This window comes from Chlorocebus sabaeus, chromosome 25 (assembly GCF_047675955.1).
Source record: "Chlorocebus sabaeus isolate Y175 chromosome 25, mChlSab1.0.hap1, whole genome shotgun sequence".
Classification (NCBI taxonomy): domain Eukaryota; kingdom Metazoa; phylum Chordata; class Mammalia; order Primates; family Cercopithecidae; genus Chlorocebus; species Chlorocebus sabaeus.
Genome location: NC_132928.1, coordinates 2,657,004 through 2,801,182, shown reverse-complemented (window position 1 = coordinate 2,801,182; position 144,179 = coordinate 2,657,004). Strand labels below are relative to the sequence as shown.

The window sequence follows — 144,179 nt, the reverse complement described above, 5'->3', positions numbered from 1 at the left end:
AATCTTATTTTTGCAACTTTGCAAAGAAATATTTGATGGGGGAGTAATGAGGGTAAGGGCAGGATGGGGAAGAAGGTGAAACAGAAGTTACATTGGGCACAAATGCGACATGCATCGGCATATCTTTTTTTGATTTATTTCTAAAAACATTTTCTGGGGCCTGAAGCCTCACAGAACCAGATTTCTTTGCCTGTGACCCCTCCCCTACTTTAAATACGGATCAGTGCCTCACTTCTCCGCCTCATTCTCTTTTCTTCTCTACTCTTCTAATTCCACTGCTTAAACTTCTACCTTTGCTGATGCCTCCCCAAACTGCCCAGCTCTGTTCTCTCCTGAACATCAGCCTTGTGTTTAAGACAGCCCAATGTTACCAAAAGCCAGCAAGTCCAAATTAAACCCAGTATGATTGGCCCCTTTGGTGTTTCGATTCTCAGTGAAGGACCTAACCACAACACCTGTTCATTAAGCTACAAACCCCAGAATCTTCAGTTTATCTTGAGTCTGGCTTTCCTTCTTACTCATTGCTCCTCACTCCACCTGAGTTAGCAAGCTCTTTCCATTCTACTCCAACTTCCAATGTGCCTCAAAGCTACCCCCTCCTCTCCACTGCTGCCCCACTGCTAAGGCCCACCCTGTCCCTGCTTGAACTATGGTGAAAGCTTCCTCATCAATTTCTTTGCTTCTTCATCCATCCACCCATTGGTCCTTCACATACTTATTGAACACCTACAATATGCCAAGTATTGTTTTAGCATCCAGAGACACAGGGGTAAAACAAACCAACAAGACCCCTGCCCTCATGAAATTTACATTCTAGTGGAGTGGCCAGATAACACACAATAAATAAAGAACTTCTTAACTAAGACGGCAGTTTGAAATTTTCTCATAGTTTGATATGGTTTGGCTCTGTGTCTCCACCCAAATCTCGTGTTGAATTACAATTTCCAAGGTCAGAGGTGGGGCCCGGTGGAGGTGATTGGATCATGAGGGAGGTTTCTAATGGTTTAGTACCATCCCTCATGTCCTGTCTCGTGGTAGAGTTCTCATGAGATCTGGTTGTTTGAAAGTGTGTAGTACCTCCGCCTTTGCTCTCTCTCTCTCTCCTGCAGCCGTGGGAAGACAGACTTGCTTCTCCTTCATCTTCTGCCATGATTGTATGTTTCCTGAAGCTTCCCCAACCATCCCTCCTGTACAGCATGTGGAACTGTGAGTCACTTCAACCTCTTTTCTTTATAGATTACCCAGTCTCAGGTAGTTCTTTATAGCAGTGTGAGAATGGACTAATACAGAGTTTTGGTCTGCCAATACCTCAAAAATAGCCCAAAGAAGTAAAAAAAAAAACAAGGCTGGGCACAGTGGCTCACGCCTGTAATCCCAGCACTTTGGGAGGCCGAGGATGGTGAATCACTGGAGGTCAGGAGTTTGTGAACTGGCCAACATGGTGAAATCCTGTCTCTACTGAAAATACAAAAATTAGCTGGGCATGGTGGCATGCGCCCGTAATCCCAGCTACTCGGGCAGCTGAGGCAAGAGAATTGCTTGAACCCGGGAGGCAGAGGTTGCAGTGAGCCAAGATCACACCACTGCACTCCAGCGTGGGCGACAGAGCAAGACTCCATCTGAAAAAAAAAAAAAAAAGAGAGAAGTAAAAATAAACAAGAGAAATTCACCAACAGCAATCAAATAAGGAAAGAAGCAATAAACTTTGAAAATTGTTAGCCATGAAAATAAGCAAGATTCTGGAGTAGAGTGGAGAAACCTGACAGGACTTGGCTCCTCACCTGGACCCCACGCCCCCTGTAGCTGCAGTGGAGAACCAGCAAAGTCCTGACAATTCTCATGAACATCCGCAAAGCCGAGAGAAGCCAAGCACAAAGGTTTATTTATCCATTTCCTTCTCTGACTGTAAATAAAGCAGCAGAAATGCCTATTGAGGAGAAATGCGTAAACTGGAGGAAGTGAACAACTGGGCTGATTCTGACCACAGTGAAGGCTCCAGGGCTACAAACTGAATTTCAGCACTGATGCAAATGGGACTGGTGTGTACTACCTGGCCTGGAGGAGTAGATCCCAACACGTCTCCTAAATCTTGCAGTGGGCAGAGCAGAGCCCAGATATGCTATCCCCTGACACTCTGCCCTCCCAACCTTCCCTGCCCTTCCCACCTGGTTCCCTCAACTCTCCCAATGAAATTGAGAGAAGAAAACAAATAGAAGAGGAAGGGCGTCAAGAAGTCACCCACACGCTATCAGAAAAAATAAAACGAATGACTGGAATTCCCCAAACATGAGCAAATGAAAAGAAAAAACACGGCAAGTGTAAAACCATCCTGCAGGGTGGAAAAGGCAATGGATGATGAAAATGACCAGAAACCCAAATGAGAGGAAACCTGACTCAAGCAATGAAGGTAATTCCTCCCAATTCTGCAGGCTCTACCGCTTAGTTAGAAAGTGAATTAGGTGAAACAGGAACTCAAAGAAGAGATGGTAAAATTGAAATGAGATGAAAAGAGAGATTTCAGATACAGGGAAGCAAATAGAGGGAAGAATTATTATAGAGTTAAAATATAAACTAGAAATAAGAAACAAAATACTGTTGAAATTTGAATTACGATGTAGAGGAAAGGCTAAAGACAATCACAGGGAATATAAATGATAAAGAAATGGATATGAAAGAGAGGAAAACGTGACTGAATATAAGGATAATTGGTGTCCCTTAAGTAGAAAGTCCAACACATGGAACAAAAGATGTATTCAAATGTATAATCAAGTGAACTTCCATGAAATGAAGGACTGAATATACAAACAAATGGAATAGACTGTATTCCAAGAAAAATGTAATACAGCATGTTACATACTAAAGTGTACTTTAGGCTGGGCACGGTGGCTCATACCATAATCCTGGTGCTTTGGGAGGCCAAGGTGGGCAGATCGCTTGAGCCCAGGAATTTGAGACCAGCCTGGGCAACACGGTGAAATCCCATCTCTACAAAAAATCCAAAAACTAGCCAGGTATAGTGGTGCAAACTTGTGGACCCAGCTACTCTGGAGGCTGATGTGGGAGGACTGCTTGAGCCCAGAAGATTGAAGCTGAAGTGAGCAGTGATCATGCCACTTTACTCCAGCCTGGGCAACAGAGTGAGACACTGTCTCAAACAAAAAAACAAAACAAGAAAAAAAGTGCTCTAATTAAATTAGTGAACTTTGGTGATAAAAAAATTATTCAAGGGGCCAGGCACAGTGGCTCAAGCTTGTAATCCCAGCACTTTGGGAGGCCGAGACGGGCGGATCACAAGGTCAGGAGATTGAGACCATCCTGGCTAACACGGTGAAATCCCGTCTCTACTAAAAAAAAAAAAAAATACAAAAAACTAGCTGGGAGTGGTGGCGGGCGCCTGTAGTCCCAGCTACTCGGGAGGCTGAGGCAGGAGAATGGCCTGAACCTGGGAGGCGGAGCTTGCAGTGAGCCGAGATTACACCACTGCACTCCAGCCTGGGCGACAGAGCGAGACTCCATCTCAAAAAAAAAAAAAAAAAAAAAAAAAAAAAAAAAAAATTTCATCACTGGGGAATAATTAAGGAAGACAACAGCACATTGTCTGTAAAAAAATGTGACTGAGAAAATGAGACCTAGACAAGATGCCATTTCAGTATAAAGGCACAATCCCAAACATGAAAACACCACAAGGAATGTAACACCCGTGAGTGCTTCGTGGGAGAAAAAAACCTGCTTGTTTTAAAATCTAACCTGTAAGGAGAATGAATTACATGAAAAACTCAAGAATGGAGAGAACACTGTAGAAAGACGTAGAGAGAACACTGAATCCATTTAAATGTAGAACTATGGCATTAAAGAGAGAAAACAGTGGAATCGTGACTTCAAAATAAAATACACATGTTATAAATTTGAACAATATCCTCATCGTCACGACATTTTCTTTCTTTCTTTTTATTTGAAACAGTCTCCCTCTGTCACCCAGGCTGCAGTGCAGTGGCGCAATCTCAGCTCACTGCAAACCCTCTCTCTTGGGTTCAAGCGATTCTCTGGCCTCAGCCTCCCAAGTAACTGGGATTGCAGGTGCCCGCCATCACACCCGGCTAATTTTTGTATTTTTTTTTTTTTTTAGTAGAGACGGGGTTTCACCATGTTGGCCAGGCTGGTCTCTAACTCCTGACCTCTGGTGATCCACCTGCCTCAGCCTCCCAAAGTGCTGGGATTACAGGCGTGAGCCACCGTGCCCGGCCCACATTTTTTTAATGAAAAATAAGAGATGAGTTTTCATATCTGGCCATGTGGCAGCGACTGATATTAAATGGATACTCACCTGCTTTAAAGAACTGTAAAAATGGGTAAAATAGACAAGACAACTGTTTCCAGGAATTAGACCCCAATGGACACAGGGCTGATCCTTGAGAGCCAGAAAACCCACAGGTGACCCCACATCCACCCCTGGGGGCACTCTCTGGACCACAGTAAGGAGATGAAGAGATGTGGTGTCGCTGAGCTGAGAAGGAAGAGCTCAGAGAAGATGGAGGCTGCTGAAGTCACTGGAATTTGTGGGGGCAGGGAACTGGAGAGGAGAAGCTGCCGGGAAGAGGAGCCCAGGACTGTGCGTGTGTGGGTTTCTGGGGGAGGGCTGGACAGAGGGCAAGACTGGGAAGGCCCAGCAGTGAGCAGCGCTGTGCAACTGACAGCTGCCAGGAGACCCCGGGAGCCTGCTGGGGCTGAGAGATGCTGGCCTTCCCATGAGGTGGAGTGTGCGGGCCTTGCTGATCCCACAGGGTGTCCAGCTCAACCCCAGCAAGGAGGAAACCTAAAGGGAAGATAAGATGGGCATGGGACACTCAGACATGAAATCAGGAACAGTCTAAAGTCGGAACTAGCAACACCTATTATCAACTCCAGGGCAAAACCAAAATCAGGGCAAGGAGACCACAGTTTCATCATTAAATAGGAAACGAGCTTAGAGGAAGCAACTTGTACCCTAATGCCCAGCTGGAAGATGCTTTCAGACGTGCACTCTTAATTCAACCTGTGTCAACATAAAATGAAAGGCATTTTTCTCCCACTACAGTATTCCTCATGAAACAAAGATCAAGATTATTGTGTAGGGCAATTAATGCTGTGTTTAAATATCTCCTTTTGAGAATAATGTTTTAGTATTTGTGAAAGTATCTTTCAACTTTTAATGACTTTTATTTGGTGTTTATTTGGTGCTAATCTTCTCTTTTGGTTTTCTGTTATCAAATGTCTTTATCACGTAGAGATTATTTTTATGTTATTGAAATAATCTATAAGCACCATACATTTTCTCATAACAATAATTATACATTTATTATACTTTTTTTTAAACAGAAAACTTTTGAAACATTTATGATAACCCTGACACAGGAATATGATTCATTGTTTCTTTTTTTTTTTTTTGAGACGGAGTTTTACTCATTTTACTCTCATCACCCTGGTTGGAGTCCAGTGGCGCAATCTCTGTTCACAGCAGCTTCCACCTCCCAGGTTCAAGCGATTCTTCCTGCCTCAGTCTCCCAAGTAGCTGGGATTACAGACGTGCGCCACCACACCCGGCTAATTTTTTTGTATTTTTACTAGAGACAGAGTTTCACCATGTTGGCTAGGCTGGTCTCGAATCCCTAACCTCAGGTGATCTGCCCGCCTTGGCCTCCTGAAGTGCTGGGATTACAGGCGTGAGGCACCAAGCCCAGCCTCATTATTTCTTATTATGGTCACTCTGTTATCATTTAAAAACATGTAAATCGTTGGGGTTTTGTTTTGTTTTGTTTTGTTTTGAGACAGGATCTTGCACTGTTGCCCAGGCTAAAGAAATTATAGTGATTAAATCATAGCTCACTGCAGCCTGGATCTCCTGGACTCAAGTGATCCTCCCACCTCAGCCTCCTGAGTAGCTGGGACTACGGGTGCACATCACTACACTTGGCAAATTTTTTGACTTTTAGTAGAGACAAGGTCTCACAATGTTGCCCAGGCTGGTCTTGAACTCCTCCCACCTCAGCCTCCCAAACTGCTGGGATTACAGGCATGAGCCACTGCACCCAGCATAATAGTATTATAAAAATACAGAAAAATTTATAAGTTTTGAGACATCCCAAGAAATCCTGGGAATTATTATTTGTTCCTGAATCCCAAAGATTAATATAGTACTTTTTTGACTGGTGAGCCTCTTCTTCAAACTCTAGCTCACGTCCTATCTTCTTTAAAACTTTCTGTGTTTAAAACAAAAACCAAAACAAACAAACAAAAAACAAACTAATAAAACAACTTTCTGTAGTATTAGCCAAGGCTGCTGGTTGCAAATGCCAGAAATCTAATACAGTGGGCAAAAGGGTACTTTATTGATTCATGTAACTGGGAGTGGTTGTAGCTTCAGGCACAATAGGACCCAGGCTCAGAGTGTCATGGCCTCTCTCTTTCTCTCCAGTTTCTCCTCTGACTTAGATTTAGTTTTCCTCCACCTAAAGTTAAAGTTAGTCACACTGGGAGCTCCAGATGTGTGTTATCCTTAAGTCTCATGATCCCAGACAGAGAGAAAGTGAACGCTTCTCTAATAGGTTTGGTGAATGTCCCCAGGAGCTTTCGGATTGCCCCAGTATTTGCCCTATGTGCATCCCTGAGCCAGTGACCGTCAGCAGAAAGACAGAATACCCTGATGGCCAACCTTGAGCCACCTGCCCTCCTCTGGGATCAGTCCTACCTGACTCCATGGAATGGATCCCCCATAAGAAAGATGGATTCTACGTGAAGAAGGCAGGGCTGTGATGTTGGGTATGGGGAAGTGACAGATGTCCTCCTCACACTCCATTGTTTTCTCCTTCCCCAAAAAATCAGTACCTCCCTCACCTGCACACCTGTGGCTTTGGATTCTTCTTGTGTTGTATTTCTCCTCATAGCACACTCTTGTAGGCACATCCATCTCGCCTCTGTGAGCTCCTCCAGGAGCTGGTCTTGCTCCTCTGGCATTCCAGCACCTAGCATGTGCCCAGCATGCAGTAGGTACTCCATAGCGAACATTTATTGGAATTTATTACGTGTCAGGCGCCATTCAAAGTTGTATATGAACTAGTTTACTCATCACAGTAATACAATGAGGTAGATATTATTGTCCCTCATTAAATATTTATTGACTAAGTTAATGAAAGTAAGCCATGATTTAAAGAAGCTACCCACTGAACCCCATGATAGAGTTCAAGGGCTGTCTACCATAGATGAAAGGACTTCCCTCTGTCAAAGGGAACTATTGTCTTGTGACTACTTCCCTGAAGGTAGCATGTCTGACCACATAACAAGGGTGGGATGACCTCCACCAAAGAAGCTGGGCCAATGCCAATGACATAGGCTGGAGGCAGAGGGCACCAGCCACAGGCACTCCCTACCACCTCTGTAGCAGGGACATCATAAAATGTCTGGGTTTCCCCGGAGGCCAGCAAACAAAGGAACAACTGCCTTTTGGAGTAAGCAATCCTGATACTGGACGTAGTCCAAGGCACACAGAAGGAATCCCTCTGGCAGATAAACCATAGAGTTTTACAGCAAGAGGGACCCTACAAATGATCTAAGACTGTGCTTTTGTTTTCAAGATGAGGAAACAGAGGCCTGTAAAGGTGAAAGGAATAGTCCAAGGTCCCACGGTTAGTACAGAAACTAGAAACTGGAAGTAAAACCCAGATCGCTTTCTGAGTCCCCTGAGACTTTGCATATGCTGAATGATTATAAACGATTATAAATAAGTCTTTGTTTGTTTTTTGAGACAGAGTCTCACTCCGTTGCCCAGGCTGGAGTACCTTGGCACTCTGCAACCGATCTCAGCTCACTGCAACCTCCACCTCCCAGGCTCAAGCAATTCTCCTGCCTCAGCTTCCCGAGTACCTGCCATTACAGGCGTGTACCACCATGCCCAGCTAATTTTTGTATTTTTAGTAGAGACGGGGTTTCACCATGTTGACCAGGCTGCCCTCGAACTCCTGGCCTTGAGTGATCTGCCTGCTTTGGCCTCCCACAGTGCTGGGATTACAGTCATAAGCTGCTGTGCCCGGCCATAAATAAATCTTAAATCTGATTGAAGGACCCAACTTCAATACTTGGAGGTGATGTCATTCACCTGAGCAGGTGGGCTCCACGTTTTATCTTCAGCTTCCTATAAATATGCTCTAGAGAAGCTTTGGTTTGGGGATAATCAGAGGTGGAAGCCTCAGGACAGACCCAGCTTCTGTTGCCTGGAACCCTCCATGCTCAGGATGGGCCCTGAGGCCGGGGACCTGGATGCAGACCCATTGCAGAGGTCCGCTGCATTTCCTCTAGAGTAGGACAGCAAAATGGGTTGATTTCATGTTCTGTTCATCAGAACAAGTGGCCCTCTGAGCCCATCAGCTTCTCAAGGATTCTTTCAGTGCAGTGGTTGTCACAGCCACTGTGCATTTTCTGAATCTCTCCACTTCCAGCCACCAGTCTGCTAGGGTGGCCTTTTCCAACCCTATGACAATGTTTAGCACTATTTTTGGAGAATTTCTAAGTGATTTGATGCTGTTACCATCTGTTTTTCTGCAATTTGGGGCTAGACCTAATCAGAATATCAGAATATCTGCTAAGCTGGGCTGTTGATTTTGTGGGATACAGACCCCAGAATACTGCCTATACCCTCAATCTTCACAGAGGCAGATCCACCAAGATGTGGATGGGTTCCAGCGCAAGGGCATGAATGGAGATCCACACACCATGTGTCTAAAGGTGAAGAGGTAATATATCAAGCCAATAAACTGTTAAGTAGCCCAGTGCAGTGGCTCACACCTATAATCCCAGCATTTTGGGAGGCCAAGGCAGGCGGATCACTTGAGGTCAGGAGTTTGAGACCAGCCTGGCCAACATGATGAAACCGCATCTCTACTAAAAATATAAAAAAATTAGCCGGGCATAGTGGCAGGCGCCTGTAATCCCAGCTACTCAGAAGGCTGAGGCTAGAGAATCTCTTGAACCTGAAAGGAAAAGGTTGCAATGAGCTGAGATCATACCACTGCACTACAACCTGGGCGACAGAGCAAGACTCTATCTCAAAACAACAACAAATTAAATAAAACATGTTTTATCCTCTACCTTGATACAGTTATCTTTGTAACAACAAAAATTTTAAAAATGTATAAAGCTCTTTTATATGACTACAAGTCAACAAACTATTAAAGAGATCTGAATTTTATTATTTTATTTATTTTTTTATTTTTATTTTTATTTTTTTGAGACAGAGTCTCGCTGTGTCACCCTGGCTGCAGTGCAATAGCATGATCTCAGTTCACTGCAACCTCCGCCTCCCAGGCTCAAGTGATTCTCCTCCCACAGTCTCCCAAGTAGCTGGGACTACAGGCACATGCCACCATGCTCAGATAAGTTTTGTATTTTAAGGGGTTTCACTATGTTGGCCAGGCTGGTTTCGAACCCCTGGGCTCAAACAATCCCCTGAGCTTGGCCTCCCAAAGTGCTGGGATTATAGGTGTGAGCCTCGTGCCGGGCCTCAATTTTATGATTTATAGGACATGTTTGGTCTGCTCATGGGCTGGCAAGATCTAGCTGAGTAACAAAATAAAGACGTATATAATTCATATGTTATCACAGCCTTTGTTCCATAAAATTAATTTTCTTGCCTTGATTTTAGCAACATTATTAATCATACTATTGTAATAAAGTATTCACTTAATTTTCTTTTCCTTTACTGCAATGATATAAACAATTAAATAATGAAAGCATAATCTGTCATGAGATTAGAGTTTTTAAAAAAAGGCAAATATAGCTGGGCACGGTGACTCACACCTCTAATCCCAGCACTTTCAGAGGCCAAGGCAGGAGAATCACCAGAGGTGAGGAGTTCAAGACCAGCCTGACCAACACAGAGAAACCCCATCTCTACTAAAAGTACAAAATTAGCCAGGTGTAGTGGTATATACCTGTAATCCCACCTATTGAGGAGACTGAGGCAGGAGAATCACTTGAACCCAGGAGGCAGAGGTTGCAGTGAGCCAAGATTGCACCATTGTACTCTAGCCTGGGCAACAAGAACAAAACTCTGTCTCAAAAAAAAAAAAAAAAAAAGGCAAATGCATTCCAAGTACACAAAATTTTAATATATTTTCACAAAAATATAAAGAAATGTAAAAAATTAAATGCTTTTGAATTTCTTCTAAAATATTTAAGTTTCTCTATTAAAAGTAAAAGCCAAATAATGTTATAACTAGTGAATATGAATGTTTTAGACCAAAATTATTCAAAAAACATGAAATTTTTCATTTTTTAATTGAAAATGTAATTAAATCTTATTATATCTTTTTATTAAAAAAGCTATTTGGGATATCAGAGGGGGCACGCCCAAGATGGCCGAATAGGAACAGCTCCAGCCTCAAGCTTCCAGCATGAGCAACACAGAAGATGGGTGATTCCTGCATTTTCAACTGAGATGCAGACTGACACCTCACACCTCCCATGGCAGAGTACACCCCTGAGACGAAGCTTCCAGAGCAAGAATCAGACAGCGACACTCGTTGTTCAGCAATATTCTATCTTCTGCAGCCTCCTCTGTGGATACCCAGGCAAACAGGGTCTGGAGTGGACCTCAAGCAAACTCCAACAGAACTACAACTGAGGGTCCTGACTGTTAGAAGGAAAACTAACAAACAGAAAGGACACCCACACCAAAACTCCATCAGTATGTCACCATCATCAAAGACCAAAGGCAGATAAAACCACAAAGATGGGGAAAAAGCAGTGCAGAAAAGCTGGAATTTCAAAAAATCAGAGTGCATCTCCCCCTCCAAAGGAATGCAGCTCATCGCCAGCAACAGAACAAAGCTGGCTGGAGAATGACGTTGATGAGTTGAGAGAAGAAGGCTTCAGTTGATCAAATTTCTCAGAGCTAAAGGAGGAACTACACGACCAGTGCAAAGAAACTAAAAACCTTGAAAAAAGAATGGATGAATGGATAACTAGAATAATCAATGCAGAGAAGACCTTAAAAGAACTAACAGAGATGAAAACCATAACACGAGAACTACATGACAAATGCACAAGCTTCAGTAACCAACTCGATCAACTGGAAGAAAGAGTATCATCGACTGAAGATCAAATGAATGAAATGAAGCTAGAAGAGAAGTGTAGAGAAAAAAGAGTAAAAAGAAATGAACAAAGCCTCCAAGAAATATGGGATTACGTGAAAAGACCAAATCTATGTCTGATTGGTGTGCCTGAAAGTGATGGGGAAAATGGAACGAAGTTGGAAAACACTCTTCAGGATATCATCCAGGAGAACTTCCCCAACCTAGTAAAGCAGGCCAATATTCAAATTCAGGAAATACAGAGAATGTCACAAAGATACTCCTCAAGAAGAGCTACTCCAAGACACATAATTGTCAGATTCACCAAAGTTGAAATAAAGGAAAAAATGTTAAGGGCAGCCAGAGAGAAAGGTTGGGTTACACACAAAGGGAAGCCCATCAGACTAACAGCAGATCTCTCGGCAGAACCTCTACAAGCCAGAAGAGAGTGGGGGCCAATATTTAACATTCTTAAAGAAAAGAATTTTCAACCCAGATATTCATATCCAGCCAAACTAAGTTTCATAAGTGAAGGAGAAATAAAATCCTTTACAGACAAGCAAATGCTTAGAGATTTTATCACCACCAGGCCTACCCTACAAGAGATCCTGAAGGAAGCACTAAACATGGAAAGGAACAGCAGGTACCAGCCATTGCAAAAACATGTCAAAATGTAAAGTCCATCGATGCTAGGAAGAAACTGCATCAACTAGCGAGCAAAATAACCAGCTAATATCATAATGACAGGATCAAGTTCACACATAACAATATTAACCTTAAGTGTAAATGGACTAAATGCTCCAATTAAAAGACACAGACTGGCAAACTGGATAAAGAGTCAAGACCCATCAGTTTGCTGTATTCAGGAGATCCATCCCACATGCAGAGACATACATAGGCTCAAAATAAAGGGATGGAGGAAGATCTACCAAGCAAATGGAAAACAAAAAAAAAAGCAGGGGTTGTAATCCTAGTCTCTGATAAAACAGACTTTAAACTATCAAAGATCAAAAGAAACAAAGAAGGCCATTACATAATGGTAAAGGGATCAATTCATCAGGAAGAGCTAACTATCCTAAATATATATGCACCCAATACAGGAGCACCCAGATTCATAAAGCAAGTCCTTCGAGACTTACAAAGAGACTTAGACTCCCATACAATAATAATGGGAGACTTTAACACCCCACTGTCAACATTAGACAGATCAATGAGACAGAAAGTTAACAAGGATATCCAGGAATTGAACTCAACTCTGCATCAAGTAGACCTAATAGGCATCTACAGAATTCTCCACCCCAAATCAACAGAATATACATTCTTCTTAGCACCACACTGCACTTATTCCAAAATTGACCACATAGTTGGAAGTAAAGCACTCTTCAGCAAATGTAAAATAACAGAAATTATAACAAACTGTCTCTCAGACCACAGTGCAATCAAACTAGAACTCAGGACTAAGAAACTCAATCAAAACTGCTCAACTACATGGAAACTGAACAACCTGCTCCTGAATGACTACAGGGTACATAACAAAATAAAGGCAGAAATAAAGATGTTCTTTGAAAGGAATGAGAACATAGATACAGCATACCAGAATCTCTGGGACACATTTAAAGCAGTGTGTAGAGGGAAATTTATAGCACTAAATGCCCACGAGAGAAAGCAGGAAAGATCTGAAATTGACACCCTAACATCACAATTAAAAGAACTACAGAAGCAAGAGTAAACACATTCAAAAGCTAGCAGAAGGCAAAAAATAACAGATCAGAGAAGAACTGAGGGAGATAGAAACACAAAAAACCCTCCAAAAAGTCTATGAATCCAGGAGCTGGTTTTTTGAAAAGATCAACAAAACTGATAGACTACTAGCAAGACTAATAAAGAAGAAAAGAGAGAAGAATCAAATAGATGCAATAAAAAATGATAAAGGGGATATCACCACTGACCCCACAGAAATACAAACTACCATCAGAGAATATTATAAATACCTCTGTGCAAATAAACTAGAAAACCTAGAAGAAATGGATAATTTCTGGACACTTATGCTCTCCCAAGACTAAACCAGGAAGAAGTTGAATCCCTGAATAGACCAATAGCAGGCTCTGAAATTGAGGCAATAATTCATAGCCTACCAACCAAAAAAAGTCCAGGACCAGACGGATTCACAGCCGAATTCTACCAGAGGTACAAGGAGGAGTTGGTATCATTCCTTCTGAAACTATTCCAATCAATAGAAAAAGAGGGAATCCTCCCTAACTCATTTTATGAGGTCAACATCATCCTGATACCAAAGCCTGACAGAGATACAACAAAAAAAGAGAATTTTAGACCAATATCCCTGATGAACATCGATGCAAAAATCCTCAATAAAATACTGGTAAACCGAATCCAGCAGCACATCAAAAAGCTTATCCATCATGATCAAGTGGGCTTCATCCCTGGGATGCAAGGCTGGTTCAACATATGCAAATCAATAAATGTAATCCAGCATATAAACAGAACCAAAGACAAAAACCACATGATTATCTCAATAGATGCAGAAAAGGCCTTTGACAAAATTCAACAACCCTTCATGCTAAAAACTCTCAATAAATTTGGTATTGATGGAACGTATCTCAAAATAATAAGAGCTATTTATGACAAACCCACAGCCAATATCATACTAAATGGGCAAAAACTGGAAGCATTCCCTTTGAAAACTGGCACAACACAGGGATGCCCTCTTTCACCACTCCTATTCAACATAGTGTTGGAAGTTCTGGCTGGGGCAATCAGGCAAGAGAAAGAAATAAAGGGTATTCAGCTAGGTAAAGAAGAAGTCAAATTGTCCCTGTTTGCAGATGACATGATTGTATATTTATAAACCTCATTGTCTCAGCCCAAAATCTCCTCAAGCTGATAAGCAACTTCAGCAAAGTCTCAGGATACAAAATCAGTGTGCAAAAATCACAAGCATTCTTATACACCAGTAACAGACAAACAGAGAGCCAAATAATGAGTGAACTCCCATTCACAATTGCTTCAAAGAGAATAAAATACCTAGGAATCCAACTTACAAGGGATGTAAAGGACCTCTTCAAGGAGAATTACAAACCACTGCTCAGTGAAATCAAAGAGTACACAACCAAATGGAAGAACATACCATGCTCATGGATAGGAAAAATCAATATTGTGAAAATGGCCATACTGCCCAAAGTAATTTATAGATTCAATGCCATCCCCATTAAGCTACCAATGACTTTCTTCACAGAATTGGAAAAAACTGCTTTAAAGTTCATGTGGAACCAAAAAAGATCCCGCATTGCCAAGACAATCCTAAGCCAAAAGAACAAAGCTGGAGGCATCATGCTAGCTGACTTCAAACTATACTGCAAGGCTACAGTAACCAAAACGGCATGGTACTGGTACCAAAACAGACATACAGACCAATGGAACAGAACAGAGCCCTCAGAAATAATACCACACATCTACAGCCATCAGATCTTTGACAAACCTGACAAAAACAAGAAATGGGGAAAGGATTCCCTATTTAATAAATGGTGCTGGGAAAATTGGCTAGCCATAAGTAGAAAGCTGAAACTGGATCCTTTCTTTACTCCTTATACTAAAATTAATTCAAGATGGATTAGAGACTTAAATGTTAGACCTAAAACCATAAAAACCCTAGAAGAAAACCTATGTAATACCATTCAGGACATAGGCATGGGCAAGGACTTCATGTCTAAAACACCAAAAGCAATGGCAACAAAAACCAAAATTGACAAACGGGATCTAATTAAACTAAAGAGCTTCTGCACAGCAAAAGAAACTACCATCAGAGTGAACAGGCAACCTACAGAATGGGAGAAAATTTTTGCAATCTACTTATCTGACAAAGGGCTAATATCCAGAACCTACAAAGAACTCAATCAAATTTACAAGAAAAAAACAACCCCATCAAAAAGTGGGCAAAGGATATGAACAGACACTTCTCAAAAGAAGACATTTATACAGCCAACAGACACATGAAAAAATGCTCATCATCACTGGCCATCAGAGAAATGCAAATCAAAACCACAATGAGATACCATCTCACACCAGTTAGAATGGCAATCATTAAAAAATCGGGAAACAACAGGTGCTAGAGAGGATGTGTAGAAATAGGAACACTTTTACACTGTTGGTGGAACTGTAAACTAGTTCAACCACTGTGGAAAACAGTGTGGTGATTCCTCAAGGATCTAGAACTAGAAATACCATTTGACCCAACCATCCCATTACTGGGGATATACCCAAAGGATTATATGTCATGCTGCTATAAAGACACATGCACACATATGTTTATTGCGGCACTATTCACAATAGCAAAGACTTGGAATCAACCCAAACGTCCATCAGTGACAGACTGGATTAAGAAAATGTGGCACATATACACCATGAAATACTATGCAGCCATAAAAAAGGATGAGTTCATGTCCTTTGTAGGGACATGGATGCAGCTGGAAACCATCATTCTCAGCAAACTATCACAAGAATAGAAAACCAAATACCGCATGTTCTCACTCATAGGTGGGAATTGAACAATGAGATCACCTGGACACAAGAAGGGGATCATCACACACCGGGTCCTATTGTGGGGGGGTAGGGATAGCATTAGGAGATATATCTAATGTAAATGACGATTTAATGGGTGCAGCACACGAACATGGCACATGTATACATATGTAACAAACCTATACATTGTGCACATGTACCCTAGAACTCAAAGTATAATAATAAAAATTTAAAAATAAAAAATAAATAATAAAAAAAAGCTATTTGGGCCAGGCGCAGTGGCTCACACATGTAATCCCAGCACTTTGGGAGGCCAAGGCGGGCAGATCACGAGGTCAGGAGATCGAGACCATCCTGGCTAACATGGTGAAACCCTGTCTCTACTAAAAATACAAAAGAAAATTACTGGGTGTGGTGGCGTGTGCCTGTAGTCCCAGCTACCTGGGAGGCTGAAGCAGGAGAATGGCGTGAACCTGGGAGGCGGAGCTTGCAGTGAGCCTAGATGGCGCCACTGCACTCCAGCCTGGGCAACAGAGTGAGACTCCATCTCAAAAAAATTTTTTTTAAAAATTATTTACAATTTTAGTGTTCCAATCCCAACTAGTTAATGTAATATAAAAAATTGGTATCATTTCACACATGTTGCATCTAGATCCACATACTGTTGATCCTCAGTATTCACAGATTCCATATTTACAAATTATCTTCCTTGCTAAAATTTCTTTGCCACCTCATGATCAATACTCAGTGCTTTTGAGGTCATTTGCTGGCATGTGCAGAGCAGTGAAAAAGGTGTCACCCTACGCAACATTCCTAAGCTAAGGTCAAACAAGGTGACACTCTGCCTTCCTGCTTCAGCTCTCCTACGTGAAGTGTCCTTTCCTTAGTCTATTTAATGTCATGATTTTTGAATTTTTGTATTTTTTCGGTGACTCGCTCTTTGAAATGACTCCCAAATGTGGTGCTGAAGAGCTATCTAGCGTCATTAAGTGCAAGAGGCTTTCAAAGTGCTTTACTGAGAGAATACAGGTGTTAGATACACTTCGTTCAGACATGAGTTACAGTACTATTGGCTGTGAACTCACTGTTAATGAATCGCATATATATATATATATATATAAAATTTATTTGTTTTAAGTTTTATTTATTTTTTAAAGATAAGGTCTTCCTCTGTCCCCCAGGCTGGCGTGCAATGACGTGATCAAGGCTCACTGTAGCCTTGACCTCCTGGGCTCAAGAGATCCTCCTGCCTTAGCCTCCGGAAAAGCTGGGACTACAGGTGCACACCACCAAGCCTGGCTAATTAAAAATCTTTCTTTTGTAGAGACAGGGTATCTTTATGTTGCGCAGCCTGCTCTCAAACTCCTGGCCTCGAGCATTCCTCCCACCTCAGCCTTCTAAAGTGTTGGGATTACAAGTGTGAGCCACAGTACCTGGCCTATTTCATTTTTAATTGACACATGATTGTATGTATTTATGGGGCATAATGTGATGTTTCAATACATATACACATTGTGTAATTGTCATGTCAGGCTAAATAGCAAACCCAGCACTTCAAACATTTATCATTTATTTGTGGTGAGAATATTGAAATTCCTCTCTTCTACCTGTTTTAAAATATACACTTTAATAATATATATTTTAAAAGGTGTCTAAATAGAAACACACATAAAGCGAGGTTATGTATTGATTAGTTGATGAAATGTGACCAGAGGCTCACAGGAACCTAGCCCTGTATTTCCCTTAGGAGCAATGGTTCAGTATTTGCTAATTCAGTGTTCTTGGTGACTTTTTTTAGAACATAACTACCTCGAATAATAAGAATTGACGGTATGTACAAATTGAAGAGTGATATTTAATGCTGAAGAAAAATCCAAGCCTGACATGTGCAGCAGTGGCAAGTACTGCACTAGGGAGGGCCTCTGGAGCCACACATGGGAATCCAAGGAGAAGTAAGAAAATGGATGTTTGACAGTACTGGTGAATGGTGCTTCATTGTACAAGAATCCATAGCATTCACACTGAGAATAGGAACTTGTTAACTGATTTGTCTTTCATCTAACTTCTTCCATTACTCAGATCTCCCTGCACCCCAAAAACAGTGTCCAGCCCAGTTTGGACAGTGATACAACCCACAAACCATGGCTTTCAGACACAGTCATTTCTTTGTTTTGAAAATATAGGGCAAGAGATATGGAGAAGCATTTCTCTGGGGCCTGAATAGTGTTAGTTAATAGAACATATGTTTTAGGGCTACAAGTTGGGCTATGCCAGCATTGAGCACCAAATACCATTGACCAAGCCTTCTGTGTGTTATTTGACATGTGCATTTTGGTGTACATATGTTTCATATACAGAACCCTCCAAAGCACAGGCCCAGGGTGGAAGAGAGCACTGTCTAAGAGTTGTGCTCCATGGCAACCTGAAGCTCAGCAACCTTGAGCTCTGCCCGGGAGGCCTCCAAACCAAATCCTCTGTTAATATGGTTCTTCCTCTGCTCTTATCATAATCTAACTCCATCATCACTGAAGCTCCAGTAGGATTTTCAAACATTGTGTGTGCTTTTCCAGAATAGTGTGTTTGTGTTAAATTGTTATTGCAGGTTAGGCGCAGTGGCTCACGCCTGTAATCCCAGCACTTTGGGAGGCAGAGGCTGGCAGATCACTTGAGTCCAGGAATTTGAGACCAGCCTGAGCAACATGGCCAAACCCTGCCTCTACAAAAAAAAAAAAAAAAATACATAAATTAGCTGGGTGGGGTAGTGCATGCCTGTAGTCCCCACTACTTGGGAGGCTGAGCAGGGAGGATCACTTGAGGCCAGGAGGCAGAGGTTGCAGTGAACTGAGATTGCACCACTGCACTTCAGCCTGGATGACAGAGTGAGACCCTGTCTCAAAAAGAAGAAAAAAAAAGTTATTGCAGTCCCCTTTTCGAAAACTTTTCGTAAGAGAAAGTTTGCTTATTGTTTTGGAGGAAGGACGACAGATAGTTCTATTCAGTCACCCAGTCATTATATTAAAAAACTCACAGTATTTTAAAAATTATTATCATAAAATGTACTTTGTTTGGAATGCAATTTTTGCATGGCCTGTTTGCTCCAGATTCTAAATCAGGATTGTTAGGCAATCCCAAAATTTTTTTCCAGTGGTTGTTACTCTGCCAGTCTATAACATTTCCCTTATTCTTCCCAACTTCTTTTCCCTTGTTTTTTTCTTCCTTTAGGGGTTAGCATCCAAGACTGCCGTTGCCAGCTACGTGACCTTGGGAAAGTCCCTCAGTGCCTCCATTTCCCTGTTGACAGACAGGGCATGACTGTGCCAGGCACATGGAATTGTTGTGACAGCAAATTAAATCATCTCTGCGATGTGTGGGAGGCTGAGCTGAGTGCTGGGCAAGTGCTCATTGCATGTTCCTGGTCATTGTTGTTGTTATTGTGGCAGGAGGATTTCATTGAGTTTGGAGCCCTTCCCAGGGTAACAAAGCAAGGAGTCATTTAAGATTAATGTTGCTCTTTTATGATCCAGGTAGGCCCTTGGGCAGAGCAAGAAGAAATCAAAGCTGCTTCTCACTGGCCATGTGGGCTCATTGGCTAGGAGAGCTGATTGGGCTCCTTTTTAAACTTGGAAAATAAATTCGTCTTTAAATATGGTTTTGGACAATAAAACTGAAACATATGTACCTATAAAAAATGAACATAAATCTTACTCCAAAATCTTCTCTAGATTTCATGGATGGGAAGGCCAACAGGGAAATCTTAATCCTGCTCTCCCCGAAGCTGGGCAGCTTCCCTTGCTCCCTTGCTGGGAAAGGAGGGAAGCCTCCTGGTGTAGCTACAAAGATGGGGTACTGGGGACCCAGTGACTGCTCAGATCTGGGCACTGATCTGACATATGTTGGGGGCAAGGTGGGGAGCCAGGTAGATTCCATTCAGGGATGGGGCAGTAAGGATGAAGATTTAGTGGGTGAAACGGGATGAAGAGTGCTGTAGGGAAAGGAGCAGGAATCGAGGACAGGAGTGAGGGCAGAGATTGATTGGAAAGGTATTTGGGAACTCACGTAATTGACAAGGAGCTGGGGAACCAGGCTCAAACAGATTCAAATTAGACATGGGCTAGACAAGACCCCCTCTCAGGAGCCACCTGCATAGGCCACTGCTGCTGTCATCACGACCACACATTCATTCCTGCTCCCCTGTCCCAGGATGTGCTCACCTCTGTCCTACTGGATTCTGTGGCCCTGGACACATCCCCCATACCACTAGACTGCAGGTCCCACTGCAGCTGCTGCCAATTGTCTCTAACTGGCTCTGCATCCTAGTGTCCCTCCCTCCAGATTTAAAGTCCTGAGTGACACACTTCCTCTACCCACAGAAGGGAAAGAGTGTCTTTCCTCCCACCTGTCCTGTCCAGGAGGGGTTCTTGGCAGCTGGGTAACCAAGAATGACATGTGTTCACTCTCAGGCCCTTAAGAGCAGTACAAATGGACCGACTCGATTAGATGAGCACCGTTTAATGAAAAATCACTGTCAGAAGGTCAGAAGGGAATCAATAAATCTTGGTAGGGAACAGGGGCTAGAGAACTGGATGGCACATGTTGGTTGAGTCCATCTGCCTGCCTGATTTTATCGAAGATTTATGGAGCTCCTACTCCCTACCAGGCGCTGAGTTCAAATCAAGGAATGTATCACAGTTTCTGCACTCAAAAAGTTTACATTTGGAAGGGGAGAGAAATAAACGTCACTTTCAACCGGGCACAGTGGCTCCCACCTATAATCTCAGCACTTCGGGAGGCCAAGGTGGAAGAACCGCTTGAGGCCAGGAATTTGAGACCAGCCAAGCCAACGTAGTGTCCATTTTTACAACAAATTAAAAATTAGCTGGGTGTGGTGGTAGCACACTTATAGTCCCAGCTACTCAGGAGGCTGAGTTGGGAGGATCACTTGAACCGAGGAGGTCAAGGATGCAGTGAGCTATGATTGTGCTACTGCACTCCAGCCTGGGTGACAGAGCAAGACTCTGTCTCAAGAAATAAAAATAAAAACTAAAAACAGCCACTTTTCAAACTGTTAGATGCATGCAACTACAGAGGCAAGCACAGGGAGAAGGGGCTCCTGTCACCCGCCTCATGGAGGGGGTGAGGAGCAGAGAGGTACAAGCTAAGCCTGCAATGGCCCTGGGGCAGGAGAGAAGGATGTTGAGGCAAAAGGATCTGCCTGTTCTGGATTCAGAGGGAAGTGATCTCCTGTACTAACTCCTGTCTATGGGCGGTAGCTGCTTCTAACATTCCGACGAGAAGAAATTTTAGACTAAATCCCGTTGCAATGAAAAATGGTGCTGTACTGAACTAATGGCATCTGTTACAGACAAGGGAGTGGAGACTGGCAGGACTTACTGCATGGGCTCATCATGCCAGCCCTAGAGGCGAGGAGGGTCACCAGAGGAGACACAGTTACTCAGATAGCAGGTGCACATAGCAACACCCACAACTGAGAGCTGTAATTATTAGCCCTATCTGACCTAAAATCCCTTTTCTCTAAAAAATAGTTTGTATCTCCTGAAATGGAATTAGTGCATAACATAACCTACATGCATCCATATTTTCCACAAAGAAAAAGAAAAAGAAGCAATATGAGGGCCTAACTAGGTCATAGAGGTCACAGAGGAAGAAGGAAAGGAACGTATTTGTCACAAAATGATGTGTATTTTAATATGTAAATGTTTGGGTACAGCTACTCCAGAAGACAACATAAGGGGTGAGAGGTTCACATCCATACTCAGAATCCTCATAAGCATGACTGTGACAAGTGCAGGCCAATATAGGGAGGTGGATCCCAAGTAGCCTTGGTCATAGTTCATGTGATTTTCTGATGGAATGGGAATGACTCTTGGTAAAATTTGGAATAAAGCAAAGCCCCATCTTCCATGGAAAACATGGTCTATATTTGTGAAAAAAGCACTCTGGGTCTATATGTAAAACAGAGCCAGGGGCTAGCCTCAGTTAATTATAGCAATCAAATGGATCAGCTGCCTTTCTGGCGGTGATGACCCACCCACAAAAACATGCCCCTTGCAAAAGATCTCCTGCATCCCTTTCCAGAAGAGAAGAGGAAACAAATGAAGTGCCTGGTGTGGAGCCCCAGTTCCCACTCCATGATGTGAAATGCCCAGGATGCTATAAAATCACCACACTTGTTAGCCATGTACAAACAGTAGTTTTGTGTGTTGGCTTCTCCACTGTCCTCCGCCAGCCCATAGGAGGAGAAGCAAGACTTCCAGAAGCCTGATCCTTCAGGAGGAAGCAACACTGGACGCACTCTGCCTCAAGATGAGTGGGAAACCATCCCCATAAACACGTCTCCCATTAAAACAAAACAAAACCGGCTGCCTTGAGTCCTTTCAGGCATAACTTTGTATTAGTTTTCTGTGGTTGCTAAAACAAATTACAAGTTTAGTGGCTTAAAACAACACAGATTTATTCCCAGACAGTTCTAGAGGTCAGAAGTCCAAATCCAGTTTCTGTGCTAAAGTCAAGGTGTCACCAAGGCTGGTTCCTCATGGAGGCTCTGAGGAGAGAGGCCCATTTCTTACCTTGTTCAACTTCTAGTGGCCGCCTGCGTTTCTTGGCTTGTGTCCCCTTCCTCCATCTTCAAATTACATCACTCCAATCTCTGTTGCTGTCACCATATCACTTTCTCCTCTGACTCTGACTTCTCCTGTGTCCCTTCTTTGAGGAGTGCTGTGATTACATCAGGCCCAAGCGGATAATCCAGGACAATGTCTGCATCTCAAGATCCTTAGTCACATCTGCGCAAAGTCCCCATTGCCATGGTAAGGTACCATTCACAGATTCTGGGTGAGAACGTGGACGTCTCTGGGAGCCATGATTCTGCCTACCAGACTTTGATTCCAGTTCCTGCTGCAGTGTGTGCACCAACATTGATGTCGGGTAAGACATACACAAGTCTTGCAGGACTGTGGACAGTTCTTTGCCATGGGGGATAATCCACACATTGTAGAACATCTAACATTCCTGACTGTAGACTAAATGGCAGTAACATTCCCAGTCAACCTGACAAAGAAAAGAACCCCTTACATTTCCAAAATGTAGGGGGTAGGTACTATCTACCTACCCCCACCCCCAAATTGAGAACCATGTTTCCAGAGGAATCAGGCAGGTTTCAGGCATGGCTTGATCAGGACTTCAGACCTATTTTATGATTTTCTGGGCTTGGCCTTCCTCTGTGTGTCAGTGTCATCCTCAGCTTTCCTCACTGAGGCAAATTGGCTGCCGCTGTTTCAGAAGAAAATCCATCTGCTGCACAGGTCAAAGGAAGACAGAGCACTCTCCCCATAGTTCCAGGAAGATCCCTGAGAGCCACACTGACTGGGTCAAATGAAGTCACATATCTGCCCTGATTGGTGGTTTACCTGAGGCATGGAGTTTGTAATGGACCCTTCCCTCCCTCCCTTCCTTCCTTTCTTCCTTCCTTGCCACCCTGGAGCAGGAGCTGGGAGTGATATCAGTGTCCCTGAAGCTCATGGTGTGTGTGTGTATGATGCCAGGAGAAAAAGTTGAGCATTGTTTGTTAGGAGAGGAAAGAATGCTGGGTGGGGACCCAACAAACGTGCATAATAGAGAATGTGGCACATTCTCAGAAAAGCAAGCTCCTTGGTGCAACTGTGGTGTGAAGAACAGGAGAATCCCGGGAGTAAGCAGAAAATAGACCATTTATTTAATCAATTTAATCAGTTTCCCTTGTTCGTTAGCCAAGCTTCCCACATACTCACCCATTGACTTGGAATGCCCTGACTGGGGAAGGGAGCCTCTGGTCCTCTGAGTGACTGGGTTTCTTGCTTTGAATCAGTAACTGGGCACTTTGGTTTATACATCAGTCTCTGTGAGCCAGCTTAATGTTAATTGGACCCTGAAAAAGTGGTCACCCTCATGGTGTGTGACATCAGATTCCTGAGCCTGCATGACTAAACCCAACCTGCGACAAATCTGCCAAGTTAACAGTGGCCCTGAGAGGCCTCCTGCTGACTACCAAGCCAGCCTCTCCGGAGTGACCCCTCTCCACACTGCCATGTTCCATTAGCCATCTACCACCCATAGTGAGGTTTTTGTTGTTGTTGTTGTTGCTGTTGTTGCTTTTTGAGACAGGGTCTTGCTCTGTTACTGAGGATGGAGAACAGTGGTGTGATCACAGCTCACTGAAACCTCAAACTCCCAGGCTCAAGCAATCCTCCTGCCTCCACCTCCCAAGTATCTGGGACTACAAGTATGTGCCACCACACCCAGCTGATTTATTTTTATTTTTATTTTTTGTAGAGACAGGGTCTTTCTGTGTTGCCCAGGCTGGTCTCAAACTCCTAGTCTCAAGTGATCCTCCTGACCTGGCCTTCCAAAGCACTGGGATTATAGGCGTGAGCCACTGCATCCGGTCTCCTATCATGTTCTTAGTCTGATTTTGCGACTGAAGAAACTACGGCTCAAAGAGGTTAAATGATGGGGCATACAGCCAATAGGTGGGGGAGCCAACAGTTGAACCCAAGTTTATCTGACCACAAAGTTTCCCATTATTACCACCCTGTCTCTTTTTGTATTAGTAACATCTAATGGGATAAACAGGCTCCAAAAGCCCCTTCTCATCAAAACAGTAGCCAACTATATTCACACAAGCTGCTGTGCTTAATCACACAAGAACAGAGATCATCACACACATACTCATCTCATGCCTTTGTGTTATTGTTTGAGTCTTTTGTCCCCTGGTCCACAGCCTCCTCATGTCCTTCTCTCCTCCATGTGCCCAGTGTAATAGGAGCACTGTGAATCAGCAGGGAAGTGTCCTTTTCCAAAGCCAAATAAGGGGTTGGGCCCTAAAAACAGCAATAACCCCCACGAGGCTTTATTAATTCAAACAAAGTGTAATCTGTGGTAGGGAGGATTTCTAGGGCCACAAACAAGAGCGAATATGACTTCCAAAGGAAAAGAAAGGGAAAGCCGGGCTGCCTACCTGTTTATTGGGAACAGTTGTTCCTCTAGCCCAAACCACATCTCCTTAATAGGGAAGAGGAGTGCAGCCCTATCAGGGAGCTTTTATTCTTAGGGCAGGAAAAGAGCAAATGATGTTTCTTTAGCCTGCAATATGTCAGCATCGAATTTCTCATTTCCCTCTCTTCTCCTCTCCCTCCACCCCACCCCCAAGCCCTGGTGTTTGTGGCCTTTTGCTTGCAGGAAAATTTATTTCCCATCTGACACTGCTGAAATAATCCATAGCACCTTCTTAGGGATGAGATGAACTGGAAGGTGTGGAAAACGCAATCAAAATTTCCACTGTGTCTCAGCACCTTAGCTTCTGGAAAAAGAAAGGAAGTAATCTGGACCTTGCCTTGCGGGCCCACAAGGTCTGAAAGGGGCTCTGATGTCGGAGGCGAGTCCTTAGCATCGCGGGAGCCCTAATCAAAATAGACAGGTGAAGCTGTCTTGCTGCTGGCCTTGGAGAAGGAAGCCTCCATGGGCCACGGCCCTGCCAGGAGGAGAGAGAGAAAAAAATGGTTTTCCGTTTGAGAGGCTCCAAATTATGAAGATAGCCATCGATGGGTTTCATTTGCCACCAGACAGTTTTTTCTTCCTGAAAAGCTTCCTGATGTCATTTTAAGTACCCAGGAAAGAGCCTTGTTACAAGTGGTTGTGACATCGATGAATGCCATTTAAGGCCGGCTCACTCCTGGGCAGTCAGGGCTTGGGCTTGGTTCAAGATTCTTCATGGGCACCTAGGCAAAGGTTGGGCCAGCCTCCTCCCCATCCCCTATTTGTTACTAGGGACCCACCCCAAAGGGATATAGTGGATGGTGGTGGTGGTGGTGGTGGTGGGGTGTGTGTGTGTGTGTTAGGGGCCATTGGTATCCTCCCTGAAGTCAAGTTGAAAGGTCAATCCCTGTGTTGTTAGAAACTTTTCTAAAAACTCCACACATTTATTGCCCACTATGTGAAGCTGAGCATCTTGTCTTAAATTTATTAACACTTTTTTTTTTTTTTCATATGTCAGAGGAGACAACCCTGTAGGGATTGAGTGTTCGTTGTACACAGGCCATCTGTGTTTGATTTCATCAGTCTCAATGGTTTTCCCTCTGCCTTTCACCTTTCCAGACTGAGCGGTCCTTCTTCCCAAGCAAAAGTCTGTGTTCATCTTTACCCTTCAAAGTTGACTCCCTTCCAGGTGGGGGAGGACAGGCCAGGGAAAAAATGCCAGCTAAATAGAGAGACCCTTCTCTCTGGGCATGGATGTGAGCCTTCTATGCTGCTTTCTAAAAATAAACTGCAAGGATATAGGTGGTGAGGGAAATGCAAAATCAATTCTCCCTTTCTTCTAGGGCACACAGGTAGACTACATTGTCCTGCCTTCATTGCAGTAATAGTATGGTTATGTGACAAAGTTCTTGCCAATAGAATATAAGCAGAAATTATATGCATAACTCTTACTAGGCATTAAAAGAATGAACATTCCTCCTTCATGCTTTTGCTGTCTTTCCTCCAGCTGGACAGTTGGAACCTGCAGCAACCAAGCTTTTTTTTTGAGATGGAGTCTTGCTCTGTTGCCTAGGCTAGAGTGCAGTGGCGCTATCTCAGCTCACTGCAACCTCTGCCTCCTGGGTTCACACGGTTCTCCTGTCTCAGCCTCCTGAGTAGCTGGGATTACATGCACACGCCACCACGCCTGGCTAATATTTGTATTTTTAGTAGAGATGGGGTTTCGCCATGTTGGCCAGGCTAGTCTCAAACTCCTGACCTCAGGTGATCCACCTGCCTTGGCCTCCCAAAGTGTTCAGATTACAGGTGTTAGCCACCATGCCTGGTCGCAACCAAGCTTTGACATGCAAGTGACAACAGTGTCACAGAGCAGTGACTTGGAAGGAAGTGGGGTCTCAGAATGACCAGGCAGAGCAGAGCTTCATTCCAGCCTGGAATGCTCACCTGGAACTACACATGAGAGAGATTGAAACTGTCTGTTCTAAGTCACTGACATGTTGGGGCGTCTTTGGTACAGCAGGATAGCCTCACCCTAACTAGTTTACATAAGAAAGTTCTGCTCCCCTTCCTCCCCGGAGGACGGGGAAAGGCACAGACATGGAACTATTGATGGTCACTGTTTGACAGAGATTTTTGCTTTTGTTTTCAATGCAAAGGTTTCAAAAGTGCTTTGAACCATCTTTATTGATTCATTTCACAGGGATTGCCCGAGCAGCTCTACACGTAGGGAGGCAGTATGTTGCCTGCCTCCCACACCCAATATTCTCTGCCCACCCTATGCCCACCATGTCCAAGGAAGCCCCCTTCCCAGGTTTTGAGGAAACAGGATCCGTAGAGATGAAATGTGAATTGCTGGTCAAATGCCTTGCTGTGTGGGCGGTAGATGGAGGACAATGAGGATGGAGTGTTTAGGTCAAGAAAAGCCTTCTCTGTCTGTGGGCACCAGTCTCATTCCTGCTCTCATAGACTTGCAATTGTTCATGTCCATTTGTTCACCACTAAATTTATTCCTGACACACAAATCTCCCTCCTACCCGAGTCTGTGTCTTTCAATGTGGTTATTGTCAATGATAACTGTTTAAAGGAGGTAGGGGCTATGTTTGGTCAGAAGGCTTGGGGGCGTCCCCTGACTCTTCCCAACCAGGGTATTGAACTTCTAGTCTCTGGAATTCAGGTTTCACATCTATAAAATGGGACAATGTCTTCTGTCCTGATTGTCTCACATAGTTGTTTTAAAGTTGAGACGCAAATACGGAGTTGATGAGTTTTTCTGAGTCCCATCATTTGTAGCCCCATGAGCACATGAGTGCACTGGCACCCCCAAATTGAGGACGATACAATCTGACATGGCGACCCCCAAATGAACCACTGCCCCATATTTATGAGGCCTAGTCTATAAATTTCCAGATCTGCAAATATTTCCTTTTACAGAGGCCTTAGTGAAAGTAAAGGGACTGTCCAGATGTCCATCAATGGATGAAAGAATAAACAAATTGTGTTATAAACATATGATGGAATGTATTTCAGCCATAAAATGGAAGTACTGACACACATCATGCTGTGGGCGAACCTTGAAGGCATTATGCTACATGTAAGAAGCCAGACACAAAAGGTCACATGTTTGGTTCCATGTACCTGAAATATTTACAATAGCTAAATCCATAGAGACCTAACACAGGTTGGGGTTGCCAGAGGATGTGGAGAGGGGAAAATGAGGAGAAACTGCTGATGGGTATGGAATTTTATTTCAGAGGAACTAATTTATCTAGTTCCAATTTTTATTTGGAACTAGATAGAGGAGGAGGTGGCACAGCATTGTGAATTACTAAATGCTACTGAATTGTTCACTTTAAAATGCTTAATTTTATGTTATCTGAATTTCACCTCAATAATTATTTTAAATAAAAGGAGCCAATTAAATGATAGTGTTTCACAATGGAACCTCAGGAGTGGTTGCTTGTGAACCTTGTGATGAGTTATTCTTCAAGCTCTCTGAAGAGATTCTCCTCCATTCTCTCCACTCGGAACCCTACCAGCAGATCCTCAAATAACGTCGTTTCATTCAGTTTTGTTGCATTACAACAGTGATGAGAGAAAAAATAGTTTCCCAGCTGGGGTAACCATCTGTGTGAGTTTATTGTCTCCCCATGTCTGCGTGGGTTTTCTCCAGGCACTCCGGATTCCTTGCACATCCCAGAGCTGTGCACATGAGGTTCATTGGTGGGTCTACCTGGCCCCAGTGTGAATGAGTGTGGGGGTGAGTGTGATTGTGCCAGTGAAGGAATGGCGTCCTGTCCAGGGTTGATTCCCACCTTGTGCTCTGAGCTCCTGGGATGGACTCTGGCCACCTCTGACTTTGAAGTGGAATAAGCAGGCTAGAAAATGATTGAATGAACGAATACAAATTATTGTCCAACAAAAATCTGTAAAGTAGACAATAATCATAAAAATGCAAGACAATAAAAAACATGGTACAAAAATGTTCAACAAGCTACCATATTGGTTACTGTTTCTTTTTGAACTTCATGGTGGCCAGAGATGGTCCTGATGATTTTCCCTTTGCAAACATTTATTCATTGGTGTAACCCACCACCAACCACGACCACTGTCACTCATTGATTACTTAGTTTCCAAGGTTGGGTAAAAATCTTACCCGTTTTGATTAATTTTTCATATATATATACATATATACCTAATATTTATTTCATGTGGGTAATAATAGAAGTGTTTTGGGTCTCTATTTACAAGTTTGGTGATGTTTTTATGACCAGAAATATAATGGAGGAACTTTACTCTTACTTATAGCAATTAGCCTATGGCAAAATCGCTTTCATTATGCATCATTTCACTGAAAATTGTAGTTTCTGAGAACCCATCTGACATTCATTGGGGACTTACCGTACCGTACCTGTAAAGCACTAACTGCTCTTGGAGTTACCATGTCTTTGATGCAACAAGGGCTGAATCAGGACTTGATTAACCTTATCAACTGGCTGCCTGCCTTAGCTTCCGGGTTCATGCTCGGCCAGCTTGAGTCAGGACACTTTGAAATTTATATGTATGTATTCACTACATCCTACAAATATTGGAAAAGCCATTTCAGAGAAATTAGGCAGATCCAGGTTTCCAGGACAGGCTTTAAAAAGTGAAAACTATCTGTGTGACTGAGAGGATATGCAGTAAAATGTTCATGGTGATTGTGTCTTATCTGTGGATGCTGAAAATATTAAGATGGGGGCTTTAACTCTCGTTTTTATGTGTACCTAAGTATTTTAGAACCATTCTACAATAAATAGGACTTGTTTATGTAATTTTAAGGAAAATATAGATGGGGATGGTTTGTTTAAAGATGTAGTATATGCACTCATCAGAAATGATATTCATTCATCAGACCTTCATTTATTTATTTATTTATTTATTTTTATTTTTATTTTTTGAGAGGAAGTCTTGCTCTGTCGCCCAGGCTGTAGTGCAGTGGCTCGATCTTGGCTCACTGCCATCTCTGCCGCCCAGGTTCAAGCGATTCTCCTGCCTCAGGCTCTGAGTAGCTGGGATTACAGGCACACACCACCATGCCCGACTAATTCTTGTATTTTAGTAGAGATGGGGTTTCACCATATTCGCCAGGCTGGTCTTGAGCTCCTGACCTCAAGTGATCCACCTGCCTTGGCCTCCCAACGTGCTGGGATTACAGGTGTGAGCCACTGAGGCTGGCCTCATTAGACTTTTAGGAGTCCACATAACAAATGTTTCTGGAGCCCTGTAGGTATGAGGCTTATAAAAATGAGAATGGCTTTCTATAAGAGAGTTCATAGTGATCATCACCCTCCTGTACTATGTGTGATATTTGAAGTCTTCAGAAAGCAATGTGGAAACACAGTGGGGAAGATGCAGTAATTCTACCCAGAGGAGACAGGAAGAACTTTACAGACTTCCGTCCCAGCCAGCTGGTCTACCCATTCCCTTCATTTCTCCAGTCTTCATTGTTGTCTTTCCTTCTTTGCTTTTATCATACCCTGTCCTTCCTCCACTTCTGAATTACCTATCACTTGCTGATTGTATCATGCTTAAACATCTTCTATGCAACTTATCTTTTCATGTACATATTGCCCCAACAAATAATAACATTTTTTAGGACAGAAGCTACTATTTTATACCTTTCAGTAACCACAGCATCCTTTTAAAAAAGTGTGTTATTGATGGTTATTATATCATACATATATTCTGAATCCATCAGTAATATAATAGGACTAGGCACGGTATCTCACACCTGTCATCCCAGCACTTAGGGAGGTTGAGGCTGGAGGATCACTTGAGCCTAGGAGTTTGAGACCAGCCTGGACAACCTAGCAAGACATTGTCTCTACAAAAAATAAAAAAATTAGCCGGGCATGGTGGCTGAGGAGGGAGGCTGAGGTGTGAGGATCGCTTGAGCCCAGGAGGTAGAGGTTTCAGTGAGCCAAGATTGAGCCACTGCACTCCAGCCTCGGTGACAGAGCAAGATCCTGTCTCATAATAATAATAATAATAATAATAATAATAATAATAAAAAAATGGGCATGCCAGAATAATCTTTACTATTTGGTTTGTAAAATTCTTAGGATGTATTTTTAAAAGAATCACTGTCATAAATTAAGAGCTGGTGGGCACAAGCCAGGCTACTCATAACGTTCTCTATCTTTAGGGGAGACGAAAGTAGACTGAAGAAGTAGCTGAAAAAATGAGAGTTTCATAAAGCTATTAAGCTCATTAGTTGTATCAAAAATGGAAACTGAATAAAATGTGTTCCCACACAATTCACTTTTGTTTAAATGCTTAATACAAGGTAAGGCATCAAAAGAATCACTGTCTAGATTGGAAATGATTCTTTCTCTAGAATGAGAGATGATTTCTGAAAACTCTTTAGATAAACAAGACCCTTTTCAATGTATCTTCAGAAAGGCTTGTTGAATTCATTTGGTTTCAGTCTGATGGTAAGTAACAATGAAGCCCAGAGTAACAGTAGCTAAAGTGAAATAGGAGTTTACTTCCTTCTCAGATTTAAGAAATCTGGAGGTAGCCACTTCAGGGCTGGTGTAGCCCTCCATGGTGTCAGGGAACCAGGTCTTCTATCATGTTGCACTGTTTCCTATGACTTCCATTTCCAAGGCTCCATACTGGAGCTCTAGCCATTATGTCTGCAGTCCAGAAGGCAGAGAGAAAGAAGGATATACTCTTATACTCCTTTGTTCTTCTCCTCCTTCTCCTTCTTTTTCTCCTTCTTCTTCTTCTTTTGTTTGAGATGGAGTCTCGCTTAGTCGCCCAGGCTGGAGTTCAGTGGCGCGATCTCGGCTCACTGCAAGCTCCGCCTCCCGGGTTCACGCCATTCTCCTGCCTCAGCCTCCCGAGTAGCTGGGACTACAGGCACCCGCCACCACGCCCAGCTAATTTTTTGTATTTTCGGTAGAGACGGGGTTTCACCGTGTTAGCCAGGATGGTCTCGATCTCCTGACCTCGTGATCTGCCCACCTGGGCCTCCCAAAGTGCTGGGATTACAGCTGTGAGCCACCGCGCCCATCCTACTCCTCCCTTATAAAGGACTCTTCAGGCCAGGCATGGTGGCTCATGCCTGTAATCGCAGCAATTTGGGAGGCTGAGGTGGGTAGATCACCTGAGGTCAGGGGTTGGAGACCAATCTGGCCAACATGGCGAAACCCCCTCTCTACTAAAAATACAAAAATTAGCCAGGCATGGTGGCACACACCTGTAATCCCAGCTACTCAGGAGGCTGAGGCAGGGAGAATTGCTTGAACCTGGGCAGTGGAGGTTGCAGTGAGCTGAGATCATGCCACTGCCCTCCAGCCTGGGCGACGGAGTGAAACTCCAGCTCTAAATAAATAAATAAATAAATACAGACTCTTCAGGGAAATTGCATAACACCACACTTGTCAGGTTAGACTGGAGAGTGTGATCTCTATCCTTGACAGCAATGTGTCCAGTTAAATATTGGAGTGCAGGAATTTTTAGCCTTTTTTGGTGCCATGAACCCCTTTGGCAGTCTGCTGAAGCTTATGGACTCCTTCTCAGAATAATGTTTTTAAATGAATAAAATAAAATATATAAGATTACAAAGGAATCCAATTATATTGATAAGTTATGCTGTTGACAAAGCCTTTGAAATCTGTAGATCCCAAGTGAAGTACCCCTTCTACAGTATCGAAAAAGGGAGAGAGTTATCAGTCTCTGACATGTGACATAGAAAAACCTTTCAGAATGGCTTTGTTCATGATTCAGCAATTGTTGAGCTCCTATTTTAAGTCTAGCTCTGTGCTGTGGATTATGATAGATACAAGAGAAGAGGTGGCCTCTCCTCTCAGACAGTTATGCTCTAATAACCTACATCATTAATAAAAGAGAAAATATTCAGCTTATAAGGTGAGTAGACATATAGGCCACATCCAATATACCAGCATTTAGGGAGTTCAAAATAAGGGAAAGATTACATGGAGTGGGCCTTGGAGGAAGGGAAGAAAGAAAAGTATAAGATTTATTCTGGGGCAGGCGCAGTGGCTCACGCCTGTAATCCCAACACTTTGGGAGGCCGTGGCAGGTGAATCACGAGGTCAGGAGTTCGAGACCATCCTGGCCAACATGGCAAAACCCCATCTCAGCTAAAAATACAAAAATTAGCCAGGCATGGTGGCTGGTGCCTGTAATCCCAACTACTCAGGAGGCTAAGTCAGGAGAATCGCTTGAAACCGGAAGGCAGAGGTTGCAGTGAGCCGAGATTGCGCCACTGCACTCCAGCCTGGGCGACAAGAGTGAAACTCCGTCTAAAAAATAAAAAAAAAGATTCTGAAAGAAAGGAGAGGCAGCATATTTTGGGGAGGGGGCAGGAGCATGTAAGGGGTGGAGATGGGATTGGCAGGATGATCCCAAGGGGTTCCAGAGAAAATGGCTTAAGAGAAGTGACTGGCAAGGACAGCGTGTGATTGAGCTGATTTGAAGTAGAGAATTACTATTCGTTATTGGAAATAAAGGGATGAAGAGGAGTCCAGAAATTTCGGTGTGTACAGAGGTCAGTACGAAATTAAATAGAATTAACTTAGATAGAAGGAAAACCTTCACATTTCTGACAGTGGGTGTTTCTGGCGAGATGAACGTGTAGTAGTTAAAAGGACTGAAGTTTTATCTGTAATATTTTATTTCTTTAAAAACAGAAAGAGGCCGGAACCCCTTAGGATCCTCCTTTTATCCCTTTATTTCCAATAACTAATAGTAATTGGAAACAGGTGTTTGTTATGTCATCCTGTGTGTTTTTCCTCTCTATCTTTAAACATTTCATCAGATTAAAAATGGTCATCATCACTTTTAAAAGTTTAAATGAATTTTTACTCTGTTCTTGATATGATTTAACTTACCAAATAAATTCGAGCTACACACATTCTAAAGTGTTATGGCTACTTTAAAGAGGCTGCTTTCTTCCCACTGCCCTGAAACACGACATGATGGTTCTTTCCTTAAATTCTTTCCTTAGTCTGGAGTGTGCTCTCATTTCCTCCCTGCCCCGCCATTGTCTAGATTCCACTCAGGACCAGCTCATAACCCTTTTTTCCAAAAATCTTCCAGCCCATTTTGATTTCTTCTTGTGGAACTCCTATAGTACGCTCACATGTACCACTTAGCATATGTCATTTGACTTTGAATTTATCTTGTCTTTCCCATAGAAATCATGAAGCTCCTTGAAGGCTTAGATTTCTTATATTCAGGGATGGCAATAAAAGCTTCCATTCCTCCATTCTCATGCTATTCCCACAGCAGACATCACTAATCAACCACATCACTTTTTCCCACTGAGCTTGGACATGGTCTCAGGATCCTTCTTAACAGAGCTCCTGGGGCTGCTGTAATTGCCAATTGTAGATTGGGCATGCAGATGAAATGTCTTTCCACCCCTGCCTATACCTCTATAGTTTCCAAAGTACCAGTGTTATTCCCAGGAGAGACTGAGAAGGAACTAGCATAATCCTGAAAATGCCAAAATTATAAAAATCTAAGGCAGTTTAGGTTTTGAAGAAGCCTTATAGCTCATTTTAGTGATAGGCTGATGGCTGATTCAACTGTTTGAAAGTTTTAAGAAAACCAGGGGACTCCAAAATGTTGGAAAAGGGATTAATATAATCCCAAACACCCATGCACCTGATACCCATTTAGTAGGAAAGCGTGGCTGCCAAGCTACAGGCGAAAAACTCAAGTCCAAAGGCATTTCATCATTTCATTATGAAGTGGAAGAACGAGCCTTTGCAAAGCTCTCCAAGGCCTTGGGAAAGCCCTAGGCCAGAGAGAGAGGAGAAGGGTAGGGGACTGGCTCCTGAGTATCCTTGAGAAATAGGACAGCAAGGACAGAGGCCTGAGGAGTCCTCACATGGACATCCTTGAAGTCTTATCTACCCGTGAGTGTCTCAGAGTCCTGGAAAGTCCCATGCCAGCAAGCTGATTGGGGGAGCCTCTTCCTGCATGGCTTTTTTTCTGGCTTCATTGTGGGTTTTTTTCCCTACATTTTAAATTTTCTATAATGACCATGTTTTATTCTCATGATCAGAAACTGAAAGAAAAAAGAAAATATATCCCAGAGGAATACCACTCTTTTTTCCTGAAGTGGTATTTACTATTACTCTACCTTTGAAATCCGAGAGAATGAGAAGAGCAAAGCATATTATTTCAGCCAGGAAGAAAGTGGGAACTGGCAACTGGAAGGGGTTTTATATAACCCCTTCATCAAAATACTCTGTATGGTGACTGGTCATCTATTTACTCTTGCATTCATTCTGTCTTTCTTTCCATCATTTGCTTAATAATCATTGATAGAGAGGCTACTACGTGCTTGGGATACAAGAGAACAAATTAGATACAACCCCTGCCCTCATGAAGTATTCAGTCTGCTAGGGGAGTGAGGGTGCGGTAAGCAGAGAACAGGCATTTATTAGATACCACACATAAGGATGTTCAATTGTAGCCAGGCTAAGTATTGTACCATAAAGGTATGTGACGGCCTGGGATGGAGGGAAGAGGTAACTTCATTGTCATTCCCAGCTCTGTGCTATCTCCACCATCACTGCATTGGCTGCGGACTGTAGCAGAGCCTCCTTCCTGCCTCTCCCTCTCCAGTCCATCTTGCAGCTCCTTTTACTGCTGACCTTCCCACAGCCCTGCTTTCTGTACTCGGTAGCTCCATAACACACAATTGCTTAGTATTGTCAATTCTCTCTCTCTCTTTCTCTCTCTTTCCTTCCTTCCTTCCTTCCTTGCTGTCTTCAGACAGGGTCTAGCTGCATCACCTAGTCTGGAGTGCAGTGGCATGATCATAGCTCGTTGCATCCTCGAACTCTTGGGCTTAAGCGATCCCCCCACCTCTGCCACCTGAGTAGCTGGGACAACAGACACACCACCATGCCCAGCTAAGTTTTGTTTTTTGTTTTTAATTTTTGTAGAGACAGGGTCTTGCTATGTTGCCCAGGCTGGTCTCAAGCTCCTGGGCTCAAGCAGTCCTTCTGCCTCAGCCTCCTAAAGTGGTAGGATTATAGGCATGAGCCGTCATGCTCAGCTCCTATTGCTGATTGTCTTAAGGTTAAAGAACTGTGTCTAGCTTGACCCTCCTGGGGGATCTCACCTCTCCCAGGGTCTCCACTAGCCCATATGGCACCTCTGGTGCAGATTTTTAAAAGGTGGCTCTGGCCGGGCGCAGTGGCTCACACCTGTAATCCCAGCACTTTGGGAGGCTGAGGCGGGTGGATCACAAGGTCAGGAGATCGAGACCAACCTGGCCAACACGGTGAAACCCTGTCTCTACTAAAAATACAAAAATTAGCTGGGTGTGGTGGCGGGTGCCTGTAATACCAGCTACTCAGGAGTCTGAGGCAGGAGAATCACTTGAACCTGGGAAATGGAGGTTACTGTGAGCTGAGATCGCTTCATTGTACTCCAGCCTGGTGACATAGGGAAGTTCTGTCTCAAAAAAAAAAAAAAAAAAAGGTGGCTCTTCCAGACTTTGACCAGGGCACACCCCTTGGGGACCCGAGCTCAGGTTGAATTTCAGTCCCTAATTCTCTGCTTTCCTGTTTTACCTCTGCAAGTAGACCACATCCCTCCTGAGCAGAAATTTTCATCTTTTTTTTGTATTTTGATTCTCACAGCCGTCAACTAAGCCCTGGACACAAGGCACAGTATCTTCTTAGGGATAGATATGAACAACTGACTGATTCTTTTTTTTATTTCAGATGGAGTCTCACTCTGTCGCCCAGGCTAGAGTACAATGGTGCGATCTTGGCTCACTGCATCCTCTGTACCCCGGGTTTAAGTAATTCTCCTGCCTCAACCTCCCTGGTAGCTGGGATTACAGGCGCCTGCCACCACGCCACGCTAATTTTTTGTATTTTTGCTAGAGACGGGATTTCACCGTGTTAGCCAGGATGGTCTCAATCTCCTGACCTCGTGATCCACCCACCTCAGCCTCCCAAAGTGCTGGGATTACAGGCGTGAGCCACCGCGCCCAATTTTTGCATTTTTAATAGATAGGGTTTCGCCATGTTGGCCAGGCTGGTCTTGAACTCCTGACCTCAGGTGATCCACACGCCTCAGCTTCCCAAAGTGCTGGGATTACATGTGTGAGCCACTGTTCCCGGCCTGACTGATTCTTAAATGATGACAACTTTCAGTGGAATCCTGTGCAGCCTCTACATGTGCTCTTGGAAAGTATTCACCCAACTGGAACACCACAAGAAGTCTAGGAGTTTCCAGGGTAGTCCTGATTTTGAATCTTTGAATCTCACTGTCTAACCACGATCATGGAAAACTTTCTCACTGCCTAAGGCCTGCATTTCTCCATCTGCAAAGTGGGAGGAATAGCTGGGCACTTTGTATACAGAGAGCTGGGAAGAGAGGACAAATCAGGGCACATTGAAACCTTCAGTAGCTGAGGGGACACGGGAGAAAGACGCGTAGTGGAGAGAAGTAGAGGGAATGGGTCCTGGCTCTCCTGATCTTCACAAGTGAACAGAGTTTACCACAGGAACTGAGAGCAGTTGGGGCCTACTGCTCTGGGGAGAGTGCCTCTCACCAGTGTGGCCCTTATCTGTTTGCAAGAGCCGCCTCCTTCCTGGGCCCCCAGCCACCTGTGGTTGACTGAAGCTCTCAAATGAAATTTGACCCAACCACACAACACCCAACCTGAACACCACAATAGGTCTTGGATTTTCCAGGGCAGTCCTGATTTTGAGTCTTTGTCTCACTGTCTAAACATGGTATGTTCCAGTTCAGGGCCCAAAAACCTGATCAGCTGCACACTGGGAGTCCTAAGTGAAAGGTTAAAGTGGAGACCTTGCCTTGTTTCCCACTGGCACCCCAGGCTCCCCTCTCTGACCTGTGCCACATGGGAGCACCTCTCCTGCTGCTCCTCCGTTTCCTGAGCCCAGCCCCTGCCCTCCCACTATCTCAGGACTCATCTGACCATCATGCCAATGGCGGGCTCACTGGGGTCTGGGGGGGATCAGGCCCTCACTGTCTAATTCATCAGGGACTAGCAGTGGGATGTGGATTGGGGATGTTTTGGGGTGGACGGGTCTTTTGATGGGTGGCACTCAGGTCATATCAGAATAGGGGCTGAAAGCAGATAAAGGCAGGAGAAGCCCCGCTTCCCTTGGCATCCTGCATGAGTGAACAGAAACAGGAAGCAGAGGAGTGTGACGGGGTTGGAGACACCAGAGCACAGCGTGATGTGATGGCTGCTCTGCCGCTCCTCAATACTGAATCTTCCAAGGGGCCATTTCCTCATCTATACAAAGGGCCCGTAACTGGACAGGATGTGTGCTGAGCGGCCGCCCAGCTGTGGCTCCTCTCCGAGAACACCAGCCCCTGGCAGTTTCCTGAACGCAGTGACCCCGCTGCATACCTGTGACCCCACCCCTGACTGGGCCTGGGAGCCTCCTCTGTCTGAGGCAGCCCTGTGGGAGCTGGCAGGAGGAGAGACACATGGAGGGGACTTCTGCAGCTGAGGGACAGCCAGGAGAAGGGCGGTGGGGAAACTTGTGAGTAAGCAGAAGCCATGAGACAGGATGAAGGCGCGTGAAGACAGACGGAGCCGCAGCGGCAGGAGGAGCAGCTACAGACACTGCAGGGTCCCCGGGAAACAGTCATGCCTTGGGCAGAGTCACTCGGTAGGGCACAGCACGGGCAGTGCTTCTGAAGGCACACCTGCTGCTGTGGAATCCTGAACAACACTCCAGTTCTCCTAAAGGTCCACTTGTCTTGATACCAAACTGATTTCCATTGTTGCTTTACTTCTAGTTTATCCCTACAATTGTGCTCCCTGGCCTGTGGGGACCAGCATTGGTCTCTGTCCCTTGCAACCTGAGATAGTCAACAACTGGTCTTGGTGGTTCATCTGTACCCACTTTACAGAGGAGAAAATAGAGTCATAGAGGTCCGTGTCCAAGGTTGTGCCTGGTAAGTGCTCGAGCCGGGATTGAACTCGGACTTGCTTGATTCCAGCTTCTTTCCCACCATACGCAGGTATTATTGCTGGAAAAAAGGCAAACCTAGAATGTTATGCCTACAGGGTAGGCGTGAGCTCCCGCCATGGCCGGAGTTCCAGCCGTGTCCTGGTTCTCATCACGCAGACATGCTTTGAACCTGAATGTGGAAAGTGGAAAAATGCCAAACTGGTTTGAGAAGAAAGGGGGAGAACGTCAAGTGGAAAATATTCTGTTCTCTGCCTCATCATTAGAAGAAAGGAAAGGGGTGTGTGTCTCATTTTTCTTAACAAAAGCAACACAGGAAGAAAATTGTTTATTAAACCAGGCACAGTGGCTCAGGCCTGCAATCCCAGCACTTTGGGAGGCCAACCGGGTGGATCGCTTGAGCCCAGGAGTTCAGGACCAGCCTGGGCAACATGGCGAAACCCTGTCTCTACAAAAAAATTAAAAAATTAGCTGGGCAGGATGATGTGTGTCTGTGATCCCAGCTACTTTCCCAGCTACTCGAGAGGCTGAGGTGGGAGGATTATTTTGAGCCCAGGAGGTTGAGGCTGCAGTGAGCTATGATCACACCACTGCACTCCAGCCTGGGTGACAGAGACTTTGTCTCAAAAAAAAGAAAAAATTTTAAAAAAAAGAAAAAGAAAACTTTAAGACACTGCATACTTCAGCAAGTAAGCAAAGATGCAGAGACACTCATTCTGGCTCTCAAGCTCTTAAGAAATCTTTGCAAAAGAAGAAGAAAAAAGATAATCACTAGCCTTTTTTTTTTTTTTTTAAAGAAACCTGAAATTGTTCCGGTGACTTGAGGGCATGTTTGAGCGATTTTGTTTTACTTGAGGTCATATAGATTGCATATAATAAGCTGTCAGCTTATTCTACCTGTACCCCAACTGCCTAAGACAAGGCTGAGCATACAGTAGGTACATAATAAGGCTCAATGAACAAACCTGCTGCCTGATTACCCACCAGGCTCCAACAGCTTGCAGGTATAGTAAGGTCTGAACCCGGTGTCTGGTAACCTAGCAGCTCCATTGAAGGTTACCAGTCCTGGAAAACACTTGGCTTAGAATGATCTTTATAAGAGGCCTTGGGGCCAGGCACGGTGGCTCACGCCTGTAATGCCAGCCCTTTGGGGGGCCAAGGCCAGCAGATACTTTGAGCTTAGGAGTTCAAGATCAGCCTGGGCAACATAGTGAAACCCCGTCTCTACTAAAACTACAAAAATTAGCTGGGCATGATGGCGTGCGTCTGTAGTACCAGCTACTTGGGAGGCTGAGGCACAAGAAACGCTTGAACCCAGGAGGCAGAGGTTACAGTGAGCCGAGATCATGCCACTACACTACAGCCTGGGTGACAGAGCAAGACTCTGTGTAAAAAAAAAAAATATATATATACACACACACACACACACACACACACACACACACACATACATATATATACTTCCGAGGTGGAAGTGGCCAGTCAGGAAGTCAGGAAGGAGGTGAGTGTTATGGGTCTTTCAAGGCTGCTAGGGGCCCTGTCTGATCCCTCACTGGCTCCATTCTTGCCAACCTCTCCTAAACCCTCTGACCTAGGGGACCTGACTCCGTTGTTAGATGTCAAAGTGAGAGGCATATCCTTTCCCATTTATCTTTGAAAATTGAGTTCCACTGCCTCCTCCTCCAGGAAGCCTTCCTTGATTCTCTCATTCCCCCTGCTCTTCCCATTCAGGATTAAATCCCTTTCCTCTGTGTCCCCAACTTTTCCTGTGCAGTAGTGCATCTCTCTGTCCTGGTATTCATCATACCAGATTATGATAATCAGTTCACACTGTCAGGGCCTCAGGGTAAGAGGCAAGTCTTCTTTAACTTCATATTATCAGTACTTAGCCAAGGGCCTGGCATGTAGTAGATGCTCAATAAATGTTGCTGAATGAATAAAAGAAAAGAAGGGAAGTGGGGAGGACATTTTGGGAAATATGAAATTTTCTTTTTGAGATTTATATCAAAAATATGTGTCTAGTACTTGTCCACAGAGAGCAATTAAAGTCAGGATTCTATTTTCTGCAAATGATTGAGTTTCTTCACTCCCAGTTGCATCTTGGGCACCTAAGTCAGGAGGAAATTGGGGTAGATTTAGAGGGATTTGGGAACATTGTGTCTGAGGAGTATGCGTGTGTCCTTACACATTTCTGAACTAAATAGATGTCTCTGAACCACATACAAAAGGCAAACGTGCCACATTTTGTCTCCCTGGAACTTAGTAACTCAGCAATTTCACTGTTGGGACCACAGAAACCCACTAGCATTCAAATCACTTAGTGCAGAAGGGGGCTTGGCTTGCTCTCTCGTTCACCATTGTAGCCTCAAGCCTAGAAAAGGCCCTAGCAATGGGTAGGGCAAACGTGCTCATGCTGCAGAGCGCCGGGAAGAGTCGCTCAGCTCGAGGAGACTTTCTTTCTTTATTATTTATTTACAATTATTTGAGTCAGGGTCTCACTTTGTTGCCCAGCCTGGAGTGCAGTGGCACAATCACGGCTCACGACAGCCTCAACCTCCTGGGCTCAAGTGATCCTTCAGCCCCCAGAGTAGCTGGGACCACTAGTATGAGCCACCATGCCCAGCTAATTTTTGTGTTTTTGTAGAGTTGGCATTTTGCCATGTTGCCCAGGCTGGTCTTGAACTCCTGAGCTCAAGCAATCCATCAGCCTCAGTCTCTTAAAGTGCTGGGATTGCAGCCATCACACCCAGCCTTGAGGAGACTTTAAAACACCTCCATCAACCCTCTTTGAGAATCCACCCAACACCCGGTGGATGTTCAATGGCCCCCATGACCCCACCTCAACAATCTTGAGGGCGTCTGACAGCTCCTGGACAGTCGCTGTGGAGGGCTCCCCAGAGGGAGGGGCAGAGCTGCACCATCCCCCGGACCCCTCCAGGGGCTGGTAACCACATAAAATCCAGCTGGTGGTCTCACCCAGTAGGTAGACTTTGACTATTAGAACTAGCACAACAACAAAACAAAAGCTGCCAGCATCTGTTAGTTGAGAGGAAGGCCTGTCCTGAAGCAGCCGTTGCTTTCTTCTTAAAGGTAAATATGACGCTGGGTACGGTGGCTCAGCCTGTTATCCCAGTACTTCAGAAGTCCGAGGTGGGATGATCGCTTGAGTCCAGGAGTTCCAGATTAGCCTGGGCAACATAGCAAGATCCTGTCTCTAAAAATAAAAACAAAAACAAATGAAATACATATATATGTATCTCCAGGGATGATGGTGCATACCTGTGGTCCCAGCTACTTGGGAGGCTAAGGTAGTACAGGGTTTTGGAACCAGGTCTGTCCCTCTGCTGGCAGGCTGCTTCTCACCTGTGTGAGGAGTACCAGCATCTGCCCAGGCCCAGCTTCTCACCTGGGACCTCAGCTGCTCTTCCCAGAGATCCAAAGTAGCCTTGGGAAGGGGCTCCAGGGTGAGACTAACTGACCGTCCCATTCCCATCAGAGGTGAGTGCCAATGGCCTTCAGCCCTTTCAGGTGGCACTTCCTGCTGACAGAAGCAGCTGCTAGCTCCCTGCCGTGTCTGGGGGAGCCAAGTCCCATCTCAGGGCATCCCCACAGGAAGCGGAGGGGACTGCAGGGGTCTGGGCTGGGGTCTCTTTCTCACGCTTGATTGTGTAAGTGTCTAGATCATCCAGACCAGACCTTGAACACTCAACAGAGCCACTGTTGAAGTATTCTGGGAAAATATATCTGGTGGCAAAATCTTGCTTCCTTCTGTTTTATGTATGACAATTGCCTTAAAGGGAAAAAAAGTTGGAATGACTAGTATCATTATTCTTTTCTTGCTTTTATTTTCTGCCCCAGAGCCATCTGTCATCAAAAAACAGTTTACTTTACACCTCTCGGGTTGAGTTCCACATTCAGGGAAGATTGGTTGGAGGACAATGGTGACCTCTGGACGCCCCAGTCATGGGGGCTGGGAGATGCAGGAGGTGATTGAGTGTCACCCCACAAGGGTGCTCAGGAGAGAGCTGAACTGAGCATCTGCAGAAGGCAGATAAGAGCAGTGCCGCAGCTGTGTCTGCACTGTGCATGGGCCAGTGAGGTGCTTAAGGCAGGCAGATGGAAATCCATGTCCCCTGTCTCTTCTCACTGTGTGGGGGTAAGGGCACACAGTAGGGTAGAAATGCAGTTGAAGTTCTGCCTTTGTGGGTGGCAGATCTCATCTGTGACATGGTGGTCGGGGATCACATATGGTGGCAGCTAGCACAAAAACACTCTACATTGAGTTTTTGTTTCATCCTAAAGAGTATGGGGTCCCTATGGGACCAGAGAGACCGGGGTCGGAGCTGATAACTATTCATTATCAGATTTCAACCTTCTCATAGCTTCTTATGGGAGGAGTTAAATCAGAGACTCTAGGCTCCAAAGGTACAGATGGAAATGGGAAGATGCATTGATTATCTAAATATTTTGCTTATACCGGGTCTGATATCCAGACATTGAAAGATGGGTATTACACATTTGGGTTTCAGGGTTGACGCTGAGCTAAGGCATCTGAGAGCTTCAGTCTTCATGTGAGCTTAGATAAACTTTAGCACAATTTTTTGAGTGACATTTTTCAGACGACTCAGATTGAGGAAATGTCAGTCTTGGCAACCAGAAATGACACTGTCTTCACATTGTCCCCTCCACCAGAAGGTCTGAGCTCTTACCCGGCACAGGCACGCTAATCAGAACTTAATTATGTAACCAATGAAGAGTCTACTCAGGGTTTGAGGAGCAGGATCACCTGGTCAGATGTATATTTTCACAAATATCACCCTGGGCGTGTGTGGGTGGTGGGTTCTGAGGGGGAAACTGGCCTTGCAGATACCAGTGGAAGACCAGTGGCGTAACCTGGATGGAAGTTGGTGACAAAGGCCTGTGAATCTTTTTTTTTTTTTTTTCCCCCAGATAGGGTCTTGCTCTGTCACCCAGGCTGGGGTGCGGTGGCATGATCTTGACTCACTGCAACCTCTGCCTCCTAGGTTCAAGCAATTCTCCTGCCTCAGCCTCTTGATTAGCTGGGACAACAGGTGCATGCCACAATGCCCGACTAATTTTTATATTTTTTTAAGTAGAGATAAGGTTTCACCATATTAGCCAGGCTGGTCTTGAACTCCTGACCTCAAGTGATCTGCCTACCTCAGCTCCCCAAGGGCTGGGATTACAGATATGAGCCACTGCACCTGGAAAGGCCTGCAATTCTGCAGCAGTTTGAGGGATGGAAAGGTTGGGGTGCCAATGGGTCAGGGTCCTGTCATGAAGTTAGCACATAGAGAACCCAAAGTGTCAAATCATGCCTCAGCCCAACCACCTGCTTACCCACAAAGCTCCTCAGGAAATATCCAGGGAACAGAGGCAGAGCAAGGAAAAGAAAATGCTGCTTTTGTTCAGTTGTCACATGAACTCCCCTCTCCTTGTGTTTCCTTGCAAGTGTCGGGATATCAAGGAGTGCGATACCCTGGTCTCCCTCCACTCCTCCACAGACTCCCAGGGTCAACAGCACACGGCCTGCTCCTCCATGCTTCCAGTTTTACGGGAGCTGGATCTCCCAGTTTCCCAGTCCAGAGGCTGCCCTGGTCCAGAGCTGACCGTGGGAAGAAATCTGCTTGCTCTCAGTATAAGCCACATTTTCTAACACCAGCTTTATCTATAGCAAAATGACAATTTGATATCCATATGCCTTATTTCTCCTTTTTTGTCTCTTAACTGGTTCAGAAGTTGGATGATAAAAACAAGCATGTCATTTATTTTGCCCCCTCACACCCTAAATTTAACATTATCTGGTACTTTGCCCCCAAACTCCAACCTTTATTAAACTGGATTGAACTATGTGCAATATGCTTTGGCCTAGGCTTGAGATTGATGCATTTTATTGCCCCTAAGTCCAACTCCCAAATTAAAGGGGTAAGCCTCAACACAGGAAAGGCCTCAGGGCAGCCTCAGAAGCTGGAGAGTGGACAAACCCACCTGCCCCATTAGAGCCCACAAGGAATGGTAGCCGGGAAACCAACCCATCGGACCACCATACTTGCTCTTTGGGAGGAAGTGAGGAGAGGGAGAATCATTTGAGGGAGGAATGGAGAAGGACTTGAGGCCCACCGACAGAACAGGAAAACTAAGAGAGGCCTGTTGAAGAGGTAGAACTGGTTGGGTACAGTGAGTGAAGTCACCGTGTGGGAGGAGGCCTGATACTCCTGGCTTGGGAACCTGAATGGATGAAGGTTCCATTCACTGGAATGGGAGACACAGCAGCGCAGAAGGATGAAGGAGCTGTCATGACTAGGTAAAAGGGAAAGCAATTCTGCAAGGCTCTAGAAGCAGGTATTGCTCATGCCTTATAGAACACCCCTTCATTCCAGAGGCCAGAAGGATCACTGAACTTTGCCACATACAAGAGACCAACAAAGCTTGGTTAATAGAAGCCGTGAAAAGCCTGAAGTTTGATTTGTTTGACAGATATTTGGTGAGCACCAGTATATGTCAGATACTGCACTCAGATCTGGGAATACACATGGGGTGAGCAAAACAGATCTGGGTCTGCCCTTGAGTGTTTAGGAAGGGTTCCCCAGCTTCGTCTTATTTGTTGATCCTTGTGTGGGTTGGGAGTAGAATAAACTCATTGTCCTGCCTGTCAATGCTGAAGATCTGTGTATATTGATTTCCTATTGTTACAGGCCTTAGGGAGGGGAGCAGGAATGCTCTAATAGCCAGCTCAAGAGCCAACAACAATAATTTGCCCGATTAGCCAGGAACGGAATTCTAAGCTGTGTCCTTTCCGTCTCCCTTTTGCTCAATTAAAAAATTTATTATTATGTCCATGTAATGTATATCTCCGTAACACTGTGGATAAAGGGGGTGTGTCCAGGGCCCAACTCCTAGTGAGTGCTAAATAAATGTCACTTTGTCCATTTCCTCTCTCCCCACCTGTGAGCCCCGATGAGCACAGGAGGCATTGTACCCACACAATTGCATTGAAAGTCTTGTTTGGGGATTTGCCTTGTTTGGAAAGGAAAGCCCTTGGCCGCTCACACCATTAAAAGCTTGAGTGGCCATAAGACCTCTCACCTCCCTTGGCCTATTTCCACACTTGGAATAGAGGGGCCTGGCCTAGGTCAGGAGCTCCATCCCTGGCTGTGCAACTGAATCACCTGGGAAGCGTCGAAAAACCCAGATACTAGGCTCTGCTTGTGGAGATTCTGCTTCACCAAGTCTGGGCTCAGAGTAGGAGGTCTGTGTTATCAACAGTCTTTCTCCTACAGCGATTCTGGCACAGCCTGGAATCCGGACCAACCCAGGCAAAAATAGCCCAACCAAGCCCCCGGAGGACCTGGGCTTGTCAAGTGAGGCTGAGGACTCAGCTGTGGTTTTCAGCAGGGGTATCAGTATGGCTGTGGGGCTTTCAAACTTGGAGAAAGCCCAGTGGGCAGTCAAGCACCTGAGAGAGAACAGGAGTGAGGTAATGGGAAGCACTGGTTTCCTGCTTCTGAGGTCTGAGGCAATAAGTCAGACCTGCCCGTGGGGATGCTCCCAGGATGGCACTCTCAAAGAGCCCCGGGATGCATCAGACCCAGCTGCCCGGCAGAAGGAGTCTGCCGCTAGGGATTCCCTTGTCTGGAGCCTTGGCAGACAGCCCAGGGTAAAGTTTTAGGACAGTGGTCACTCCAGAGGGCTTCCAAGAAGGAGTTCTTCTCCCTGCTGGCTGACCTCTGCCGAGGCTGGGAGCCAGGTGCTGCCTTCAGCTTCCTAAGGAGACACTTGTGTCCTTTCTACAGACTCTTCTTGGCCCCCTGGACTCTGCCCTCGCAGAGCCTGGCTCCAGGGGTGGGGTCCTTTGCATGATCCTCAGGAGGCTCTGGACGTTCAGAGTCCCTCTGCTGACCCTATAGCGCCATAAGGCTCTGTGCGGCTGCCTCTGTGCAGTTCATGAGGGTCCTCTGTGGGAAGAGGGGGTGCAGCCAGCATGTGCTATGTGAGCAGCAGTCTAGCTGTGTGCCTATGGGCTTCCACAGGGCTTCGAAGGCTGATGCCCTCCTGATACAAGGTGAGGAAGAGTCAGAACCACAAACAAACAGGAAAAGCCCACCCTGGCTCTCCAGATGGTGTAGCCAAGGGAGAGGTGCTGGGAAGGCCTCTATGGGGACTCAGGAGAGGGACTGAGATGTGTTCTGAACCCCATGAGTGGGTGGCCATTGGGAACAAAGTCCTGCTCAAGCATGATCCATTCCAGTAAACAGGGAACCACTATAGTGACATTTCATGGGAATCGAAGCAAAGGAAGATCTGCATAGCTCAGCTTCAAAAAGACAGAAATCCATCCAGACCAGACTGTCTCCTCTCTTTCTCTTTCTCCGCCGGCCCCCTCAAGTTCCTGCAATCACTTCTTGGAACCCCAGCCTCTCCCTGCTCATCTGCCCTGTTCTCTCTCCAGCCAGCTTGCTTTACCCATACTCTCTATTCCCTCTTAACTGATTCTCTGCTTTGGCAATACCATCTTTTGGTCCCTCAGTTTCCCATTCAGAATGAACCAAGAGAGAAATCTAATCAGCCTTTCTCACACCAACAGTCAATGGCCTCAGGTAAGATGCTCTGCCTGGTTCGACCCCCTGGATTCATTTAGGAGGGGTTTGGGGCAGATCTCCTTAGCAGGGCAGTGGGCATGGCAGCAGTGATTGGCAGCTCTAAAGAGGTCTCTGCAGCCTGAGTGTTTGAGTGAGCTGGGAACTGAGGAAAGCAATACACCAAGTATTCAGAATTTCCACTGTGGACATTCTTATGAGGCGATCTGAGACTTCCCTTGTGCTTTAAGGCAGGGTCCTGGTGTTGGCATCATGCCTGGCACGGGGTGCAGGTATATGGCAGGAGCAGTGGTGGTGTGTTAGAGTGCAGAGGATGCTTGCACTTGCCCTGGAACTTTCCTGCCAGCTCCTGCCGTGGCCTCCACTGGTCCATCAGCAGCTCCATCTGTAGTCATTCATGTTTGGCAAGTGGTGCTGCTGCCCCGGGATGCAACCCAGGCCCAGCTCAGGGTGCAGGGAGGCTCCCAAGTGCTGTTTGACTTGGACGCAGTAGTCTCTGCAAGGGAGTCATGGGAAGGAGCGTGAAATGATTCTGGATTCCTGATTTTCTATGGTATGACGGGAGTGTTTCTCTGAGCCTCCTCTGATTCTCCTGGCCACATTCCCTGGTTGGTTTTACTTCCTCGGGTCATTTTTGAAGGGCTCTTGGCCACAGCAGCTCAGAGGGGTCATGAGGCTGAACAAAGGCTCCCCAGGAGGTGGGGACTGAGTTTTCGCCTGCTTACACAAATGGAAAACCGGGGAGGTCATTTGATTCCCATAAAATACCCCTAAATCCCATAAAATCAGCAGACTGCTGATTTCCAGCTAACCACTAAAGACTGGAGAATGCATTCCAAGCCGGCTTTAGCAGTCACCACAAAAATTGCCTGGTAACTGGTGGTAGCAGCTTGGTGGTGTGACGTTGTGCTGAACACCACACATTTGAATAGCTTACTGAGTAGCCGAAAAGGGCAATGACCTTGACCCACTTTGCTTGTGATTTCAGGTGCCTTTAAGACAAACCCCATGCCAAGTGGAGGATGGTGTGAGAAATGCAGAATGTGATGGGGTAACTTGGGTGGACATCAGCTTCCCATCAGCTGACCAGTTCCCCAACATCCCTCTCCGGGTAGCACAGGGTCACTGGACTCCATCTCCAGCTCAGGGAAAGGTCAGTGCAGCTGTGCCGGCTGTTGTTGGAAATTTCATAACGTAAAGTGGAAATGGGGCACAGGCCTCCAGGCACTGGGTTCTTAGCCCACTTGCCTTCTGGGCATCTGATATGGTTTGGGTCTGTGTCCCTGCCTATATCACATGTCAAATTGTAATTCCCGATGTTGGAGGTGAGGCCTTGTGGGAGGCGATTGGATCATTGGGGTGGATTTCCCCTTTGGTGCTATTCTCATGATAGGTGAATTCTCGTGAGATCTTGTCATTTCAAAGTATGTGGCACCTACCCCACCTCTCTCTTCTCCTTCTCCAGTTGTGATGTGCCTGCTCCCCATTTGCCTTCCACCATGACTGGAAGCTCCCTGAGGCCTCCTCCCAAGCAAAAGCCACCATGCTTCCTGTATAGCCTGCAGAACCATGAGCCAATTCAACCTTTTCTTATAAATTACTCAGTCTCAAATATTTCTTTACAGTAGTGTGGGAATGGACTAAGAGAGCATCTCAGAGACACCAGCCAATACCAGGAGCTCCAGTGCCCCATCTCTGCAGGTGCCCCAGGCTGTAGGGACCAGCCTGAAGCCTTCCCTGACCCAGGCCTAGGCCCCACAAGAGGCCTGTGACAGGCTTTGGCCTCCCTGGTCTCTTCAGCTTCCATTGGAATCAACTTAGCTGCCAGGAGGCTGGAACTTTCCCCCACTCTGTTAGTTACTTGAAGGAAAGCCACCAACATAGACAATGGCTTCACCACACTGGAATGGAGAAGGTTTACCATAATTTATACAACCATTCCCCTACTTTTTGTTTTTTGAATTTTCACTATTAATATCCTCATGATAAATACCATGGGCTCTTGGCAGCTTTCCCTTAAGATAGAATCCCCAAAGTGAAAAAAATTGGTCAAAGAACTTAAGAATCTTTATGACTCTTGCCAAATTACCTTCTCAAGTATTTGCACCACTGTATAATGTCACCATCAACATGTGAGAGCACCAGTTTCACCCTGACTCTGCTAGTGTTATTATTTGTTGAATATTTTTCCAACTCAGTAGTTAAATATATACGGTCTGCCCTCTGTTTCCAGGGGTTGCACATCCATAGATTCAACCAGCCAGAGACTGAAAATATTTGGGAAAAGAACAATAAAAAATAACAATATATCCATAAAAATAATACAAAATTTTAAAACAATCTAGTATAACAACTATTTAAATAGCATTTTTATTATATTAGGTATTATAAGTTATCTGAATGACTTAAAGTATATGGGAAGATGTGCAAATACAATGTCATTTTATGTAAAAGACTTGAGCATCCTCGAATTTTGGTTTCCCTGAGGGGTCGTGGAACCAATCCACCACGGCAACCATGGGATGAATGTACTCCCTCATCAATGTTTCAAGTTGCATTTCTTGGATTACTAGTGAGACTGAACATTTTCCCATGTTTATTTATTGACTATATTTTCCCTTTCCTAAAGCGTAAGTTCGCATCCTTTGACCACACATCTGTGGGGAGTTCAGTGGGTTTTGTAGATATATCTGAGGTTACTGCTTTGTGATATTTGCTCTGCATGTATTATCACTTCACTTGGATGTCTAATGGGCCATTTAAATTTAAGATGTCAAAATGTAACCCCAGGTTTTCCTCCCTAAACCTGCTGTCCTTTCTTTGGTCTTCCCTATCTTAGTAAATGGCACTATAATCCACCTTTGCCAAAAACCCAGGAGCCCTTCGTGATCCCTCCTTTTCCATACTTCATATATCTCATCTGCCAGCCAGTCTCCCCCATCCACCCTTCCCTGACCACCCAATTCATGGCAGGTCGTCATTCATCACACAGCCTCCTTTCTTCTTTGTAGCACCTGCTAGGATCAGAAACTCTCTTCCCTCCCTCCCTTCCCTCCCTCCCTTCCTTCCTTCCTTTCTTTCTCTCCTTTTTTTTTTTTTTTTCTTTTGAGATGGGGTCTCACTCTGTCACCCAGGCTGGAGTGCAGTGGTAGGATCACAGCTCACTGCAACCTCCACCTGCGAGGTTCAAGCAATCCTCCCACCTCAGCCTCCCCAGGAACTGGGACTACAAGCGCATACAACCATACCCAGCTAATTTTTTTATGTTTTTGTAGAGACAGGGTTTCTCTATGTTGCCCAGGCTGGTTTCCAACTCCTGGGCTCAAGTGGTCCACCTGCCTTGGCCTCCCAAAGTGTTGGGGTTACAGACATGAGCTACCGCACCTGGCCGTTCATTTATTTCTTTACGGTCTGGAGTGGCCATCCCTTAGGGACAGCTTGATAAATGCATATAGAATTAACTTTGCCCTTTTAATCTATTTGAATTTGTATAACGAGACAGTAGGGCATAGAGGGCCAGAGCACCGCTTGGGAGACAGACAGTCCCAGTATAAAGCAGGGCTCTACCATTTACTGTGGGATTTGGGCAGGTTACTTAACATCTCTGTGCCTGAGTTTACTCAGCTTTAAAAAGGAGAATAATAATACCATCTTCTTAAGGTTGGAAGATACATTAGGTAATGTGGGCAAAGTACTTAAAAATAGACAGTTTATAATAAAGTACTTGATAAACGTCAAACTTGCTCAGTGTTTCTTTGATTTTTACTCTGTGGTTTCTGGGCTTGGGAGTCATTCTCTTCTTTTCATTAAACCCTTAAATAATGTTAAGTTATATTTTATTTTGGTTTTATGGTATACTTTTTAAAAATGTTTACCCTTTAGTTTGGAGCTTGTTTTGGAGTATTAACTAATGTGAACTTCTACATGATATTGGCACAATTTGTTGAATAATCTTTCCCACTTGTTATGTTTTATCACAAATTTAGTTTTTATATATCAATATAAAAGTGGTCTTTCTGGCTTTGAAATCTGTCTCCCTGACCCCTTTTGAGTTGGGACTACACGGTTAGGCTGAACAGGTCAATAATATCTACACTGTTATGCTGAGCAATCCTTGTAAATCAATCCTAACAAGGTTTGACTAGATCTCAGCTTTGAGCATCAGGCCCAGCCTTGCCCTAGTTGTGGAAGAGTCTCACATTCTCTCCCCACAGGTGTGGAAATGCGACATCTGTGTGACACGTGCATTTGTTCTAGTTCCAGTGTCTCACAAGACTACTGACGCTTTCTGCCCTTGGGTTCTTGAGACATTAGCACCTCCTGATATAAATGTCCCCTTTTTACTGGAGCCAATTTAAACAGGTTTCTATATCTTGTGACTAGAAGACTCCAAAGGTAACCTTCACCTTTATAATGATTGAAGGAATCTTCACAGCCAATAAGGCTGCATTCTGACATGCCACAGAGATTAAAATACTGTCCCTAACACGTTGTCAGAAAGTGCCAACACATGAGAATTGCTTGAGCCTGGGAGAAGGAGGTTGTAGTGAGCTCAGATTGCACCACTGCACTCCAGCCTGGGTGACAGAGCAAGACTCTGTCTCAAAAAAAAAAAAAAAAAGTATCTGCCAACAGGATAACAGGATCAGCAAAACCCAAGAAAGCCTTCAAGACCCCTGCACTGCAGAACAGACACACCCACCCTGCCACTGCCTTGATGGTGGTGACTGCTCCAACACTGTGCTTACAGATTCAGACAAATCCAAGAAGACAGCTGTCCCTGATATGGTCCGGACTCTGCCAGCTCAACAGGCTGTGGGAAAACCAAAGACATAATGTATGTGAAAGCACCTGAAATCAACATGAGAATTTATTATTAATATTGCCTCGGTTCTTTCCAAAAAGGATGTGGGGGTGGCATACACACTAGATATTAATAATAAAATGTAAAAATAATTTTAAAAATATGTCTCAAGATCTGTATTTTAAAGTTATTAAGAATATCAATACCGTTTATCAGCCTACAAAAGCACTACAAGTAGGGATTTCTTTGTAACTGCCCTGACCCTGGATTATATCCCACTCCTTACTTTGTCTAAAAAATTAGCTGGGCATGGTGGCATGGGCCTATAATCCCAGCTACTTGGGAGGCTGAGTCAAGAGAGTCACTTGAGTCCAGGAGTTTGAGGCTACAGTGAGCTATGACCAAGCCACCGCACCCCAACCTGGGCGACAGATCCTGTCTCTGTAAAAGAAAAAAAATATCCTTCAGAGTGTAGCTTGGTTTTGCAGAATGTAGATGCCTTTTGCTTTTGAGGGTGTTTGTTTGCCATTTGACCCTCTTTTTTTAGACCTTACATTTATAAGGGAAAGTCTCTTACAGTAAGTGTGTTTAGGGTTCTAGTTACAATTAGTCTGTGGTCCTAGAGAAGGCAAGAGGGCTGAGGGGAAGGAAAAGAAGGGCTGGCAAGACAGTGAGAGCAGAGAGCTTGTGACTTCACTCCCCCAGGCAGAGGGAAGAGTGACTAAGCCGGACGCTCCATCCAGGCAGGAAAACCGTCCAAGCTTGCGCATTTCCCATCAGCCTCACACCTGCTGGGATCTCCTGGCTGGCGTGGACTCTGTACAGTCACCTGGTGTCCCCAGCACAGGACACCCTGGGGCCTTTTTCCTACTCGGTCTGATGCCAGAGGGTGTGGTCATCATCCAGTTACAGATGGAGCTAATAACAAAGTCACTCGGCCTTTCATGTGTACAGCACTTCAAGCATTTCTAAATGCTTGCATGCCACTAAGAGATCTTGCATAAGCACAGGGTCAAGTCCTTTTGATTTATTCAATAAGACACAAACCAATTTAGAAAGTGAAAACTCTGACTTTTTGACACACACTTGGCGCTGCTCCACATTTACTGCTGGCCTGTCCCTGCCCCTCCTTATCTTTGTCACTTAGCTGTGGCCCTTCTTGCAGGAAGACTTCTGGGACTGTCATATTCCCACCTCTTTCTCCTTCCTCTGCTTTCTGCAGGTGACACTGAGGAAACTCATCTCAATGCATGCACAGGGAACAATGAAGATGCAGAGGATGTGCTATGACCATGGCAAACATTGAAAAATTACGCTGGGGGTGGGGCATGGTGGTTCACGCCTGCAATCCCAGCACTTTGGGAGGCCAAGGCAAGGGGATCACTTGAAGTCAGGAGTTCAAAACCAGCCTGGCCAACATGGTGAAACCCTGTCTCTACTAAAAATGCAAAAATTAGCCAGGCCTGGTGGTGCACACCTGTAGTCCCAGCTACTCAGGAGGCTGACTCTGGAGAATCACTTGAACCCGGAAGACAGGGACTGCAGTGAGCCGAGATCACACCACTGCACTCCAGCCTGGGTGACAGAGTGAGATCCTGTCTTTAAAAAAAAAATTAAGCTGGGGGTGCAGAAGCATCCTTCAGGCCCAGATCCAGAAAAGTTCTCCTGCCTGCATCTTCCTTCATCTGAGGGGCTCACCAACTACTGGATAATTCAGGAGAGACAGAGGTGAAGTGGTGTTGCTCTTGTTACCATATCCAATTCAAAACAGCCTCAGCTAGCAGCAGACTGCCTGTATTTATCAGGAAATACTGGTCCCCTTGCTTTACCAACTGGTTATTCAAACATCTAGAGCAACGATTTCCATACACCCCATTAGGAGTCCTCCTCAATTCAAATAAGCTGCTGCTAGAGATCCTTTTTCCGTGACCTGGAGGTTTGGTTGAAGATTATCAAGTCTGCCAGGAAAGAAAGGGCAAGTGATGACGGGTTTATACGAATGTCTCAAACTTGCTCCCACTCTATGGTTAAATGCTAGGTGAAGGCTAAGTCTACAACAGGCTAAATAATTAATCTTCAAATTAAGGTTTCTATGGCTCTCTCTGGTCTGCAGAGTGCATGATGATCTAGGAATTGTCAGAGTGAATTGTTCATGCCTGGTGGACACCTCAGCACCAGTCTTGGATTCCCTAAATCCAATTAGCCTGTGGAATATCCAGATAACTCAAGCAGAAATTTATTGACTTAACGAACACGTTTGTGAGTAGCTATTGCAGGCCACAGATTGTGCCAGCCTTTGATCATGGGAATTCCTGAATCATTTCTCATCTGGGTCTTCCTAAGGAGACGTGGCTCTAAGAAGCTCTTAACCTCTTGAATCATCCTAGGTCTCCCTAGAGCTACGACTCCTCCTACCTGAGTGAGACTCTCCCTCTGAAAGTCACAAAGAGAAAGAGGAGGACCTAGAGTCCTTTTTTCCCTTGAGCCAACTCCCCACAGTTCCTGAGAGCCCCTGAAAAAGCCTCTCTTGGCTGTGACTGCATCCTGGGTTCTGCTTCCTTTGGGAGGAGCTGGTTTAATGACCTGCCTCTGGGACTTCACAAAGGGTCAGTCACTGCTTCATAGTATTATGGAGGCCACATGTTCTTTCCCTCTGCTGATCTTGTTTCAGGTGTTTCTAGGAGGGCATTACCCTCCATCAATGTTCCTGATGGCTTCAGTTATCTACCGCTATGTAACAAACTACCCCAAAACTCAGTGGCTTAAAACAAAGATTTATTATTTCTCACAATTCTGGGGGTTGGCTGGGCTCAGCTGAGCAGTTCTTCTGCTCTGTACTGAGTTGCTCAAGGTCACTCATGTGGCTGCATTTAGTTGGCAGCTTTAGTTGGAATTTAGATGGAATGCCCAAGATGGCTTCACTTACATGTCTGGCACCTCAGCTGGGGTGGCTTGAGGATCAGGGAGCTGGCTGAGCTCTCCCTCTCCACGGAGTCTCTCATCATTTAGCAGTCTGTCTTGAGCTTACTTACATGGTGGCTGAATCCCAATAGGCCAAATAGACATTCTCAAGTTTTGTGAAGCCCAAGCCTGGAACTGGCACAGCATCATTTTTTTTTTTTTTCTTTTGAGATAGGGTCTCACTCTGTCACCCAGGCTGGAGTACAGTGGTGCAATCTTGGCTCACTGCAACCTCCACCTCTTGGGTTCTAGCAATTCTCCCACCTCAGCCTCCCAAGTAGCTGGTACTACAGGTGCAGGCCATGATGCCTGGCTAATATTTGTGTTTTGGGTTTTTTTTGTTTTGTAGAGACAGGGTTTTGCCATGAACTCCCAGGTTCAAGTGATTCACCTGCCTCAGCCTCTCAAAGTGTTGGGATTACAGGCAAAAGTCACTGCGTCCGGCCTTCTTTCTCATTCTTTCAGTCAAATCAAGTAACAAAATCACTCCTGGTTCAAGGAAAGGGGAGACAGACTCCACCTCTTGATGGGAGGAGTGGCATGAGGGAGGAATTGTTGGCACCATCTTTGAAAACAATTTATTACACTAATGAAAGAAAAGAATTCAGCAAAGGATCAATGTTGTGTGGCTCAGATGACATATAATTGCTACTTTTTAATGCTAACATTTTCTCATGTGGATCCTTGCAGAGTGTCAAGCAGAAGCAAGTAGAACTCCATTTTATTGACTACAGTATATTCCCCTTAAAATTAAAGCCCATCAAAATGAATCAATAATGACAAAAAGCAGATCAGCAGTTGCCTGGAGCTGAGGGTGGAGTGGATGGTTGATAGAAAAGAGGTATGAGATAACTTTTTAGGGTGACAGAAACATTCTATATCTTGAATATGGTGGTGGTTACATAGGCATATACATTTGTCAAAACTCAGTGAACTGTTCACTTTAAACAGTGCTCCATGTTCTCATTTATTTGTGGGATCTAAAAATCAAAACAATTGAACTCATGAGCATAGAGTAGAAGATGGTGACCACAGGCTGGGAAGGGTGTTGGGGGCTGAGGTGGGGAGAGATGGGGATAATAAATGGGTACCAGAAAGAATGCATTAAGGCCAGGTGCAATGGCTCATGCCTATAATCCCAGCACTTTGGAAGGCTGAGGTGGGCGAATCACCTGAGGTTGGGAGTTCAAGACCAGCCTGACCAACATGGAGAAACCCCGTCTCTACTAAAAATACAAAATTAACTGAGCATGGTGGTGCATGCCTGTAATCCCAGCTTCTCGGGAGGCTGAGGCAGGAGAATCGCTTGAATCTGGGAAGCGGAGGTTGCGGTGAGCTGAGATCACGCCATTGCACTCCAGCCTGGGCAACAAGAGTGAAACTCCATCTCAAAAAAAAAAAAAAAAAAAGAATGAATGATTTAAAACCTAGTATCTGATAGCACAACAGGGAGACTACAGTGAATAATTTAATTGTACATTTCAAAAAATAACTAAAAGAATATAATTGGATTGTTTGTAACACAGAGTATAAATCCTTGAGGGGATGGATACCCAATTTTCCATGGTTTAATTATTATGCATTGCATGCCAGTACCAAAATAGCTCATGTATCCCATAAGTATATACACCTACCATATACCCACAAAAATTTTTAAAAATAAAGCAGAAAGTAAAACAGTGCCCTGAGCCTAACCCTGCTAGTCCAATGTATTGTATGTAAATTCTACCTCAATGGAATTGTTTCAAAAAAAGTAAAACCTACCTAGTATGAATTTTCAGAAAGGCTAAATTTGAAGCGGAGTTAAATAAAGCTGGTGTTAGCAGTATACTATATTTACAAACAATAGCAAATTCCTTTGGGGAGGGAAAGGAAGCAAAGAGCTAAAGGGGATGTTTTGTTAGTTCCAAAGCAGGATGCGAGTTAATGTGAGCATGTCCCCCTGCTGTAATTGTATTTACAAAACATTTGCTATCATTTTCAGAATGTTGAGTAGGTGATTTTTAGTATTCTTGGTATTTTATAGATTATCGAAGAGTGGCTACATCCTGTTTCCTTGGGTGCGGGAAGAGATGGGGTCACCTCAAAACAGACACAAACAAAAAATGTGTGTCACTTGTGTTAGACCATTTGGGATTAAACTAGAGCCAGCATTGGAGAAAACTAATTGGTGACCTTTACGGATGTCTCCAGGGATTTTCTAGCTTCAGGAGTCAAGAACCTGCAAAGCAAGTAATCCCAGTCAAGTCTGTACATTATGTAGGGTCTGAACAGTGTCAAGAAGTGTCAAGGGGCTGGTCGTGGTGGCTCACGCCTGTAATCCCAGAACTTTGGGAGGCTGAGGCAGGCAGATCACCTGAGGTCAGGAGTTTGAGACCAGCCTGGCCAACATGGTGAAAACTCTGTCTGTACTACAAACACAAAAATTAGCTGGGTGTGGTGGCAGGTGCCTGTAATCCCAGCTACTCAGAAGGCTGAGGCAGGAGAATAGTTTGAACCCCGGAGGCAGAGGTTTTAGTGAGTTGAGATCGGCCATTATACTCCAGCCTGGGTGACAAGAGTGAAATTCCATCTCCAAAAAAACAAAGTGTTAAGGGAGTGAGGTACGAGGGGGTGTGCAGAAGGGGGTGTGCAGCTCTATCTGTCAAGTGTATCCCATCTGGACTCATGGAGACAGTGCTAGGGATTACTGAGCTCTGAAATTCAGTTCTGGGGAAAGAAACTGTCTTGGGAAGGCAGGAGAGATAATAATATTTATATTTTCTTGAGGAGTACAGAAGCTGGCCAATAATGCCCATGTTGGGAAAGCAATATACTTGCTCCAGAAATGAGAAGGGACAGGGATCTTCCTACGGGAGAGAAGAGTGGCTGTGGGGACAAGAGGGCATCACCCAGGGAGCACTTGGTTGAGAAGGACAGCCCTTGGTCTCCTGTGTTCATTATGTACACCAAGTTGTTGGACCTGGAGCTGAAGATATCTTCTTTAAAGACTATTTTAAATGAACATGCACTTGGGAAACAAGCATTTAACAGAAATTACTATGCAGTTAGAACTTACTGTATCCACATCAGCAATGAATTCAATTTATTGCAGCCATCTCAGCAAAGCACAATTAACACAGGCCACTGGTTTTATATTACATTGGGTAGTAATCTTAGTTTCTATCAGAATTCTACTTGAGCTTTCAACTGATAGAGTCATGCTCAGAGCAAACCCTCTGTAGAGATACGTTTTCCAGTGTAATAGATAAAACACACACACCATCAAGGAAGGAAGGACGGGTCCTCAACATGATAGCTTTCCAGCTTTGCTCTGCTCAACAAAGGGCTCCCTGTGAATGGTCAGTTTCTCCCTAATTTCCTCATCAATGAATGTCCTTACCTCTCTCCCCATAAAAACATAACTATGGACACACATTTCTTGGGAAATTGTTCTGCTAAAGGGATGTTGAAAACAATTCAATTGAATACTAACATATTGATTACCACTAGACTATAAATTATTAACAAGGCCTTAACTTTTCCCTTTCTAAAGACTTTTGGGTTAGGATATTTTAGCCTAAGGCCATTTCAGGCCATGGTAATCAGAAAACCCCTCCTCAACAATATCTTGGAAGGAAAAGTCCTCATAGGATTAGCATTCTTCAAAGGAAGCTGTATGTGAGACTAGGCAATCTTACTTGGCCCTTGTAAGATCCAAGAAAACTCAAAAACAGCATCCCCCGAGGGTGTGGGAGCACTTAAGAGGCACGGATTTGATTTTATAGTAGCTGCAACCCCTATGGCCTCCTGAACATATTCATCACCAATGTGTTTCTCCTTCTTTTATGCTTCTTAATTCTCAAAATCCTCAAAATAACATTCAGTTTTCTGGTCAATGTTCTTGGTACAGGGTCTCAAGAGGATCCTCAAAAGTAAAGGCCCAGGATAAAAATCTCATCTGCAGAGATTTTCACACGATACTTCTGGTTTCCAAAGTGCTTATAAACTGTCAAATGACTCAGAAATACCGAGGGCTAATCCTGATAGAGTCCAGAGGGAAAGGATGACTTCATCTGAAGCTGACCCAAGGAGGAAGGCACATCTGTCATCTCCTTGACAGTGTTCCAGGCTGAGCACGAGCTCCTGGAAGTGGCTGTGTGTCAAGGCTCTGCTCACATCTGGCTCCTCATGCATGAGCCTTCTTGGCCCAGACTTCTCCAGGGAGAGGACGGGAAGGGAGGGGAGAGAAAGGAAAGTCAGGAGGACTTCAGGCACCTCTCCCCAAACTGAAATAGGAACTGGCTATCCCTGGGGGAAAATGGCTCTGACAGAGTGCTCCTAGAACCTTCCTCACCTGCATCTGAGGAAACTGTGACAGTCATCCCTCACCTCTCCTAGATGGGCCCTTCTGCAGTCCACCTGGAAACCCCATAGTCACTTATTTCTCACTTATTCTCTGGACATGGTCCCCCTCCATGGCCACTCCAGGACTAAAGAGCACCAGCTGTTCTGTGGTTGCTGGGATGCTCTGCAGCTGTAATTAGGAACTAATGTACACTTTCGCTTCCATTTCCTGATCTTGCGGAATGATTCTGGCTGTCTGGAAAGGCAAAATGCTTCACCTTCCAGTGCTAACACGGACAACCTTGCCATAAGGTATGCATCAGTCAGAGTTCTTGGTGGCAAATGAAAGAATCCACAGTACAAGATTAAGTAGCAAACAGATTCATAGAAGGATACTGTGTGGCTCACAGGATTTCCAGAAAGGCCAGCAAATCAGGCCTGGAGGCTCTGCAGCCTAGAACAATACCCAGATCATCCTCCCACCACTGCTGAGTGCACGTGTGCACTTCAGATACTGAGATGGGACACCACAGCCAGGACCTCTGCCCCTGAGATCTCAGTGACTGCTCCACAGAGCCCCTAGGAGAGGAATCCTCCAGGTGCCTTCTCACTAAGGTACATAAGACTTTGGGGGGGCCCAGGTCAAATGTTTGTGTCCTAGCTGCAAGAGATCCTGGGAAATGCAGTCTGGCCTGAAGTGCCTAAAAATAGGAAAGGAATTTATTCAAAAGATATTAAGCATACACAAATATGACACATGTTCATTCTACATGACTCCCTCATTTTAGTTACTGTGGTCTAAAAATAGGCATATATATGTTACATATTATATATAATAGGCATATATATATTTAATCTGCTACTTGTCTTTTAAAAAGGTGAGATGGTGCAGCTGGAGTGTATTAGCTTCCTACTGCTGATGTAACAACTTATCACAAACTCAGTAGCTTAGAACAGCACATACTTACTCTCTTGTAGTTCTGGAGGTCAGAATTTTAAAATCAGTTTTGCTAGGCCAAATCCAACGTGTGGGCAAGCTGGCATTCCTTCTGGAGGCTCTAGGAGAATGTTTCCTTGTCTTTTCATCTCCTCGGGGCTGTCTGCATTCCTTGGCTCCTGGCCCCTTCCTTGCATGGCCCCTCTTGTTTCAGTCATCACATCTCCTATTACTCTCTCAGATCCTCCTGCCTCCCTGTTATAAGGACCCTTGAGATTACACTGGCCTCACCCAGATAATTCAGGATGAGCCCCTTACCTCATGGTCTTTGACTCAATCACACCTGCACAGTCCCTTTTATGGTAACATGGTCACAGGTTCCAGAGATTCAGGGTGTGGACGGTGTGGACATATATGGGGCCATTAGTCAGCCTGCCATGGTGTGTCTCTAAGGAAGGCCAGCTGGCTGTCTACACAAAGGCCCTAAGACCAGAGTCCCTCTGGCAAGTTTACCAGAGTCCGGGCTTCATCTTTGCCAGTATCGCAGACTTGGAGATGTTAGCTTGCAACCATTAGACACCTGTGACATTGTCGGATAAACTGGAATTCCAATGAATTAATTTATTCCTTTTCATCAGGCACTATTCCTTTCCAGAAGGGTCTGCCTGGTGTTTGAACGTCTGTGTAGCCAAATGAACAATCAGAACGCTGTTTGGTGAACATGAACATGAACATGAACTTGGCAGTGGGTGTTGCCAAGGGGTGTTTCACCCAGGTAGCATGGAGGACAGTGAGCCATCCTGACTGACAACAGAACTCACCTTTCTATGGGCCAGATTCTGCATTTTTCCCTAAGCAGAACTGGATACAACTCCCAACTGCTAGCTTTTGACCTCTTGTCGCATGAGCCAGGATCCCAGAATCATCCTCAACTCCTCCCTCACACTCCACATTCAATCCAACACCAAGTGCCATCTCTTCTTCCTAAGTATCTCCCATATTCAACCACAGCTTAAAATCTCTCCCACACCCTAGTCCAAGCTGTCTCACCTGGATCACTGTAACAGCCTCCAAATGGGCCTTCCTGCCCCCGCTTTTGGTCCCCTCTGTCAAATTCTCTACCCAGCAGCCAGACTGAGCTTTACATGTAATCTAATCATGTCACTTCCTCATTTAAAGCTCTTCAATGGCTTTACAGTATCATTAGGGTAAAGCCTCCTGTGTTAGTTCAGATCCTCCCAGAAAAAGACACAAAGTTAAGGATTAAACCTGCAAGGGTTTTTCGTTTTTTGTTTTGTTTTGGTTTGGTTTGGTTTGGTTTTTTGAGACAGAGTCACGCTCTGTTGCCCAGGCTGGAGTGCAGTGGCATGATCTCGACTCACTGCAACCTCCACCTCCTGGGTTCAAGCGATTCTCCTGCCTTAGCCTCCTGGGTAGCTGGGACTACAGGTGTGTGCCACCACGTCTGCATGCAAGGGTTTTATCTGGGGAAATTGTGACAGAAATGTGGAAGGGAGCTGCAGGAGTCTGGGAGACCCATCCACTGTGATGTGGGTCTGGCCCCACAGGAATGGGAAGGTGAGAATGGAGGGTAGACATAGTCTACCTACCCTGAAGTCTAAGGGAAGTTCAGCAAACCACCATGGAATCCTTGAGCCAAAGCTAGCGACAAAGGATTTCTGTCCCTGGGGGAAGCCTGGCTTTGCAGTAAGTGGCAGGAGCCCCCGGACAATTTTGCTGCCCAGAGTTAGAGGTATACAAGGTGAGTTCCCCTGGCCACCATGTCCCCAATCCTCATCTCATCTCTGGCCCACCTCTTCTGCTCCTGCTGCGCCAACCCAACCTACTCTTTCCCATATGTGAGTCTTTGTAAAGGCTGTTTGCTCTGCCCGAATTACTCATCTTCTCACCTCCCCTGTCCCCTTTCCTTTCCCTTCCCCCAACTCCCTGATCTCTCAGCTAAAACATCACTTCCTCCAGGAGACCACCCCATCCCTCTCCCACATACTCCCACAGCCTAGATCCTTCTCTATCCACACTCTTCATCTCCTGTGTTTAATGCCTAACTCCTACCTCAGATGTAAGACTTTAGCAGGCAGGAACTGTGACTGTTTTATCCACCGCCATATCCCCAAAGCCTCGCATATATAATAAGTGCTCAGTAAAATATTCATTGTTGAGCCAGCAAGGTCACCTGAGTCTGGCAGATGCAAGGAAAGAATGTCAGTTTAGAGAGTAGTCAACCATGGAGGCTCAGAAAAGGGAAGCATGGAGGCAAACTGGCAGAGTCCATCCAGGCATTAGCAGTTGGTTGAGCGCAACATCATGAATGCTGATCTGTGCCACTGAGCATCTACTATGTGCTAGGTGCTGGTAGCTAGCCAATGAACAGAGCCTCTTAAAGTGTAATATGGCACAGGTATGACTAGCTGGGGCCATGGTCGAAGGCGGTAAAGGAATTTACCAAGACAGTTATAGGTAAAGAAAGGCGGATTATGAGAGGAAGTATGAAAATACCTTGCAAGGTTGCAGTGGGCAGCATAGCAGAGAAGCGTCTGTCTGCCAAAAAGTGGGGGCGGGGAGGAGCTGGAGAGAAGTTTTATAGGACTATGCTGGAGTGGGCTATGTGCTGAAGGAGGACATTGTGCCCCCCAGAACAGGCCATTGTTTGTGATTCCGATTTGTGTTTCTCAGAACGATTGTTCATTGTTCTTCCCCACCTGGGTCCCCTTCCTCTTGTTGCTTACTTATCTAATCAGGACTTCACATAACGAATTGTGTAGTCAGTCTAGGGGAGAGACAGTGATGTCAGCCTACTAAAAACTGACTCTTCCAGCAGGTGTATGTGCACCTACTGTTAAAGGTGATGGCCATAATATGTAACTGATATTACAACTGTTGGTCTGATGTGGCAAAGACACTGACCAATTTGAACAGATGCCAGCCATTAATAACTGGTGTAGTCATGGAGAAGATTCCAGCTGAATATTGGCTGACTGAATGCAGGCAGAGAGCCATGCCATTTCCACTGGAATCCACCTCTCGCCATACTTGTTCTGGCCCATGACCACCAAGGAAAGCCCCCAACGCCCTGCCCCTGCCTGTTGGGTTGGTCATGCAGACACAAATATCTGGTCTTATTTCTCATTTTAATGATGGCTTTATGCATCAGTCTCTTGTGAGCTTCTTGACTCCCTGAATCACTGAGCCATGGACAAAATAGAGTTTCTCGTCATGCAATACTGAGGTCTGGAACCAGGGCCATGGTGCCTACCTTCTTTAGGGCCAGGCCAACTTGTGAGCCCCCTTCCTATAAGCCTGGACCTCTCTGTGCTGACAGACAGCTCTCTTTGATGGCTGCCATTCACACTGGAGAGTTGATACTTGAGTAGGGGCAGGTGGGGTGCCCTCTCAGCCTACAGGCTCAGGAGTAGAACTTCCAAGAGGCTGACCCTGATAGTGGAGTCATGGGGGGCTCAACTTACAAACTGGTGACAGAATTGACGTGAGAGCTCGACAGCAGACCTAGGGCAGACAGCTAGGGGTTGCTAACCAGAGACTTAGTAATTAGTATGCAAATTGAGCAAGAAGGTGATCAAAGCTGGGAAGTGGAGGAAATGGGAAATCAGATGTCCACTTCTGCATGCATTCCATACAAGCTGAAGATGCAGTAGTTTGTGCAGCCGCGTGTCTTAAAGACACCATTTGTGTCAGTCTCAGAGGCGCCAGGAGCCCCTCTCCCAATTACCTGTCATCGCTGCATCAGGTTCTCCAAAGCGGATTCTTTTTTTTTTTTTTTGAGATGGAGCCTCGCTCTGTCACCCAGGCTAGAATGCAGCGGCATGTTCTCGGCTCACTGCAACCTCTGCCTCCTGGGTTCAAGCGATTCTTCTGCCTCAGTCTTCCAAGTAGCTGGGATTACAAGCGCCTGGCACCGTGTCTGGCTAATTTTTATATTTTTAGTAGAGACAGGGTTTCCCTATCTTGGTCAGGATGGTCTTGAACTCCTAACCTCGTGATCCACCTGCCTCGCCCTCCCGAAGTGCTGAGATTACAGGCATGAGGCACCGCACCTGGCCTCCAAAGTGGATTTTTCCTCAATATGTTCTATTCTCAGCTGTCCCAGACATGGGTGGGGTAATGACTGATTCCTAAATTTGTTGACCTCAGCTTTTTTTTTGGACACAGGGTTTCCCTCTGTCACCCAGCCTGGAGTGCAGTGATGCAATCACATCTCGCTGCAGCCTCAACCTCCTGGGCTCAAGCAATTCTCTCAGCTCAGCCTCCTAAATAGCTAGAACTACAGGCCTGCACCACCATGCCTGGCTACATTATTTACTTATTTTGTAGAGATGGGGGTCTCCCTATGTTGCTCAGGCTGGTCTCAAACTCCTGGGCTCAAGCGATCCTCCTGCCTCGGACTCCCAAAATGCTGGGATTTACAGGCATGAGCAGCCAGGCCCAGTGACCTCAGCGTTTACCCAGCACCATCAAAGCAGGAGGTACTGGACAAAGCCTGAACATCAGCTGCTGTCTGGCTGCTGGGGTATGCATGGAGAACAGCCACAGTTGTTCCAGCTACACAGCATTTGTGTGTTTGTGAGTTTGGAGCTGGAGTTGAGTGAGACCCTGATACCAGGGAAAGAGAGGGAAACCAGACTCTTACTTAAGGGCCTTTATCACAGGAGGGAAGATTTCTTCCAAGAGCTCAGTGCAATAAATGAAAGAAATTTAGAAGGCTGCCAGGCTCAGGGCAGCCCTGGAGCATCAGAAGCAGGAGGCTGACGGTCCGGAGTGGTAAGCAGGGTTTAGAACTGAGGTGGGGGTTGCTGAAGACACCATGTTTCAGAACTCAGGATAGGGCCTGCCTAGGGACTCCCACAGAGGGGAAGGAACTGGTCATCTAAAATAGTAAATTTTATTTAGTATTTTAGTGTGGAATTCCTGCATGGAGGCTTCCTATTGGGAGTGTAAAATTTCTGCGAGAACTGTTAAGAAGTAAACAAACAGCATCAGAGGACATGAGCCCAATGGAAAGTGCCTCCAAGTGTGGTTTGAGGATTACCTGCCTGAGACTCCAACGAGGTGCTTGCCAAAAAGGCAGATTCTTGGGCCACACCCGGCTCTACGGAGTGAGAAGCTCTGAGGGTGGGGCCTGGGCGCCGGCTCTCAGAACTGGCGCCTCTGAAAGCTTGCAGAGCCCAAACGCTGCAAGGAGGTCGCACCAGCAAGTGAAGAAGCAGAAGGGATGGCTAATAACCATGCCCGGCTAATCCTGCGCCTCCCACACTATTTTCAACTTTTCAGGAAGTACCACAGGAGAAGGCAATGTTGATGAATACATTTTTCTTTGACCCCTAGCATTTTTCTTTTAAATTTTTATTTTCCTTTTGAAAAAAAAATGTGAGAACAAAGTGTGAGAACAAGTGTGAGAACGAATCTCGAAACGTGAGAAAAAGGCCTTCTTCCCCCCCACCTCCCCTACGTGGGTCCTTGGGTGCCCTGTGAATGGTGATCTCACCCTCACAGGGACCCTGACTCCTGAGGGGTCACCACCCATATCCTGTGAGGACTATGCTGTTCAGTGATTCAGCAGGGTCTCCAGGTCTGAACGCCCAAGGCCAACAAGGAGGCCTAAAAATAGAGCCTGGGAGGCCCAGTCAAACCGGAAGAGAGCCAGAGGCCTCCCTGGAGTCCCGAAGACGATCTGAACCAAGGAGCCCAGCGCCCTCTAGCGGGAGAGAAGCTGCTTCGCGGCCCTGGTCTCGGGCCATAGGCACGGGGCGTGGGGCTGAGCCCACTCTGAGAAGGAAACCAAAGGGTGATCCCCTGGGGACACGGCCTCAAGACCCCTGACTGAGACTCCAAAAGGAAAAATTGTGCCACTTGTGTTTTACGAACTTCAACGTAATTGTAGAATACATTGCTGTAATGTATAATGTTGTAATAATGATTACCTTCTATAATCACAGATTTTTATTTATTTATTTATTTATTTGAGACAGTCTTGCTCTGTCACCCAGTCTGGAGTGCAGTGGCACAATCTCGGCCCACTGCAACCTCCACCTCCCAGGTTCAAGCAATTCTACTCCTGAGTAGCTGGGATTACAAGCGCCTGTCACCACACCCAGCTAATTTTTGTATTTTTTGTAGAAATGGGGTTTCACCATCTTGGCCAGGCTGGTCTTGAACTCCTCACCTCATGATCCACTCGCCTCGGCCTCCCAAAGTGCTGGGATTACAGGCGTGAGCCACTGCGCCCGGACGACTTTTATTTCTTTATTTACTTATTTATTTATTCATTTTCTGAGATGGGGTCTCACTCTGTCACCCAGGCTGGAGTGCAATGGCACGATCTCAGCTAACTGCAACGTCTGCCTACCGGGTTCAAGTGATTCTTCTGCCTCAGCCTCCCTAGTAGCTGGGATTACAGGCACGCACCACCATGCCGGGCTATTTTTTGTATTTTTATTAGAGATGGGATTTCACCATGTTGGCCAGGCTGGTCTCAAACTTTTGACCTCAGGTGACCCACCCTCCTTGGCCTTCTTTTTTTTTTGAGAGGGAGTCTGACTCTGTCGCCCGGGCTGGAGTGCAGTGGCCGGATCTCGGCTCACTGGCACCCGCCACCTCGCCCGGCTAGTTTTTTGTATTTTTTAGTAGAGACGGAGTCTCACCGTGTTAGCCAGGATGGTTTCGATCTCCTGACCTCGTGATCCGCCCGTCTCGGCCTCCCAAAGTGCTGGGATTACAGGCTTGAGCCACCGGGCCCGGCCCCTCCCTGGCCTTCTAAAGTGCTGAGATTACAGGCGTGAGCTACTGCCCCTGGCCTAGCATCACAGACTTTAGACCCTTCTCATTACTTCTCAGTGAGACCAAGGCCCCTATCACTAAATCCACATGCACATAACATATAACCTGGAAGGGTACCCAAGCACCTCTGACAGCTGCACCAAGATTCCATCTGGGAAGGCTGTTCTCTGGGGGAACATACAACTTTGGGACGGGTGCTCAGGAGCCTTAAAAGGAGAAAAGGATCCCTTGCTAGTCAGAAAGTTTGGCTGAATCATTCCAGGCACTCTCTGAGGGGGCAGATGTCTCTGCTGGCTAATTGTTCCCCCACCTGAAGACATCAACTCAGTTTTCCCTACGTCAGAAAACATGCTCCTAGTGTACGTATTTCGAGAAAGGAAATATACAGCTGAACACTGAAGTGCCCACTTAGGCTTTGAAAGAAAAGGATTGTGGCCAAAAGACACCAGGCTTTTAATAAAAGCTAAAAAGCAAAAGTGTATACTACCTCACACCCATGAGGATGGCGACTATCAAAAAACAAGAGAGAGAGAGAGAGAAAGAAGAAAGAAAATAAGTGTTGGTGAGGATGGAGAAATTGGAACTCTTGTCCACTGTTAATGGAAACGTAGAATGGTACAGCTGCTGTGGAAAGCAGTATGTCAGTTCCTCAAAAAATTTAAAATGGAATGACCGTTTGTTGGAACCTAGTTTTTAGATTCCTTCCTGGGCAGGGGTCGCCGCGAGAGACCACTCGACACGGAAGTCACAGCGGAGAGATTTATTGCTAGCGCGCTAGGGTCCTATGTCTGAAGTTGGCCACAGGACCCCGAATGCCTAGTATAGACAGTTTATAAAGGCAAAAACCACAAAAATTCACAAAGCTTGAGGCGCAAGATGATTGGAGCAGGTTATGGCCTGAGCAAAGTGTCTTACTCTGATTGGTTGGTTTGAACCTGGTTTGAACTTGCGCGGGGTATTTCCCGGACTTGTTCTTCTGTTTGAGTTCCAGGAATTTGGGTGGGTGTTTTAGATAGCCACACGGACATCGGGCGGGTGCTTTAGATGGCCACCTGGTCATTGGGCGGGTGCTTTAGATGGCCACCTGGTCATTGGGTGGGTGCTTTAGATGGTCACCTGGTCATTGGGCGGGTGCTTTTAGATGGCCACCTGGTGTGGCTTTTCTAAGCTTCTAAGTTTCTAAGTCTCTAAGTCTATAAGTTTCTAAGCTTCTAAGTTTCTAAGTCTCTAAGTCTCTAAGTTTCTAAGTCTATAAGTTTCTAAGTCTAAAAGTCTAAAGGTTTCTAAGTTTCTAAATCTATAGGTCTCTAAGTTTCTAAAGGTTTCTAAGTTTCTAAATCTATTTTCATTCCCTCCTCTTTTTGTGACCAAGAGGCTCAATCTTGAGCCTCCTCTTCTGTCCTGAGGGCTTGGTACTGTTGGGTCAGGACCATAGCCTGCACAATGTTTAACTTATCTTTAATAAAGGTGAGCAAGCGGTTAAGTATACACGGCCCGAGAGTCAGGATGAGCATGAGTAGGATAAGGGGGCCTAAGATGGTGGAGACTAAGGTGCTGAACCAAGGGGACTGGTTGTACCAGCTTTCAAACCAATTTTGTTGAGACTCTCTTTCCTTTTTTCGTTTGTCTAATCTTTCTCTTAGTTTTGCCATAGAATCTTTAACCACTCCTGAATGGTCTGCGTAAAAGCAACATTGTTCTTTGAGGGCTGCACAGAGCCCGCCTTCCTTTAAGAAGACAATTTCTAGTCCTTGCCGGTTTTGCAATACAACTTCAGACAGAGAGGTTAGAGATTCTTCAAGTTTTGAAATAGAGTGTTCTATGGCTCTAAGGTCCTCATCCATGGCTGCCCTAAGTTGTTGCAGATGGTAGCTACCACGTACTAAAGCTGCTGTTCAGGTCCCAACCCCGGCTGCTACCCCCACTCCTAGCATTACAGCGAGGGTGAGTGAGACAGGTTCCCTTTTGGGTCTACTATAAGCTTTCTGTTCATACCGGAGGTCAAAGGAGTCTCCAGAGTGATAGTATACCCGGGGAACAACCTGTACTAACATGCAGTAGTCTGTGCTGCGGTTAAATGCTGCTGTGGATACACAGGGAGTGAGTCCAGTGTTGCAAGCCCACCAGTCTGTCCCGGAAGGGACCAAAAAGTGATTGGAGCTAGGCACTGTCAGAGTCTTGTCACAGAGATGCTGATGGCTAGTGGGCACCTTTCCTATACAGATTCCTGACCCGGAAACTTCAGCCAGGGTCAGCTTTTTATGCTGATCCCATGCACATCCAGTAGGATTAGTGGAGTTGGTGAAATTATTAGTGGAGGCAATGCCCTCATAATAAGGGGGGGCTGTCGCTAGGCACAGCCAACAAGAGGAGGTGGATTCTGGCCTGGTCTGGTTCAAGGCAAAGTAAGAGCCCTTTATGAGATTAAGGAGCCTGTCACCTAAGCCCGGAGAACTCAAGGGCAGGGTAGTGCCTTGAGGGGCCTTTGGCTGAGGGCCCTGAGGGTCCTCTGGCTGAGGAGGCCTTGCTTCTGGTAAAACTGGGTTTTGCCCTATTGAGACAGGAGCTGAGGCAGGGCTGACTGCTAGCCTAATTTGGATGGGGATCCCAAACAGTGGCTTTTGGTGTAAATATAGGCCCCATATTAACCCTGACATCCAGCGGCCATCAGATTTCGCCGCTTTTTTGAATTTGATGCAGACCAGATTACAATCGGCCGAATACTGGGTTCTGGTGCAGGGCTTAACAAAGGACATGGTTATGTACCATGGTGTTGTGGCCCATTTCCATTCTCCATCATTAGTAGTTACACAAGTCCAGCTAGCGCAATACAGGGAAGTTATATCCCCGCAAGTTTGTTTCATTTTTCCTGTCCGGAATCCGGGGCAGGCATAGAACCCGTTCTGGCTTATGGACACCCTTCTAGCCTGTTTTCTCCATGCTCCCCCTTCCATGTTATTTACCCCTGCTACTTTATCTAGGTTGAGATAGAGGTCAGGGAACCAAGTTCCCACAGGGGCAATTTGTGAAGTCTCATATAGGACTTCATGGGTATTAAAATTAGTTACTCTCCAGGTTAGGTTAAAAGGTTGGTGGGGGGTTTTGGTGTCAGCGACGCGGGGAAGGAGGGCTAGTAGTAAGCAAAGGGTTAGGTACGAGAGAGTCTTATCTTGAGGGGGTCCTCGGAGCGACGGAGTCTCCATGTCTCAGGTGGTCCGGGCGTCTCTGGAGCAGCCTTGGCGTGGGATGCGTGGATCCAAGTGGCGATTCCGTCAATCTTGGACAGTTAATCTTGGACAAGGGATGGTAACACATTCCTTCTTGGTGGTGCTCGAATGCCCATACCCCCTTCTAGGGCGAGATCTTTTGACCAAGCTCGGAGCTCAAATTCACTTCTCCGAGGAAGGGGCCCAAGTGTTAAACCGGGACGGCCAGCCCATCCAAATTTTGACTGTGTCTCTGCAAGATGAACACCGGCTTTTTGACACCCCGGTCACCACCAGCCTCCCTGATGTTTGGTTACAAGATTTTCCCCAAGCTTGGGTGGAAACGGGAGGACTTGGGCGGGCCAAGTGTCAAGCCCCAATTATAACTGATCTAAAGCCCACGGTGGTGCCTGTGTCTATTAAACAATATCCCATGAGCCTAGAGGCTCATATGGGTATTCGGCAGCACATTATCAAATTTCTAGAACTTGGAGTTTTGCGACCTTGTCGCTCACCCTGGAATACTCCTCTTCTGCCAGTAAAAAAGCCTGGTACCCAGGATTACAGGCCCGTCCAAGATTTCAGAGAAATTAACAAAAGAACTGTGGATATCCATCCCATGGTCCCCAATCCTTACAACTTGCTCACTACCTTAAAACCAGACTACAGCTGGTATACAGTACTGGACTTAAAAGATGCCTTCTTTTGTTTACCCCTGGCCCCCTAAAGCCAGGAACTCTTTGCCTTTGAGTGGAAAGACCCTGAGAGAGGAATCTCAGGCCAATTGACCTGGACCCAACTTCCCCAAGGGTTCAAGAACTCTCCCACTCTCTTCGATGAGGCTCTCCACCGGGACCTAACCGACTTCCGGAACCAGCCATCCAGGAGTGACCTTGCTCCAGTATGTAGATGACCTCCTCCTGGCGGCCCCCACAAAGGAAGCCTGCATGCAAGGTACTAGGCATCTACTCCAGGAACTGGGTGAGAAAGGATACCGGGCATCCGCCAAGAAGGCACAAATTTGTCAGACCAAGGTAACCTACCTGGGGTACATACTGAGTGAGGGGAAAAGGTGGCTCACCCCTGGGCGCATAGAGACTGTGGCTCGCATTCCACCGCCCCGGAATCCCAGAGAGGTGCGTGAATTCCTGGGAACTGCTGGGTTCTGTCGCTTGTGGATACCCGGTTTCGCTGAACTGGCCGCCCCCCTTTATACCCTCACCAAGGGAAGCACCCCTTTTACCTGGCAGGAGGAACATCAATTGGCTTTTGAGACTCTACAAAAAGCACTCCTCTCTGCCCCAGCCCTTGGGTTACCGGATACCTCAAAACCTTTCACCCTCTTCTTAGATGAGAGGCAAGGAATTGCAAAAGGAGTCTTAACCCAGAAATTGGGGCCCTGGAAGAGACCGGTAGCGTATCTGTCTAAAAAGCTAGGTCCTGTAGCAGCCGGTTGGCCCCCGTGTCTCCGCATCATGGCAGCCACCGCCATGTTAGTCAAAGACTCTGCTAAGTTAACCCTTGGGCAGCCACTGACTGTTATTACTCCACATGCTCTAGAGGCCATAGTGCGACAGCCCCCGGACCGGTGGATTACCAACGCACGCTTGACCCACTACCAGGCCCTCCTATTGGACACAGACCGCGTTCGGTTTGGCCCTCCGGTCACCCTGAACCCTGCAACGCTGCTGCCGCTACCAGAAGACCAACTGAGCCCTCACGACTGTCGGCAGGTGTTGGCAGAAACCCACGGAACGCAGGAAGACCTCAGGGACACAGAACTCCCAGACGCGGACCACACATGGTATACAGACGGCAGCAGCTATCTTGACTCAGGTACCCTGAGGGCGGGAGCGGCAGCAGTAGATGGCCACACCACCATTTGGGCACAGTCACTGCCCCCTGGCACGTCTGCACAAAAGGCTGAGCTAATAGCACTAACGAAGGCCCTAGAGCTGTCCAAGGGGAAAAAGGCTAATATTTATACAGATAGCCGATATGCTTTTGCAACGGCTCATACCCATGGAAGTATTTATGAAAGAAGAGGTCTCCTAACATCAGAGGGGAAAGAAATCAAGAACAAAGCTGAAATAATTGCCTTATTAAAAGCCCTCTTCCTCCCACGAGAAGTAGCCATAATCCACTGTCCCGGACATCAGAAAGGACAGGATCCAGTTGCAGTGGGAAACAGACAGGCGGACCACGTGACCAAGCAGGCAGCCATGGCAGAAGTACTAACCTTAGCCTCAGAACCTGACAAAACCGACCAGGATGGACACACCTACACCCCAGAAGACCAGGAAGAGGCAAGAGCCATAGGAGCTATAGAGAACAAGGACACCAAGAACTGGGAAAAAGAAGGGAAGACAGTCCTCCCACAAAAAGAAGCCGAGGCTATGATCCAGCAGATGCACGCCTGGACACACTTAGGTAGCCGGAAGTTAAAAATGTTGATTGAAAAAACTGACTTTCTAATTCCTAAGGCAAGTACTCTAATAGAACAGGTGACTTCTGCCTGCAAGGTCTGTCAGCAGGTGAACGCTGGGGCTACTCGAGTGCCAGCAGGAATACGAACCCGTGGCAGCCGCCCGGGGGCTTATTGGGAGGTAGACTTCACTGAAGTAAAACCTCACTATGCTGGGTATAAGTACTTACTTGTGTTTGTAGATACCTTTTCAGGATGGGTAGAAGCCTACCCCACCCGGCAAGAAACGGCACACATAGTAGCCAAGAAGATTCTGGAAGAAATCTTTCCTAGATTTGGACTTCCCAAGGTAATTGGGTCAGACAACGGGCCGGCCTTCATTTCCCAGGTAAGTCAGGGGCTAGCCAGGATACTGGGGATTAATTGGAAATTGCATTGTGCTTATAGACCCCAGAGCTCAGGACAGGTAGAAAGAATGAATAGAACAATAAAAGAGACCCTTACTAAATTGACCTTAGAGACTGGCTTAAAAGAGTGGAGACACCTCCTATCTCTAGCTCTTTTAAGAGCCCGAAATACGCCTAACCGCTTTGGGCTCACTCCATATGAAATCCTCTACGGAGGACCTCCCCCTTTGTCAACCCTGCTTGACTCCTTTTCTCCCTCCAACTCTAAGACTGACCTGCAGGCCCGGCTAAAAGGACTACAAGCAGTACAGGCCCAGATCTGGGCCCCCTTGGCAGAACTGTACCGGCCAGGACATTCGCAGACAAGCCACCCTTTCCAGGTGGGAGACTCCGTCTACGTTAGACGACACCGTTCTCAAGGACTGGAGCCTCGGTGGAAAGGACCCTACATTGTCCTCCTGACCACACCCACAGCCATAAAGTTTGACGGAATCGCCACTTGGATCCACGCATCCCATGCCAAGGCTGCTCCAGAGACGCCCGGACCACCTGAGACATGGAGACTCCGTCGCTCCGAGGACCCCCTCAAGATAAGACTCTCTCGTACCTAACCCTTTGCTTACTACTAGCCCTCCTTCCCCGCGTCGCTGACACCAAAACCCCCCACCAACCTTTTAACCTAACCTGGAGAGTAACTAATTTTAATACCCATGAAGTCCTATATGAGACTTCACAAATTGCCCCTGTGGGAACTTGGTTCCCTGACCTCTATCTCAACCTAGATAAAGTAGCAGGGGTAAATAACATGGAAGGGGGAGCATGGAGAAAACAGGCTAGAAGGGTGTCCATAAGCCAGAACGGGTTCTATGCCTGCCCCGGATTCCGGACAGGAAAAATGAAACAAACTTGCGGGGATATAACTTCCCTGTATTGCGCTAGCTGGACTTGTGTAACTACTAATGATGGAGAATGGAAATGGGCCACAACACCATGGTACATAACCATGTCCTTTGTTAAGCCCTGCACCAGAACCCAGTATTCGGCCGATTGTAATCTGGTCTGCATCAAATTCAAAAAAGCGGCGAAATCTGATGGCCGCTGGATGTCAGGGTTAATATGGGGCCTATATTTACACCAAAAGCCACTGTTTGGGATCCCCATCCAAATTAGGCTAGCAGTCAGCCCTGCCTCAGCTCCTGTCTCAATAGGGCAAAACCCAGTTTTACCAGAAGCAAGGCCTCCTCAGCCAGAGGCCCCTCAGGGCCCTCAGCCAAAGGCCCCTCAAGGCACTACCCTGCCCTTGAGTTCTCCGGGCTTAGGTGACAGGCTCCTTAATCTCATAAAGGGCTCTTACTTTGCCTTGAACCAGACCAGGCCAGAATCCACCTCCTCTTGTTGGCTGTGCCTAGCGACAGCCCCCCCTTATTATGAGGGCATTGCCTCCACTAATAATTTCACCAACTCCACTAATCCTACTGGATGTGCATGGGATCAGCATAAAAAGCTGACCCTGGCTGAAGTTTCCGGGTCAGGAATCTGTATAGGAAAGGTGCCCACTAGCCATCAGCATCTCTGTGACAAGACTCTGACAGTGCCTAGCTCCAATCACTTTTTGGTCCCTTCCGGGACAGACTGGTGGGCTTGCAACACTGGACTCACTCCCTGTGTATCCACAGCAGCATTTAACCGCAGCACAGACTACTGCATGTTAGTACAGGTTGTTCCCCGGGTATACTATCACTCTGGAGACTCCTTTGACCTCCGGTATGAACAGAAAGCTTATAGTAGACCCAAAAGGGAACCTGTCTCACTCACCCTCGCTGTAATGCTAGGAGTGGGGGTAGCAGCCGGGGTTGGGACCTGAACAGCAGCTTTAGTACGTGGTAGCTACCATCTGCAACAACTTAGGGCAGCCATGGATGAGGACCTTAGAGCCATAGAACACTCTATTTCAAAACTTGAAGAATCTCTAACCTCTCTGTCTGAAGTTGTATTGCAAAACCGGCAAGGACTAGAAATTGTCTTCTTAAAGGAAGGCGGGCTCTGTGCAGCCCTCAAAGAACAATGTTGCTTTTACGCAGACCATTCAGGAGTGGTTAAAGATTCTATGGCAAAACTAAGAGAAAGATTAGACAAACGAAAAAAGGAAAGAGAGTCTCAACAAAATTGGTTTGAAAGCTGGTACAACCAGTCCCCTTGGTTCAGCACCTTAGTCTCCACCATCTTAGGCCCCCTTATCCTACTCATGCTCATCCTGACTCTCGGGCCGTGTATACTTAACCGCTTGCTCACCTTTATTAAAGATAAGTTAAACATTGTGCAGGCTATGGTCCTGACCCAACAGTACCAAGCCCTCAGGACAGAAGAGGAGGCTCAAGATTGAGCCTCTTGGTCACAAAAAGAGGAGGGAATGAAAATAGATTTAGAAACTTAGAAACCTTTAGAAACTTAGAGACCTATAGATTTAGAAACTTAGAAACCTTTAGACTTTTAGACTTAGAAACTTATAGACTTAGAAACTTAGAGACTTAGAGACTTAGAAACTTAGAAGCTTAGAAACTTATAGACTTAGAGACTTAGAGACTTAGAAACTTAGAAGCTTAGAAAAGCCACACCAGGTGGCCATCTAAAAGCACCCGCCCAATGACCAGGTGGCCATCTAAAGCACCCACCCAATGACCAGGTGGCCATCTAAAGCACCCGCCCGATGTCCGTGTGGCTATCTAAAACACCCACCCAAATTCCTGGAACTCAAACAGAAGAACAAGTCCAGGAAATACCCCGCGCGGGTTCAAACCAGGTTCATACCAACCAATCAGAGTAAGACACCTTGCTCAGGCCATAACCTGCTCCAATCATCTTGCGCCTCAAGCTTTGTGAATTTTTGTGGTTTTTGCCTTTATAAACTGTCTGTAACAAGCATTCGGGGTCCTGTGGCCAACTTCAGACATAGGACCCTAGCGCGCTAGCAATAAATCTCTCCGCTGTGACTTCCGTGTCGAGTGGTCTCTCACGGCGACCCCTGCCCAGGAAGGAATCTAAAAACTAGGTTCCAACAATTTCTCAGCTCTAAATACCCTCAGATAAGTGCTATGCAGATCTATAGAAGACTAACTGCCTGGCTTTTTTTTTTTTTTTTTTTTTTTTTTTTGAGACTAAGTTTCGCTCTTGTTGCTCAGGCTGGAGTGCAATGATACGATCTCGGCTCACCACAACCTCCACCTCCCAAGTTCAAGCGATTCTCTTGACTCAGCCTCCCAAGTAGCAGGGATTACAGGCATGTGACACTGCGCCCAGCTAATTTTTGTATTTTTAGTAGAGATGGGGTTTCTCCATGTTGTTCAGGCTGGTCTCAAACTCCCGATCTCAGGTGATCTGCCCGCCTCGGCCTCCTAAAGTGTTGGGATTATAGGAGTGAGCCACCGTGCCTGACCCTGGCAGTTAAATTTGAAGATGTTGTTGTTGCTGACAGGGATTGTCATATAGGCCTGGCTTTGAAGACTCTGAGACACCAATATTTTCTTCAACTTGTGCCAAGGCTAGCTGTTCTTTAGCTTGAGGATAAAGCAGAGGTACCACCAAGGCTGACACTTAACTCCATAAGTCAGACACTTTATATTGCATAGATTTCCAACTACTCCCAAGTCCACATGTCTGATACCAGAGACCAAAGCCAATCATCCAACAATCATTTCCCCCAAGGTTAATACTTATCAAATGTATAACACTTCATATGTATCACAGGACGGTTATACTATTCCAGAGAGAGCAATTTCCTATTCTTTCAAGTGACTATTTCTGCTTTACCTTCTTTTGAATATTTCAAGAACTTTAATTTCAAGGGAACTGGCTGGGTGCAGTGGCTCATGCTTATAATCTCAGTGCTTTAGGAGTCTGAGGCAGGAGGATCACTTGAGGGACAGGAGTTCCAGACCTCATCTCTACAAAAAATTTTTAAAAATCAAAAAATTAGCCAGGTGTGGTGGCATGCACCTGTAGTCCCAGCTACTCAGGAGGCTGAGCTGGGAGGTGGGAGGATCGCTTTAGGAAGAATGTTGAGGCTACAGTGAGCTATGATTGTGCTACCGCACTCCACCCTGGGCAACAGAGCCAGACCCTGTCTCAAAAAGAAATTTTTTTTCAAGGAAGCAGGCCAATTTCAAGCTGTATTAATCTGAAAATGAGGCCACTTAGAGAAAAACAGTCATGTTCAGAAACAGGACAAGCACTCTGCTGGGGGCAGATAGATCCCCTCTCCAGCTCCCACCAAGAAGGGATGTCTCACGCTTTGCTACCTCTTCTTTTCGCTTGGCCAGAAGCAGCAGTCACCTGAGCAGGGAGCTCAAGGGAGGGAACTTGGATGTGAAAAGAAAGCCTTTCCTCTGTATGACTGGAAGCAGGCCTTCTCTCCTCCGAACAAATTCTGGATGGAATACAGAGAAATACAGAATATATATATATATATATATATATATATATATATATATATATATATATATATGAGACAGAGTCTCACTCTTGTTGCTCAGGCTGGAGTGCAATGGCACGATCTTGGCTCACCGCAACCTCTGCCTCCCAAGTTCAAGCAATTCTCCTGCCTCAGCCTCCTGAGTAGCTGGGATTACAGGTTTCAGCTAATCTTTTGTATTTTTAGTAGAGATAGTGTTTCACAATGTTGGCCAGGCTGGTATCAAACTCCTGACCTCAGGTGATCCACCTGCCTCACCTTCCCAAAGTGCTGGGATGACAGGCGTGAGCCACTGCACCTGGCCTTTTTTCCAAATTTCTAACTGGGCAAAATATCTTTAAGCTTCAATTACACAGAGGTAAATACCAAGGATAAGACAACATAAACATTTTCAAAATCTTTATTATTTAAGATATTCTATGTCTACAATGGGCAAGAAAAGAGGAGATAAAATATGTAATTAAATGTATCGTATTTTGTTTTTCATCTTTAAGTAGAACTTACTTTTCAGTTGCTGGAATGTCCATCACAAATATAAGTATGCACCTGTATACTTATGCATTATGTATTATATAGTAAATTAAAATTTACATGCAGTGAAACACATAGATGTATCTTGAATATACAAGATACATTTGTATTTGGATAAGTGTATACACCCACATAACCACCACCCGGACAAAATATATTCTGAAAGTTTCCCAGTATTCCTTTACAGTTAATCTTTATCCCCCCAGAGGAAACCACTGTTCTGATTTCTATCTTGTAGATTAATTTTGCCTGTTTTTAAACTTCATATAAATGAAACCATATAGTAGATACTCTTTTGTGGCTGTCTTTTACACATATATATTTTTTTTAGAGACAGGGTCTCACTCTGTCACCAGTGATCACAGCTCATTGTAACCTTGAACAACTGGGCCCAAAAGATCCTCCTACCTCTGCCTCCTGAGTACCTGGACCACAGGTGCATGCCACCATACTGGGTTAATTTTTTTCTTAATTATTATTATTAATTTGAAATGGAGTCTCATCTTGCTTTGTTGCCCAGGCTGGAGTGCAATGGTGCAATTCTGGCTCACTGCAACCTCTGCCTCCTAGGTTCAAGTGATTCTCCTGCCTTTGCTTCCTGAGTAGCTGGGATTACAGGCACCCACCACGACACCCAGCTGATTTTTGTATTTTTTAGTAGAGACGGAGTTTTACCATGTTGGCCAGGCTGGTCTCGAACTCCTGACCTCAAGGAATCCACCCACCTCAGCCTCCCAAAGTGCTGGGATTACAGGTGTGAGCCACCATGCCTGGCCTACTTTTCCATTTTTAGGTTTAGTGCTTTTTTTGTGACTGCTCAGAGAAAACTTGTCCTATTCCAAAGTTATAAGAATATCCATCTAAATTTGTTCTAGAAGCTTTATAGTGTTAGCATTTAGATTTATGAAATAGGGGGCAAGGTTATTTCCCCCCATACATTGATTCAATAGTTCCATCCACATTTGTTAATGAGGTTTCCTCTCCCTGTTGAATTATCTTGATATCTTTGTCAGAACTCAAGTGACCATCTATCTATGGACTCTCTCTCTCTCTTTTTTTTTTTTTTTTTTTTTTTCTTTTTTGAGACGGAGTCTCACTTTGTGGCCCAGGCTGGAGTGCAATGGCACGATCTTGGCTCACTGCAACCTCCACCTCCCAGGTTCAAGCAATTCTCCTGCCTCAGCCTGCCTCAGCCTCCCAAGTAGCTGGGACTGCAGGTGTGTGCCACCACGCCTGGCTAATTTTTTGTATTTTTAGTAGAGGCAAGGTTTCACAAGGTTGGCCAGGATGGTCTCAATCTCCTGACCTTGTGATCCCCCCGCCCTGGCCTCCCAAAGTGCTGGGATTACAGGCGTGAGTCATGGTGCCCGGCCTTGTAGTAATCTTAAAATGAGGTTCTGGTCAGGCAATGTTGAATAGGAGTAAGAATAGACATTCTTGCATTTTCCCCAATCTAAGAGGAAAGCATTCAATATTTCACCAGTAAGTATGATACATAGCCTTTATCAGAATAAGAAAATTATCTTGTATTCCTGCATTTCTGAGAATTTTTATTGTGAATGAATATTGAATTTTGTCAAATGTTTTTCTTACATCTACTGAGATGGTCATATGTTTTTTCATTATTCCATTCATAGTTAATTATATTGATTGATTTCCAGTATGAAATCAACCTTGTACGCCTAGGATAAACTCCTTTTGGACTTGAGGTATTGTTCTTTTTATATGTTGCTGGATTCAAGTTGCTAATATTTTGTTAAAGATTGATATGTCCATGTTCATGAGGAATACTGGTATGTAATTTTCTTTTCTTCTGGCATCTTTGTGCTATTTTGATTTCAAGGCAGTTTTTTGCTGTTCTCATCAAACAAATTGGAAACTATTCCTCCTCCTTCACTTTCTGAAAGAGGTTGTATAAGACTGGCATTATTAATTTGTCCTTAAATGTTTTAAAGAATTTACCAGTGGAACCATCTGGGCCTGAAGTTTTATCTGTGGGAAGGTTTTAAATTAGGAAGTATCTGTAATAGGCAACACTGACTAAAAGGGACAATTTAGATTTTGAACACTCTTGTGTCAGTTTTGATGATCTGTATTTTCAAGGAAATTTCTCACTTCATCTAGGTTACTGAGTTTAATGGCATGCCATTATAATAATATTCATATTTTATCTTTTTGATATCTGTAAGATATATGATGATATCCCCTCTTTCACGCTGATATTGATAATTGATATTTTCTCTTTTTCTTCATAATCGGTCTTACTGGAGTTTATCAACTTTATTAATCTTTTCAGAGAACTAACTTCTGGATTTAATTCATTGTTCGTATTGTGCTAACTTCTGTTCTTATCTTTATTATTTCCTTTCTGCTGCTTATTACGGGTTTAATTTGCTTTTCTTTTCTAGCTCTTGAGATGAGATTTGGATCATCATTTTGAAAATGTTCTTCTTTTATAATACTGTAAGCATTTAGTGCTATAAATTTTACTCTAAGCACTGCTTTAGCTGCAGCCCTTAAATTTGCTATGTTGGATTTTCACCCAGTTTGAAATATTTTCTAATTTCCCTTGTGGTTCCCTTCTTGTTCCATGGATACTGTTTAATTTTCAAATATGTGGGACTTTTCTAGTTATCCTAGTATTGACTTAATAAGAACCAATTGTTGTCATAAGAAAACATACTCTGTAAGATTAAAATTTATTCCTGTAAACCCAGCACTTTGGGATGCTGAGGTGGGCGGATTACCTGAGGTCAGGAGTTCAACACCAACCTGGCCAACATGGAAACCTAAAAATACAAAAATTAGCTGGGCATGGTGGTGGGCACCTGTAGTCCAGGCTGCTTGGGAGGTGAGGCAGGAGAATCACTTGAACCTGGGAGGCAGAGGTTGCAGTGAGCCAACATCGTGCCATTGCACTCCAGCCTGGACGACAGAGGGAAACTCCATCTTTAAAAAAAAAAAAAAAGTCCAGGCATAGTGGCTCATGCCTGTAATCCCAGCACTTTGGGAGGCTGGAGAAGGTGGAACACCTGAGGTCAGGAGTTCGAGACCAGACTGACCAATATGGTGAAACCCTGTCTCTACTAAAAATGCAAAAATTAGCTGGGCGTGGTGGCACATGCCTGTAATCCCAGCTACTAGGGAGGCTGAGGCAGAAGAATTGCCTGAACCCGGGAGGCAGAGGTTGCAGTGAGCCAAGATCGCGCCACTGCTCTCCAGCCTGAGCAACAAGAGCAAAACTCCATCTTGAAAAGAAGGAAGGAAGGAAGGAAGGAAGAAGGGAAGGAAGGGAAGGAAGGGAAGGAAGGAGGGAAGGAGGGAAGGAGGGAAGGAAGGAAGGAAAAGAAAGGAAAGGAAAGAAAAGAAAGAAAAGAAACCCCTCTAGAAAATGGAAATGGCAAGGATGTAGATTTTTTTCCCTAGAGCCTCCAACATGAGCACGGCCCTGGTTTGGCCCAGTGAAACTGATTTCAGACCTCTGACCTCCAGAGCTGTAAGGGAATATCTGTGTATTATTTTGAGCCACTCCGTTTATGGACATTTGTTACAGCAATCATAGGAAACTAATATATGTTTTGGCATCTGGAAGTAGGGTGTTGCTGCAACAAATACCTAAAAATCTGGAAGTGGGGTGCTGCTGTAAAAATGCCTCAAAAAGTGTACCTGTAGTCCCAAGTACTTGGGAGGCTGAGGTGGGAGGCTCACTTGAGCTCAGGAGTTTGAGTCCAGCCTGGATAGCAAGACCCCTATCTCTTAAAAAAAAAAAAAAAAATGGAAATAGTTTTGGAATAGGGTAATAGGGCTGGAAGAATTTTGAGAAGCATGATAGACAAAGCCTAGATTGCTTTGAACAGACTGCTACTGGAAATATTGATTTGAAAGATTCTGCCAGTGAGGGCCAGGAGGAAGTGAGACACATAGTAGAGAAAGTTTGTATCAACTCAGAGAATGTCTATATTGTCATAAACTGACTGTTAGTAAACATGTGAACCTTAAAGTGCTGCTGGTGAAGGTTCAGAAGGAAATGAGGAACATGTTATTGGAATTTGGAAGGAAGAGGGTCCTTGTTATGCAGCAGCAGAAACCTTAGCTGAATTGTATCCTGAAGTTTTAGGAAAATAGAACTTGTAAGCAATGAACTTGGGTATTTAGCTAAGATTTTCAAGCAAAGGGTTGAAAGTATAGGCTGGGTTCTTCTTGCTCCTTATAATAAACTTTGACAGGTAAGAGATAAAATGAGGGAAGAGGCGAGGCGTGGTGGCTCACGCCTGTAATCCCAGCACTTTGGGAGGTCGAGGCAGGCGGATCACGAGGTCAGGAGATCGGGACCATCCTAGCTAACACAGTGAAACCCCGTCTCTACTAAAAATACAAAAATTAGCCTCGGGTAGTGGCGGGCGGGGCCTGTAGTCCCAGTTACTCAGGAGGCTGAGGCAGGGGAGCCACTTGAACCCAGGAGGTGGAGGTTGCAGTGAGCCAAGATCACGCCATTGCACTCCAGCCTGGACAACAGAGTGAGACTTTGTCTCAAAGAAAAAAAAAAAAGAGGGAAGAAATGTTAAGCAAAAAGGAACCAAGTCTTGATGACTGGGAAATTCTGACTCTCCAGATTGCAAAAGATGTTAAACTTCTGGAGATTCACTGTTAAGAAAGCAAGTTCTAAATTGAAGGCCAAAGGTGTGGCTAGGCAACTTTTCTAGTGCCGAAGAGATTATCTATGTGATTCATGGAGTCCCTCAACCGTTTTAGCAAAAGCCATGAATAGAGATGGAATGATCTATGGAGGAGCCTTTTGTTTAACGGAGTAAATCTCTGACATACACAGGAGACTACCAAGGTTTCTGAGAGTATTATAACAGCAGCACTGCCAGCTTGGACTGAAAGGGATGGACAGAGAATGAAATGAAAGAAGACTGTAAAGAGTCCCAAATTCTACAGGCAGGAAACAAGCTGATAAAACTGCTCAGCTGCAAACATATGCTAACCTTCAAGAAAAAGAAAGATGACTTTGAGGTAGGGTGTCTTGGGCCCAGAGGGTGGAGTCTCAAGCCACAGAGAATTGTTTCCAGGTCTTGAGACATAATGGAGTTTGCTCAGTTGGAATTCAAAATTGCTTGGGGCTAGTAATGCCTTTCTTCCTTCCATTTTCTCCCTTTGGGAATGAGAATATCTACAACTGTTATCCTGTGCCTGTCATGCAATTATGTGTTGGAAGCAAACTATTTGTTTTCCAGTTTTACAATTCCACAGATGGGAGAGAGATTTTGCCCAGGATGGACCATGCCCAAAGTCTCCTCCACACCTGATTTAGATTATATGGGCAATGAAATTTAGAACTTTTGAGCTGATGATACTTAGGTAAGATTTGGGACTTGAGTTGATGCTGTTAATGGGTTGAGACTTTGGGGGATGTTCGGATAGGGTGAATGTTTTTTCCATGTGGGATGGATGTGCAAAATGAAAGTATCTTGGGCCCCTTCAAGCTGGGAACCACTCAAGGCAAATCTGCCTCCCATTCTATTCAAAGTCATCCTTCTGCTCACAGAGATAGATGCATATTCTGATTACCTCATATGGAAAAACTTATCAGAAACTCAAAAGAATGAACCATTTGTATCCCATCTATCTGTGATGGAAGGCAGGTAACTCCTTTATGGAGTTTGATTTTGCTTCCAACAGTGAACATAAGGCTTTTTGGTTTTGTTTTGTTTTGTTTTCCTGCTTCTAGGATGTAGAGAGCAGTCTACAGCCTGAGACCCATCACTAGGTAAAAAACTGGTCTGGGATTCTGCCTTGCAAATTATTTTAACATAATTAAAGTTAGTATTAACAACCAGCCGGTGTTAATTTCTGCTTACACTTACAGCACTCAGAAATCATATTATCTGTGTGATCATTGTTAGATTTACTTCATGGTTTTGTTGTTTGTTTCTGTCTTGGTGATATCTGAAAGGGAACTCTAAATTATGGGGAACAAGACCTTTAAAGTGGGAGAAAAAGTAGCCAGCAAAAAAAAAAAAAAAAAGAGGAAAGATTTTTTATTTTGACTACTAAATGGCCTTTATTTACATAACAAGGCCACCTTTTTGCCAGCCAGACCAAACTGAAAGAGCAATGGTTGTACTTCTGAAATAGCAGTATTTTGTCCTAGCTGAAATATGGTAATAAGATTTTAAAAACATTTTTTAAGGAGCTGAGTGGTTAAAAGTCAGCTTAATTAGGTCGGTCATGGTGGCTCACGCCTGTAATCCCAGCACTTTGGGAGGCTGAGGCAGGTGGATCACCTGAGATCGGGAGTTCGAGACCAGCCTAGCCAACATGGAGAAACCCCGTCTCTACTAAAAATACAAAATTAGCCGGGCATAGTGACACATACCTGTAATCCCAGCTACTCGGGAGGCTGAGGCAGGAGAATTGCGTGAACCTGGGAGGCGGAGGTTGCGGTGAGCAGAGATAGTGGCATTGCACTCCAGCCTGGGCAACAAGAGGGAAACTCAGTCTCAGAAAAAAAAAAAAGTCAGCTTAATTAAAAGGCTAACATCCAAGATGTGCGTATGTGTGCATGTTTGTATTTGAAATGCCTTCATGTTTTTGGTTTAAACATTTGTTTTTCTATCCTAAGACCCTATCTTTCTTTGGAGCAAAAGTTTTTTTCTCCCCTTCTTTTTCTTCTCAGTTGACTGAATTCTGTTTTCACCTGATTTTTTTGACTGAAATAGTTATTGCAACAGAGGCTAGTCTTGGGTTTTTAAGGAAGAGTGCAGTTTAATTTTATATTTAATTTGGCTCAAAAAAAAAATAAAAGCATCTCCCTCTAGCACCACCATACTTTTTCTCTCTGTACCTTATGATGTACATTTTGCTATTGGATTTTCACCTGAGTTGTTTCGTTTAATGTACAAATTTAAGGCTATTTAGCTGACAACTGCCGAGGGTTGTAAAACGGGTTATCAAGGATCTGAAAGTCTAAAATAGAGGGAAAATAAAGGAGGGGCTGTTTATAAATCTATGAAATGTACTTCCATTAGCATGTCTAATATGTGTATGTATTGTATTTATGTGTTGTGTACATGCTTCACTACTAAAAATATATAAAAGAGCTTTAATTAATTGGTTAAAAGAAAAATAAAAGCACTTAAATCAGATACTAAAAAAGAAAAGACTAGTCAAATGCTTTTTCAACTTTATGTAACTTAAGTAAAATCTTTAATAAGCTAGTGAAAATAGGCCACAAAAACTTAGAAACTTATAGACTTAGAAACTTAGAGACTTAGAAACTTAGAGACTTAGAAACTTAGAGACTTAGAGACTTAGAAACTTAGAAAGCTTAGAAAAGCCACACCAGGCTCTAAAGCACCCGCCCAATGACCAGGTGGCCATCTAAAGCACCCGCCCAATGACCAGGTGGCCATCTAAAGCACCCGCCCAACGTCCATGTGGCTATCCAAAACACCCACCCAAAATTCCCGGAACTCAAACAGAAGAACAAGTCCGAGAAATACCCCGCGTGGGTTAAAACCAACTAATCAGAGTAAGACACCCTGCTCAGGCCATAACCTGCTCCAATCATCTTACGCCTCAAGCTTTGTGAGTTTCTGTGGTTTTTGCCTTTATAAACTGTCTGTACTAGGCATTCGGGGTCCTGTGGCCAACTTCGGACATAGGACCCTAGCGCGCTAGCAATAAATCTCTCCGCTGTGACTTCCGTGTCGAGTGGTCTCTCGCGACGACCCCTGCCCAGGAAGGAATCTAAAAACTAGGTTCCTACACTAGCTTTAAAATTATTGGTAAAGTAATATTAGAAATTTCTTAAGAATTGCCACCAAACATTTTTCGTTTGCAATTTTTCATTGCAATCAGGCAATTTCATACTTATTTCTGCAAAATACTATAAAGGTGTTAAAATTTGGCATGGGGTTATAAAACTATAAACCCAACCCAAAATGAATGATCTTTGCTTCACTGAATGAATGAATGAATGATTCATTGGTTTAATGAAAATAGCTGCATCTTAAATTTACTAAGATTACCATAACTTCTAATCTTGTGGCTTTTAGGTAGTCTAGTCCACAGGCAGTAAGGAGGTTGGTTTTGGGAAAAGGCTGTTATTGTCTTTGTTTCAAAACTAAACTATAAACTAAGTTACTCCCAAAGTCCAGGAATGAACAGGGACAGCTTGGAGATTAGAAGCAAGATGTGAAAATAGGCCACAAAGACTTAGAAACTTATAGACTTAGAAACTTAGAGACTTAGAGACTTAGAAACTTAGAAAGCTTAGAAAAGCCACACCAGGCTCTAAAGCACCCGCCCAATGACCAGGTGGCCATCTAAAGCACCCGCCCAATGACCAGGTGGCCATCTAAAGCACCCGCCCAACGTCCATGTGGCTATCCAAAACACCCACCCAAAATTCCCGGAACTCAAACAGAAAAACAAGTCCAAGAAATACCCCGCGCGGGTTCAAACCAACTAATCAGAGTAAGGCACCTTGCTCAGGCCATAACCTGCTCCAATCATCTTGCGCCTCAAGCTTTGTGAGTTTCTGTGGTTTTTGCCTTTATAAACTGTCTGTACTAGGCATTCGGGGTCCTGTGGCCAACTTCGGACATAGGACCCTAGCGCGCTAGCAATAAATCTCTCCGCTGTGACTTCCATGTCGAGTGGTCTCTCGCGACGACCCCTGCCCAGGAAGGAATCTAAAAACTAGGTTCCTACAGATGGAGTCAGGTCATATCTTTTTCATTGCCTCAGTTATATTTTTGCAGTGGTGGTTTCATGACTACTACAGTTTTCATAAGTAATCTAGGTAAACAATTAAAGTAAAATAAGTACATGTAATAGAATAAATACTTGTAGGCAAACTTGTCATAATTTAGAATATAAAGTTATAGATATTTCATTATTTGGGTATTTTCTCTTTCTTTTTTTTTCTTTTTTTGAGACGGAGTCTCACTCTGTCGCCCAGGCTGGAGTGCAGTGGCATAATCTGCTCACTGCAAGCTCCGCCTCCCGGGTTCACGCCATTCTCCTGCCTCAGTCTTGCGAGTAGCTGGGACTACAGGCCCCTGCCACCACACCCAGCTAATTTTTTGTATTTTTAGTAGAGATGGGGTTTCACTATGTTATCCAGGATGGTCTTGATTTCCTGACCTTATGATCCGCCCGCCTCGGCCTCCCAAAGTGCTGGGATTACAGGCGTGAGCCACTGGGACCGGCCTATTTGGGTATTTTCTAATAAATATATATTGTAGGAAAACCAAGTGTGTCCTTTAAAAAAAAAAAAAAAAGAGGTGAACAAGTTTTGTCTAATTCAGTTTATTTAAAGGATATGTATAAAACAAGGTAAAAGGAACCAGGAAATAAAGATGTAAAGAAAGTTATAAAAATAAAGAGGTATTTTTTGTGGTAAGAAATCTTAAAGAAAAACCATTTTATATGAGAAAGAATCTTGTATGGTAAATGTAGTCCTAAAATAAAATGACTGGTTGTTTTAGAAGGAGGGATATTCAGGACAAACCAGGAAGTATAAGTGTCAGAGGCATGTGAACCAGAGCAACTGCATCTTGAATAGGAGCTGGATAAAATGAGGCTGAAACCTACTGGGCTGCATTCCCAGACAGTTAAGGCATTCTAAGTCACAGGATGGGATAGGAGGTCAGCACAAGATACAGGACATAAGGACCTTGCTGATAAAGCAGGTTGCAGTAAAGAAGCCGGCCAAAACCCACCAAAAACAAGATGGCCATGCTATCTTGCTACACTCCTGCCAGCGTCATGACAGTTTACAAATGCCATGGCAATGTCAGGAAGTTACCCTATATGGTCTAAAAATGGGAGGCATGAATAATCCATCCTTGTTTAGCATATCATCAAGAAATAACCATAAGAATAGGCAACGAGCACCCCTTGGGGCTGCTAAGTCTATGGAGTAGCCATTCTTTTGTTCTTTTACTTTCTTAATCAACTTGTTTTCACTTTACTCTACGGATTCACCCTGAATTCTTTCCTGCAGGAGATCCAAGAACTTTCTCTTGAGGTCTGGATTGGGACCCCTTTCCTGTAACACAAGTATGTCATGAACAGTCAGTGTAAATCACAAGGATTCATTTTTTTAAAAAAAGGTTAATATGGATTCAGTTGTCATATTATTATCAAGTTTTGGTTTGCTTAGGAAAAAAAACTGAGAAAAAAAATATTTTTTTTGAGATGGAGTCTCACTGTGCTGCCCAGGCTGGAATGCAGTGGTGCAATCTCGGCTCACTGCAAGCTCCGCCTCCCGGGTTCATGCCATTCTCCTGCCTCAGCCTCCCAAGTAGCTGGGACTACAGGCACCCACCACCGCGCCTGGCTAATTTTTTGTGTTTTTAGTAGAGACGGGGTTTCACCGTGGTCTCGATCTCCTGACCTTGTGATCCGCCCGCCTCCGCCTCCCAAAGTGCTGGGATTGAAGGCGTGAGCCACTGTGCCAGGCCAAAAAATGTTTTAAATTAAGGTTATTATATCCATGTACCTCCTTGTATGTGCTTTTAAAGTCCTTGTGACACTGAGTAACAGGGATTCAACTCCTGGGTCTAAAAAGGATACCAAGTCCTGCTAAATCTTAAACACTGACAGCCAATTAAAGTCTCATCTTCAGGCCCTGTAGAAGATGCCAATCAAAATAAACTGCATTCTTGAGACACAGGGCAAGAAATTAAAGCTATTCAACTCCTCAAGGCCCAGGGACTATCGTGGAAGAGGTGGGCATGTACGATTGTGAGGGCTGATTTTGAAAGATAAAATAAGTTCAGGTTTTCTATAAATTAATCATTAATGTTAAAGGCACACAGATGCAAGACCAGCATATGGTCCCCTGTGTCAGATTAACAAGGGTTTCCTTTTTTTTTTTTTTTTTTTTTTTTATGAGATGGAGTCTTGCTCTGTCACCCAGGTTGGATGGCAATGGCATCATCTCAACTCACTGCAGTCTCTACCTCCTGCATTCAAGTCTCAGCCTCCTGAGTAGCTGGGATTACAGGCACATGTCACCACACCCGGCTAATTTTTGTATTTTTAGTAGAGATGGGGTTTCACCATGTTGGCCAGGCTAGTCTCGAACTCCTGACCTAAGGTGATCTGCCCACCTTGGCCTCCCAAAGAGACGGGATTACAGGTATGAGCCACCGTGCCTGCCCTAACAAGGTTTTCTTGAAGCATTAACCAACTCCTTAATAAAGGTTGTAAAGGTTATAAAAGGCTTATGGAAGCTATATCATATGGTCAAGATTAAAATTTTACAGATTGTTTATAAAATTTTGATAAACAAATTTAATTGACCTCATGCTGTTTTTTGGTTTTTTTTTTCCCCTTTTATTTTTTTTATTTTTTTTTTAAATTTATTTATTATTATTAGACTTCAAGTTGTAGGGTACATGTGCACAACGTGCAGGTTTGCTACATATGTATACTTGTGCCATGTTGGTGTGCTGCACCCATCAACTCGTCATTTACATCAGGTATAACTCCCAATGCAATCCCTCCCCCCTCCCCCCTCCCCATGATAGGCCCCGGTGTGTGATGTTCCCCTTCCCGAGTCCAAGTGATCTCATTGTTCAGTTGCCGCCTATGAGTGAGAACATGCGGTGTTTGGTTTTCTGTTCTTGTGATAGTTTGCTGAGAATGATGGTTTCCAGCTGCATCCATGTCCCTACAAAGGACACAAACTCATCCTTTTTTATGGCTGCATAGTATTCCATGGTGTATATGTGCCACATTTTCTTAATCCAATCTGTCACTGATGGACATTTGGGTTGATTCCAAGTCTTTGCTATTGTGAATAGTGCTGCAATAAACATACGTGTGCATGTTTCTTTATAGCAGCATAATTTATAATCCTTTGGGTATATACCCAGTAATGGGATGGCTGGGTCATATGGTACATCTAGTTCTAGATCCTTGAGGAATCGCCATACTGTTTTCCATAATGGTTGAACTAGTTTACACTCCCACCAACAGTGTAAAAGTGTTCCTATTTCTCCACATCTTCTCCAGCACCTGTTGTTTCCTGACTTTTGAATGATCGCCATTCTAACTGGTGTGAGATGGTATCTCATTGTGGTTTTGATTTGCATTTCTCTGATGGCCAGTGATGATGAGCAGTGTCTGTTGGCTGTATGAATGTCTTCTTTTGAGAAATGTCTGTTCATATCCTTTGCCCACTTTTTGATGGGGTTGTTTGTTTTTTTCTTGTAAATTTGTTTGAGTTCTTTGTAGGTTCTGGATATTAGCCCTTTGTCAGATGAGTAGATTGCAAAAATTTTCTCCCATTCTGTAGGTTGCCTGTTCACTCTGATGGTAGTTTCTTTTGCTGTGCAGAAGCTCTTTAGTTTAATGAGATCCCATTTGTCAATTTTGGCTTTTGCTGCCATTGCTTTTGGTGTTTTAGACATGAAGTCTTTGCCCATGCCTATGTCCTGAATGGTACTACCTAGGTTTTCCTCTAGGATTTTTATGGTATTAGGTCTAACATTTAAGTCTCTAATCCATCTTGAATTAATTTTCGTATAAGGAGTAAGGAAAGGATCCAGTTTCAGCTTTCTACTTATGGCTAGCCAATTTTCCCAGCACCATTTATTAAATAGGGAATCCTTTCCCCATTTCTTGTTTCTCTCAGGTTTGTCAAAGATCAGATGGCTGTAGATGTGTGGTATTATTTCTGAGGACTCTGTTCTGTTCCATTGGTCTATATCTCTGTTTTGGTACCAGTACCATGCTGTTTTGGTTACTGTAGCCTTGTAGTATAGTTTGAAGTCAGGTAGCGTGATGCCTCCAGCTTTGTTCTTTTGACTTAGGATTGTCTTGGAGATGCGGGCTCTTTTTTGGTTCCATATGAACTTTAAAGCAGTTTTTTCCAATTCTGTGAAGAAGCTCATTGGTAGCTTGATGGGGATGGCATTGAATCTATAAATTACCTTGGGCAGTATGGCCATTTTCACGATATTGATTCTTCCTATCCATGAGCATGGTATGTTCTTCCATTTGTTTGTGTCCTCTTTGATTTCACTGAGCAGTGGTTTGTAGTTCTCCTTGAAGAGGTCCTTTACATCCCTTGTAAGTTGGATTCCTAGGTATTTTATTCCCTTTGAAGCAATTGTGAATGGAAGTTCATTCCTGATTTGGCTCTCTGTTTGACTGTCACTGGTGTATAAGAATGCTTGTGATTTTTGCACATTAATTTTGTATCCTGAGACTTTGCTGAAGTTGCTTATCAGCTTCAGGAGATTTTGGGCTGAGACAATGGGGTTTTCTAAATATACAATCATGTCGTCTGCAAACAGGGACAATTTGACTTCTTCTTTTCCTAACTGAATCCCCTTGATTTCTTTCTCTTGCCTGATTGCCCTAGCCAGAACTTCCAACACTATGTTGAATAGGAGTGGTGACAGAGGGCATCCCTGTCTTGTGCCAGTTTTCAAAGGGAGTTTTTCCAGTTTTTGCCCATTCAGTATGATATTGGCTGTGGGTTTGTCATAAATAGCTCTTATTATTTTGAGGTACGTTCCATCAATACCGAATTTATTGAGCGTTTTTAGCATGAAGGGCTGTTGAATTTTGTCAAAAGCCTTTTCTGCATCTATTGAGATAATGATGTGGTTCTTGTCTTTGGTTCTGTTTATATGCTGGATTATGTTTATTGATTTGCGAATGTTGAACCAGCCTTGCATCCCAGGGATGAAGCCCACTTGATCATGGTGGATAAGCTTTTTGATGTGCTGCTGAATCCGGTTTGCCAGTATTTTATTGAGGATTTTTGCATCGATGTTCATCAGGGATATTGGTCTAAAATTCTCTTTTTTTGTTGTGTCTCTGCCAGGCTTTGGTATCAGGATGATGTTGGCCTCATAAAATGAGTTAGGGAGGATTCCCTCTTTTTCTATTGATTGGAATAGTTTCAGAAGGAATGGTACCAGCTCCTCCTTGTACCTCTGGTAGAATTCAGCTGTGAATCCATCTGGTCCTGGACTTTTTTTGGTTGGTAGGCTATTAATTATTGCCTCAATTTCAGAGCCTACTATTGGTCTATTCAGGGATTCAACTTCTTCCTGGTTTAGTCTTGGAAGAGTGTAAGTGTCCAGGAAATTATCCATTTCTTCTAGATTTTCCAGTTTATTTGCATAGAGGTGTTTATAGTATTCTCTGATGGTAGTTTGTATTTCTGTGGGGTCGGTGGTGATATCCCCTTTATCATTTTTAATTGCGTCGATTTGATTCTTCTCTCTTTTCTTCTTCATTAGTCTTGCTAGTGGTCTGTCAATTTTGTTGATCTTTTCAAAAAACCAACTCCTGGATTCACTGATTTTTTGGAGGGTTTTTTGTGTCTCTATCTCCTTCAGTTCTGCTCTGATCTTAGTTATTTCTTGCCTTCTGCTAGCTTTTGAATGTGTTTGCTCTTGCTTCTCTAGTTCTTTTAATTGCGATGTTAGAGTGTCAATTTTAGATCTTTCCTGCTTTCTCTTGTGGGCATTTAGTGCTATAAATTTCCCTCTACACACTGCTTTAAATGTGTCCCAGAGATTCTGGTATGTTGTATCTTTGTTCTCATTGGTTTCAAAGAACATCTTTATTTCTGCCTTCATTTCGTTATGTACCCAGTAGTCATTCAGGAGCAGGTTGTTCAGTTTCCATGTAGTTGAGCGGTTTTGATTGAGTTTCTTAGTCCTGAGTTCTAATTTGATTGCACTGTGGTCTGAGAGACAGTTTGTTATAATTTCTGTTCTTGTACATTTGCTGAGGAGTGCTTTACTTCCAATTACGTGGTCAATTTTGGAGTAAGTACGATGTGGTGCTGAGAAGAATGTATATTCTGTTGATTTGGGGTGGAGAGTTCTATAGATGTCTATTAGGTCTGCTTGCTGCAGAGATGAGTTCAATTCCTGGATATCCTTGTTAACTTTCTGTCTCGTTGATCTGTCTAATGTTGACAGTGGAGTGTTGAAGTCTCCCATTATTATTGTATGGGAGTCTAAGTTTCTTTGTAAGTCTCTAAGGACTTGCTTTATGAATCTGGGTGCTCCTGTATTGGGTGCATATATATTTAGGATAGTTAGCTCTTCCTGTTGAATTGATCCCTTTACCATTATGTAATGGCCTTCTTTGTCTCTTTTGATCTTTGATGGTTTAAAGTCTGTTTTATCAGAGACTAGTATTGCAACCCCCGCTTTTTTGTGTTCTCCATTTGCTTGGTAAATCTTCCTCCATCCCTTTATTTTGAGCCTATGTATGTCTCTGCGTGTGAGATGGGTCTCCTGAATACAGCAGACTGATGGGTCTTGACTCTTTATCCAGTTTGCCAGTCTGTGTCTTTTAATTGGAGCATTTAGTCCATTTACATTTAAGGTTAAGATTGTTATGTGTGAACTTGATCCTGCCATTATGATATTAACTGGTTATTTTGCTCGTTAGTTGATGCAGTTTCTTCCTAGCCTTGAAGGTCTTTACATTTTGGCATGTTTTTGCAATGGCTGGTACCGGTTGTTCCTTTCCATGTTTAGTGCTTCCTTCAGGGTCTCTTGTAAGGCAGGCCTAGTGGTGACAAAATCTCTAAGCATTTGCTTATCTGTAAAGGATTTTATTTCTCCTTCACTTATGAAACTTAGTTTGGCTGGATATAAAATTCTGGGTTTAAAATTCTTTTCTTTAAGAATGTTGAATATTGGCCCCCACTCTCTTCTGGCTTGAAGAGTTTCTGCCGAGAGATCTGCTGTTAGTCTGATGGGCTTCCCTTTGTGGGTAACCCGACCTTTCTCTCTGGCTGCCCTTAAGATTTTTTCCTTCATTTCAACTTTGGTGAATCTGGCAATTATGTGTCTTGGAGTTGCTCTTCTCGAGGAGTATCTTTGTGGCGTTCTCTGTATTTCCTGGATTTGAATGTTGGCCTGCCCTACTAGGTTGGGGAAGTTCTCCTGGATGATATCCTGAAGAGTGTTTTCCAACTTGGTTCCATTTTCCCCCTCACTTTCAGGCACCCCAATCAGACGTAGATTTGGTCTTTTTACATAATCCCATACTTCTTGCAGGCTTTGTTCATTTCTTTTTCTTCTTTTTTCTTTTGGTTTCTCTTCTCGCTTCATTTCATTCATTTGATCCTCAATCGCTGACATTCTTTCTTCCAGTTGATCGAGTCGGTTACTGAAGCTTGTGCATTTGTCACGTATTTCTCGTGCCATGGTTTTCGTCTCTTTCATTTCGTTTGTGAGCTTCTCTGCATTAATTACTCTAGCCATCAATTCTTCCACTTTTTTTTCAAGATTTTTAGTTTCTTTGCGCTGGGTACGTAATTCCTCCTTTAGCTCTGAGAAATTTGATGGACTGAAGCCTTCTTCTCTCATCTCGTCGAAGTCATTCTCCGTCCAGCTTTGATCCGTTGCTGGCGATGAGCTGCGCTCCTTTGCCGGGGGAGATGCGCTCTTATTTTTTGAATTTCCAGCTTTTCTGCCCTGCTTTTTCCCCATCTTTGTGGTTTTATCTGCCTCTGGTCTTTGATGATGGTGATGTACTGATGGGGTTTTGGTGTAGGTGTCCTTCCTGTTTGATAGCTTTCCTTCTAACAGTAAGGATCCTCAGCTGTAGGTTGTAGCTGTAGGAGATTGCTTGAGGTCCACTCCAGACCCTGTTTGCCTGGGTATCAGCAGCAGAGGCTGCAGAAGATAGAATATTTCTGAACAGCGAGTGTACCTGTCTGATTCTTGCTTTGGAAGCTTCCTCTCAGGGGTGTACTCCACCCTGTGAGGTGTGGGGTGTCAGACTGCCCCTAGTGGGGGATGTCTCCCAGTTAGGCTACTCAGGGGTCAGGGACCCACTTGAGCAGGGAGTCTGTCCCTTCTCAGATCTCAGCCTCCGTGTTGGGAGATCCACTGCTCTCTTCAAAGCTGTCAGACAGAGTCGTTTGCGTCTGCAGAGCTGCTGCGTTTGTTATTATTTACTGTGCCCTGTCCCCAGAGGTGGAGTCTACAGAGACAGGCAGGTTTCCTTGAGCTGCTGTGAGCTCCACCCAGTTCGAGCTTCCCAGCAGCTTTGTTTACCTACTTATGCCTCAGCAATGGCGGGCGCCCCTCCCCCAGCCTCGCTGCTGCCTTGCCGGTAGATCACAGACTGCTGTGCTAGCAATGAGGGAGGCTCCGTGGGTGTGGGACCCTCCCGGCCAGGTGTGGGATATGATCTCCTGGTGTGCCGGGTTGCTTAAAGCGCAGTATTGGGGTGGGAGTTACCCAATTTTCCAGGTGTTGTGTGTCTCAGTTCCTCTGGCTAGGAAAAGGGATTCCCTTCCCCCTTGCGCTTTCCAGGTGAGGCAATGCCTCGCCCTGCTTCAGGTCTCGCTGGTCGGGCTGCAGCAGCTGACCAGCACCGATCGTCTGGCACTCCCCAGTGAGATGAACCCAGTACCTCAGTTGAAAATGCAGAAATCACCGGTCTTCTGTGTCGCTCGCGCTGGGAGTTGGAGACTGGAGCTGTTCCTATTCGGCCATCTTGCTCCGCCCGCTGAATTCCCTTTTATCCCTCATGCTGTTTTTATTAGGGCTTATTATTTGGAAAATAAGTCTTCTCTCTCAAAGAATAAAGGTTTTTGCCTTTTTTAAAAAAATCTTTGAGTTATCACTTTGGTTAAATAAATGACTTACTTTACAATGACCTGTGATCCTATTTTGTGACATCAAATGTTTAAAACCTTTGATATTTGACAAATTTTCCAAAATCAAATTATAAATTATATATATTTTCTGACCTAATTAATCTTTTAAGATATTAGGCTCCCTAAAGTCCAGAAAATAAAAGTCCAAAATTTGGCTTATTTGGTACAAAAATTATACAAGAAGTATTATCAAATGTGAAATTGTGTTGGGTTTTCTTTGGGCTGTATTTGTATAAATATGTTATTGGTATATGTTCTAAAATTATGGGAAACTCCTGTAATTCTGATATAACAGTATACATTATCAGTAATAATCATAATTGTTATGTTAAAATTATTCTGTGCCACAGAGGTAACAAATTTCCTCATCAGTTGTGTCTTTGATTATGACTACCCTAAAACTTTTATCATCCATGGACAACTATTGTCCTGTTTCAGTCCTCTTTAGAAGGCGGTTTTATAATCAGCTATACAATTCTAACAAGTGCTCTTGAATGCAAGTTTCTGATAACTTTGGGGATTGTGACATCAGAATAGAGGAAAAACTTTCAGGACTCATGGAGAGCTAAAATGTTTATGAGTATCAAGCAGAACAGGAATTAACTACATGGTCTGAACTAATCTTTTTGACTTTTTGCTTAAAATGTTTGCTGATCCTAAAATCACAAGCATTCCTATACACCAATAACAGATAAACAGAGAGCCAAATCATGAGTGAACTCCCATTCACAATTGCTACAAAGAGAATAAAATACCTAGGAATCCAACTTACGAGGGATGTGAAGGACCTCTTCAAGGAGAACTACAAACCGCTGCTCAATGAAATAAATGAGGACACCAACAAATGGAAGAACATTCCATGCTCATGGATAGGAAGAATCAATATCTTGAAAATGGCCATACTGCCCAAGGTAATTTATAGATTCAATGTCATCCCCATGAAGATACCAATGACTTTGTTTACAGAATTGGAAAAAAACTACTTTAAAGTTCATATGGAACCAAAAAAGAGCCCACATTGCCAAGACAAGTCTTAGCAAAAAGAACAAAGCTGGAGGCATCATGCTACCTAACTTCAAACTATACTACAAGGCTACAGTAACCAAAACAGTATGGTACTGGTACCAAAACAGATATATAGACCAATGGAACAGAACAGAGGCCTCAGAAATAACACCACAAATCTATAACCATCTGATCTTTGACAAACCTGACAAAAACAAGAAATGGGGAAAGGATTCCCTATTTAATAAACAGTGCTGGGAAAACTGGCTAGCCATATGTGGAAAGCTGAAACTGGATCCCTTACTTGCACCTTACACAAAAATTAATTCAAGATGGATTAAAGACTTAAATGTTAGCCCTAAAACCATAAACATCCTAAAAGAAAACCTAGGCAATACCATTCAGGACATAGGCATGGGCAAGGACTTCATGATTAAAACACCAAAAGCAATGGCAACAAAAGCCAAAATAGACAAATGGGATCTAATTAAATGAAAGAGCTTCTGCACGGCAAAATAAACTACCATCAGAGTGAACAGGCAACCTACAGAATGGGAGAAAATTTTTGCAATCTACACATTTGACAAAGGGCTGATATCCAGAATCTACAAACAAACAAATTTACAAGAAAAAACAACCCCATCAAAAAGTGGGCAAAGGATATGAACAAACACTTCTCAAAAGAAGACATTTATGTAGCCAACAGACATATGAAAAAACGCTCATCATCACTGGTCATCAGAGAAATGCAAATCAAAACCACAGTGAGAAACCATTTCATGCCAGTTAGAATAGCGATCATTAAAAAGTCAGGAAATGACAGATGCTGGAGAGGATGTGGAGAAATAGGCATGCTTTTACACTGTTGGTGAGAGTGTAAATTAGTCCAACCATTGTGGAAGACAGTGTGGCGACTCCTCAAGGATCTAGAACTAGAAATACCATTTGACCCAGTGATCCCATTACTGGGTATATACCCAAAGGATTATAAATCATGCTACAATAAAGACACATGCACACATATGTTTATTGCGGCACTATTCACAATAGCAAAGACTTGGAACCAACCCAAATGTCCATTGATGATAGACTGGCACATATATACCATGGAATACTATGCCGCCATAAAAAAGGATGAGTTCATGTCCTCTGAATGGACATGGATGGAGCTGGAAACCATCATTCTCAGCAAACTGTCACAAGGACAGAAAACCAAATACTGCATGTTCTCACTCATAGGTGGAAATTGAACAATGAGAACACTTGGACACAGGGTGGGGAACATCACACACCGGGGCCTGTTGGGGTTGGGGGGCTGGGGAAGGGATAGTATTAGGAGAAATACCTAATGTAAATGACGAGTTGATGGGTGCAGCAAACCAACAAGGCACACGTACACCTATGTAACAAAACTGCACGTTGTGCACATGTACCCTAGAACCTAAGTGTAAAAAAAAAGTTTGTTGATCTTTTGTTTTTCTGAGTCTAAAACTTTTCTTTGGAGCTATCAACAGCTTTTATCAATTTAGTATATTCCCATGAACAAAATTTGGAGCACACTTGTTTCTCTCTACCTGATATCTACAGAATTTGGAAACTGAGTATTTGTGACTTATGGCAATACAGTTATTTGCATAAGTGCAATAAGAATCTGTTTTCATTTGTAACAGGACACAATTGGAGAAACTTGTTATTTTACCAAGGCTTTGACTGGAATAGTGTACTTTCCTTTAAGGAATCAAACTTGGCTATGGAGGCAATAAACCCTTGGCAAAACTGGCCTCATATTTTGTGTACACAGTACTTGTACAGGGTTTCTGACCTGTGGTAAGTAAAGAATGTCACTTTCTAACAAGTCCAGAAGCCCCAGGTTTATCATGGAACCTCAAGAGGAGAGGAAATTCACCCAGCTCATAGATATTTGATGCACAAATCCATAGCTGGGCTTGGCTTTTAAAAAGTCTTATCTGAGATTCCTTCTGTGGCACAAAGTTCCATCAAAGCCAATTAAAAAAACTATTAAAAAATAATTATTCTTGCTGCACTGTATACAAATAATTAGGCCAAGTATAATAAGGCAAACCAGTCCTACCATGATTTGTCTTCAGCAAGGGAAACTGGAGAGAGAAGAATTATGTTTCAAAAACTATAGTACACCTGTTGTTAGATTCTAGTGTTGCCTAATGTTTTTCAATTTTTATTATTTCTACAGTTTGGGTTGAGTTCTAAATTTTTTCTTGGCTACAAGTCTTCAAAATAATGTTTTCAATTATTTTTTCTTTTTTTCCTTCTTTTATCCCATTTTTCCTAATTGGGAATCACTGAAAACTAAGCTGTGCTTTCTTAAAGCCCTGTGAACTGAAACTAAAAAACTTAAATTTCGGAAGAAAATAACAGCAACCTATTTACATACATAAGCCACTTTCACACCTGCACACTGATGTATGGACTTCAGAGGAATGTGGCCTCTACCAATTTTCCAGGATTGTTCTTTTGTTTGTTGTTTTTCTCCCTTCCTCCTCCGATTTCCTCTTGACGGGACACCAGACTTCACAACGGGCTAAAAATGAGCTTTCAGCACCTGCTCGCCTAGGAATAAACCATCCCAGCCATGAGAGATCAGATGAAACCTGAGACGAGAGACTCATTTCCTTGCAAAATGCTTTCTCCAAAAGATTTTAGAAAAGGGGGGAAATGTGAAAGGAAAGTATCTTGGGCTCCTTCAAGTTGGGAACCACTCAGGGCAAATCTGCCTCCCATTCTCTTCAAAGTCATCCCTCTGCTCAGAGAGATAGATGCATATTCTGATTACCGCCTTTGGAAAGACTATCAGAAACTCAAAAGAATGCAACTGTTTGTGTTTCACCGTATCTGTGACCTGAAAGCTCCTTCCCCACTTTGACACTTCCTGCCTTTGCTTCAAGTTGTCCTGTCTTTCCAGATCGAACCAATGTACTTCTTACATATATTGATTGATGTCTCATGTCTCCCTAAAATGTATCAAACCAGGCTGTGCCCCGACCACCCTGGGCACATGTTATCAGGACTTCCTGAGGCTGTGTCATGGGCACATCCTCGACCTTGGCAAAATAAGCTTTCTGAATTAACTGAGACCTGTCTCATATTTTCTGGGTTTGCAGATGTGAATGTTTGAGGGCCAAGTGGACTGTGGTAGGTTGAATAATGACCCCCAAAGATATTCAGATCTTAATCACTGGAACCTGTGGGTATCACCTTGTATGGCAAAAGGATCTTTGTGTGTGTGATTAATGATCTTGACATGAGATTGTCATGGGTTATTGAGTTGGGCCCTAAATATAATCACAAGTATCTTTATAAGAGGAAGGCAAGGGGAGACTTGACTACAGAGAAGGCAGCAATGTGAGGACTGAAGCAAGATTCCACATTTCTCGTGTTGAAGATAGAGGAAGGGGCTCCAAGTCAAAAAACGTAGCTCTAAAAACTAGAAGAAGCAAAGACACGGATTCTCTCCTAGAGCCTCTGGAGGGTGCACTGTCCTGCTGACACCTTGATTTCATCCCAGCAGCCTCCAGGTCAAGTCATCACATTTGGGGTGAGTTGTTATAGCAGCTATGGGAGACTAACGTGGTGGTGTTCAAATCTCTATCCTCATTTACTGTGTTGTGTGTATGTATGTGTATATTTAGTCTTGTTTTATCAATTCCTGAGAGAGGGCCGTGAAACTCTCTAAACGCTGCTGTCGATTTTTCAACTTCCCCTCCTTAGTTTTTAGTTTTTGTTTATTGTGCTTGAAAGCTCTTATTAGGTACATAAACATTTAGAATAGTTGTGTCTTCCCAGTGAATTCTGTCTTTTATCACTATACAATGTCCTTCTTTATCTCTAGGACAGTTCAAGGATCAGGCATGGATTTGGGGGAATTTATATGCACATTCGAGGGGCTCGCTCTCCTGGGCTTCTTCCTTTTTCTCCTTTCCAGAATTGCCTGCCTCAATTTCCAGCTATTCTGCTGGCCTCAAACTCCATCCTCCGGCACCTAAAGCCAATGTAACTTTGGCTTTGTACTTGACTTTTAGCCAGCCCCCAAGCTATCACAGACTGGTTAGTCAGGAGAAAGCTATACAAAATGAAGATTTCACAAAGTGCAGATGCCTTCCTCAAATACTCTCTGATTGCTGCCTGGTTTTTGGTTGCTTTTCAATGACTTAAAATAATGTTTTAAACATACTTTGTCATTGTTGTCTGTGAGAGGATCAGACTGATATAAGGTACTTTGCCTTTACTGGAACCAGAAATCCCCTTAATTATAATGAAAGTTTTTAAAATATCTAGAGTTCAAAAAAATTAAAATGCAAACAGTTGCCTTGGAAAGTGGAGAAGGCAGAATGAAAGCAGCGGGGCCCATGACACGCTTGTCCCCTGTTTACCGTGGGGGATTGTGGGAAAGAAAGAAGGGGGAGGCCTATCTCGGCCTGCAGTAAATATGCTGCTCACTGGATATCTGCTAGGAGGAGAGTGCTTATCAGTGGAATTCTTTCACGATGTCTCAGTTTAGAATTGCTGATGGCAAAGAAACCTAGAATCTATGGATTTATGACTGGAGAAGATCACATGAGTTATACAACCACTTGAGATATCAAATGGAGATGTTTCACAACCTAAACGCTCCTCACTGTGTGAGGGGACTTGCAAACCTCATTAGAGACCTCGTATACTGCTCTGAGCCAGAGGGCCTGTGTCTGATGCAGGAAGGACGGGCCTCCTGCTATGCTGCCTGTGCCTCTCGGGTATTAGTATTCATAAAATTTAATACTGGAATACAGAGATAGACGCATATTCTGATTACCTCCTTTGGAAAGACTTATCAGAAACTCAAAAGAATGCAACTGTTTGTGTTTCACCGTATCTGTGACCAAGAAGCTCCTTCCCCACTTTGAGTCTTCCTGCCTTTCCTTCAAGTTGTCCTGCCTTTCCAGATCGAACCAATGTACTTCTTACATATATTGATTGATGTCTCATGTCTCCCTAAAATGTATAAATACTGGAACAATCTCTGTTTTGTGTAAATCTGGTTTAATCTGATCCTTTGTGTTAGCTCAGAAAATATTTATAGTAAATACTGAAATGGGGCCAATATCTTTATTAGAAAAAAGTTAACATAAATTGTTAAGAAAAGCATCAAGAAAATAAAATATACACAGGTGAGGGCCATGATGGGCCTTTCACAAAGGAGAACATGAAACGGGTAAACAAACATAGGAAAAATTCATATTTCCTAGTATTCAATGGAAATTAACACTGAGATTTTTATGAATCTTTCAAATGCGCAGTTTTATCAAAAATTGAAACATTTAATAATGGCTAGGATAGAGACACTCTCACATCCTCCTGTAGGGGAGTAAACCTTAATTCAAGTATTTTGAAAAGCAGTTTGAGAATATACTTCAGAAGCCCCATGCGACATAAGAAAAAATACATTGATCTCTGCCCCCAATTCCTAATACATATCTAATACCCTTAGAATTTTCTGGGTGACAGAAGGATCTTTTGTTCTAATGAGGTGACTCTTTGTGGGCTTCTGGGTGGGCACCTGGCACCAGAAAGACCAAGCCACAATTAGGGGCTTGGAACTTTCAGCCCTATTCCCCCATCCTCCAGGGAGGAGAGTGAGGCTGGAGACTGAGTGCACGATGGATCATGCCTATGAACTGAAGCCTACACCAAAATCCCTAATCTACAGAGTTCCGAGAGCTTCCAGGATGCTCAACACATCCATGTGCCGGGAGGGCGGTGTACCCCAACTCCATGGGGACAGAAGCTCCTGTGCTCAGGACCCTTCCCACCTCGCCCTAGGTACCTCTTCATCTGACTGTACAACTGAATCCTTTCTACGAAACCCGGAGACATAAGTAATGTTTCCTCTGACTTCTGTGAGCTGTTACAGCAAACTCTCAAACCTGAGGAGGAGGCTGTGGGAACCCCAAATTTGTAGTCAAGTTGGTCAGAAGCTTCAGAGGACTGTGTCTTATGCTTGGCTCTGAAGTAGGGGCAGTCTGTGGGGCCTTTGAGGTCTGCACTAACTCCAGGTAGGTAGTGTCAGAGTTGAACTGAATGTTAGGACACCCAACTGGTGTACAGAAAGTTGAAGAAATGCTTAAGTGTGGGGAAGATCCCTATACAATTGGTGTCAGAAGTGTTTTGAGTAGAAAAACAGTGTTTTTCCTAGACCCCAGTAATTTTACTTTGGCAGATTTATACAAAAGAAATCTAAATACGGAAAAGAAATCTACGGCCTAAAATTTTTTAAATTGGAAATAATCTTTAATAAGCACAACAGTGAGTACATGGTTATAGTGTGGTGTATATTTCTTTTTTTTTTTTTTTTGAGATGGAGTCTCACTCTGTCACCCAGGCTGAAGTGCTGTTGCACAATCTCGGTTCATTGCAACCTCTGCCTCCTAGGTTCAAGCAATTCTCCTGCCTCAGCCTCCTGAGTAGCTGGGACTACAGGTACACGCTGCCACACCCAGCTAATTTTTTGTATTTTTAGTAGAGACAGGGTTTCACCAAGTTAGCCAGCATGGTCTTAATCTCCTTGACCTCGTGATCCGCCCGCTGCTGGGATTACAGGCGAGAGCCACTGTGCCCAGCCCTCTTCCACTATTTCAAATAATGTTTATGAAGACTACACAATAATACATGCATAAAATGCAATATCAAGGGGGAAAGGCAGGCTATAAAATGCTCTACATACTGTATTTTTGATAAAGATTGGAAAGAAATGCACGAAATTGTTATCATTGGTCATCTTTGGAAGATGAAACTATTATTGTCTTTTTCATACTGCTTAGAATATCTAAGTTTTTTGTAGTTGTTGTTATTGCATTTTTTTTTTTTTGAGACGAAGTCTCACTGTGTTGCCCAGGCTGGAGTGCAATGGCATGATCTCAACTCACTATGACCTCCGCCTCCTGGGTTCAAGCAGTTCTCCTGCCTCAGCCTCCTGAGTAGCTGGGATTACTGCATGTGCCACCATACCCAGCTAATTTTTGTATTTTAAGTAATTTTTGTATTTTAAGGGTTTCACCACGTTGGTCAGGCTGGGCTCGAATTCCTAATCTCGTGATCTGCCCACCTCAGCCTCCCAAAATGCTAGGATTACAGGCGTGAGCCACCGTGCCCAGTTATTTATTTATTTATTTATTTTGAGACAGAATCTCGCTCTGTCACCCCGGCTGGAGTACAGTGGTGCAATCCTGGCTCACTGCAACCTCTGCCTCCCAGGCTCAAGCGATTCTACTGCTTCAGCCTCCCGAGTAGCTGGGACTACAGGCATGTGCCAGAACGCCCGGGTAATTGTGTATTCTTAGCAGAGATGAGGTTTCACCATGTTGGCCAGGCTGGTCTCGAACTACTGACATTGTGATCCACCCACCTTGGCCTCCCAAAGTGCTGGATTATAGGTGTAAGCCACTGCACCCGGCCTAGAATATCTAAGTTTTCTTTAATGAATGTGTTTCACTTTACCATAGAAACAAAATCTGTAAAGCCAGAAAAAAATGATGCATGCTAATTAGCATTCATAATACAATATTATAATTTAGATGTGGAAGCAAACAAAATGTAATGAAACTAAAAGTATTGCCCAGAAGTATGCATTACTTCTTTTCTCTTCACTGTCAACAAAGCAACAAAGTAATTTCTGGCTAAGTGGGAATAACCATCTGATAGCTACTACTTCCCTTCATAAATCAACATGTGTACACTAGCACACAGAACCTAAGAAAATACAGAGAAAGCCAAGCAATTTTTAAAGAAAAACGTTTGCCAAATTATCCACAAAGTACATGCTGTGAATTTCATAAATCTCATTAGAATATGACAATAAAGTGGTGTGCACATCTTTGTAATAGTTTACAGAAACAGACACCAAAATGCTAAGCCTATGCACTACATGTCATCGAAATACGGAATGAAGGTGGAGATGTCCTTAGATAAAATGGCATAAATAAGCAATTCTCAAAGTGTGATCTGCAGACCCCCAGGGTCTGTGTGGGCAAAATGGTTTTCATAATAATATTAAGACTTTGTTATTACTCATTTTTACTATGTTGATATGTGCACTGATGGAACAAAATCAGTGTTGGGTAAAACTGCTAACGCCTTAGCATGAACAAACTCTGTGATGCCAAACAGTAGTCGATGCTGCATTCTTCACTGCTGTGAAATTGATGATTTTTTTAAAATTACAGTCTTAGTTGAGAAAGTACTAAAAAAAGCAGTAAAAATTATTAATTCCATCTAATCTCTGCCCTCGATCCTGTACTGTTTTTAATATTGTGTGTGATGCCATGGGACGTAGGCATAAAGCATTTCTGCTACAATTTGAAGTATCTTGGTTTCCAAGAAAAGTACTTATGTCATTTTGTGAGTCATAAGCTGCACTAACTGCTTTTTGCAGAGACCACCATCTTTAAAATATGACGGACAACCTGAAGTGATTCAGACTTGTGTATCTGGAAGACATTTTCTGAAAAATGAACAAAGTGAGCCTGTCACTTCAAGGGAAACAACTGATGCTATTTGTTGCCAATGATAAAATTTGAGCTTTCAAATGAAAATGAGAATTCTGGAAAACTTGTATCTGCCATTATGAGTTTAATAGCTTCTCTATATCTTTGGATAAGATTGACATTAATGAATGTGATCTTTTTTATCTTGTATAATGAAATATGTCAACAGTTGGAAGACCTGCATAACTTAGTGAATCAGTGTTTTCCAAATGACCAGTACATCATGTTACAAAATAATGCATGAGTAAAAGATCCATTCAAATTGGAAGACAGGTCAATGGATATTAATGTAACAGATACGAAAAGTTTGTTGATATGCTTTCATGTTCTACATTGCAACTAAACTTTAAGAAATTACAATTGTTAAATTTGGCATCATATCAAAGAATAATCCACAATGATCTGAAAAGGCTATTAAAATACTCCTAAGGTTTTCAACTATAAATCTATATAAGGCCAAATTTTCTTCATATACTTCAACCAAAGCATCATCTCACAACAGATTGAATGCAGAAGCAGGTGCAAGAATCCAACGGTCTTTGGTTTAGCCAGACACTGAAGAGATTTGTAAAACTGTTGGATTAATTTTTCCTTTTCTTTTTTTTGAGATGGAGTCTCTGTCTGTCACCCAGGCTGGAGTGCAATGGCGTGATCTCAGCTCACTGTAACCTCTGACTCCCGGGTTCAAGTGATTGCCCTGCCTCAGCCTCCTGAGTAGCTGGGATTGCAGGCATGCGCCACCACACCCAGTTAATTTTTGTATTTTTAGTAGAGACGAGGTTTCACCATGTTGGCCAGGCTGGTCTTGAACTCCTGATCACAAGCAATCCACCCATCTAGGCCCCCCAAAGTGCTAGGATTACAGGTGTGAGTCACTGCGCCTGGCCTTGTATTAGTTTTTCTATTGCTGCCATTAAAAATTACCACAAACCCATCCTGGCTAACATGGTGAAACCCTGTCCCTACTAAAAAATACAAAAAATTAGCCGGGCATGATGGCGGGCACCTGTAGTCCCAGCTACTCGGGAGGCTGAGGCAGGAGAATGGCATGAACCCGGGAGGCAGAGTTTACAGTGAGACGAGATTGTGCCACTGCACTCCAGCCTGGGCGACAGAGCCAGACTCTGTCTCCAAAAAAAAAAAAAAAAAAAAAAAAAAATTACCACAAACCATAGTGGCTTAACAACACAAATGTATTCTCATACAGCTCTGTAGGTCAGCAGTGTGACATGAGTTCTCACTGAGCTAACATCAAGGTATCACAGAGCTGGGTTCCCTTTTGGAGGCTCTAATGAAGAATCTGTTTTCTTACCTTTTCTAGCTTCTGGAGGTGCTGTTCATTCCTTAGCTCTTGACGCCATCCTCAATCTTCAAAGTCAGCAACAGTGCATCTCCCGCTGAGCCTTTTTCAGTGTCATGTCTTCCTGTGACCAGGTGGAAAAGGTTTTCCATTTTTCAGGAGTTGATGATTAGATTGGGTCCACCTGGATAATGAAAGCTCATCTCTCATCTCAAAATCATTAACCCTAATCATATCTGTAATATCCCTTTTGCCATGTAAAGTAACATGTTTATAGGTTCAGAGTATTAAGGTGTGGACACAATTGAGGGCCATAACTGCTCACCATGAATGTGAAACAGTACCATTCTTCCCACTAAATTTGTTTGCAAAATATATTTTTCTTTTTTTTTTTTGAGACGGAGTCTTTGCTCTGTCGCCCAGGCTGGAGTGCAGTGGCACGAACTCGGCTCACTACAAGCTCCGCCTCCCGGGTTTACGCCATTCTCCTGCCTCAGCCTCCCGAGTAGCTGGGACTACAGGCGCCCGCCACCTCGCCCGGCTAGTTTTTTGTATTTTTTAGTAGAGACAGGGTTTCACCGGGTTAGCCAGGATGGTCTCGATCTCCTGACCTCGTGATCCGCCCGTCTCGGCCTCCCAAAGTGCTGGGATTACAGGCTTGAGCCACCGCGCCCGGCCTATATTTTTCATTAGAATGTCATATGTTAACACATAATGAGTTTGTCATTATTCTGAGTGAATATTTTTTACAAATTCTCAGTTTTGCTTTCTAACACGGTATCTCGGTCCACTTAATGTTTCTATAACAGAATACCTGAGACTGGGTAATTCATAAAGAAAAGAGGTTTTTTTGGCTTATGATTCTGGAGCTGGGAAGTCCAAGAAGCATGGCGCCTGCATCTGCCTGGCCTCTGGTGAGGGCTTCCTGCTCCACCATAACACGGTAGACAAGCAGAAGGAGAATCAGGCATGTGCGAAAAAGGGACCAAAAACAAGGAGTAGCCTTGCATTATAACCCACTATCATGGTAACTAGTCCAGTCCTGCAAGAACTAGCCCAGTCTCACAAGAAGTCCATCTTAATGAGCTACTCACCTCTGATATGCCCCACCTCCCAACTCCACTACACTGGCAATTCAAGGTGAGTTTTCACAGGGACAAACCACATCCAAACCATAGCATATGGTTAAGTATTGATAAATATAAAACTTAAAAACAAAAGCTTTTGGAGTTCTGAATTAGTTTTAACAGAGTAAAGAGGTTATGAAGCCAAGAAGGTTGAGGATTGCTGGCTTAAATTTTTGAAATGGTAAGAGCAGACCCATCCTAAGAGTGTTTCAAAATCACACAAACACCCTCCATAGAAAGATGAAATCATCCCATTATACAGAGAAAATGCTGGAAAAATGTGGTGGTAAGTGTCATTAGGTGAGTTGACCAGAATCTTTCAGATGACTGGTGCCAACTCCCAGACACACTGGCAAAAGCTCTAGCAAAGAAAAAGCTGCTTTAAGTTGTCTTTAAGCATCCCTTCTGTCCCCAGTGTCACACATTGGGGATGTGTCCCTAGTGCCTATCTTATGGCTGGGTTTCATGCATGTCAGACTGACCCTGCCCTGGAACCGTACTGATGAGACTATTGTGACATGGAATGTGGTTCTGCATGGCTCAAAAAGAAACTACTCCAGACTCACTCCATGGCAATCTTATGTCAGATATTGCTAGTACTTATCTACTCTTCTTTTTTTAGAGACTGAGGTCTCACTATGTTGCCCAGGCTGGACTCAAACTCCTAAGCTCAAGTGATCCTCCCACCTCAGACTCCTAAGTAGCTGGGACTTACAGGCATGAGTCACCACACTTGGCTCCATCTACTCTTCTTCTTCTTCTTCTTTTTTTTTTCATGTGAAGCAAGGCTTCCAAACTTGTGAACAATAATATAGTCTATCATTTCAATGTCAAACAAAACCAGACAAAGCTCCTACCTCAAATGAGGAGAGAAGTAGAAGAAAGACATTTGTTGAGTGCCTGCCATACTCCTGTCATTTTGACTGGTTTGTCTTTAATTCTCTCTATGAACCTCTGAGAGAGATCATTCTATCCTGTCACAGGTGGGAAAACTGAGGCCCAGCAAGGTTAAGAAATCACCCTGGTTCATGCAACAAATAAGTGGAAGAGACAGATTTCAGACCTGGGTCCATCTGGTTCTAACATTCACATGGGTTCCGTTCCCCCACGCTGTCTGCTAAGCAGTGTTGGGCCCCTGGAGTGTGTTAAAAGAAAACACCATGCTCTGAACACCAAAACCCGAAGTAGAGGCCATCCCTCCTGAACTGAGGCCAGGCCCAGGAAGCAGCTTACTCATCCCTCACAAGTCAGCATGTGAAAAGCAGCTGACGACCTCAAAGGAAAACTGCAAAGGGAATGAATTCATCAAAGATCCCTCAGCCACAGCCCAGTGCATGCACTGCCATGAGACCTTTGAGGTGGAGCAGAGAGGGCCAGCCACTGCATTGAGCCAGAGGGACTCGAGTTCCGCATCTGGTTCTGCTACTCATTATCCAGGCACAATTGGGAAGCAGTTTTGTCTTTGTAAACCTCCATTTTCCCATGTGTAAAAAAGCAATAATGCCCTCCTCTCCCCAAGTTCCTCCAAGAATTAAAATAAGGAATCCAAGACGGAGACAAGACACTCATGGGTAGTGAGAGAAACAAGTGAAGAAGACCGTCCTGATAACTTGCTGTAAATGCTGTGCAAAGAAATGGAAGCAGAGAGAGGTCCATGGCATTGAGCATAGCTAGTAGGGCATACAGTGTAGGAGGAATGTAGCTGGAAAGGGCGTGTGTGTCAAGCAAACTTTGATTTAACTGTATGTGAGGGAATCACAAAATTACAATGGCTTAAACAAGATAAAAGTGGTTTTCCCTCCGTGAAACCAAGTAAGGAATTAGGCAATGCCAAGCTAGTGGCTCCACAATTGAGGACCCAGCTCCTTCCATTTTGTGGCTTCACCGTCTTCATGGTCTTCATGGCCCAGGATGGCTACCCGAGCTTTGGCTATCATCTCCATATTCTCGAAAGGAAGCAGAATGACAAAAAAGACATGCCTCTTCTCCTTTCATCTGATTACCTGGAACTTAGTTACAGGGCTTCACCTAAAATAGTCTCAGGGATTTCTGAGTGAAGCGGTTTATGGGCAGTTGTCCATGTATCTAGGATTTAGGGAGAGGACTAAACATTCCTCATGTAGCTTGCTGGTGCTGGAGTGAGCAATATGGACTTTCTTCTCAAGTAATTGTGATTGTGCATTTTGATATGCCTAGCAGTTCCCTTGAGGACTGGTGCAGAGGTTTGTCTTTGCTTCAATCCCTCAGGCTGGTGCACCTCCCCAGGTGGCATCTGTTGAAAGCATTTTTTTTTGTTTTGTTCTTGATTCGCTCTTGTCGCCCAGGTTGGGGTGCAATGGCACAATCTCGGCTCACTGCAACCTCCGCCTCCTAAGTTCAGGCGATTCTCGAGCCTCAGCCTCCCAAGTAGCTGGGATTACAGGCACCTGCCACCACGCCCGGCTAATTTTTGTATTTTTAATAGAGATGGGGTTTCACCATTTTGGCCAGGCTGGTCTTGAACTCCTGATCTCAGGTGATCCACCTGCCTTGGCCTTCCAAAGTGCTGGGATTACAGGTGTGAGCCACCGCACCCAGCCTGTTGAAAACATTTAAAGACATAAACTCCCCATAGATGTCTGGAGCAAGGGATAGCTGATGGGTCATGCAGCACATAGACCAAAAAGTCTGGGAAGGAGGAGGCTGAGGAAGAAGATGCTTGAGAAAAGAAGGTCATTGAAGGGCTACTGCATGTACCAGGGAACCCAGGTTGCAATGCACATGTCCAGGGCTGGACACACGCTCAGAAAATATCTAAGAGGACCCTAGGCTTGCACCTGTGGCTGATCTTTGCATTCCATGCAAGCAGGAGTTAAAGTCTACGGATAATGGAAAGAGTGGCTTGGTTAAGTGTCTAAGGAATGCCTCAGCTCAGAGCCAATCTGCAAAGATCAGAAGATTTTTCTTTTGTGTTTGGTCCAGGTGTTTTTAGTCCAGGTGTTTAAGGAAATCTGTGTTAACTCTCTGTGGCTGACCACTGAGGTAATAGAGCAGAGACTTCAGTGTCTACATATAAGGAATGCAGTCTGCAAAAATCATATGGAAATGTCACTAAACAAACAAGACTGCAACCCTTAATAAGCAATAACAGCAAATCTTGCAAAGGGCAAAGAATCTGATTTCCAGGGTTATCATATTATAATATCCAAAATGCCCAGTTTTTTTCTTTCAGTCAGCTTCCTCAGGTTGAAGTATCCAGTTTTTAGCAAAAAAAAATGTGAAGGCACACCAAGAAAAAAAGTACAACCCATTCACAGGAAAAAGAAATTGACAGAAGCCATCTGTGAGGAAGCCTAGACATTGAACTTGCTAGGCAAAGAGGGCTGGACCGTTCAGCCCTACCCCTTGACCTCCTGGGTCAATGATTTTATGGCCAAAGATGTTAACCCATGATGTCTACGTAATAAAACTTCCAAAAACACCCTCTAATGACTACGTGTGGGGAGCTTCTGCTAACTTCAGGTACATAATATCAGAATTGAATTGAATTGTAGGACACATACTTGGTGTCTGGAGAGTTGTTTTTTGTGTGGAATAAAAAACCCACATATTTAGTGTCAGAAGTGTTGTGAGAAAAAATAGTTCAGCGAAGTATTCCATCCTCTTCTATTCCTTAGTAGAATTTCAGGATTGGTGTTAATTCTTCTTTAAAGGTTTGGTAGAATTCACCAAGCTGAAGCCATCTGGTCCTGCTTCAGGGGAGGTTTTTGATTACTGATTCAACCTTTTTTTTTTTTTTTTTTTTTGAGACAGAGTCTCCCTCTGTTGCCCAGGCTGGAGCGCGGTGGTGCAATCTCGGCTCACTGCAAGCTCTGCCTCCTGCGTTCACGCCATTCTCCTGCCTCAGACTCCCGAGTAGCTGGGACTACAGGCACCCGCCACCATGCCCGGCTTTTTTTTTTTTTTTTTTTTTTTTTTTTTTTTGTATTTTTAGTAGAGACGGGATTTCACCGTGTTAGCCAGGATGGTCTCAATCTCCTGACCTCGTAATCCGCCCGTCTCAGCCTCCCAAAGTGCTGGGATTACAGGCGTGAGCTGCTGTGCCTGGCCTTACTGATTCAACCTCGTATTGGATTCAATCTCTTTACTTTTTCTAGGTTTGTTCAGGTTTATTTCTTCCTGAGTCAGTTTTGGTCATTTGTGTTTTTCCAGGAATTTGCTCATTTCATCTGGGTTATCTAATTTGCTGGTATACAGTTGTTCACAGTATTGTCTTATGATGCTTTTTTTCTTTTTTCCTGTAAGGTCCATAATGATGTCCCTGCTTTCATTTCTGATTTTAGTTATTTGCATCTTCACTCTTTCTCAGTCTAGCTAAAGATTTGTCAGTGCTGTTCATCTTTTCAAAATTCTCATTTCAGCTATTGTACTTTTCAGCTCCAGAACTTTGATTTGGTTTATTTTTAATAATTTGTCTCTTTGTTGATATTCTGTTTATACACTTATTGTTTACCTGACTTCCTTTAGTTCTTTGTCAATGGTTTCCTTTAGTTAAGCATATGTAAGACCATTTAAATAAACATTTAAGTAAACTTTTAAACATTTAAATAAAAGTCTTTGTCTAGCAAGTTCAATGTCTAGGCTTCCCCAGGGATGGTTTCTGTCAATTTCTTTTTCCTGTGAATGGGTTGTACTTTTCTTTTTTCTTGGTATGCTATTTTATTTATTTATTTATTTTTGGTTAAAAACTGGGCACTTCAGGGCTGGCATGGTGGCTCATGCCTGTAATCCCAGCACTTTGGGATGCCGAGGCGGGTGGATCACGAGGTCAGGTGTTTGAGACCAGCCTGGCCAACATAATGAAACCCTGTCTCTACTAAAAATACAAAAATTAGCTGGGTGTGAGGTGGGCGCCTATAATCCCAGCAACTCAGGAGGCTGAGGCAGGAGAATTGCTTGAACTTGAGAGGCAGAGGTTGCTGTGAGCAGAGATCGTGCCACTGCACTCCAGCCGCGGCGACAGTGCCAGTCTCCATCTCAATAATAATAATAATAATAACCCCCCAAAACTGGGCACTTCAACCTGAAAAAGCTGATAGAAAGAAAAAAGCAAAAACTGGGCATTTTGAATATTATAATGTGGTAACTCTGGAAATCAGATCCTGTTAACGCTTATTAAGGGCTGCAGTATTCTGTTTGTTTAGATCATGCCTTAGTCTTTCTGGCCACCAGCCCCCATCCTGAAGCTATTCAGGGTTCCCCAGCCACCAGTCATCTCATTAGCATACCAACAACACTTATCACACCTGAGATTCCAAAGGTTTTAGGAGCTTGTGCCAGGAACGGGGATAATGATCAAATGTTTATTTTTATTATATCACAACTTCTTAACTCATTTATTGAGTCATTATGCTTCGCATTAGGGCAAATGAAGCCTCTTCACATTAGGGGAAATTCAGCCTATCAAATACAACACTGAAAGCTAAATAACAACAACAACAACAACAACACAACAACAACCAATCAGGGATGGGTGCAGTGGCTCACACCTGTAACCTAATCTTAGCACTTTGGGAGGCCGAAGTGGGAGGGTCATTTGAGGTCAGGAGTTTGAGACCACCCTGGTCAACATGGTGAAACCCCATCTCTACTAAAATTACAAAAATTAGCCAGGCGGGGTGGTGCATACCTGTAATTCCAGCTACTTGGGAGGCTGAGGCAGGAGAATCACTTGAACTTGGGAGGCAGAGGCTGCAGTGAGCTGAGATCGTGCCATTGCACTCCAGCCTGGGCGAAAAAGCAAGACCTTGTTTCAAAACAAGAACAAATCAGGCTGGAGAGTCATTTCCCAGCAATTCTGTAGCAAGGGCATATATGCATCAGTTAGAGAGTTGGAGTTTGTGACCCTCAGGTGTCCTTCCTTTTCTAAGAATTGATTATTTTTATAATTCTTTATGTTAAGTATAATTAATTTCTCAAATTTATCAAAGATCATTATTTTCTTTTTTCTTTTTGAGACAGAGTCTCATTCTGTCGCCCAGGCTGGAGTGCAGTGGCGCTATCTCTGCTCACTGCAAGCTCCACCTCCCAGGTTCATGCCATTCTCCTGCCTCAGCCTCCTGAGTAACTGGGACTAGAGGCATACACCACTACACCCAGCTTTTTTTTTTTTTTTTTTTTTTTTTTGTATTTTTAGTAGAGACAGGGTTTCACCACATTAGCCAGGATGGTCTCGATCTCCTGACCTCATGATCCGCCTGCCTCGGCCTCCCAAAGTGCTGGGATTACAGGCGTGAGCCACCGTGCCCGGGCTGGACCATTATTTTCTTAGCCAAAATGCTGGCCTGCCCCAGTTCCATCTGGGGTTAATCTTCATTTAAACAGCTCTTTAAAACTATTTGGTTTTCCCCATACATCTATGGCCAATTGATTTTTGACAGGAAGCCAAGACAATTTAATAGGAAAAGGACAATCTCTTCAACGAATAGTGCTGGGACAACTAGAAGTCTACATGCAAAACAATGCGCTTGGACCCTGACCTCACACCACATACAAAAATTACCTTAAAACGGATCAACAACCTAAATATAAGAGCCAAACCTATAAAACTCTTAGAAGAAAACATAGGAGTAAATCTTCACAACCTTGGATTTGACAATGATATCTTACACAGGACACCAAATGCACAAACAACAAAAGAAAAAACAGTTAAGCTGAACTTCATCAAAATTAAAGTTTTAAGCGCATCAAAGGACATCAGAAAGTGAAAACGACAATTACAGAATGGGAGAGAAATATTTGTGAAGCATATATCTGATAAGGGTCTAGTATCCATAATATATAAAGAACTCTTACAACTCAACAACAAAAAGACAACCCAATTTTAAAACCAGAAAAGGACTTGAATAGACACGTCTCCAAAGAAGATATACAGATGGCCAACAAGCACATGAAAAGGAGAATGCTTAACAGCATTAGTTATTAGGAAAGCGTAAACCAAAATCAGAATGAGGTATCCCTGCATACCTACTGGGATAACAATAAAATGGAAAATAACAAGCATTGGTGAGGATGCGGAGAAACTGGAACCCTGTACATTGCTGGTAGGAATATAAAATGGTTCAGCCATCATGGAAACCATTTGGAGTTCCTCAAATAGTTAAACACTGAAGGCTGGGCGCGGTGGCTCATGCCTGTAATCCCAGCACTCTGGAAGGCCAAGGTAGGCAGATAACTTGAGGTCAAGAGTTCAAGACCAGTCTGGCCAACATGGTGAAACCCCATCTCTACTAAAAACACAGAAATTAGCCAGACGTGGTGGCACACACCTGTAACTCTAGCTAGTCAGGAGGCCAAGGGAAGAGAATTGCTTGAACCTAGGAGGCAGAGGTTGCAGTGAGCCAAGATTGCCGCCACTGCACTCTAGGCTGGGCAACAGAGCAAAGCTCTGTCTCAAAAAAAAAAAAAAAAAAAAAGGCCAGGCACGGTGGCTAACGCCTGTAATCCCAGCACTTTGGGAGGCTGAGGCAGGTGGATCATGAGGTCAGGAAATCAAGACCATTCTGGCTAACACGTTAAAACCCCATCTCTATTAAAAAAAAAAATACAAAAAAAAAAAAAAAAATAGCCGGACGAGGTGGCAGGAGCCTGTAGTCCCAGCTATTCAGGAGGCTGAGGCAGGAGAATGGTGTGAACCCCGGAGGCGGAGCTTGCAGTGAGCTGAGATCACGCCATTGCACTCCAGCCTGGGCGACAGAGGAAGACACCGTCTCAAATAAAAAAAAAAAAAAAAAAAAAAAAAAAAATTGAATTACCATGTGATCCAACAATTCAATCCCTGTGTACATACCCTCCCAAAATAAAAATGGGTTCTCAAACGCATGTACATGCATGTTCATAGTAGCATTATTCACAAAGCCAAAAGATGCAAACAGCCCAAATGTCCATAGATAGATGAATAAACTGTGGCATACACGATACACACACACACATACACACAATCGAATACTATGCAGTCATAAAAAGGAATAAAGTCTGTTACATGCTACCTGAGGGTGAACCTTGAAAATATGCTAAGTGAAAGATAGACACAAAAGTCTACACACTGTGATTCCGTTTATATGAAGTATCTAAAATAAGTAACTATAGAGACAGAAGTAGACCGGTGATTGCCAGGGGCTGGGGGAAGAGGACAATGGGAAGAAACTTCTCAATGGGTATGGGGTTTTTCTTTTGGAATGAGGAATCGGAACTAGTCAGAGGTGGTCGTTGCACAGCATTGTGAATTCACTAAATGCCACTGAAATGACCACTTTATGGTAAATTTTATGTTGTGTGAATTTCACCTTCAGTTAAAAAAAAAAAAAGTAAAACTACTCAGACAACGCCAAATTATTGACAATTTCAACTTATTCCACAGACCCCAAATCTTGGAATCACAACCCCGTAGGCCAATTCTCAGGTCAGGCAGCAATTTCATCCCTGTTCAATTTTATCCAGAGCTCCTGGTGGCTCTGAAGCGCTCTAGGGAACAGACTAGGAAAATTCTCATGGTGTTACCTCACATCGGGCCACTAGTGCTCCTTTAATGTGAGAACAACCGGGAGGAGGAGAGGATGTGCACCTAAAAGTACAAGGAAGAGTGTCCTCGAAGCATATGTCCTACAGTCCCACGCTGCTGCCAGGCCCACAGGAAGATGACAGGCCCGGCCTCCACTCCTTCTAAGGTCATTGCCCAGTTTCGACGTCGGGATGATCCCGTCATCCGCGCGGCTTGAAAGGCACCCTCCCCGCACGCCCGGGGCTCCAAGTGGGGCGCCAGTGAACGAGAGAACGTGGCGTCGCCCACCGGGCGGGGCCTGGGCGGGCGCGGGGCGGGGCCTGGGCCGGCGCCGGGTCCAGCTGGGCGCTCCGCCAGCTGCGTAAACTCCACTGGAGCGCGGCGGTGGAGCAGGTGAGCAGGCGGTGCTGGGGGTGCCCAGGCCAGGGCCCTGTCGCCCGCGGCGTTGAGGGCCCGGGGTGGGGGTGCGCCCTGAGGGCCCGGCCCTGCCCTCCGCACGCCCCTAGCTGCGGTCCCTTCCCCGGCTGTGGGGCTGCGGCCCCTGCGTGCGCAGTGCTTCTGGCTTCTGCGGCCAGCGCGGGGGCGGAGAGAGGAGAGTGCCCGGCAGGCGGCTGCAGGGCCAGCCCGGAACTGGGTGGTGGAAGGATCGCGGGAAGCTGCTCTCAGGCCTCTGGCCTCACTGCGTCTCCACTTCCCCGCGCCCGCCTGCCCCCGAGCCCCAGCTGGGGGTGGGCGCGGCGCGAGCTGTTAAAGGGCCGGTGCGTTTAAAGGAGACGTGCACGTGGGTCTCTGAGGCGTGTAGCAGGGCGGGGGCGTTTTGTTCTTCCTCTCTCTTGCCTGAGACCTCCGTTGCGCAGAGTCCATCCGGCCTCCAGCACCCGACCCTGGGCATGCTTTCCCCAGAAAGGAGGCGCGCGGGGGCTCTGCCCGCACGTGAGGGCAGGGCCGCAGGCGCAAGCCTAGAGCCGGTTTCTGTTAGCAGCGGTGTTTGGCTGTTTTATCAGGCATTTGCAGCTGTGAGGAGGCAGCCAGAAGCAAGCTTTTGGAACTGAAGGAACCTGAGACAGAAGCTAGTCCCCACTCCAAATTTTACTGATGAAGCTGAGGCCGCAGAGCTAAAGTGCCTTTCCCAAGGTCGCCCAGGTAGGATATAGCAGAGCCAGGCTTCGACCCCAGTGTCCTGGCTTCTAGATCTGCTGTACATCCCTCCGAGCAGACCTCACCCGTATTTATTGGCTTAATAAGTATTCCCTTAGACAGGTATGAACGGTGTTGAGTGAAGTAACTGCATCCCTATTTACAGATGGAGAACCTCAGATCATCCCAAAGAGACGATTGCAGACTAAACTCTATGGAGTAACTTGATTAGGACCGACCCCATCTTCCAGTAAGGAGGCCCCTGATGCCTCTGTAGCCAATTCTGCAGACACCTGAGCCTCCAAGGCCTTCAGCCAAGACCTTTGGCGGTAATTGGACGCTCGGGATAAGCTGCTTCAGGTGTGTGAGCCTCAGGTTCTTCTCTGCTGAATGTGGTTGTGGGCAGGCAGTGACTGGTGCAGGTGCAGAAGGGGCCTGGTTCCTGGCCCCAGCTCAGAGCTGCGTCCCCAGGACGCCCAGGTTGAGCCTTGGGTTCCAGGGCAGAGGCTGGAGTGAGGGCTTGGAGGGATGTTGCTTTGAAGTGGGATGGATGTTGTATCAGGTTTTTGGGGAAAACTGTACCCTTTGGTGGTGAAGTGCCCATGTGCCAAGTCTTGAGTCCAGCCTGTTCACTTGTGGGAAGTGAGTGGCTTGTTCCTATTTGAAAGAGCAGCAAGGAGGAGGAGGAGCAAGGGCTAGGGGCTGCTGCTGGGGTGCCTGGAGGTGTGGTGCATAGTGTCACACCTGCCTCCCCTCCCTGGCTGCTCACCGTCCCCCCACGGGGGTTTGCCTCTTGCCTACTTTGGCCTTTCTCTGTTGTCGATGTTGATAATGCCACATATCTCGCTTATGAGTTGGTCATATACAATAAAAAGCCATCTTGTACAGAATCTTAGAATTTATGATCTTAAGAATTTCAATGACCCTGAAATAGGTTATTACTTTTTACAGAAGAGGAAACAAGTTCAGGGAGTTAAGCACCTAGTCCAGTTATGTGGCTTCAGTGCTTTAAGCACCAGGATTTGAACATAGCTGGCTACACCGTCTTTATCTTTTGAGTTTTTGCACAGGAGGTTCCTGCATTCAACTCCTACCCATGTCTCTCCACTACTGCTGGGAAAGTTTCGTGGAGTTCCCATGAGCAACTTCCTGACAAACAAAATTTTTTTACAGAAACCAAAGCAGTGTGTCTAATGAAAATATCTCTGGCAGGTTTTCAGCTGTTGCTTTGACTTTTGGACACTGTTTAGTTGGGGACTGATAAGACAGCAAATGTTTCCGCAAGTATTCCCACCTGTTCTATTCCCAGCTGCCACAACTGTAGAAAAGCGGGGGTGAGGCTGAGAGGCCCCGAGACGAACATTTTGCACTGGGCTCCAAGCCTGGAGATAGGATGAGCATCATGTTAATGTCTGGAGAAAAGAATGATTTCAGGCTGGGTGCTGTGGCTCACGCCTGTAATCCCAGCACTTTGGGAGGCTAAGGCGGGTAGATCACCTGAGGTCGGGAGTTCGAAACTAGCCTGACTAACATGGAGAAACCCCATCTCTACTAAAAATACAAAATTAGCTGGGTATGGTGGTACATGCCCAGCTACTCAGGAGGCTGAGGCAGGAGAATCGCTTGAACCTGGGAGGCGGAGGCTGCAGTGGGCCGAGATTGCGCCATTGCACCCCAGCCTGGGCAACAAGAGTGAGACTCCGTCTCAAAAAAAAAAAGAAAAAAAAAGAATGTTTTCACATCAGTCCTCAGGAAAGACCAGATGTCAGTGAGGGAGATCATTTCTTGAGAGCCTCTTCATTGCCTGGGAGAATGGGCTGCTTGTTCACCTTTGTGAAAATTCTAGAACAGGGGAAGAACAATTCAAAGGGTGCCCTCTGTTCTGCTATACCTTAACTAGAAACTTATTGGACTCTTTTTTAAATAAAAGTAATACATGTTTATTCTAGAAAACTCAGGAATTTTTTTTTTTTTTTTTTTCCTTGAGATGGAGTTTTGCTCTTGTTTCCCAGGCTGGAGTGCAGTGGTGTGATCTTGGCTCACTGCAGCCTCTGCTTCCCGGGTTCCAGCGATGCTCCTGCCTCAGCCTCCTGGGTAGCTGGGATTACAGGCGCACGCCACCACTCCCAGCTAATTTCTGTGTTTTTATTAGAGACGGAGTTTCACTATGTTGGCCAGGCTGGTCTCAAACTCCTGACCTCGGGTGATCCGCCCACCTTGGCCTCCCAAAGTGCTGGTATTACAAGCCTGAGCCATTCCTCCTGGCTGAGATAACCACTCTTAACATGCATTTCCTTCCACACTGTTCACATTTGCATATTTATTTATTAAAACAATGGAGTTAACCGTAGGTGAAGTTTTTGTATCCTGTTTTTTCTGTTATGCCTTCAGAATTTTCCTTTTGTTGAGTACTTGTGGAAAAGCAGATTTGGTGGGTGTGTAGAGCATTTGAATTATCCTACCAGTCCCACAGCAGGACGCTTTCCCACCCTCCCTTTTATCCCAGAGAAGCAGTGCCCTGTGTCCTCCCCATGCCCATATGTGGGCACTCCCTCCAAAGGAGCCAAACCTACCTGGGCAAGTAGCAGAGAGAGAGCAGAGTGAGCCATGGGGGCAGGAGTTGGGGTCGTGGCAGGAGAGAGACTTGAGAGTTTTGAGGTGGCAGATGAGCTGGTGATTCGGGAGCATTTCTTGACGCATACCTGCCCATGGTGAAGGCATGTGCCTTGTAAGTGTGCTCACAGAAAGCCTATGTGATGTGTGGTGGGGCTGCCTGTATGACCAAACCCTGGCCACTGGGTACGTGTCTCTCACAAGTGCTGAGTGGACTGGGAAGAGCTCCTTGATGGGCAGTTTGGAGACTTGAGTTGTAACTGTGGCTTTTGGCCATGGGACATTAACTGATTACTTTTGCCCCTCTAGGCTTCAGTTTTCCTTAATTATAATACAGGGAGCTGACTAGGTGGCATTGGTGGCCTTTAAGGTCCTTGCCAGCTCTGACATTGTCCTATGGATATGCCCTTTCATTTGATAATATGTTTACATGGCCATAGGGCCCAGGGCCGCGCCAGGAATGGAAACTTGATCTCTGGGGCCTGGCCTTTGAAGCCAGTTCATGTGTCTGGTGGTTCAGCAGTTCCGTCACTTTCCAAGAGGCACATCAACAGGCTTCTGTGTCCTCTCTCACTGTGTCCCTCCTCCGTTTCATCTTCTTTATAACTACCACTTATTGAATGCCTACTGTGTGCTGGACACTTTACAGGTTATCCCTAGGTTTTACAGTAATCTTGCTAGGTATGCCTGTTCCGCTTTTTACAGCAGAGGAAATGAGCTGTGTCAGATTAGACTGTCTGAGGCCTCTCAGCCAGGGAATATGTGGTTCAAATCACACAGGCAGGCGATCCGAACCCTGTCAGTCTCCAGGCCTCTGCTTTTGACCACTGACTTGCTGCTGCTTGTTTAAAAATAAATGTGTTTCTGGAGCCTACTCCAGGGCATCATGCTAGGGGCTCCCTCTCCCACTTCTCCACAAACCACCCTTTTCCCTGGCTGCTTCAGGAAATGAGAGAACTCTGCCTGGGCCCCAGGCACTTCTGAGTGGGACAGGGCTGTTAGAGGAAGTCTAGAACCTGGCCCAGAGTTCAGGAGGCCCCATCAGAGGGCCTCTGGGGCCTGTGGTCTGGGAGGGTGGTAGGGCAGTACCTCACTTCCCTTTGAGACTCAGGCCCCAGCTCTGGCTTAGGCCAGGGAGAACCATCCCCAAGTGGTATGTGTTACTATATGGGCTGAGATGGATGGACAGATGGATGGTCAGTTGGACCAAATACATAGTCGGGTACCCAGGGCCAGGGGGAGAAAGGTGAGCAGGGCAGCCATGGGCATTTGTCCGGGTATCACCTGGCCTTAAAAATCTCTTCCTTATTTTAAGGGAGGACTGTGGGACTTCTCAGACATCAGAATAGTGATGTGATGGAGCTGTGTGACCATAGAAAGTGATGTGTTAAAAACCAGCGCCTCCCTCTTTGAAAGCCAGGGATCGTTATCGTTCATCTAACCTGCTGGGAAGAAGAACCAGTTGTCCAGGATCCAAACCTTTCTGCGGCCCCAAGTGTTTGTGGTAAGTACAGTGACTCCCAATCCTCTTTTGAACCCACTTTTTCCATTAGGATTTTCTCCATGGAGGCAGATTTCCATGGGGGTTTGCTGTAGCGTTTTGAAATCTGTTTCTTACCTAGTTCCATTGACCTTAAATGTTAAGGCCAAAGTGTTTACATTTCTCTGTAGTGAAAAGAAGGTCAAGGAAATTGGGTCATTGGGTTTCCATAATAATTGCAGGAACTGCTGACACAAGCGTGGCTGGGGAGATTCTCTAGGTCAGACTCCCTTGGTTTGGCTAATTCAGCAGTTTGATCCTATTCAGCTGATTAATGGGAATGTGCAGTGGCTTCTTTGGATGCTTGATTTTGCATCCTAATCCAAAGCAGCTATCAGCCTTAGCACTTCCTTGTCAGAAGGCTTTCCAGAACGTAGTCTGTACGCTGGACACTTTCTTCTGCCCCTCTGCATTTTCGTGCCACTTCTCTAGAGAACGGGGTATAGCGGGTGGGAGATGGGGAAAGCTGGTTGCCGTGTGGGTGATGGGATTTGACATCACCCAGCTCCACCCCCACCTGCCCATGAGTCAGCCTCTGGGGAGAGTTCTTTGCGTCACCGGACAACATCTAGCGGACATCATGTGGACAAACATCTAGCAGGTTGTTTATCTGCACACATTTGGGTGGTAATTTTTCCCTCCAAGGATTTCAGAGCACCAGCAGGCTTCAGAACAGACTTAGGTGGCTTGCAAAGCAGGCCCTTAGGAATTCAGAGGGAAGCAGAAGTCCATCCCAGATGCTCTGTTTTCCTTTAGGAGCTAGGTAAATCAGAGGGGCTGAGGGACAAATGAAAAAACGTCACAGCTTTGGCTCCCATCTGCTACTCCTGGCCAATGAGAGGGGATCTGGGAGGGGCAGACGTAGAGGAAAATCTCTAAATGTTGATGCTCGTTATTTTCCTTTAAAGAATTAATGGCCTAAAAAAAACCCCTACAGATACAGTCTGTGTTTATTATAGAGACTTAGAGAAATGCAGAAAAATATAAAGAAAATAACCACTCTCGGTTCCACCATGCAAACATAATCACCTTTAATGTTTTGTAATATTTCCAGTCCTTTATATACATACATTTTATAAGGACATTCAGATGATTAGGTTTGTAAAGTTTTATGTTCTGTTAAATTTAACATCTTGTCATTGTTCAGGTTATTAAATATTTGAAATAAGATTTTTGGTGGTCCTGTAACAGTCTCCATCAGGGAAATACATCATAGTAGAGAGACATTTTGGTCAGTTTCACTTTTTTTTTTTTTTTTTTTTTTTTTACAGTTAACACATATGTTTGTATAAATACTTTATATTTTCTTAGGACAAATTCTGAGAAGTAGCATTTCAGGATCAAAAGGTGTGCTGTGTTTAAAGTGTTGATTCTTACTCCTTTCAGTAAGGCCAGTGCAGTTTGTCCAGGTAGTGACTGAGACCCAGTTTTTCCACACTCTTTTCCGCAGCAGGCATTGTTTTAGGCCTTTTTCAGCCCAAGAGTTCTCTTCTCCCCATGCCGCTCTGCTGGTCTGCATTTTCCACTCCTCTTCCTCCCTAGTTGGTCTCTGACCAGACTGTAGATATCCAGGAGAAAGTGTTCATTGTCTCACTGTCCCCATTCGGCAATCAAGTAGTGCCAGCCAGTCGGGGGGCGAAGGTGGGTGGGTGAGGTACACTCACCTTGCTGAGCAAGGGCCCCAGCCTGGTCGTGTGATTATAAAGCAGAGGCAGTGCCAGGAAAAGTCAGACACTGGCTGAGAATCACCCGGGGGCCAACCATCCTGAATGCAGATCCCTGACACTGGGTGAGGATGGAGCTTGGAGATCTGCGTTTTTAATAAGCAGCCTAGCAGAGTGGTAAAGAGCCCAGACACAGACTATCTAGATCCAAGGGTAACCTTGAGCTAATTACTTTTTGAGCCTCTGTTTCCTCATCGGTACCATGGGGAAGAATAGTAGCGCCTTGCTCCAGGGTCATGATGTTTAGTGCCAGGTAAGGGCTCAGCAGGTGCTGGTCCATCTCCACCAGCTCCCAGTGGCCTGGGCCACCTTTGAGAAACAGTGATCCTAAGGGATTCAGCCTTTCCTAAGTTGGTGCCTCCCACCTGTCACCCCCACCCCACCAGGCTAGGAGGGTTGTGATTAGAGGGTGCCCTTGCTGTGACAGCTGAGACTAGCTCTTCCCTGATTATTCCTTAATGACAGCTCCCTCCTTCCCTTCCCTACTTTCTTGAAGTCTTAGTCCTCATTGTTGTGGGCACAGCTTGAGGGGAGGCCTTGGAGGAATGTTTGAAAGTGGAATGAGGGAAGCAGCCTGCTCAGGGAGCACTTGTTTTCTGGTGAGGAGGCCGCGTGTATGAATGACGTTTGTGGGTGAGAAAGCAGATTTTGTAGTTTTCCCTTGTTTCTTTCTGAAGAGCTGTCAGGTCTTGATGAGACCAGGCCTGGGCACAGGGCAGGCAGTCAGCGAGTGTGGATGATGATGGCAGTGGTCACCAGGTGCCTCTTTCCTGTCTAGCACAGTGTCATATGGAAAGGCTACGGTCCTTTAACTCCACCCTCCCCAGCATGACTATGACACATGTCAGGGAACTTCTGCTCACAGAACTGCTTTCCAGGGATGGCCTTTTTTTTTTTTTTTTTTTTTTTTTTTTTGAGACAGAGTCTCAACTCTGTCGCCCAGGCTGGAGTGCAGTGGTGCGATCTCAGCTCACTGCAGCCTCTGCCTCCTGGGTTCAAGCGATTCTCTTGCTACAGCCTTCTCAGTAGCTGGGATTATAGGTACCTGCCACCATGCCCGGCTAATTTTTGTATTTTTATTAGAGATGGGGTTTCCCCATCTTGGCTAGCTGGTCTTGAACTCCTAACCTTGGCTGATCTGCCCACCTCAGCTTCCCAAAGTGCGGGATTATAGACATGAGCACCTCACCCAGCCCCAGGGAGTGTCTTATTAGTGGTTGGCAACTGAATGGAGAAGTGGGAATTGGAAGGACCTGATTCTGCTTGATCCTGGGTTCCCTGCTTCTCCGTCTTCACCCACCCATCAGCTCCCTTTCTCCTTTAAACAGGTACCTTTGCTCTCTGCTTATCCATTTTTGTTGTGCGTTGCTATTTGGGAGCCTATCTTCTGAATGCTACAGCTCTTGTGGGTCTGAAGGGTGAGCCTGCCCTCTGTCCTTAGGGGCTGCAGCCTGTGGTTTTTTAGGTATAGGGACTCTCAGAACTGCTCCTCCAGTCATAGCAGAGATAAGTCACAGGAGCTTGAGAGGCATAGGAAGAACAGAGGGAGGAGATCGTAGCTTCCCTGTTCGTTCACACCCAAAACAAAACTGTCATGCTAGAAAAGGAGGTATTAAGAGAGCCACCTGTACAGTCTCGTAGCCCATCCAGCACACTGCTCCAGACGGAATGTTATGATTTAGCTTGAGAAAATGCAGCAGCTCTTTGTTTTAGTGCCCCTTTTTGAGTCAGTGAGTTCCCCATTGCCAGAGTGGATAGTAAGGGAAACCCTGGGTCCAGGCAGGAGTCTGTTTAGGATTTATCTAGTGAGGCTGAGCCAAAGGAGGATCTAGAAGTTTCTTCTCTTCAATTTAATTAATTAATTAATTAATTTCTGTAGATATGGGGTTTTGCCATGTTACTCAGGCTGGTCTTGAACTCCTGGGCTCAAGCGATCCGTCTGCCTCCGCCTCCCAAACCATTGGGATTACAGGCGTGAGCCGAGCCGCCATACCCGGCCCTTCTCCTGCATTTGTGCCTGATAATTTCTCTCATTTCCATAGATGATGAAGGAACTAAAGCCAAGAACTTTCCAACGTCTTGCAACTCTTTGGGGATGTGAGGCCGTGCTCCATTTGTATGGGTTTTGCTGATTCCCAGAACTTCCCTGTGGCCCCGGGGCCTAGTCTGAGGCGACTCAGAGTGAAGAGGGAGGAGGGCCCACACCTCTTTTGTAAAGGCTGCTTCTGTAAAGTTCACTTCAGTTCACATCTTCCTCCTGGTCAGAAACCTTTGGGGGCTCTCCTCTGCTGCATTAAGCTCTTACACCTCCATCAGGCACCAAACTCCTCCCTGGATGGCCCATCCTACCAGATCCCCACATTTCAGCCACATCCAATTGCTTGATATTATCAGGATAGGCCATGTTATGTTCCTAACTCATATGTTTACTTAAGTGGTTACCTCTTTCCAGAATGAGCCCCCTCCTCCAAACTCTGCCTGGTGAAATATTCCTAACCTTTGCAGCTTCATGTCCTTCTAATTCCCTGTGACCTGAGGCATCTATTCCTGACAACTGGTAGACTCTGTCCCCTTCTAACTCTCGGGTGCATTGTCCTTGTCACCTCCCTCCTGGCTTTTAGCTGGCGTTGCTTCCTGCTGTTGTTACTCCTGTACTTGTCTTATCTATCCTAAACAGAAGGTGCTTCAGGCTGGGGAGTTTGTTCATGTTGAAATCCCTGTGATGGAGGTGAGCAGAGGCAGGTTTTGCCTGTGCCTCTTGTTTGGGGATGAAGTTAAAGTCCCTGTGGGAATAATCCAGGCGACAGCCAGGGTCGCTGTCTTCAGAAGGAAGGATAGCCACAGGTCTTGTTAAGGGGATTGAAATTGGCTGACTTGGTGGAAGGAACCTGCCTGCTTTGTTTAAAAACCACATATAACTGGGTGTAGTTGTTCACACACTGTAATCCCAGTGCTTTGGGAGGCTGAGGCAGGAGGATCACTTGAGGCCAGGGGTTTGAGACTAGCCTGGGAAACAAAGTGAGACCCCCATTTCTACAAAATATTTTAAAAATTAGCCTAGTGTGGTGGCGTACATCTGCAGCCCTAGCTACTGAGGAGGCTGAGGCAGGAGAATTGCTTGAGCCCGGGAGTTCGAGGCTGCAGTGAGCTATGATTGCACCACTGCACTCCAGTCTAAGTGACCAGTGAGACCCTGTCTCTAAAAATAAAATTAAAAATAAAAATCACACATATTGTGGGGCGACTTACTTGGAGACGAACTTTCAGCAGAGAGCACACCTGCTATCCTTGCCCAGGGTCTGAAGCTCAGCCCTGAGGGTCTCTAGACAGCGATAACTCAGCCTCTGTCCCCGTCTGGGATGTTGGCAAGAATAGTCAGATTTGCCAGGCGTTGTTTGGAGCTCTTCCCAGCCCGGAATCCTGCATGTGTAGATTTCGGTGCACTGGGTCCCCCACTTAGTACTACTGTGTAGAAACCCCAGTCAGCACTGCTTTGCGGGGCCAGGCTTCCCTCTTGTGGTCCCCTTGGCCTTGGCCTTCCCCTGGGTCACACCCTCAGTGGCACTTCCCCACCCCACAGGCCTGCTCTCGTGGTTTAGGTCTCCACTTCTAACCTCAGGAGACCTGGTCCTCAGACGCCTCCCAGACAGGTTCCTCATTTTATCCAATAGACACTCAAAGGGTAAAATTCACAGTCTTTCCCGAGACTCTCTTCTCCGGTCTTCCCTGTCTTAGTCCCTACCTGGCTGCCATTCTAGACTCTGCTTTCTCTCCTGTGTCAGGTCCTGCCCTTGACCTCCTGACCCCTTCTGGACTCTGCCCTCACTTGCATCCATCCTGCTGCTGTCCTCGGTCCTCCTCACCTGCCACAGTCATCTCTGGGGATCACTTTCCCTCCCTGGCCAGTGGCCAAACTGACTTTTATGAACCCAGTTCAGATCTTGTCTGTCACGATGGTCCTCAGGGTGATGTGTGTCTCCTTAACATGGTGCCTGAGACCCTGCTCATCTCCACTGCCCGCCCCACAGTGTGAGGCCCTCACTGGAACGTCTGGAACGTTTTCTGTGCCTTCTGCCCTTCCCTCCTCCTGGGAAAACCAGTCTCCATCAGATAGGCTCTTCTCTAGAAAACATTCCTGATCTCTGAGATTTGGTTCCACTTTTGTGCTTCTGCACCTACCATCACACACCTGGATCGTCAGATTTGTCACATTAGATGATTTTTTTGTTTTGTTTTGTTTTAGGACAAGGGTGTTTCTTACTCATCTTTATATCCTCAGAGCCCAGCATGATCTTTGGTGCATAACAGATGCACCACAGATGTTTGCTGATTGAACGAATGAGCACACTGACAGTTTGGAGCTGCCCTGACTTTCATGGCTGTGGGTTTTGCCCCCTGGGATGTGAGTGACCTCAGGCCAGCCCCAGGCAAGGCCACTGCTGCCTCCATGGCAGCTTTCAAGGCCTTTTGTTCTATGGCAGTCGTTTGATTGACAGGCATCTCTTGGACGCTTGTGGGGCAGGACTTGTGTCCAGGTTTCCAGGTCACCTCCAGCCACCCCCAGAGCCCTCCACTGCCTTTGTCTCACAGGAAAGTGGAACAAGGTCCTTGTGCTCCTTTTTCCAGGTACTTCCGGAGGCAGGGCTATGCTCACATTCATGGCCTCTGACAGCGAGGAAGAAGTGTGTGATGAGCGGACATCCCTAATGTCGGCCGAGAGCCCCACACCGCGCTCCTGCCAGGAGGGCAGGCAGGGACCAGAGGACGGAGAGAACACTGCCCAGTGGGTAGGTCCCACCAGCAGCTGGGGGCCTTGAAACAGGTCCCTGGGGCTCCTGCACCTTACAGATGAAAACCAGATGTTCATTCCCTGATGCGGGAGGGAGAAGGGAAGTAATGATGAGGATTGGCCCAAAGGGTGGGTGGCTGGCCATGGTAGACCTTCCGTCTGCAGGGCTTCATAGGACTCTGCGCATTCCCAGCCGGAGATGGACTTGGCAGTGAGCTGAAGGATGCTGTCCACTCTGCCCCCTTAGGTTTACCTTTCTCATGCAGGTCACTGTTTCCACTGTAGTAGGAGAGTTTATTTGGATGCCTGGGTGCTAGGACAGGTAATGCAGAAGCTTAGGATGGTAGCGGGGGAAGCATTTTTTGGCAGATGGCCAGACATGGTAACTGAGAGGAGTCTGCCTGATGCACAGTTGACTTTTGAGCTGGGGATATTTGGGCTGCACTGTGATCATCTGGCCCCCAGGGGAGGAGATTATAACGTTAGAAAGAGTAGGATATCCTTGGGAGAGCCACTTAGTTTTGCCCTTTCTCTCCCGATCAGAGCAAAACATCTGAATTTGCCTGAATCCTGTTCTCTGTTTTGCCCATTATACAATTAAAAAATGTCTCTGTGTGGACTGTTTTCTTGCAGCCAGTCTTAATCTCTCTTGCTGAAATTTGAGCTCACTTCTCCATGTTCTCCTTGAGAACAGAACCATAGTCCCTAAGCTCTGAGTGAAATCACACCAGCTCAAGGCTACTGCTTGGCCACTCCTCAGCCTTTTCTTGTTAGTTTGTTATCTCTGGGAAGTTTTGTACATTTTAGTTGTTTCAGTTTCTGTTCATGAATAGTCTTCCTTTCCTTTCTTGGCTGAATGTCTAGATTGGGACTCTCTCTGCAGAGAACCGGTACTGAAGCAACTGTCATTTTTGGTTTCTGTTTCATTTGGCTTTTTCTTTAGCTGTTCACCTCATTAGCAAGGCAGCCCATGACCCTGACTTGCCACAGTTTTCACAGATCGGTTTGTGCCAGTGTCTGGCAGGTGTCCTGCCCTCCCTCGCTACCTCCTCATTTGTGCCTGCCCACCTTACCAGAGCCTGCGTCTTCTCAGATGCTTAATGCCCATTTAGCCTCTCTAGTTCAGAGCTGCAAATTTACATGCTTGATTCTGTGGGGCAGAAAATTCAAAGTAATTTCTTCCTCTGCAAATTCCCAGTGTCTTAGTCACACTCAAAGAGAGTGTCCCTGTGCACTGACTCCTCTAGCTAGTGATTTGTCAACCAAAAACGTTTAGTCTCTGTTTTCCTTCTGTCTCCTGGCCTATCTCCTCCCGTATCAGCATGGCCACGTGAACAGAATTGAGTGACCTCCTGAGTCCCTGTATTAGGAAGGGGAAAGATCTTTTGATGTGTTCCAAATTCATTAACCATTAAGTCTTGGGCCTGCAGACCATAGCAGGATACCTTCCTTCATTTGTGGTGCCTCATCCAGCTCCAAATCTTCTCTACTCTTGTCCTCATAAACTTTTCATATGCCCTAGCAGCTCATAGACTGCTCCTTATATCTGGAAAACAACATTCAAACTTCTCATTTCTGGTTCCAAAAATCCATGCATTACACAGATAGGCTGCCGTAGGGGACATTCCGCGGCCCTCACGATGTGGTTTCCCACAGAGAAGCCAGGAGAACGAGGAGGATGGTGAGGAGGACCCTGACCGCTACATCTGTAGTGGGGTTCCCGGGCGGCCTCCAGGCCTGGAGGAAGAGCTGACCCTCAAGTACGGGGCGAAGCACGTGATCATGCTGTTTGTGCCGGTCACTCTGTGCATGATCGTGGTGGTAGCCACCATCAAGTCTGTGCGCTTCTACACGGAGAAGAATGGACAGCTGTGAGTTGGGGGCTTGGGGGGCACAGGGTGGGGTGAGGGCTGAGTTGTCGGGGGGCAGCAGCCTGTGTTGGTCACTGCACCTACAGCTCCACACCAGCAGTGGTAAAGAGCAGGGATGAAGAACTGCCCAGGTTCATGGCCTGGCTCACTGCTTCCTGGATTGTGACCTACTTGGGCATGCTGTTAATGTCCCTATGCCTCAGTTTCCTTGTCTGTATAATGGGTTAATAACGCAATTACTGGGAGAATTAAGTGAGTTAATATGAGTGAAAGGCTTCGAAGAGTGTCTGCTGCAGGTGAGTGCTCAAGCAAGCTGGATCCTGCTGCAGGAATCAAGCTCTTGCTGCAAAGCACTGGGCTCCCTGTTCCTAGTCCTAGATCCTGCACATGGCTGTGCCACCCATTCCTTTGTGACCGCAAACAAATCACTTCCTCTCTGGGTCTCTGCTTCCTTGAATGTGAAACAAGGTGGTTGGACCAGATATTTCTCAGCTCACTTCCAGCCTTGTGAGGAAGACTTATAAAGCCTTTCATTTATTTTAGTAAAATACATGCAGAGGCAGCAGCGTCGAAAAATGAGAAGCTTCCTCCACTTCTTCCCCCTCCTCTTTCTGTGGTGCTCACTGCTAAGCACCTTCTATAAACATTGTTTTTTTTAATTTCGGGAATTTTTGTTTCATTTTGTGTGTGTTGATTTGTTTTTTTGTTTCTTTTAAAGAAAGGAATAAGGCCAGGTGTAGTGTCTCATGCCTGTAATCCCAGCACTTCGGGAGACTGAGGCGAGAGGATTATTTGAGCCCAGGAGTTTGAGACTAGCCTGGGAAATGTGGCGAGACCCTGTCTCTACAAAAAATACAAAAATTAGCCAGGTGTGGTGAGACACATCTGTAGTCTCAGCTACTTGGGAGGCTGAGGTGGAAGAACACCAGAGCCCAGAAGTCAAGGCTGCAGTGAGCCATGATTGCGCCACTGTACTCCAGCCTCAGCAACAGAGTGAGACCCTGTGTCAAATTTTTTTTAAAAAATTAAAAAAGTAGAGTCCCATCCTCAGGAAGCTTATAGTGTGTGGGGGATTCAGCGCAGCACAGGTGGAAGCATGGAGAGAATGCAGCCAGCAGTTTGTTTGCAGCAGTCCAGGCTGGGAAGAGTGAGGTTTGGGTGAATTGCTTCCTGTCTCTGCTTCCTGAGCTTATGAACTGCAAGGACAGCAGTTGCTCCAGTGGGTGGGGGTAGGGTAGTAGCAGGTGGAGGAGTGCTGGGCTGGATGGAGCTGGTGGAGAGGTGTGGGTGGGTGGGGGAATGAGAATTGGATGGGTGAGAGAAGCGCCTAGGGAGCCTTTAATCCCTGTGGGGGTGGGGAGGGCAGTGGGGAGGTCATCTAGCCCTCATCCTCACTGCGGCACTGGGCCCAGTTGGCAGGCTGAGAGCCACAGGTCTGTGGTCAGGGTGCCAGGAAATGAGCTGGAGGACAGGAACTGCTCACGGGGGTGGTGCCTGCACTCCATCAGGGCAGCACGTGGGCGGTATGGGCATCCCAGGCACCTCCCCTAGCAGGTCCAGAATCACTCAAGGTGGGGAGCCTCCAGGAGCAGGCAGGGCTGGGAGCGTCAGCCCTTTGCCTCCTCCCTCAGCATCTACACGCCATTCACTGAGGACACGCCCTCGGTGGGCCAGCGCCTCCTCAACTCTGTTCTCAACACCCTCATCATGATCAGCGTCATCGTGGTTATGACCATCTTCTTGGTGGTGCTCTACAAGTACCGCTGCTACAAGGTGAGCCCCTGGCCCTGCCCTCCACCCACCCGTCTCTCTCCCTGTCTGCCCCACACCATGGTGGCAGAGCCCGTGAAACAGCCACCTTTACAAAACACAAATCAGAGGAAAATAGACCCAGAGTTTTTATACTCCTTCCCACCCCATCCTGTCTTCCACCATGGATGACCTAATACTGTTGTCTTTTATTTTTATTTATTTTCTTTTTCTTGAAACATGGTCTTACTCCATTGCCCAGCCTGGAGTGCAGTGGTTCGATCATGACTCACTGCAGCCTCAACCTCCTGGGCTCAAGAAGTTCTCCCTCCCAGCCTCTCAAGTAGCTAGGACTACAGGTGTGCACTACCATACTTGGCTAATTTTTAAATTTTTTTTTGTGGAGGCTAGATCTCACAGTGTTGCCCAGGCTGGTCTCAAATTCCTGGACTCAAGTGATCCTCCCACCTTGGCCTCCCAAAGTTCTGGGATTACATGTGTGAGTCATTGCACCCAGCCTGTTGTCTTTTAAATTTGCACATTATCCCACTTGAGTTCCTCATTGCAGTGTTCCAAGCATCATTTCTCATATTTCGAAGTTAATTTTGTTTAGCTTCTCTTTCTGAAGTTCTGTTTTAGGCTCCTCTTCCCCCCATACTTCCCCTGAAGATTTATTTTTAGTTTTCCTTTTCCTTTTCGTGCAAGGATGTGCAGATGCCATGCTGAGGTCTTCCAGCCCTGGGAGACTTTTGGGTTGTAGCTGCCTATAGCTGCTAAGTAGCCCCAGGGAGTAGTGGAAGGGCAGATCCCATCTGGCCAGAATTATGGGCACTGCCTGTCTCCAAAGATGCCATAAGCTTTTAGACAGCGGCTTCAGGCTTTTCTCCCAGGGAAGGGGTTGAACCACTAAAGATGGAAAGGTGATTAAGCTGGGCATTACCTATTTTAAAACTGTTTACACACAGGTGCCTCACAACATTTTTTGTTCAGGCAGCTGCCATCCATGGAGCAGGTAGATAGTGGTACAGAGTGCCCAGGCTAGAGGGATGGGACAGGGGCAGTGCAGGGAGGGAGCTGAGCCCCATTCCAGTGGGGGCAGCAGGGGGGAAGGCCATGGGAGGGGCTGCAGGACATATCCTGAGCTGAAGCTTGTCAATAAGTAATGAGTACCAACTGGGCATGGTGGTGCATGCCTGTGGTCCCAACTACTCAGGAGACTGAGGCGGGGGGATCATCTGACCCCAGGAGTTCAAGTCTAGCCTGGGCGATGTAGTAAGACCCTGTCTCTAAAAAAAATAATAATAAAATAAGGAACAATTACCTGTGTAACTGTGATGAGGCAGGGTTTGAACATTGCCACTGGGAGGTTGGCAGATGGTGGGAAGCAGGGTGGAGGGCTGCTGGTTTGGAGCAGAGGATACAGATTGCATGAGGTCAAGCTAGAAATTGCATGGCAGGTGTGAAGTGCTGGCACCACTGAGGGCAGTAGGTGTCTGGTGGCCAGTCCCAGAGGCTGTGAAGAGGGGCTCAGCCATCTGTCCAGTAGGGCTTCCTTGGAGGTTCCGCAACACAGGCAGATGATGGTGGCCCGGGCGGCCAGGTGGTGGCTGGGAAGAAGAGGGTCGGCACGTCCCAGAGGCAGCCCTTTCCCCTTTTGGCTGTGCGTACAGCATGGCCGTGGAGGCTGCTCTCACTCCAGGTAGACCAGGGCCACGCTGAGGTCCCAGTGGGTTGAGCTGGTGACTGATGAGTTGGTCCTCGGGGTGAGGCTGATGGGAAGTCATATCACTGTCCCGCTGATGGCCAGCTAAGGGACTGGATTAGGATCAGCCCCCTCTTGTCCTTCACTCTCCTATGCTTGGCCAGGAGACAGGAACAGGTCTTTCTGAGGACCTGTTTGTAGGTCCCAAGGGTGGGAGGGGACTTCCCGGGTTCTCTGTTGAGGCCACCCTATCTAAAATAACACCCCAGTGAGTCTCCTGTCGCTGTATCCTGCTAACATTTTTTTCTTCATGGCCCTCATCATTACTTGCTAATATACTGTAAATTTGTCTATATGTCATCTAACTCCCCTTACACTGGAACACAATGCCCATGGGCAGAGACTTTGCTAGCCTTGGCTTCAGAACCTAGAACAGTGCCTGGCAAGTAGAAGACACCCAGCATTACCTTTCTAACTGAACGAGTAGAGTTGGGGGAGACTGCAAGGCTATGCCAATAGACCTGAGGGAGTCTTGTCTGCACACACTGCAAGGTGACCTGAGGGGAACTCCTTGGATTTCTGTGCCCTCTGTATCTGTAAGGTGGCCACCTGATCCCTTCCAACGTAGGCATGAAGTAGCCTAACAAAGAGCATTCAGGCTTGGGTATCAGTCCCAGGATCCTGGGGGCCTTTGATTTGTGGCACTTGGGGATACCTTGTGATCGTGCCATTTCTATTGTCTAGTTCATCCATGGCTGGTTGATCATGTCTTCGCTGATGCTGCTGTTCCTCTTCACCTATATCTACCTTGGGTAAGTGGCAGACGAACAGCACTGGGAGCCCCGCTCCATGCGGCACAAGTGGACATGGGCATGAGGACCTGGGCAGGGAAAGGTGACCATCGAGCTCCAGTGTTCCCCAGTGCCAGCCGTTCTGGAATCCAGGCCTTCATGGCCCTGTCTCATGGCCTTGACACAGGGGAGTAGAAGTGGGGCTGCATGGTGGACCCCACGTTTCTGTCTCGTTCCTGATTTAAAACGAACCCTTCATGGAGAAGGCGCTCTGTGAACCCCAGGGGGATAGAAATTCCACAAAATTTACATTCTAATTTTTGGGCTAGGCCTGGGTACTTCCTGGTTTGTGGGAAAAATGATCTGTTCTATTGCCCCTTGATTTGGGATATCATCCTGACCCAGGGGCCCAAAGGGACAGGAGGGACAAGAGAAAACACCTTCCCAAGGACCTTTTCATGTGCACAGGGTCTTCCAGGTCATGCCCATACACTTTTCTGTGACCTGTTCCAAACATCCCCACCTTGGTCTAGAAAATGTCGCAAATGGTAAATTGTAAGGACAGTGAAGGTCGGGGAAGGAAATGTTAGTACGGAGGGCCAGGTTGGGACTGAATGGTGGTAAACTGCTAGACTGTAATGTCTCCACTGAGTCCCACTCACAGGCTCCTTGGTCCTGCAGGGAAGTGCTGAAGACCTACAATGTGGCCATGGACTACCCCACCCTCTTGCTGACTGTCTGGAACTTCGGGGCGGTGGGCATGGTGTGTATCCACTGGAAGGGCCCCCTGGTGCTGCAGCAGGCCTACCTCATCATGATCAGTGCACTCATGGCCTTGGTGTTCATCAAGTACCTCCCAGAGTGGTCCGCGTGGGTCATCCTGGGCGCCATCTCTGTGTACGGTAGGCAGGCAGCAAAGCTGGTGGGGGCAGCGGGGGCGATGTCCGGAGCCAAATCGTCCCCAGTGCTGCACAAGGAGGGCAGGTGCTGAAGGACTTGCTTCCCTTCCTGCAGAGGCCTGGGTCGGCTCCCTCCTGAGAGTCACCTTTGTAAAACACAGGGGGGTCCACTATTTCGGGAACACTCCTGGTGATCTAGATAAAACACGGTAGTCACTGAGCTCCTCATTTGCCTTTTTTTTTCTTTCTTTCTTTTTTTTTTTTTTTTTTTTGAGATGGAGTCTTGCTCTCTCTGTCGCCCAGGCTGGAGTGCAGTGGCGCCATCTCGGCTGACTGCAACCTCTGCATCCCGTGTTCAAGCGATTCTCCTGCCGCAGCCTCCCGAGTAGATAGGATTACAGGCGTGTGCCACCACACTGGGCTAATTTTTGTATTTTTAGTAGAGATGGGGTTTCACCATGTCGGCCAGGCAGATCTCGAACTCCTGACCTTGTGATCGGCCCACCTCGGCCTCCCAAAGTGCTGGGATTACAGGCGTGAGCCACCGCACCCGGCCCTCATTTTCCATTATTATCAATATGCTGATTGAGCAAGTGCTCTGTTAAGCACTGGGGACACTGTAAGTGATTTATCAAGACAGTCCTTTGGGCACAGTGCCTATACATAACCACAAATGTTAGCTGCTATTTGATACTACCATGATTATCATTTCCAGTATTGTTACTTCCATTTTAAGGTTAAGGAATTTGAGGCTTAAAAGAAGTGGGACTCCCCAGCCTGGCCACCACGTCTCGGGTGCACAGCTCCTCCATGCTTGCAGTTGCCTGCGAGGCCCTACTCTGGCTCACACCAAGGCCTGCTCTAAGTTGTGACTGGAGATTGAGAGTTTGGGATGCCAGCCCAGAAGCAAGGCATGCTCTGAGAGCTCCACCTAGGGCTCCTGTGCTACAGGGCTGGCTCTTCTTCAGGGGGCTGTTTGGGGATAACTTGACAAGGATGTCTCTGTTTTCCCAGATCTCGTGGCTGTGCTGTGTCCCAAAGGGCCTCTGAGAATGCTGGTAGAAACTGCCCAGGAGAGAAACGAGCCCATATTCCCTGCCCTGATATACTCATGTGAGTGGTATCTCCGTGCGTCTACCTGACTCAGGGTCAGCAGGCAGCCTATGGGGGGACAAGGGCCTGCTTCCTGGCCGTGGCTTTCAGAGTTGACTAGGAGATGCTCACCCTTTCCCTGAGCAAAGAGGAGGAGCTGGCCTTGGTGATCCCTGGAGGATCTCCACTTTCAGAAACCAGGGAGGGCAGTATCTTGCTATTAACACAGTAAGAAGCTTAGAAAGGTAGGACAGGAAGCAGGCATCTGCTAGGATGTGGCGCAGCCCCTGACTTCATCCCGTTCATCCTCCAGTGGCACAGTGGCATGCTGTGGTGCAGATTGCATTCCTCTGAGCCCGCAGCCACACCTCAGCTCCCCAGGCTCTTGAGAAGGGACTTTGGAGAGGGATTCTTCAGGGCAGGGGGTTGGGGAGCAAGGAGCTCCTGGGCTTCCTTGACAGCAGCGTGGCTGATTGGCATTAATCCTAACTGAAGGGAAGGCACACGGGATGGCCCCTGGCCTCGGGGTCAGTGTGTAGAGATTTGGACTTACACATGCAGTCAGCAAAAGCCCATCAAGTCCCCACTTTGTGACAGGCACTGTGCTAGGCACTGAGGGACCCAGCAGGAAAGAAGACCACAGGGTCCCAGGCCTCATGGAGCTCACAGCCCTGGGATTGTGATGCCCTCGGTTTGTTAATGGCAGAGCTTAAATAGAGCCTGAATTTCTGGAGCTGTGGTTTCTGCAGGGTGGCCTGGGAAAGAGTTTATGGAACAGCTACAGAGTGCTAGGTATCTCCATGCAGCTGAGGAATCGAGCAGTAGAGGAGAATCACCCGCAGCGCGGCCCCATGGGAAAGCACATTCCAGGCACATTCCAAGGATGAGCAAAGACCATGTATGGAAAGTCTGTGCTAGGACTGTTGTGAGTGTCCCAGGGCTCTGGGGATTCACCCGTGAACAGTGAGGTCCTGGCTCTGATAGATCTGGTTCTTCTTACGCTCTAGGAGGGGAGACAAACAGTAACAGAATAGACAAATGCAGGAGTCAAGAGGGAGTGACTCCGGACCCCTCCCACAACGGCCTCCTAACAATGGAGCATGAACAGATACCTGCAGGATGGCGGGATGGAGGGTCCTGTGCAGGCTTTCTGGGACGCAGACTGGTCACCTCCCCCAGGCCCTGCAGGCAGCCACTGTTAGCACCGCCTGAGGCGTGAACCTTTTCCCCTCCCCCAGCCGCCATGGTGTGGACGGTCGGCATGGCGAAGCTGGACCCCTCCTCTCAGGGTGCCCTCCAGCTCCCCTATGACCCGGAGATGGGTGAGTATCCAGGGGAGCTAACAGCCTCTCATCACTGGGGGGCAGCTCCCTACCTGCACCCAGCTCTGCCCGGCCTGGCCTCTCTGAGAGGCATGAGTTCAGGAGGAGCAGAGGGAAAGGTCCTTTGAAAACCAGCCGGACACATGCAGCTTGAAGATTCAGCGAGTGTTGGACCCTTGGTCCTCTGCCAACCTCTGTTGCTTCGTTCTGCTGGGCGTGGGTGGGGCAGGGGAGGGGAAGCCCTGACATCAGGCACTGGTGCTCAGGGGGACCCCTTCCTGGAGCTTTGTTCCCAGGGACCACTCTGACCAGCTCTTGTCTGTCTCCCTTGTCCCCTCCTCATGGCAATGATGGTCATCTTCTCTTCCTGGACACCCAGAAGAAGACTCCTATGACAGTTTTGGGGAGCCTTCATACCCTGAAGTCTTTGAGCCTCCCCTGACTGGCTACCCAGGGGAGGAATTGGAGGAAGAGGAGGAAAGTAAGGTGCCCATGTTCACATGGCCTGCTTCAGCCCGGGGCAGGAGTGAAGACGGAGGGTGGAGGCTCCCTGCAGCCTGGGTGGAGGAGGGCGTGAGGGGAGGGGCCCCTTTTCCCATCAGAGGCATCTCTGTGGAAGTAGGAGATGCCTGCAGTGCTGGGGTCTTCTCAGCAGACCCCATGTAGTTGTCTGGCGTGTATTGAGTGTGGACCATGTGCCTGTGCTGTGCTGGGTGAGGCCCAGCCCTAGTGGGACCTGCAGACTAAGGAGACGTGGGCAGTAATCACGCAGACTGCAGAAGCCAGGGACTGTAAAGCAGGCCATGGGGGCAGGAGAGCATGCCATGGGGCTTCTTGACCTGGTTTGCAGGAATTAGAGAAAGTCACCTGAGGAAATAACTGCTGAGCTGAGCTCTGAAGGTTGAGTCACAGCAGTCCCTAGAGGAGAGGAGCACAGGGTGGGGAGCGTTTCCTGACAGGCAGACTCAGGAGTCAGAGGAAGCTGGAGCGGGATGCAGAGAGCAGAAGTGTGGGAGGGCCTTGCAGACAGGCCTGGAGACACACTGAGATAGGGGTTCATCCTGGCGTCAGTACACGGTGCCTGCCCAATACCCAGTGCCCGCCCACTGCAGCGTGCCAGGCAGCAGCCTGGAGCAGGGAGATGCTGCAGTGTCGTAACAGCCCCTGCCTTGAGAGGTGCCTTATGGGAGCAACCTGGTAACAGTGGCCTGGCATAGAGGACTCCAGTGACGCGGGAGGGGCAAGCTAAGATCACTCTGCGGTGGGTCTGGAAGGAGGAGCAGGTGCACACCCCCCAGGCAGGCTTGTGGGAGATGTTTATTCCAAGGCCAAGTGGTGTGCTGCAGACCAGGAGTTAGCACAGATCCCACGGGGCCCACAGGACCCACAGGACCGGCCTCCCTCCAGACACCAGCCACAAGCTCTGGAGGGTCCAGATGCCACTTGTGCTTCTGACTGGCTGCAAATTTAGGGCTGCATGATCCCCTTAGGTTCAATAACTTGCTAGAATGACTCACAGAACTCAGGAAAGCACTACACTTAAAATTGCAGTGTTTTTTTTTGTTTGTTTGGTTTTTGTTTGTTTGTTTGTTTGTTTTTGTCATTGTTGTCATTTTGTTTTGGAGACAGGTTCTCGCTCTGTTGCCCAGGCTGGAGTGCAGTAGCACGATCGTGGCTCACTGCAACTTTGACTTCCTGGACTCAAGTGATCCTACTACCTCAGCCTCCCGAGTAGCTGGGATTACAGGCACATGCTACCACACTTGGTTCATTTTTATATTTTTAATTGAGACAAGGTTTTAACTTGTTGCCCGGGCTGGTCTCGAACTCCTGGGCTCAAGCCATCCATATGCCTTGGCCTCCCAGAGTACTGGCATTATAGGTCTGAGCCACAGCACTCAGCCAAAATTGGTTTTGTTATAAGAGATGCAACTCAGGACCAGCCAAATGAAGAAACACAGAGCATGTGAGAGGGCCCCCAGCACGTGTTTCCTGTGTCCTCTCTTCGGGGGCAGGACACGTTACCCCCTCTTGTTGTCCGGGGGGAGAGAAACAAGGCAGCACCATGGGCTGAGAGGGGGATGACTGTCAGGACTAGGCCAAGGACGGTGTGGAGGGGTCCACCGGGAAGGTGGTGTGGCTTACCACACTTAGGAGAGCATCCATGTGGGAGAGGGGTGGGGGCTGCAGGACATCTGGAGGGACATACCAGCAGGCACCAGAGCTGGGGAAGCGCTCAGGGTTTGACACGTTGGAGCCATCAGCATGTACATGTTGTCAAAATGAGGCCCGAGAAGAGTAGCCAGGGAGGGTGCAGGGTCAGGGTCGGTGACATTTACAGAGGAAGGGAAGGTGCATTGGAGGACCCTGAGGAGAAGCCAGAGGCAGATGGGTGCCGCAGGTGGTGTGAGGACTGCAGGTGTCCCCTGGGGACCAGAGAGCATTGGTCAGGACATGGGACCTGGTGCCTCTAGGTTTCCAAGGTGACTGGGAGATGAGTGCAGGGTTTTTTTTTCAGAGTCCTGATGGAAGAAGGAGTGATAAGGAAGGGGAGCCAGCACATGACAGCAGGAGCAAGGGCCCAGGACAGGAAGAGCTGTCTTTCTAGGATGGGCAAGACTGGAACCTGTTTGTTAGGCTCTGAGAAGGAACCAGCTAAAGGGGAGGAGTTGGGATCCAAGAGGAAGTGATGCTGATGGATTGGACCTGGTGGGGGAAGGATGGACGCTGGGGCCAGGAGCGGGAGGGACACCTGCAGGGCTGGAAGGGCAGGGGAGGTGGGTCTCCATGGTTTGTGTTTATTGCATAACCATTTTTATTGTCTACAGTGAGCAAAGTTATCCTATAAATAAGTGTCAGGGACCATTGCACTAAAGAAAACAAACCTGAGAGCATTTTGGAAGCTATAATTTTCTGATCAGTAAAGAGTAGACTAATTCCCAGTTATATTTACCTATTGTAAGGTGAAAGGGTCTTCAGAAGACCTCTGTCTTGGTGTTATATGTGCTTTTGAATGCACTGAAATTAAATTCCCTAAATATTTGTAATTCAGACTTCATACTAAATTGTACAGCAGTGCCCAGCTGTTCCTATTTGTTCTTTACTCACTGAGTGCCCAACACCGGTTTTACCTGAGTTTCAGAACCTCCTGCTTTTCTCTGCCCAGGTTGTAAGTCACCCAGTTCACAGGTGTCCCCTGCTTTCCCACTGGCCACTGATTTGGGGAGGCAGCTGTCCTTGTCCCCAGTCCACATGGCAGCTTCTAGAGGCCAGGTGGGCTTGGCTGGGCAGACTGGCTGGGCCTTCTGGACCAGGGTTTCTCTTCTTTTTCCATTCCGTGCATGCCTCCTCAGCATGGGTTCACTGTCTCTCCTCACACAGGGGGTGTGAAGCTTGGCCTTGGGGACTTCATCTTCTACAGTGTGCTGGTGGGCAAGGCGGCGGCCACGGGCAGCGGGGACTGGAATACCACGCTGGCCTGCTTCGTGGCCATCCTCATTGTGAGTGGCTGGGGATGTGTCTGCCCCCTGGTGGTGGGGCCCCCAGAGTCCTCATTGTGGTGGGGGCCGGTCCCAGGCTCCCTGGGGATTTTTCATTTCTTCTCTTCCCTCTGAGGGACGAGACCAGGGAGTGGGGCTCACAGGAGGTGTGCTCGCCCCTAGGTGGGCTCCAGCCTGCGGAGGACAGTGCAGGGGAGGGTGAGGAGAGCACTAGCCCCAGCGTGGCTGAGCATACAGCCTCCAGGCCGGGGACCCAGCTGACAGCTTTGTGCAGTGATGATACCCTTGAGGTGGTTGTGATGACATCAGATTTGCAGAAAAGAAAATTGCTTAAGGGCCTTGCCTGTGGGCACAAAGCTAGTGAGGACCGTGTTTTCCCCTCCTCCATGCCACTGAGACACCACAGGGTCTGAATCTGGGGCACTAGGGCTGGCCCTGTTACTGTGAATTGCAGCAGTGAAATGTGCAGGCCCCATAGTCAGTTAACCTGGCCAGATACACATAATGGGGAGATGTCCTGCCGTGACTTCATCTCAGAGATTTCCCTGTCACATTAGAGGAGTTGGAGTGTCTGAGTTGTGTGCTTGGTGTCTGCCCCTTGGTGAAAACCCTGGGCATGGCATGGTTAAAGTTGATGCTCTAGTGTCCAGAAGATTTTGCTTTTGCCCACAAGTACATCAGGGATGGGATGATCGACCTAGGCTGCTCCACCACCAGACTGCCTGACCTGAGCCCTGCTGCCCCCAAGGATAGAGAAGGCACCCTGGTTCCCTGTACTCACCTGGACCACTGCCTGCATCAGCCGGGTCAGGGGAGGATGGGCAGCCCCCACACCTGCTTCCCAGGGGCAGGTTGGCTGGCAGCTCTGATTCCCTTGGTGCCAGCTGCTGAGAACCTTACTGCCATTTCAGTTGAGCCCACCTAGCTCTCATATAAATACATGTTCCCTGAGGGCATCTTACCATCCCATGTGACCACTCTAGCCAGACAGGGGAGGCAGCACGACCTGGGGGCACAGCACTGCTCCAGGAGTCAGGAGGCCTGCCTTCTGGTTCACTCACTAACAGGTGGGGTGATCCAATGGGGGTGATAACTTCTGCCCTCAACACCTCAAGAGCTGTTGGAGGACCAGGAAAGATAATGGGGTGTCTAGCGCCGTTGTCCGACTGGTCCTCGAACAAGCTTCTGCGCCCAGGGACTAGACCATGACTCACAGCTCCCGTCCACACCAGGGATCACCACGCTCACCCTCCCCTCTGTGTCCTGCAGGGCTTGTGTCTGACCCTCCTGCTGCTTGCTGTCTTCAAGAAGGCATTGCCCGCCCTCCCCATCTCCATCACATTTGGGCTCATCTTTTACTTCTCCACGGACAACCTGGTGCGACCATTCATGGACACCCTGGCCTCCCATCAGCTCTACATCTGAGGGATGTGGTGCGCCACAGGCCGCAAGCTGCCTGGAATTTTCATTGGATGCGGTTGTATAGTTTTACACTCTAGTGCCATATATTTTTAAGACTTTTCTTTCCTTAAAAAAAATAAAGTACGTATTTACTTGGTGAGGAGGAAGCAGAACCAGCTCTTTGGTGCCAGCTGTTTCATCACCAGACTTTGGATCCCTCTTTGGGGAGTGCCTCAGTTCATGGACAGGAAGCACAGCGGGTTTATCCAGATGAACTGAGAAGATCAGATCAGGGCGGGGAAAGCATCCGGCATGAGGGCCGGGATACATAAAGATGTGCCTCTGTTCGGGACCAGGACCAAGTGCTCAGGAGTGGCCCCTGGCACCTGGGTCCTCTGGCTGGAGAGGAAAAGCCAGTTCCCTACGAGGAGTGTTCCAGTGCTTTGTCCGTGATGTCCTTGTTATTTTATTGCCTTTAGAAACCGAGTCCTGTTCTTGTTATGGCAGTCACACTGCTGGGAAGTGGCTTAATAGTAATATCAATAAATGGATGAGTCCTGTTGGAATCTTGGAGTTTGGTCCATTGTAAATATTGACCCCTCTCCCTGCATCTTGGGCTCCTTTGGGATAACCTGTGCTGTGAGCTCAGGAGGGAGGCAGTTTGCCCCGTTCGAAGGAGCTTTTAATGACCTCACCTCTCTGCACACATTTCTTTAACTAGAAAGTTTCCTAAGCAGAGGCGTTAGGAGAGCAGGGAGGCCTGATATCTGCCAGCCCTGGGCTGTAAGGCCGCGGGTGCCAAGCAGGTCCCTGGACTCAGTTGTGCATGACAGTACGAACACTGCCAGATGGTTCCCAAAACATCCAGTGGTTCCTTCAGCAAGTGTTCACCCTCTGTAGAAGCCTGTGAGGGCCTGAGCTCAGAAACCACTCTCCTTTCCTTCTCTGGCTGTGGCCCTGGGCGCCGTGGCAGGAGAGTGGACAGGTGGGCTTTGCCTTCTCCGTGCATCAATCATGGATTGTAAAGAGAATCTCAGAAGTGCCTCTTCCTGAGCACAGTGGCTCACACCTATAATCCCAATACTTCGGGGGGTCGAGGCGGAAGGATCACTTGAGCCCAGAAGTTTGATACCAGCCTGGGCAACATATCAAGACTTTGTACGAAACAAAATTTAAAAATTAGCCAATCATAGTGGCGTGCGCTTGTAGTCTCAGCTACTCTGGAGGCCGAGGTGGGAGGATCACTTAAGCCCAGGAGGCTGAGGCTGCAGTGAGCTGAGATCAAGCAGGTGTTATGTATATCAGACAGCTGAGAAGACACAAGTGTGCCCTGGGGTTCAAACTGGCAGCCCCGTCTCCCTGTTCCAGGAATAGCATGAGTGCCAGGGCAATGCGTCTTTATTATGAGAGGAATGAGAATTGTATATCTTGACATTTGACAGGAGCTTGCTTTCCCCCAGGCTGTTTGAGGAAGGGCAGAGGAAAATGTGGTGCCCTAAGAAGGGAGGACGGAGGAGGCCGAACACTGACAGGTGGAATCCCACTGATTAGTAGTGCAGGTCAGAGACCCGGGATGGGGGACATTGCCATCACGGAAGCCACAGCAGGGAGCAGGTAAAGCAGACAGGGATGGTCCCTGATGGTGACAGCTCCCAAGAGGTTATGGGGAAAGAAAAACTGAAAAGCCCATTCAATTT

At 45.7% G+C, this 144,179-nt stretch overlaps 1 protein-coding gene, 1 long non-coding RNA gene and 1 pseudogene across 7 annotated transcripts; 2 read left to right on the top strand and 1 right to left on the bottom strand.

Moving 5' to 3' along the window:
* The first annotated feature begins 21,694 nt into the window (after nucleotides 1-21,694).
* LOC119619709 (small ribosomal subunit protein eS27-like) lies at nucleotides 21,695-21,963 on the top strand (annotated as a pseudogene).
* Nucleotides 21,964-103,176: 81,213 nt separating this feature from the next.
* Nucleotides 103,177-116,509, bottom strand: LOC119619578 (uncharacterized). The gene is made up of 3 exons (XR_005236053.2): nucleotides 116,352-116,509; nucleotides 106,699-106,870; nucleotides 103,177-105,343 (listed from the first exon to the last, which is right to left on the bottom strand). It is a non-coding gene; the product is annotated as an uncharacterized lncRNA (long non-coding RNA).
* Nucleotides 116,510-116,638: 129 nt separating this feature from the next.
* On the top strand, nucleotides 116,639-143,048 carry PSEN2 (presenilin 2). 6 transcript variants are annotated; one of them, XM_007988255.3, is made up of 14 exons: nucleotides 116,647-116,745; nucleotides 117,357-117,495; nucleotides 117,656-117,849; nucleotides 121,418-121,606; nucleotides 127,993-128,153; nucleotides 129,812-130,026; nucleotides 131,658-131,799; nucleotides 134,222-134,289; nucleotides 134,950-135,170; nucleotides 136,182-136,280; nucleotides 137,498-137,581; nucleotides 137,964-138,062; nucleotides 140,963-141,081; nucleotides 142,351-143,048. In XM_007988255.3, exons 5-14 carry the CDS (start codon nucleotides 128,013-128,015, stop codon nucleotides 142,504-142,506), a joined length of 1,344 nt encoding a protein of 447 aa, XP_007986446.1. In that variant the 5' UTR covers nucleotides 116,647-116,745; nucleotides 117,357-117,495; nucleotides 117,656-117,849; nucleotides 121,418-121,606; nucleotides 127,993-128,012; the 3' UTR covers nucleotides 142,507-143,048. The 6 variants fall into 6 exon arrangements, with proteins under 6 accessions (XP_007986445.1, XP_007986446.1, XP_007986443.1 ...); XM_007988252.3 differs by having other exon boundaries at nucleotides 137,961-138,062; XM_007988256.3 differs by lacking the exon at nucleotides 117,656-117,849.
* The last annotated feature ends 1,131 nt before the right edge of the window (nucleotides 143,049-144,179 follow it).

Excerpts from the sequence above, each read along its gene's own strand:
- PSEN2 (XM_007988254.3), top strand. The coding sequence starts at position 128,013 with ATGCTCACATTCATGGCCTCTGACAGCGAGGAAGAAGTGTGTGATGAG. Across the intron at positions 134,290-134,949 it reads TTCACCTATATCTACCTTGG|GGAAGTGCTGAAGACCTACA; the intron begins GTAAGTGGCAGA and ends TTGGTCCTGCAG. Across the intron at positions 135,171-136,181 it reads GGGCGCCATCTCTGTGTACG|ATCTCGTGGCTGTGCTGTGT; the intron begins GTAGGCAGGCAG and ends CTGTTTTCCCAG.